This window comes from Canis lupus, chromosome 38, assembly GCF_011100685.1.
Source record: "Canis lupus familiaris isolate Mischka breed German Shepherd chromosome 38, alternate assembly UU_Cfam_GSD_1.0, whole genome shotgun sequence".
Taxonomy (NCBI): domain Eukaryota; kingdom Metazoa; phylum Chordata; class Mammalia; order Carnivora; family Canidae; genus Canis; species Canis lupus.
The window spans coordinates 22,525,490-22,665,846 of record NC_049259.1 but is presented as its reverse complement, the minus strand read 5'-3'; the positions used below and the strand labels follow the sequence as shown (position 1 = coordinate 22,665,846).

At 47.6% G+C, this 140,357-nt stretch overlaps 4 protein-coding genes and 4 long non-coding RNA genes across 20 annotated transcripts in view; 4 read left to right on the top strand and 4 right to left on the bottom strand.

The window, feature by feature from the left end:
• Nucleotides 1-19,883, top strand: part of VANGL2 (VANGL planar cell polarity protein 2) — a 23,584-nt gene extending 3,701 nt beyond the window's left edge. For 2 of the 3 annotated variants that reach the window (XM_038586344.1, XM_038586346.1), the window contains exons 2-8: nucleotides 8,773-9,033; nucleotides 9,151-9,271; nucleotides 11,855-12,462; nucleotides 13,164-13,300; nucleotides 13,777-13,912; nucleotides 15,857-16,088; nucleotides 16,695-19,883. In XM_038586344.1, the coding sequence (XP_038442272.1) occupies nucleotides 8,963-9,033; nucleotides 9,151-9,271; nucleotides 11,855-12,462; nucleotides 13,164-13,300; nucleotides 13,777-13,912; nucleotides 15,857-16,088; nucleotides 16,695-16,955 (1,566 nt within the window). In that variant the 5' untranslated portion in view covers nucleotides 8,773-8,962 and the 3' untranslated portion in view covers nucleotides 16,956-19,883. Of the gene's footprint in view, nucleotides 1-2,993; nucleotides 3,330-8,772; nucleotides 9,034-9,150; nucleotides 9,272-11,854; nucleotides 12,463-13,163; nucleotides 13,301-13,776; nucleotides 13,913-15,856; nucleotides 16,089-16,694 lie in introns of those variants that run through there. The other variant, XM_038586345.1, reaches the window with a different exon arrangement.
• Nucleotides 1,464-7,520, bottom strand: LOC119868092 (collagen alpha-1(I) chain-like). The gene is made up of 5 exons (XM_038586460.1): nucleotides 7,196-7,520; nucleotides 6,767-6,831; nucleotides 5,039-5,098; nucleotides 3,813-4,229; nucleotides 1,464-2,592 (listed from the first exon to the last, which is right to left on the bottom strand). Exons 1-5 carry the CDS (start codon nucleotides 7,518-7,520, stop codon nucleotides 2,041-2,043), a joined length of 1,419 nt encoding a protein of 472 aa, XP_038442388.1. The 3' UTR covers nucleotides 1,464-2,040.
• Nucleotides 19,884-32,020: 12,137 nt separating the features above from the next.
• LOC119868073 lies at nucleotides 32,021-35,131 on the top strand. The gene is made up of 2 exons (XR_005385822.1): nucleotides 32,021-32,377; nucleotides 33,409-35,131. It is a non-coding gene; the product is annotated as an uncharacterized LOC119868073 (long non-coding RNA).
• A 7,624-nt stretch (nucleotides 35,132-42,755) lies between these two features.
• Nucleotides 42,756-45,472, top strand: LOC119868072. Its single transcript, XR_005385821.1, has 3 exons — nucleotides 42,756-43,164; nucleotides 43,822-44,106; nucleotides 44,911-45,472. It is a non-coding gene; the product is annotated as an uncharacterized LOC119868072 (long non-coding RNA).
• Nucleotides 45,473-53,361: 7,889 nt separating this feature from the next.
• On the bottom strand, nucleotides 53,362-62,341 carry LOC106558353. The gene is made up of 2 exons (XR_005385548.1): nucleotides 62,019-62,341; nucleotides 53,362-53,578 (listed from the first exon to the last, which is right to left on the bottom strand). It is a non-coding gene; the product is annotated as an uncharacterized LOC106558353 (long non-coding RNA).
• Nucleotides 62,342-68,327: 5,986 nt separating this feature from the next.
• SLAMF6 (SLAM family member 6) lies at nucleotides 68,328-95,603 on the bottom strand. 8 transcript variants are annotated; one of them, XM_038586332.1, is made up of 8 exons: nucleotides 95,466-95,603; nucleotides 77,844-78,167; nucleotides 73,604-73,936; nucleotides 73,091-73,216; nucleotides 72,808-72,846; nucleotides 71,640-71,719; nucleotides 70,053-70,127; nucleotides 68,328-69,691 (listed from the first exon to the last, which is right to left on the bottom strand). In XM_038586332.1, exons 1-8 carry the CDS (start codon nucleotides 95,512-95,514, stop codon nucleotides 69,644-69,646), a joined length of 1,074 nt encoding a protein of 357 aa, XP_038442260.1. In that variant the 5' UTR covers nucleotides 95,515-95,603; the 3' UTR covers nucleotides 68,328-69,643. The 8 variants fall into 8 exon arrangements, with proteins under 8 accessions (XP_038442260.1, XP_038442262.1, XP_038442261.1 ...); XM_038586334.1 differs by having other exon boundaries at nucleotides 71,640-71,677; XM_038586333.1 differs by having other exon boundaries at nucleotides 73,109-73,216.
• Nucleotides 95,604-111,089: 15,486 nt separating this feature from the next.
• CD84 (CD84 molecule) lies at nucleotides 111,090-134,976 on the bottom strand. Of its 4 annotated transcripts, none has more exons than XM_038586341.1 (8): nucleotides 134,829-134,976; nucleotides 124,069-124,416; nucleotides 119,312-119,563; nucleotides 118,622-118,741; nucleotides 117,922-117,954; nucleotides 116,490-116,587; nucleotides 115,408-115,491; nucleotides 111,090-111,699 (listed from the first exon to the last, which is right to left on the bottom strand). In XM_038586341.1, exons 1-8 carry the CDS (start codon nucleotides 134,872-134,874, stop codon nucleotides 111,643-111,645), a joined length of 1,038 nt encoding a protein of 345 aa, XP_038442269.1. In that variant the 5' UTR covers nucleotides 134,875-134,976; the 3' UTR covers nucleotides 111,090-111,642. The 4 variants fall into 4 exon arrangements, with proteins under 4 accessions (XP_038442269.1, XP_038442271.1, XP_038442268.1 ...); XM_038586343.1 differs by having other exon boundaries at nucleotides 115,408-115,467; XM_038586340.1 differs by having other exon boundaries at nucleotides 111,556-113,713.
• Nucleotides 122,277-131,742, top strand: LOC119868071. Its single transcript, XR_005385820.1, has 4 exons — nucleotides 122,277-122,520; nucleotides 126,244-126,279; nucleotides 129,695-129,955; nucleotides 131,258-131,742. It is a non-coding gene; the product is annotated as an uncharacterized LOC119868071 (long non-coding RNA).
• Nucleotides 134,977-140,357: the final 5,381 nt, after the last annotated feature.

Here is a 140,357-nt window from a genome sequence, read left to right as displayed (position 1 = left end):
TGGTGTCACAGCCTCCCTCGTTTTCCTGGCTGAATCGTATTCCATGTGTGCATGGCCCCTAGTGGGATCTGAAGGAGGAGCTAGGCAGACGGGGTGGGGGGGTGGGGTGCTGAGGAGGGCCCTACGGGTACAGGCTGAGAGCACCGGGAGCATCGGGGGTGTTGGCGGGCTGCACGCAGCGCGGTACTGTTGGGTCTTGCAGGATCGGCGCGTGGGGGGGGGGCATTTGGCCTCAGTTTCCCTATGTGTGAAAGGAAGTCCCATCGTGGGGTTGGTGGGGATGGAGGTAAAAGAGAAGGAGGGGCTGTGACACTATTGCCTCTTCTCGGGGTCTTGGGGGAGGATGGGGCCTTATTGGACTTGCTCCTTCCACGGCTTTCCTGGGTGGGGCCCTCCTGGCTGCATCTACCCTCTGGGTACCGGTCTTAGGGTTTTACAGGGCATCGGGTTCCCTCTTGTTGGAAATTTCTTCGCTCGCCCTCTGCGGGTGGGTAACCTTGTTCAGCAGAGGCGAGGGAAAAGCCTGGGCGCGAGGCCTCCTCCAGCCCTACCCCGGCAGCCTTCCCTGCTGTATCCTGCCTCCTGGTGATGGGACCGGGGCAGCCCTCCGGGGACCTGGGGGAAATGAGGTGGGTCAGCGAGGCTCTTCCGGTCCCTCCCTCCGCGCAGAGCAGGAGGCTGAGGCCTTGCCTGGTGGGGCCCTTCGGAAATGAGGTGTTGCCGTGCTTGTCTGATGCCCCTGGCGGGGCTGGTAATTACAGACATGACAGCTGAGAACGGGTTTGGGAGAGCAGCCTCGGAATCGGCCTGGTGATCGGGGTGGGGCAGTGAGGGGCGAGCGGGGGAGAGCTGGGGGCTGGGCTGGACGGCGCACTTGGGGTCCCCTCTCCCTGCCACTGCGCGCGCGGCTGGGTTTAGCACCTGCAGGAGAGCGGGGGGCCTGGAGCCCGGGCCCTGCCTCCTTCAGCGTGGAACGAGGGGGGATGGGATCTGGGGCCGGCCCCCGCCCCCAGCCCCCCAAGGAGGCAGAAGATGGGAAGGGGGTTCTGGGGGTGGAAGTCAGGGCGGGCTCGTCGTCTGGGGGCCTGCGGCCAGCGATCCCGTCCTAGTCTCGGTGCGTCTTACCTGAGGTGATGGGACGGAGGTGGGAGGCTCGGAGCGCGCCGTCCAAAGGACAGACGGGTGGGAACCAACGCTTTGTGGCGCGTCTGCGACGTGCCCGATTCCATGATGCTCTGTGTACGCTATTTTGCCGACAACGCCTGACCTCCTGGAGTCGGCACTGTCACCCCACTGTCCAGGCAGGGAAACTGAGGTCAGAGGCGGTAAGCAGCTCCCCTGCGATGGCGCGGCTCCCGGGAGGCTGTGCCGGGCCCCCCCGACAGCACCGCGCTTCCATCGTGATGCTCCTCCTTCCGCGGGATCTGACTGCTCGTTTTTTGCCTCCACTCTTGGACCTGAACCATTCGGCCTGTCTCCTGAAGGCGGGCCCGGGCTTCACGTCCGCCTGCGAGGGCGCGGCCGGGTGGGGGCTCCCAGAGGATGGGGTCCCCCGACAGGAGCCGATCTGGAGCCTGGGGCAGGAGCCTCTCCAGGGGCCCCTCCTGTCTGTGGGCCACTTCACACGGGGTGGGGGGGCTCTGGTCACTCCAGCCCATGGGGTCTTGTTTGCGATGCCGAGGGGCCTGGCCCTCATGGTCTGGACTGTTTCCCGGCAACCCCCAAAACATCCCTGGGACCCCCACTTTCACCAGAGAGCTCCCGCTCCCCTGACCCCGCCAGAGGAGAGAGTGGGTGTCTGTGTCTGAGTCTGGGGAGGGGCCCCTGGCTTTTTAGGGTACGTGGGGGTTGGACGGGAACAGGTGCTGAGTCCAAGGTGTGAACGCAGTAACTTAAAAAACAACCAAGTGTGAACAGAGACACTTGTTTTGTCACCAGCTTTACCGCGGGAGTGGGGGTGGCAGGTAGAAGGGCTGGGGGGCGTGGGGGATGCCTCGGGTGGGGACGCAGGACGCTGGAGGCCGATCGTACGTGGGCCTTTCAGGTGACCTCGTTTTCCTGTACCAGAGCGAGGTCACTTGCCTGACGGGGGGGCGGGGGCCTGGGCTGACGCGTGAGGGGGAGGTTTTCAGCGTGGGGAGACCCCGACCTGCCACCTGCACCCACGGTCACCGTGTCACACCCTGGGGCCCCCCACCCCGCACCTCCCGGCCACCTTTCCCCCAGGAGCCAGTCTTCCCAGCCAGCAGCCCACCCGCCCGCTCCCCCGACACGTGTGAGCCCAAGGTTGGCCGAGTCCCTTCCCTGCGTGGGTGCCCGGGGCTCCTGTGCCGAGGCCCAGGCCAGGTGAGCAGGCTGGGTGGGTCGCCTGGGGTCAGGGGCCCGACCGGGGACGGTGGGTGCACACGGAGAGGCGCTCGTGTTCCTCGAGGGTGGGAGCGTGGCGCGCAGGATTGACCTGGGGGCGGATGCAGCCTGCTCCCCTCCCGTTGTCCACCTTGTGTCCCTGAGGACAACTCCAGGGCCTGCTTTCCTCTTGGCTCCTCCACGGCTCACCTGGTGGGCAGGTAGGGGCCAGCCCTTCGCCCCAGCCTAAGGAGGAAGAAGTTCCCAGCCTGGTGGGTGGGACTGCGGGGCATCGAGGCCTCCATGTTACCTTCTTAGCGGCCTAGTCGGCCTAGTCAGGTCTCCCCTCGGGCCCCCACCTGGGACACATGCCAGAGAGATTACTCAGCCTCGCTGCTCTATCCCCTCCCCTGCCCAGTGCTCCCTTCTGGACTGGCTGCGACGGGTCTGGGGGAGGCAAGGGCACGAGGCCTGCGGTGTGGGCACCTGTGCGCGCTGCTGGGGGGGGTGTCGGGGGACGGAGACCTCCTGGGAGCTGGCGTGGGGGCGGGGGTGCCAGAGAGAAACAGAGCAGGTCTCCACAGAACCTGCCTGGCCGGGGCGGGTGGAGCTGGGTGGGGCAGGCGGGAGCCATTCCAGGTTTCAGAGGGGGTAGGAGTGTGGGTGTACGTGTGTCTGGGCATCGGGGGGCACCCACATCACCCCTGCTTTAGACGGACGAGAGGTGAGGAAGCAGAGGAGGAGGAGGGCTTGGCTCTGGCTCCCCCAGCCCCTCCCCAGGGCCAGCGTGAGCTCAGGTATCCTGGCCTGGCCGGGAGCCCGGAGTGCGGGCTCGCTCTCCCCACACCGCTCCTTGCACTGGGGTCTGGGAGGGAGCAGCTGCTCTGGAAGCGTGGTCCCCGGGGTGACCCAGCACAGCCGTCCCCTGCTTCCCGGCCCAGCGAGGATAAGGAACCTGCCCCTGCCCCGGGGCTCGAAGGATGGTGAGCTCATGTCTGGGCGGTCCTGGGAGAGTGCCTGGGCAGCGGGGTGGGGGCTCCTGGGCTCCCCGTCGGGCTCCCAGCAATGCAGCTGCTAGCTCTGGTCTCCCCCAGGGGCACTGGGACCTTGGGCAGGGGATGGGAATGAGGGTGGGGAGCCAGTGTCCGTGGCATCGTCGGTCTAGGGTGCGGCCTGCCCTGTGCCGTCCTCTTGTGATGAGGGAACCGTGGCTGGTCCATGGCCTGAGGCTGGGTGGGGCCACGGGGGGAGGGATGAGGGAGGGGTGAGGGAGCGCCGTGCTTAGGAGGAGTGGGGCTGAAACCCCCCTCGCCCCCCCGCTGCCGAGAAGAGGGGCTGGGGTCCCCGTGGCCTCCCCGACCCGGCCTTGACGTGTCCTCGAGGCACCCGATCTGGCTCTTGAGAGGGCACACCTCACGGCCGAAGCGTCAGCGAGTCTCGCAGTGGCGGCCTACGGGGGGCCTCACCTGGGGCTGCGCGTCCTCCGCTGGGCCGCGGTCCAGCTTTAGTGCTGGGACCTGCCGAGCACTGGGTGGGTGAGCGTGCTGTCTCCCTGGGGCGCCGGAGAGAAGGGGCAGCTCGGGGCACCCGTGGGCGCCGCCCCGTCCCCATGTCTGCCTCTGCTCCCACCCTGGGCACCCCTGGCCGCCACCCGAGGCTGTCGGGGCCTGAGCTGAGCACCCAGGTGGAGCCGGCAGGTGGGGGAGAACCGCCGGCCTGCAGGATGGTTGTGACTTGGCGTCTGCCCGACGTCTGCCCAGGCTCTGCCTTTCTGGAAAGATGGACTTGGGGTTCTTTGGATCTGGGCCGGGAGGTGGGAGTCGTGCACCCGCGAGGGTGCTGGGTGACCCTTGGGCACCGCGGGGCAGGGGGCGCTCGCCTGCCTGTGGGTGGAAGCGGGGAAGGGGAAAGCAGGCTCAGTCTGACCCAGGCCCTTGCGAAGGAACCACAGGCCTGTGGGGCCCGTGTCCCACGTCGTCTGCAGGAGGGGCCCAAAGAGGAGACCGTGCCCTTCCTGTGTCCGGGCAGGACCGGCCTTCCCCGTCCGCGGCCGAGAAGAGAAAGGGTCGATCGTTTAAGGAGTGGGCGGCTCGGGAGCCCTGGCAGGCCAGACGGCCCCCCGTCCCGTCCCAGCCTCTTCTCCCGTGTGGAGGATCCCGCCCCGGTGCCTTGGCCAGCGCGGGCATGACAGGTGCCCCTTCTAGGTGCATGTTTGTGCCCTGTGCCCTCCGCTCCTTTGCTTTCCTGGCTGAGGCCCTCAGCTCCTGGGGTGCCTCCCTGCAGCCCCGCCTCCGTTCCCCACTCAGGGCTCGGGCGCTGGGCCTGGGTGGCGGGTGGCCCCGGTCCAGGGAGCGGGGAAGGGGGTGGTGATCAGAGGCACCTGCCGCCTGGCCGCCGGTTCTCAGCACCTGCCTCTCGGGGTCCCCGCGTCCATCCCCCTGAGCTGCTCCTCCGGGTAGGGCGGAGGGGAAGGCCCGGCCTCAGCCGGCACTTTGGCCAACGCCAGCCTCCCCCTCTGTAACCCCCCACCCCCAAGGCCTTGTTCCCTCTGCCTGTTGCCAGGTTCTGAGTGTATTTTTTCCAGAGGCCTCCGATTGTTTCCTGAAGAAACCTGATCCCAGGGCTCAGACAAAAGCTGGGGCTGCCAGAGGAGAAACCCCATTCTCTCCCCCTCTGTCCCTAACCCCCCCACCTTCACAACCTCCCTCGCTTTGGATGCTGGGTATGGGTTCCAGGACCCGGCTGCCATCACCTAGGCAACAGGGGGCTTTGGTTGCCATGGCGATCAATGTGGGAGAAGCTGGGCAGCCGGGACAAAAGCCCCCACGTCCCCCCACCCCTCCCCCAGCCCCCTTGGGATGGTACTGAGACACATTCCATTAATTTTATTTCTGAAAGGCCTTTGGGGGGAGAAGGGTCTTGTTTTTGTGACAGGCTCTCTTGGCTCCGTCTCTCCTCTCTGGCCTCCTTTTAACCCCAGATAATCCATGGTTGGTTTGAGCAGGGCCCCGAGCGAGTGTGTCTGTGTGTCTTGGGGTTGGGGGCAAGGTGAACGCTGCGGGGCGTGGTCCCTTCCCCAGCCGCTCCCCGCCCCTGCCGTGGTCCACCCCGGGTCGTGCCTCCCTCGAGGTCCACCTTGGACCTCCGACATTTCCACTTGTTGGTCTCCTCTCCCCGCCCCCAGCCTCTTCCCTGGGAACCCGCCCACCGGGGAGACCCGGTGCCTCCAGACCCCTGATTGCCGAGCCCATGCATGGAACGAGGGGAATGAGGGGAGCTCCTGCCCCGTCCTCACTCACCCCTGCCCCCCTCCCCCGCCCCCGCCTCTCCAGACTCGGGTCAGTTCCCTGGGTGCTTGAGGGGACCGCGGGCAAGGGGCTCGGGAATTGCTTCATCTGGGCCCCTCTGGTCGGGGAAGGAGGCCCTGGTGCTTCTGGGCTCCCTGAGGCGGGTGGAGGGGTGGGCGAGGCAGGGGAGCAGGGTGGGTGCTGAGTCCTCGTACGCGGCCGGGAGGAAGGCAGGGGCTCCGGGCTGAGCAGCTCGGAACAAAGGGTTAGGAGGGCTGGCACCCGGGTCTGGTTTGACATTTATCCGTAGGGGAGACGCAGCGGCACCGGCTTCCCTCCTGGGCGCATCTGCAGTGGGTCTGGTCGGGCCGCGTGTGTGCGAGCACGTGGGTGCGCGTGTGACTTCTGTATTTAGTAGTACAAACAGCAGCATTTATTCACCCCACCTCTTTCCTAAGTCTCAGAGGAAGTGTCTGGGGATCGGAGTGTGGGCGACCCTGCAGCCAGAGCATATTAATTCCTTAACTGATTACTAGCTGAGCAGTTTATAAAAGTACTTCTTTCACCTCCAGGACCCCCACGTCACCCCCGTCAAGTGCGTGTCATTATTTTCCTGTTGTACCGACGAGCCTACCAGGCTACAAAGCACAGAGAAGTCAAGTAACTTGCCTGTGGTCACCTAGCTGGTTGGGGGAGAGTCAGGTCTCGAACGCAGGGCCTGGGCCCCTTGGGCTGTTGGCTCAGGGGGGCGGGAGTGGGAAGGGGTGAGGCTGAGGGGATGGGGAGCTGTCCAGACGCCGGCGAGGGCAGGTCCGTTCCCCTCTCCTCGCCCCTGCCTCTGTGAGAATAACCCACTTACTCTCTTGACCCTCCCAGTGGGATTCAGGTTTGGGGATGAGGATAGGCTGTGGCAAGGCCAGGCCGGTGCCCACGAGGTGGTGCCCATGAGGCGTGGGAACCGTACTGACGTCTAGGCCAGCGGGAAGGTTTCTCAGGAGCCAGGGCGGAGGAGCCCGCGTGTCTCTGTGGACGGGGTGCTGAGTAAGGCCCTGTGCGTGGCAACGGTTCTTAGGGTTGGGGTGGCTTGAGGTTTCAGGTGTGTGTCCATAAATGTGCGTGTGTCACACACGTACCTCGACGGGATGTGGGGCCGAGAGACCTGGCCCGGCCCCGTGGGGCGGGGGCCTCCGGGTGGCTGCTGCGGGCAAGAGGAGACGGATCTCGTCCCCCTGCAGTGGGGGCGGCTTCCCCGAGAGTCAGAGGGGCGAGTGCAGTCGCCAGGTCGCCAGTCGGTCGTGGGGTCCTCGCCCCCGGGAGGGCGGTGGGGACACAAACACCCTCACGCTTCCTGCCCTCCACTTGCTGAGGACTTGCTTTAGTTGGGGAACAGCTAACAACCACATGGAAGCAAACCCATTTCAGTTCTTAACCTGATTGACATTTTGGCAGCATGTGACCGGCCGGTTTTGTTCAGGCCTCAAACGCTCTTGTGTTCGAGTCGTGCTGTAGTGGGCTGCCGCCGCCGAGCCCCCCTCGGGGCCTTCCTCCTGGCCTGGTCTCACCCTGCCGGCCCTTTGCCTGCTCTGACAGGCCGGGATGCCCCAGAACCCCGTACCCGTCCCTCTTGCTGGGCGATCGCACCCCTTCCCGTGACCTGCTGCCAGCGCTTCCAGCTCCCACTGCTCCAAGTGTGGATCCCCTGAACCCCCGCAGCCTCCCCGACCGCCTGTCCATGGCCGTGGCCTTGGCCCGCTGGACACGGAGCCCACTGCCCTCCTCCCGCCTGTGCCCCCTCCCTGCTCCCCCTGCCCCGGTGGTGGCACTGCCACTACTCTCATGCTGGGACTGCCGCCCTCCCGTCAGCCCGGCCTTGGGGGCCCCGTCCATCCTAGTGCCGCATCCCACACTGGGCTGTTGGTCTGTCCGCCGGGCCGGCTCGCCCGCCCCCCCACGTCTGCCCCAGCCCCTGCCCCAGCCCCTGCCCACGCAGCTGGATCCCTCATGGCGCCCCATCCCGGCTCCCTCTCCCCGTCCTGCTCCTCTGCTCCAGCCCCACTGGTCCTTCCTGCCTCGTCCACGTCCACGGAGCCCTGCTGCCCTTGGGCTTCCTGGCCCCCCCACCCCCCCCAGCCTGCCTGGCTCCTTGCTGCTCCCTCTGGAGGTCCGGGCATCATTTCTTGGAGGGACTTTGCAGAACCCCCAGAGCCGCCTCTCCCGCCCCCGCCCTAGGCCTGCCACCCCCCCTGCCCTGAGTTATTCATACCCCGGTTTGGGTGGGGTACGCATCCACCCTACCAGCCTGGCGATGCAGGGCCGGGCTCCCCAGCAACCTCCCCTGACAGGGAGCTCACGGCCGGTGGGTGAGGCTGGGAAATGGGCATGTGCGTGGCCAAGGTGTGCAGGGCAAGGTGGGGCGAGGGGACGGTGCCGCGGCGGTAGGGGCTGGGGGGCTGGGGGCACCCAGGGGTGAGGGCCAGGCAGGCGGGTACCGCGGGCCCATTTGTATCTACAGAGGATAAAGACGCTGCCCCTGAGCACAGCTCTAGCCAAGAAGACTCCCGGCCTCGCCATTCCGGGGCTTCAGGCTTGGGGAGGGTGGCTTCTGCTGCCTTGTCCTTCTCACCACCCCCCCAGCCACCGCTTCCATCCCTCACCCTGTCCCCTCGTCTGCCTGTGCACACACACACGCACACATGCATGCATGCACACATGCACACGGATATGCACACGCATGCACACGCACCCCTCTGGGCCTCAAGGCGAGCAGCCCTCCTGCCCTGGCTTGTCGCTGTCGTAGGAGCCCGTGTCCAGTGGGCTTTTTCCGAGCTGGGAGCGCGGATGGGGTCCAGGGGAAGGAGAGGCGGCCCGGAGGCCACCATGCTCTGTCCCCCGGGGTCCCGGTAGCCCTGGCCCATCAGCCTGGCCGGAGCCCGCCATCTGAGCCACAGTCCCCCCGGCTGAGAATCAGGGAAGCAGCCAGGTTCTCCCCGCTAGGGGCCCAGGGCTGGGTCATCCCTCGTGGCCGTTGCCGGCCCGGCCGCCCTCCCCGCACCCCCTGGCCCAGCCCGGGCGGCCCTGGCCTCTGCCCTGACCCCGCAGGGGCGCCAGCCCCTCCTAACCAGCTGCGTCCTCTTCTCAGGAGTGCCGCTTGATTTTCTCTGAGACGAGCCCACCCGTCCAGCAAGATAGAGTCCCTCAGGGTGACGGTTGATTTCCTGAAGGTGCCCCTTGGCCTGAAGAAGCCGGTGGTGAAGGAGGTGGCTGTGGGGCCCCCCAGAAGGCCCCAGCCCGTGGCCCTGGAGCGCTACAAGGCGCGGCGTTCGGACGCCATGGACACCGAGTCCCAGTACTCGGGCTACTCCTACAAGTCGGGCCACTCCCGCAGCTCCCGCAAGCACAGGTGGGCAGGCGTGGGGCTGAGCTGGGTGCTGGAGGGGTGGGCATGCGCACGGGCTGCTGAGAAGACCCGGGTCCCCTCTGACCGTCCGTGCCATCGTCCCCTGGCCGCCTGCTGCAGGGACCGCCGTGACCGGCACCGCTCCAAGAGCCGAGACGGGAGCCGCGGCGACAAGTCGGTGACGATCCAGGCTCCAGGGGAGCCCCTGCTGGACAATGAGTCCACGCGGGGGGATGAGCGGGTGAGCATCAGGGGGATGGGATCTTGGCCAGGTGTTCTCGGGCTGCTCCGTGAGGCTGGATCCGGGCCCACCAGGTGGGGGAGGGCCTGGAACCCTGGTCTCCGGATAGAGGCCCTACCAGGGAGGGCATCCCATGTCACACTTCCTCCTGCGTGGTGTCCCGAGGTAGGACCTCTTTGGGTAGACTTCAGGGAGTTCGGGTAGAGATCTCTTTCTCAGAGAGGTAAGGTGACCTGGGCTGAGGCCAGCGGGTCGGGTGGGCTGGAACCAGGAGCAGGAGGGTGCATGGGGGGGGTCTGGGGGTGAGGGCAGCCCGGGGTTTCCCTTGAGCCCCAAACCCTGAGGCATGGGCGCTGCCGTGGCCTCTGGTGTCACATCGCCTGGGTCTGGAGGGAAGCTGGTGTGGGCGGAGTCAGTGGAGGAGGGGGAGGGGAGAGGCGCCCAAGCCGGCTGCCCAGGCCCTAACCCCTGTGGCCCACCGCTGTGGCCCCGGTGCTCAACTGAGAGGGAGGCCCGTAGGCCGAACACAGACTAGGGCAGAGGCAGGATTGGAGGTGACTCGGGCCTCTCCTTCCGGTCTTGGGAGCATCGTGGGCTGGAGACTCCCAGCTCCTCTTCCCTCCCAGGAAATCTGTCACTGACGCTGGGACTCCCTGGGTGTTGAGAGCAGACGGGTACCTCGGGGGTGTACTCCTCCCTCTCTCCCAGTCCTGAAACCGGGCCTCCTGGGTTCTTCAAGGGCTCCTGGGACCGGTCAGCTCCCCAGCTGTGGCAGAGGAGGCCACAAACCTTGATCCTTGGAGAGGGTGGGCAGCGTGTCTGGGGGTCAGCCCAGGGTGACAAGTGGACCCAGGTCCTGGACCCTCTTCCTATCAGACTCTGCGCACCCTGATAGCGCACCCTCTTCCTATCATCATATCAGACTCTTCTCCTGTCCTCGGGAAGGAGATTCCTCAGGGCCCTCATCACTGACCCTGCCGGCACTCCCCATTCTGGTCTTAGTCCGGTGGCTCTGTGTCGCCGGGCTGTCTGGGAGCGGAGGGCATGGACACTGATGGCCGCTGGTGGTCGTGGGCCTCCTCTGCGGGATGGCGTCTGGCTCCTGCAGAGATTGCTGGAGTGGAGCAGACGCAGGAGGACACCCGGGGACCTCAGCCTGTCTACACCCTCACTGCCAGGAACAGGCAGCCCCACAGAGCTGGCAGGGAGGCACCGAGACCCAGAGTGATGCTCAGTGTGTCCATCTCCCGGGCCCTATACTGACCGTTGCCTTCCCCCTCCTGGCTGGGGTTCTCTTCCCTCTGCCACGCTGCTTTTTGTCAGGTCACTCCCTTAATCAGACACCATGAGTGGCTCTGGACTTCTGGAGAGTAGGTGCTTCTGGCCTAGTCTGGTTTGCAGGTGGCCTGCCGGGACTGTGCCTGCCTGTGCCTGGCTCTGCCCCCGGTGCCTCCGCTCACGTGGCTGGCGTCTTCATGTCTGAGTGATGCGTGGGGGTCTTGGCAAAGTGCAGAATCTGGTTCAGTCCGCGTGGGGTGGGGTCTGAGACTCTGCGTTTCTAACGAGCTCCCAGGAGGTGTCCACACTGCTGGTCCGTGGATCCCATTGTGAATAAACAGGCCTTAGGGATTGTTAAGTGGGTTCAGTGATTCTCAATTTTGGATGAGCATTAAAATCTTCTGGTTTTTATTATTTATTTATTTTTAAAGATTCTGTTTGAGAGACAGAAAGAGAGCGAGCGCGCACTCATGAGCCAGGGGAGTGGCAGAGGGAGAGGGGGAAGGCGACTCTCCCTGAGCAGGGGGCCCTGTGCGATGCCAGGACCCTGGGATCATGACCTGAGCTGAAGTCAGAGGCTTAACTGACTGTGAGCCACTCAGACGCCCCCAAATCATGTTTTTTTTTTTTTTTTTAAAAAGGTTGTTGTCCTCTTGGGTGAGATCTGGGCATTGGTGCTCTTTCCTGAGCTTGCTCATGTGCGTGGTGAGGGTCTAGGTCTCAGGGGCTCCAGCCCTGCAGGGGCCAAGCCTGGGCACCCAGTGGAGCTCCGCAAATATTTTGGTGGTTGCATATTGGCTGATGATCCTCTCTCCTCTCTCCTGCTCTGCTGTCTGCCCCGCCCCCGTGGCCCCGCCCTCCCCGGCGCCACCTCCCGTGGCCCCGCCCCTGTGGCCCTGCCCTCGCCCCGGCCCCGCCCCTCCCCTCCACCATGCCCCGCCCCGTGCCCCGCCCTCCACGCCCCGCCCCCTCTCTCATGTCCCGCCCTGCCCCTCCCCTCTCCCCTGCCCCTCCCCCTCCTCTTCCCCTCCCCCTCCCTCTCCCCCCTCCTCCCTCCTCCCTCTCCTCCCCCTCCTCCCCCTTCCTCTCCCCCCTCCTCCCTCTCCTCCCCCTCCCTCTCCTCCCCCTCCTCCCTCCTCCCTCTCCTCCCCCCCTCCTCCCCCTCCTCCCCCTCTCTCTCCTCCCCCTCCCTCTCCCCCCTCCTCCCTCTCCTCCCCCTCCCTCTCCTCCCCCTCCTCCCTCCTCCCTCTCCTCCCCCCCTCCTCCCCCTCCTCGCTGCTTCGGCCCGCCCCGCCCCTGCTGTAGGATGACAACTGGGGGGAGACCACCACAGTCGTCACGGGCACCTCAGAGCACAGCATCTCCCACGATGACCTCACGCGCATCGCCAAGGACATGGAGGACAGCGTCCCCCTGGACTGCTCCCGGCACCTGGGGGTGGCGGCGGGGGCCACGCTGGCGCTGCTGTCGTTCCTGACGCCGCTGGCCTTCCTGCTGCTGCCCCCGCTGCTGTGGCGGGACGAGCTGGAGCCGTGCGGCACAGCCTGCGAGGGCCTCTTCATCTCCGTGGCCTTCAAGCTGCTCATCCTGCTGCTGGGCAGCTGGGCGCTGTTCTTCCGGCGGCCCAAGGCCTCGCTGCCCCGCGTGTTCGTGCTGCGCGCCCTGCTCATGGTGCTCGTCTTCCTGCTCGTCGTCTCCTACTGGCTCTTCTACGGGGTCCGCATCCTGGACGCCCGCGAGCGCAGCTACCAGGGCGTCGTGCAGTTCGCCGTGTCGCTGGTGGACGCGCTGCTCTTCGTGCACTACCTGGCGGTCGTGCTGCTGGAGCTGCGGCAGCTGCAGCCTCAGTTCACGCTCAAGGTGGTGCGCTCCACCGACGGCGCCAGCCGCTTCTACAACGTGGGCCATCTCAGGTGCGCGGGGCAGGGAGGCCGCCCGGGGCCTGGGGCGCGGGGGAGAGAGAGCTGGAGAGAGCGGGAGAGAGCGAGCGGCGCTGGAGGGGCTGGTGGGGAGGAGTCCGAGGCCGAGGGGCACGTCGCCGTCCTCTGCACACCCTAGGTGGTCCCCAGCAGTGCCGCGCCCTGGGGCAGGTTGGGCGGCAAACAGGGACCCGCTGGGGGCCTCAGAGAGGGCTGGCCCACAGAGGAGGACGGTGTGGGGTACGGATGGGGGTTTGGGGAACCCCTTTCCTAGCCTTCCTGGAGGCACAGCCTTTGGGAGCCCTCGAGTCAGGGTCACCGAGATGAGCTGGCCAGAGGAGGGACAAGATAAGGGGAGTCCCACTGCCCCCACCAGGCCACACGGTCTCGGGAGCACCTCCTGGTCCCCGTAGGGAATGCTGAGGGACTCTTGCAGGGGAGGAGGCGACCCTTTGTGGGGACCCAGGCCCAATGGCCTTTCTCCCCTGGGCTTCAGCACGGCAGGGAAGGACTAGCAGGCCCAGCCCTGGGGAAGGCTTGGGAGCCCGGTGAGTAGACCTCGGGCCCTGAGCCAGGCGTCTCGGGAGCGGCTTGTCCCCGTCCCCGTGTCCTTTCCTGCCCTGCCTACCTGTCCTGATGTCTCCCTCCCCCGGCCCCCCTTGTCTGTCCCCCACCCCCTGCCGTCTCCCCCACAGCATCCAGCGCGTGGCCGTGTGGATCCTGGAGAAGTATTACCATGACTTCCCTGTCTACAACCCCGCCCTCCTCAACCTGCCCAAGTCCGTACTGGCCAAGAAAGTGTCTGGCTTCAAGGTGTATTCCCTCGGAGAGGGTGAGCGGCCCGGCTCCCCTGCCCTGCCCGGCTCTCCGGCTTCCGGCTGTCCGTCCATCCCCGTGAGCTGGGCTCTGTCCCTGCTCCCTGTTCTCTCCACCTCCTCTGGCCTTCCCCCCCTCCTTTTGTTCTGTCCTTCCCCTTGACTCCAGGTGACTGAGGTCAGCTACTGGTTCTGCTCCCTGTCCCTTGATGCTGTGCCACCTGCCCCCTCCCCCAATCTGGCTTCTCTGCGTCCGCTCACCAGCCCCCATCCTAAGCCCTCAGCTCTCTGAGCTCCAGGGCCTCCTGCCCTCTCGCCTTCCCTGTTGCTGGCCTGTGGGCCTGTGCTGACCAGGAGGGCTGGGAATGGGACGTATGGCAGGAGGCGGGCACAGCGTCCTCTGGGTGTGTCAGTTTGCTGTCCCTGGACTCCCCGGGATGGGAAGTGAGCCTGCGGTGCAGTGACCCTGTCCGTGTCTCCTGCTCCCGCACAGAGAACAGCACCAACAACTCCACGGGCCAGTCCCGGGCCGTGATCGCGGCCGCGGCTCGGAGGCGGGACAACAGCCATAACGAGTACTACTACGAGGAGGCCGAGCACGAGCGGAGGGTGCGCAAGCGGAGGGCCAGGTGGGTCCCTGGGCCGGGCGGGGGCGGGGGCACTGCTGCGGGGCCCCGTGACTGCGGGGGGCAGGTGAGCAAGCATGATGGGGTGCGATGCGTGCATCCGCGTCCTGTGGCCGCCCTAAGTCCCAGGAGCTGGGCGCTCTTGCACAGCAGGCTCTTCAGCTCAGGTCCCACGGGGCAGGCCCGGCTCAGCTGGGCCCTCCGCTCAGCGTCGCAGGCCGAAATGCAGACGACTCTCGGAGCCGGTGCCCTCCCAAGCTCCCCGGCCGTTGGCGCTGTCATTCCGGGTCGCTGGCCCCATGGGCAGTTCGCTTTTCCCAGCCAGAGCAGGGCTGTCTGGCTTCGTAACACCTGGAGAAAACTGCGTTTCAAGGTCTCCTGTGAGAAGGCCACGCAGGCCACGGTCATCTCCCCGGCGACAAGTCCGAGTCCGCTGGTTGGGCGCTTGAGTTGTATCTGCAAAATGTACCGAGTTAGCGGAGTAGCCGGGCGCTGGGAATGTGCTGGCGGTGAATGAAGGGAACGTTCTAGAATTCTGGGTGCCGCCGGGAGCCGGTGAACTGCAGGAGCCTCTCCTGCAGCACAGGGGCTGCGGCCAGACCCCCCACCCCACGCGGGACGCTGCTCCCGGCCTGTGGAAAATGAGGGTGCGGCGCTCCGTCCCGGTGCCTCTTAAACACCGTCACGTTGCTTCCGTTCACGTTATCCTGCGCACGTCAGTCGCCTGAAGAGTCTCCTGGTGATGCTGCTGCCCGGTCCCTCGTGGCCTGTGGCGATTTCCACGGGCCTCGGCAGGAGAGGGCCCCAGGCCTTGACCGTCGCCGCTGCTGCCCCTCTGCCCACGCCTCCAGGCTGCAAGGGAGGACGGTATCCCGTCCCTGTCCCCCCGTGAGGAGCTGTCACTTCTCTGCCTCCGGTTGCCTCAGAAGGGGGCCTGGTGGGAAGGAGCCCAGAGACGCGCACGCCCCCCTCACCCTGACCCCAGGCAGGGGTTTTGGGTCCCCTGCGTTGCCAGTGCTCTCTGGGGTCTGCTTCCTTCCCCTCTTACCCGGGTTGTAACCCGGAGAGAGCTTGTCCCGTGTGTCACCTGAGATGAAAGGGTTTTTTCCAAAGGACGTTGACTGAGACGCTCAGGGGAAGCTCAAGAATAACAGAGACACTGGCCGCACCCCGGCCCCCTTGCCCTGCGCCCAGAACCCTGCCCTCAGCTGCCCGAAGTCCCCCGGTTCCTGGGGTTCCCGACGCGGCCGTGTCCCCGTCTACTTTCTACGTGAACTGGCTACTTTTCCCTGCTCCCTGAACGCCGTTGGTGAGCTTGCCCCGTTGCCTGGGATGCGGCCGGTGGTGTCTTGTCGCCGCCTGGTGTTCCCGATGACCACTCGGCGCCCCCCGCGGGGCTTGGATTCCAGGGCCGCTCCCCGCCCTCGTGTCTCGGTGGCCACGGGACACTTGTCTTCTCCGGCTGCTGACCGGCCACCGCGCCGGCCTCGTGCGCCGCAGCGTCCCTCCCAGGCCTCGACGACCGGTGGCCCGGCCTGGCCGCCTGCTGCAGCGTTCTCGCCTTCTGCTTCCCAGTGTGTCGTCAGTTAGTAGCATAACCACCTCCCCCCGCCGGATGTTAACGTTGCCTCCGCTGCCGGGGTGTGCGCGGTTTGGGGTCTCCTGTGGGAAGGGGTCTGCAGGTGAGGCTGTGCTGCTCTGTCGCAGAGCATGGTCCCTGCCGCCTCGGTGTGACGCTGGGCCCCTGTACCCGGGCTCCCCGAGTCTACAGCTGTTTACTGCCCCTCCCCCATGCACATGCACCTGCGTCCCCGCACCAGCCCCCATAGCCCAGCCCTTGGCTCCAGGTGGGTTTGTGTTATTTCGGGAGTAGGGGGGCTGCTGGGGGGTGGGAGCCGAGGGAACGATGGGGGTGGGCGTCTGGTCCAGGCCCCTCCTGTCCCCCAGGCTTGTGGTGGCAGTGGAGGAGGCCTTCACTCACATCAAGCGGCTGCAGGAAGAGGAGCAGAAGAACCCCAGGGAGGTGATGGATCCCCGGGAGGCAGCCCAGGCCATCTTTGCCTCCATGGCCCGCGCCATGCAGAAGTACCTTCGCACCACCAAGCAGCAGCCTTACCACACCATGGAGAGCATCCTGCAGCATCTCGAGTTCTGCATCACTCACGACATGACGCCCAAGGTAGGCCTGCTGTGCTGCCAGCATCCCGCCTCGCCCCCGGTCCGCCGTGGTCTCACTGCCCCCGCCCTGCAGCCCTGCCTTCTCCCCCCCCCCACCCCTCTCTCTCCCTTCCCCCTGTGGTCTCTTCCTCATCCCTGCCCCCCTGATCTCTGCTCTGAGTCAGGTTCCTGGGTGATGAGCAGGGGCAGCTTCCAGGTTCTCCTGGGAATGGCTGAGACGTGGTCCCCATCTCTGCAAGGGTCTGCGGTTGCCGCCCCCAAAATTCCCCCTCTGCCCCTTCACCTGCTCTTGATTGTCAGCCTCCCAGAACTGCATCCCCAACCGCTTGGTGAGCAGGGTGACGGCCTCCATGAGAGCAGAATGGAATCGGGGGGCCTGGGGTCCTGGCCTGGTGCGGGGCACGTGCCGGCACGCATGTCCTGACCCCGTGGCACCCCCATTCTCCATGGGCTCTGTTTCCCCACGTTCAAAACAAGGGTCTGAAGCAGATGAGCTCAGCCCCTTCCTGCTCTGATGTTCTAGATGGTGTGGAAGCTGTGCCTCCGGGGGGCGGAGGGTGGCGGGTGGCCGGGAGAGATGCCCACGCAGTCCCTGACCTGTCCTCAGGCCTTCCTGGAGCGGTACCTGGCGGCCGGACCCACCATCCAGTACCACAAGGAACGCTGGCTGGCCAAGCAGTGGACACTGGTGAGCGAGGAGCCCGTGACCAACGGGCTCAAGGACGGCATCGTCTTCCTCTTAAAACGCCAGGACTTCAGCCTGGTGGTGAGCACCAAGAAGGTCCCGTTCTTCAAACTCTCGGAGGAGTTTGTGGATCCCAAGTCACACAAGTTTGTCATGAGGCTGCAGTCTGAGACCTCGGTGTGACTGAGCAGCAGCGGCGGGGGACGCGGGGTCCTGCGGGTGGGGGAGGGCTTGGCTCTCGCCTCCTGCCGCCTCTGTCCTCCTGCCCCCGTTTACTTTTACTTGAATTGACTCCCCCACCCATGTGCTCCCCTCCTCGTAACTGCCCCGCGTGAGCCTGAACAGGCCACTGCGCCAGCAGAGCCTGGGAAGCACCCCCCCGCCCAAGCCCTCACTTGGTGACATCATGCAGGAAGCCTGTGCCTCTCCCCCTCCCTCCGGGATGGCAGTCCTTTCCGAGCCCCCACTTCCTAACAAGGCAGGTTCTTGTCGCAGCTTCCTTCTGTGGCCCCGACAGAGCGTCTTTGGGGCACAGATGGGACCGCAGAGAGCCTTGGTGCCAGACTCCTCCAGATGGTGGGTCCCAGCCCCTCCTGCCTGCTCACCTGCAGGGTGCCCCGCGTCCCCCACTGCAGGGTCCGTGTCAGGGGTGCCCTGCCAGGTGGTCCCTGTGGCTGTCAGAGCCTGCCCCGCGCATCCACACTGCAGAGTGAGGGGAGATCCGACCCGTGTCCCTGAGCCTCCAGCTTGTTTCTGAGTCGTGGGGTCTCTGGTGACCAGAGACCCTCTGAGCGCCCCTCCTGGGCTGTGGGGGGTTCCTTCCTTCCCTGGGTCCCACCTAGGCGGCCTGGGAGGCCTGGGGGAGCAGCGCCGACCCCTGCCCGACCCTGCCCATGACCTTCCCGAACCTTCGTGCCCTCCCTGGGGCAGCTTGCCCTCGGGGAAGGATGGACGGCAGGGCGACTCCCGCAGATCGAGCGGCTTGGGACCACACCGACCAACTTCTTTCCTCCTCTCTGTCCCTCGACACCCCCCCCCCCACGCGCCCCGACCCCCGTGTGTCTTTTCTCAGCGCCAGGGCCCTGTTGCCTCATCTCGTTTGTGGAGGAAGCCACCCGCTCCTCCTCACCCCTGCCTTAAGCCCACTTTGCCTCAGGGGTCTCCTCTCCTTGGCTGGCCAGGGTCCCCTCCTTTCTCCCCGCCTGGTCCCCTGGGCGCTCGTGTCCTTCGGTGTCGGGGTGAGGGGCCCCCGGGCTCTCTGTCCATCCCGTGGAGCTCCTGTCGTCTACACCCAATCCTGGTTCCCGAGAGTTTGGGTCTCGCTCTGAGCACACTTCCCCCGCCTTCTTGGAATCTGAGCCTCTCCTTCGGACGCCCGTGGGTCCGGGTTTTAGCCGAGGGTGCGGGACCCCCCGGGCTGCAGGGTGGCGGCCAGACCCCTCCTCGGGCGCTCAGTGCTGCTTGGCCCCTGGGATAAGGTCCCCCCCCACCGCCCCTACCCGCGTGGAGGGTCCCCGTCCCCAAGCCGCCTCCGATGCCTCCGATGCCCCCGCCGTCCTGCGCTCCCTGCACTTGGCTGGAGAAGGGCTGGGGGTGTGGGGCTCGTCCCGGCTGGGGGGTGGGAGGTATCCCTCTGCCCTTCGAGGGCCTGGCTTCAGAGGAGTCCCTCCTGGGGCACGTTCCTAAATACCTCACTGTCCTGCAAAAGGCCCGGATGGGGGGCAGCAGCTGGGGGGCAGCAGCGGGGTGCGGTGCGCAAGGGAGGGGTGGGGGGGCAGGGGCGAGCATTGGGGAGCTTCCGAGCTGCCCTCGTTGGGGGCGGGGGAGTGTTTATTTTCAGCACCTGCCATGTTTTTAATCACTGTGATTTTTTCATTCCTTTTTTCCTAAAACAACAACAACAACAAAAACCTTTCCCCGCGACTCTAAGCACTAAGGGCTGTGACTGAGAACGGTAGTGTTTGGGTCCTTTGCGTCAGAACTGTGGTATCTTTGTCTTCTTTGACGATTATTATAATTATTTGTGTTTTTTAAGACGTCAGGATGAGTTGTCACGTGTTGGGCTGCGTGCGTCTTTTGCTTCTCCTGCTCGGGGAGTCGCCTTGGTGCTGTGAGCTGCTGGGGGCGTGGCGGGGACCCATCCCTGCGGGCGCTGGCCCCCCACTTGGTGGGTCCCACCACCTGCTGGGTTTGTTACTGCTCTCCTGGGCGGGGCGCCTGCCTGTGCTCCCCCCCCCCCACCCCGGATCTGTGGCCGGGTCTCCCCTACACCCCGGCACCCCAGCGCCGCCGCTCCGTCCCCACCGGGCCTGCCTTGTCATCACCTTGGGGCGCCGCAGGCCTCAGGCCTCACCTACCTCGCCACACTGCCGCGTCCCTTTTCTCTTAAAGGACCCCGACCCCCCCCTTCGTGCTCGGTTTCTTTGATCCTTCGTTGTTCCTTCCCATCCTGTCCCACCTGAGCCTTTTCAGTTCTCGGCCCACATCCCTGTTGCAAGCCCCCCACCTGCGGTACCTGTGAAGAGGCATTGGGACCCCCGGAACCTTCTCATCAGCAGCACCCCTTCCCAGAGTCCGTGCTTCTCTCCTCCACGGGGCCCGAGGAGCGCCCTCGCCCCTCCGTGCTGTCTGTCCGCTGTCCGTCCTCTGTCTGTCCTTCCCCTGTCCTTCCCCTGCCCTTCCCCCAGGGCAGCATCTGCTGATGGATTCGGTCCTGGTGTGTGATTGTTGTGATTTGTTCTCCTGTGCGCGAAAGGAAGGCGGCTAGTTTTGGGTCCCTTCCAAGTGAGATTGTAAATGTAGAATTTGCCACTGTTGAATCTAGATTTCTTTTTCCCCTTTTCTTTTCTTTCCTTTTTCATTTGTTTTTTTCTTTTCTCTCTTTTCTTTTTCTTTTTTCTGTTTTTTTTTTGGGGTTCAGAGACCTTGTGCATGCATGTAGAAAATTGTAAAATGTAAATTTTTTTTTAATATATAAAAAGCTTGTTTTTACAGTTTGCAGTGGATCTAAACATTATGGCAATTTTAGGGATTTTTTTTCTTAAACATAGGAACTAAAACTGTACAAATTTTTTTTATATAAAATAAAGACATTTGACTTTTGTGGGGGCATTCTGTGTTTTTCTTTTTTTTTTTTTTTTCTGGAGTGGGAGCAAAAGAAGGGGGAAGTATTTGCTCCTTGTTTGGGGGAGAGCGGCCAGCAGGGGGCAATGTGAGCCCGTCAGGCTCGAACCACCGCTGCTGAGCCCAGATTCCAAGATGCTGAACCCAGAATCCAAGAAGGGAAGACCTGGCTCTTCCCTGGGGTGGTTGTCAGGGTAAGGAGGGAGGAAAAATTGCTTTCCGGGTGGGCCCGTAGGATTTTCAGGTTGATCGCTCATCATATCTCATTGAAAAAAATTCCTGAAGTGTCTCTAAGTATCTTCTTACTCCTGCCATTAGCCAGTCTTTCAGACGCGGCACAGAAAGAATTTGGCAACAGTCCTTTGTTTAAAATGAAGACGTTGAGGGCAGCCTGGGGGGGGGGTTCAGTGGTTTAGCACCGCCTTCGGCCCAGGGCTTGATCCTGGGGACCGGGATCGAGTCCCAGGTCGGGCCCCCATTCTCCCTCTGCCTGTCTCTCTGCCTCCCTCTCTGTGTCTCTCATGACTAAATAAATAACATCTTAAAAAAAAAAATCGAGCAGGTAGTGCAGTCCCCTTGAGGGGAAAGGCTTCATCAGTTTTGTTCACCAAGTATTCTTGGCATCTGTACCGTTCCTCACGTACAGTTGATGCTCGGTAAAAGAATGATTGAATGAGTAAGGAATCGACCAAGCTAGCCATCCGATGAAGACGCGTACAAGGGGTCATATCCTCCTCCCTTCAATATTGCGTTCTAGTGTTTCTTGTGAAAATGAATAAACACACATGCCTTGAAGTGTCATTCCCCGTCCTCGTAACTGTCCTTCTGGTAACTAGACTTACAGTTTCACTTACTCTTTCCAGTTCACCTCGAAGACAACTTTTAACTTACGGTGACCAAATTTCTACCCTAGCAGGCTTCTAAGATTATTCTTGCTCTCAGCGGTCAAACCTAACAAATACCTCTTGGTCTAGTGAGTCTTTATTCAGGGCCTGCGAGGCCCCCAGCCTGGGGCTAAAGCGCGTTGGTTGGTAAAGTTCGTGGAGGTGTTCCTGCCTCCACTGACCCAAGCTCTGTGGGCCTTTGAGGACCCGGTCTTTAACCTCCTAGATCTCCTCCTCTACTAACTCCGGCCCCAGGAATTCAAAGATTTAAGGTCAGGTCTCCATAACTTGATCTGTGGGATCATATTTTCTCTTGGGGTTTGCTGAAAGCAGAAGTGATAGCCTGACCATTTCTCATGGCACGAAGGGCGTTTGTAACTGGAGGACGCACTTTTTCCGTGGAAGTCCTGCCCGAATTACGGAAGACAGGGACTCAGCTCCTGCGCTGTCAGGATAATGCCGGACTTCTCCTAAACATTCCTGCCCACGTGTGATTTTCCAGCCTTTGCCTCTGAAATGAGGCCAAAGGGAAAACCCAGGGCCGGGGCTCTGGGAAGGGAGACATAAACTCAGTTGTTAGCAAATCCTTATACATTTTTTGTTTGTTTGTTTGGGTCAGTTTATTTTTTTATTTAAAAAATTTTTTCTCTCTCTCTATGTCTATCATAAATAAATAAATCTTTAAAAAATTTTTTTAAAGATTTTATTTATTTATTTGAGGGAGAAATAGCAAAAGAGCATGAGCAGGTGCAGGGAGAGAGAAGGAGGCTCCCCTACTGAGCAGGGAGTCCATCACCAGGACCCTGAAATCACGACCCGAGGAAGGCAGATGCTTAACCAACTAAGCCATTCAGGTGCCCCTGTTTGGATCAGTTTATTTATATTTTTAATTAAAAAAAAAGATTTTATTTATTCATGAGAGACACAGAGAGAGGCAGAGACACAGGCAGAGGGAGAAGCAGGCTCTTTGCAGGGGGCCCGATGTGGGACTTGATCCTGGGATCTTGGGATCATGACCTGAACAGAAGGCAGGTGCTCAACCATTGAGCCCCCCCAGGTGCCCCTAGGGAGGGGTTGTTTGAACAAATGTCCATCAGAGGGAAGCAAAAGTTTAGGATAATGACAGCTTCTCAGTGGCTGAGTTGAGGGGTTGGTTGATTTCTTGTAGAAGATACAGGCATTTTTTTTATCGAGGCCTGTAACCAATGATTTTTTGCAGTGAGATACTTTTTTTTAATTTTTTAATATTTATTTATTTATTTTGGAGAGGGTGAAGGGGCAGAGGGAGAGGGAGAGAATCTCCAGCAGACTCCCCTCTGAGAGAAGAGCCCAACGTGGGGCTTGATCCCAGGACCCTGAGATCGTGACCTGAGCGGAAATCAAGAATCAGACGCTTAACTGACTGAGCCACCCACGTGCCCCTCCAGTGAGGTTCTTCCATTAGGGTCTGTGACTGACGGTTCTTCCTGGAATCCACATTGAGCGGCGGGCTCTCCCTTCCACACCCTCCTTCTAGCACCCAGAGTCCCCTTCACTGAGGTTTCTCTTTATTAATTTTCACACTGTGAACCTTAAACTGCTCTAAAAGATAAAGTCTGGTCAAAAGGTAAAACATCCTGTGGTAAGATGAATAAGTACTTGGGCTGTAACCATAGCGTGATGACTACAGTTAACGCTGCTGTAGGATATATTTTTTAGATATATAAAAGTTTCCATCATAAGGAAAAAAACATTTTTCCTGTTTCCCCTTTTCTTCTTGTATCTATACAAGATGATGATGGATGTTGACTAAACTCACTGTGATCATCATTTCACAACGTATCGTAGGTCAAGCAGTTATGCCGTACGGGTTAAACTCACAGTATCGTATGTCAGTTGTATCTCAGTAAAACTGAAAGAAAAAGAAATAAAATCTATTAAAAAACAAACCTGAAACATGCATAAGCTTACTTAGTTCTAGGTACAGATCTAGTAATAAAAATAATAGTATTGGCATTTGTGATTCAGGAAAAAAAAAAGTTGAGTCCCCTGCTGATCCCCCTGGATCCCTTAAAGAGTGCCGTGGAGCTGGGAACTCGGAGAAAGCCTGGGAAAGGGGGGTCTGGTGGTGCGTCCACGCCTTGACAGCTGGAAATTTGCATGAATGGGCCTGAATGTGTCAAGAGACAGATGGTTTCACTTAGTGGCATTTTTCGCTCCTTTTAAGGTCCTGTTAGTGTTGCTTCTATTTGACATAGAATGTGTGATTTTAGGGTGACGTTGATGGGGAAAATTGTTACTGCAATAACGAGCCGCTGCTAAAGGTACACGCTTTCTGTTATGAGATGAATAAGCCCTGGGGGTCAGCCGTACAGCGTGGGGACTACAGTTAATGACACTGTGTGGCCTACCTGAACTTTGCTAAGAGAGCAGACCTGACATTCTCATCGCACACACACACACACACACACGCACGCGCACACACACGAGGTAACTGTGGGGATGGGTGTATTAACCTGACTGTGGCAATCGTTTCACAAACCATACATGTGTCAGATCACGTTGTACGCTAAAACACATACATTTTGTTTGTCGATTATACTTTGATAAAGTGGAAAACAAACCTGCTGTCAAAGGACTATTTTCTATAATCTTTTCTTATTCTTTTTCTTAAATTTAAAATCAATTAAATTAACTATAGTGTATTATTATTTTCAGAAGTAGAATTTAGCGATTCATCAGTTGCATATAACACCCACTGCTCATTCCATCAAGTGCCTCCTTAGTGCTCATCACCCAATTACCCCTTCCCCCCTCCCCCCTCCACCCACCAGCGACCCTCAGTTTGTTCCCTAGAGTTAAGATCAAAGGACTATTGACTTGCATCTTAACATGGAACCTCAGACCTCAAAGATGAGACCCAGTTAAAAAGGAAGCTGTCCCTGAAGATCTCCTTTTCAAGGACTGGTCAGAGTTTGGCATTTCTGGTTGGGAGCATCTTGAAGTGTTTGACACCAGTGAACCTGTTTGCTGGGATTGAAATGTTCAGGTGATTTTTATTCTGTCTGGAAGTAGGTTTTTTTTTTTTTTTTGGAAGTAGGTTTTGATGCAGATTCTGATTCAACAGGTTTGGGATAAGGCCTGAGATTCAACATTTCTAACAAGCTCCCTGGTGTCTTAGACACTCAGGTTACCATAAAAAAAAAACCAAAAAAACAAAAAAAGACCATAGACTGGAAATATATTTCCGGTTTATTTTAACAGAAATATATTTTCTCAGAGTTCTTAAGATGAGATGAGGGTGCCAGCACAGTCACGAGCTGGTGAGGACTCTCTTCCTGGCTTGTAGATGGCTACCCTCTCACTATGTTCCTACTTGGCAGTGACAGAAAGCTCTGGTCTCCTCCTCTTCTTAGAAGGACACTAATCTCATGCTGGCTCTACCCTCATGACCTCAGCTCAACCTGATTACCTCCCAAAAGTCCCAACTCCCAAACCATCACAGATGCTTCAACATAGGACTTGGGCGGGGGTGGGGGGACAAAATTCAGTCCATAGTGCCAGATGCTGCTGCCACCGTTCTGCAGAACTACTCTGAGTGGCAAGGTCCTAAAAGAAACTTTGTATTCTTGTGACATTTTGAAGGGCCCAAACTTAACACTAAGATACTCCATCCAAGAAATCGAAATTTTTAAGCGATCTAAATTTCATGAATATAATAAGTAGTTTGGTAAAGTCATTGTTGCTCTTGTAGTAGGGTTGCACCACCTGTCTCAAATTGTCATTTGTGAGATTCTTAGATGTTGTGAGATGGCCTTACATATAGGATTTATGCAAACGCAGTTACATGGCCTCTTACTGATTCGATGAGATGTTCATAATGACATAATAAAGGGCCTTTCCAATGAGATTTTATCATTAAACGCCATTGATATTAAAGGAGCAGCTTCCAATATAAATTATCTTTGATCACAAATTTCTTGCCAACATGATCAATAGAACAGAGGCAGTTCAGTTTTACCAAGTGTGGAGAGTTTCAGATAAGATGCTTTAATGTGCTTCAGTATTTATATTAATTGCGGTGGGCATGGGATGAAAGTAAACTATCATCACAGATCAATAATTTTGAAATATCTTCTCAAGTTTCTCTGTCAAAGTTGTTGTGAATGCTATGCAAACGTCAAGATCATAATGATCATATAGTTGGAGTTGCTGGAAGCGGCTTCATCTGCGTCCAGTGTTTTCCACTCACTTTCCTTTGGCAAATACTTGTTGAGGGCTTCTGTGTGCTCGGAACTGTGCTAGGTATTAGTGGCATGGCAATGAAAAGTGCAGATGTGGTCTCTGTTCACAAACATATACGATAACTGAAACAAAAGTTATAAATGAATCCTTTGTTCTAAGACTAAAACTAAAAAAGGAGAGAGGAAGACTTGGAGCATCTAATGTGCCCTGTTGATGTACCAACTATTCGATACTAAAGAAAGAAGCCACTTTGTGGAAATCCCTCATGGTTGGATCATGGAGTCCATCCCTGGACTTGCCATTGCTCAGTGGCTCTGGTTCTTCCCAAGGACACAGTCTTGGCCTTGCCAAAGCTTATGCATAGTTGCTGAAACAGTATGAGTCATTTGAGGAAAATTCTGAGTTACACATTTTCAGTTCAGAATTTTATTTCCCCCTTGAATTTTTTTTTTTTTTTTTTTTTTTTTTAGCAAACCACATGGAAACCACACTTTCCAGAATTCCTGGCACGGCACATATCGTGGCTAAGGAGATGTCCAGGAAAGCCTGCTGGCTGCTTCTGGTCGGACCCCCACAGAGTATTAGCATCTTGGAAGGTCACTGCTGGTCCATCCATTATACATTTATCAATCAAAGGGAAACAATATTTTGGGGATAGAATCAAACCAGCCACAAGAGAGCAATTACAGATGAGAATGGTATTCCATTCATTTACAACAGCCGGTAGACCTGCATTAAGAACTGGGGTTGGTCACCTGTACAGGCACGTCTTTTTTTTTTTTTTTTTAATTCTTTATTTAAATTCAATTTAGTGGGCAGCCCGGGTGGCTCAGCGGTTTAGTGCCCAGGATCGAGTCCTACGTCGGGCTCCCTGCATGGACCCTGCTTCTCCCTCTGCCTGGGTCTCTCTCTCTCTCTGTGTATCTCTATGAATAAATAAAAAAAATCTTAAAAAAATAAATTCAATTTAGTTAACATGTACTTAACATATATTGTATTCTTAGTTATTAGGGGTAGAATTTAGTGATTCATCAGTTGCATATAACACCTAGTGCTCATTACATCAAGTGCCCTCCTTAATGCCTAACACACAATTACCCCTTTCCAGCTACCCACCTCCCCTCCAACAACCTTTAGTTTGTTTCTTGGAGTTCAGCGTCTCTAATGATTTTCCTCCCTCTCAATTTTCATCTTTTTTTTATTTTTCCTTCCCTTTCCCTATGTCATCTGTTTCTTAAATTCCATGTATGAGTGAAATCATATGGTTTTTGTCTTTCTTTGGCTGAGTTCGCTTAGCATAATACCCTCTAGTTTCATCCACATTGTTGTAAATGGCAAAATTTCATGTTTTAAAAGATTTTATTTATTTCTTGAGAGAGAGTGCAAGCAGGGGGAGGGGCAGAGGGAGGAGGAGAGAGAGAATCCCAAGCAGACTCCACACTCAGCTCAGAGCCCAATGCAGGCCTCGATCCCCTGACCTTGAGATCATGACCTCAGCCAAAATCAAGAGTTGGTCACTTAACTACTGAGCCAGCCAGTTGCCCCAAGATTACATTCTTTTGGATGGCTGAGTATATCTCACATATTTTTTATCCATTCATCTATTGATGGACATCTGGGCTCTTTCCATAGTTTGCTGCTATAAACATTGGGGGTGCAGGTGTCAGTTTGAATCACTATGTTTGTATCTTTGGATAAAATACCCAGGAGTGTAATTCCTGGGCCATAGGGAAGCTCTATTTTTAACTTTTTGAAGAACCTCCACACTGTTTTCCAGAGTGGCTGCACCAGCTTGCATCCCTACCAACAGTGTAAGAGGGCTCCCCTTTCTCCACATCCTTGAAACATCTGTCATTTCATCACTTGTTATTTTTAACCATTCTGACTGGTGTGAGGTGATAGCTCATTGTGGTTTTGATCTGTATTTCCCTGGTGCTGAATGATGTTGAGCATTTTTTGTGTGTCTGTTGGCCATTTGTATGTCTTCTTCAGAGAAATGTCTGTTCATGTCTTCTGCCCATTTCTTGATTGGATTATTTGGGGTTTTTTGGATGTTGAGTGTCATAAGTTCTTTATAGATTTTTGGATACTAGCTCCTTATCTGATAAGACATTTGCAAAGATCTTCTCCCATTCTGTAGGTTGCCTTTTAGTCTTGTTGACAGGCACATTCTTGATGAGACAGATCAAACAAATAAATTAGCACCTTGTCTGTTAAGTACAGAAGCAAACTGAGGGAACTGGGTGTTCTGAAGAGACATAACCGGATGCTGCTCTACTTCATGTACTTTTCCCCTTATCTACATACTGTCCCTGGGGAACCTCATCTGATCCCGTGGCTTTAAATGCCATCCTATACCAGGTAGTGTAGCCAGGTGGTAATGAGCTTGGGCTCTGGGGTCAGGCTGCCTGGGGTTTTCTTCTGGTTTTACTGCCACTGGTTGAAAACTATGGGGAAATTTTCTGTTTCCTTATCATTAAAATGAAGATAATCGTGCAGCGCCAACTTCATAGGGATTTTGAGAGTGTAACTAAGGAAATATTCATAAATTGCTTAGATAGTGTCTAGCACATTGTAAACACCCGATAAATGTTAATTGGATGCCAAGTCCTCCAAAATCTCTATTTCTTGTCCTGATTTCTTCCCAGAACCTGGATCCATAAATCTAAGTACCTATATGACTTCTTCACGAAGACATCTAAGAGCCATATCAAACTCAATATGGCCAAAGAGAACTGGTTCCTTGCTTACAATCTGCTTCTTCACTGGTGATCATGTTGCGTTAAGAACATCTCTGTCCACTTCCTAGCTCAGACTAAAACCAGAGGAATTGTCCTTGATTCCTGTCCTGTCTTCCTTCCCCGCGTCCAGTCCTCCCTGTTCCCAGAACATGCCATGCTCATTTTCAGTGAAGGCCCTTTGCATGCGGCATTCTCTGCCTGGAATGCTTACCGCTTGATCATCACTTACAGGCTCTCGTCATTCAGATGTCAGCTTAATGTCACCTCATAGAGAGGCTTCCTATAAACAACTGTCATAACCAAAAAAGATAAAGATAGTGTTTCTCTCTGGGGTAGAAGGCAATGAGTCAACCAGGCTTGTGTGTCAGGAAGCAAAGCTTTGCACTTATTTTTAGTTTTAAATGACTGCTGGTGGCCCAAGACCAAGCAGACAGACTCCTGGTTTGTCTGCCCAAAGCTCTATTTCTCTCCTCCTGCTAACATGACTTTCAGCTCTGCAGTGTCTTGACTAAGTGGCTGCTGCTGTGGGGGCTGGCTGGAGCACTGGCACCGTCACAGCCCTTCCGCCTCCCACTCAAAGGAAGACGAGCAGCAGCCAAACACCCCTGGGCAGCTTGCTTCAATCTTAGCCCCACTGACAGAAGGAAGAGCGGGGACCCATGCTCTTGCCCATCGCTTGGATGAGAGCACTTGCTCTCAGATCCCGGGGAGCCTCTCCTACGCCCTAACGCAGCCCACAACGGCCTCTTGTACTTTCTCTTCTGGAAAGCCGTGTTTCTGGCAGCATCTCGTCTTCATGGTCAAAACTGTTAACAACTGTCAAGGATCTGAGATTTTTTTCCCCATTTGCAAGCTAACAGCTCTGTCTGCCGTGTTTCATGGATGCGGACAGAAGACACAAGAGCCCTGGGTCAGAGACGAAGGACTTCATCTCTCATGGGCCAGCAGGTGGCAAGAATTCATGTTCGCGTTGGCCCCCTTGCCTCCAGGTCCCACCGGCTGGTGCTGAGGAGCCCCGTGAATGCTCCGCACGTAGTAGGTGCATGTCACAGCTGAGGGACCCCAGGGTTTTAAAATACATTTACACAAAACACAAATATCTTCATACTCTGCCATTTCATTTAGTTTCCTAGACTTTCTTTTACCAATCTTCAAATTTTGTTTTTAAGGCTCCAACCAGGCAGCCGACGTGTTAGATGTCGCTCCTAAGTAGTGCAGATGTGTTCCTCAGGCCATCTTCCAAAGTGGATGACTTGGTGTGCTGCTTGGGGTGCTTCACAGCAGAGAGATTTTCTGTCATCCAGACTTCAAAGCTGCCACTGAGTGGGTTGTAGCAGAGAGGCCATTCTTTTCCCTGTTAGAGCTCGAGTACAGATCCAATCCCATATATTTTCCTCCTCCATGAATGGCTCAGAGGGAGCTCACCAGGAGTCCATAGGTGTGGGGTGAAGGGAAGAGATGGAGAAGCATATGGAGCAGTTACTAAGCCACTTGCTTATGCAGCTTGCTTGATCCTCTGCACCTGCTCAGGCCCAGTCTGGCATCCTCCACTTGTTTCCTAATGGATTGATGTGAGGCACGCTCAGGTGTATACTTGGTGGTTCAGATAACACCGTGTTCATGATGGGCAGTTTGTGTTGTGTGACACTTTGGTGTCCCAGGGCAGACTTTCAGTCCCCACCAGCCCCCAGGAGCTAGCCTGGGACTGCTTTTCAAAAGGAGAAAGGATGTCAACACAAGTGGCCACTAGCGTACAGTAAATCTCTAGGAAATTCAGACTGCTAACGGGAGAAAAAATCGATCTAAACTTGATTACAAATAAATAAAGAGACTTCAGGCCCAACTTTTTATTTTGTAAAAAAGGTAAAAATGGCAAAAGCATTTGTCGTTTAAAAGGTTGGAAGAAATCCTTTTGTCCCAAACTCTATAAAGCTATTTTTTAAAAAAGATTTTATTTACTTATTTTGAGAGAGAAAGAGAGAGAGAGAGAGCATGAGCAAGGGGGAGGGGCAGAGGCAGAGGGGGAGAGAATCCCAAGCAGACTTCCTGCTGAGTGTGGAGCCTGATGCAGGGCTCGATCCCAGGACCCTGAGACCATGACCCAAGCTGAAACCAAGAGTCAGATGCTCAACTGACTGTGCCACCCAAGTGCCCCTAAATAAGTGGTATCTATATATATTGGTTCTTTTATATCAACCTTAGGCCATGTTGCACATTATGTGGACCTACAGAGTTAATGCAATTTTATGATCTATGTAAAGTTTTAAGAAGTTATTGTATTTCTGACAATTTCTTAATATTGTTATAGTATGGCCTCTGAATATGTTAATTATATTTTCTAAGATTCTTAGTTGACTTTGTGCTGTAATATTGAACTTATTAGTTAAATAAATCTTTGGCAACTTTTATTTATTATTATTATTTTTTTTTCTTTGGCAACTTTTAAATAAATTAAAATTGAGAGAGGTAACAAAATAGTGCCTACCCACTACCCAGGGCTCATGTGTGTTTTTACCCTCTACGTTCTTATCTACCGGAAGCATTTTCTTCTGCAAAACATTCACATCAAGATGATGATATCAGTCAATGTATTTTCTTATAAAATACTTGATAAGATTATGGTTTATAAGTGAGAGTTTGAAAGGTTTACATAAATAGTCATTAAAAATATTGTTTTGGGGGCGTCTGGGTGGCTCAGTCAATTAAGCATCTGCCTTTGGCTCAAGTCATGATCTCAGGGTCTTGGGACCGAGCCCAACATGGGGGCTCTCTGCTCAATGAGGGAGCCTGCTTCTCCTTCTGCCCCCCCAACCCTCAGGCTCTGTGTCTCACTCTCTCTCTTGCTCTGAAATAAATAAATAAATAAAATATTTTTAAAATATATTGTTTTGAGTACTAAGTAAGGTGAATGTCATACTAAGGGTGTGAAATAACAGAGAAAAATGTGTATATTTACACGGGTCTCTGCCCCTGGTTCCCGACCCAGAGCTCCTAAATCCCTTAGAATTTCCTGGGTGACAGGAGTGTCTTTTGTTCTAATGAGGTGACTCTGGGTGGGCCCCTGAATGGGTGCCGGTCACCAGAAAGACAGAGCCCTGATTAGATACCAGGAATTTTCAGCCCCACCCCCATTCTCTGGAGAGGGGAGAGGAGCTGGATATGGAGTTAATGGTTCCCTCACGACTATGTGGTGAAGCTTCTGTAAAAATCCCAAAGGGGGCACCTGGGTGGCTCAGTGGTTGAGCGTCTGCCTTCAGCTCAGGGTGTGATCCTGGTGTCCTGGGATTGAGTCCCGCATCGAGCTCCCTGCACGGAGTCTGCTTCTCACTCTGCCTGTGTCTCTGCCTCTCTCTGTGTCTGTCATGAATAAGTGAAATAAAATCCTTAAAAATAAATAAATAAATAAATAAATAAATAAATAAATATCCCAAAGGGACGGGGGTCACAGAGCTTCTGGGTTGGTGAACACATTCATGGGTCAGGAGGATGGTGCACCCAAGCTCCACGCACACAGCAACCCTCCCACACCTCGCGCCCATGTATCCCTCATCTGGCTGCTCATCTGTATCCTGTATGATCATCTGTAGGCCCTAATAAACTGGCAAACGTAAATAGTCTTTCCCTGAGTCCTGTGTGTCATTCTAGGAAGTTACTGAATCCAAAGAAGGAGTCATGGGAACCCTGACCTATGGTCGATTGTGCAGAAGCAGAGGTGAAATCCTGGGACCTGGGTTAGCACCTGAAGTGCGGGCAGTCCTGTGAACTCAGCTCCCAACTTGTGGGATCGATGCTGCGCATAGGTAGAGAGCATCAGACCTCAACTGGTGGGTTAGTTTGAGCAGCTGATGCCTGGGAGGATTGCTCCATGGGTGGAAAACCCACACGACTGGTGTCAGAAGTGAAGGACTGTGAATGTGATGATCATGTGAGTAGCCAGAGGAGGGGTTTTTCCTTTATAAAGTACATCGAAATTTTTTTTTTTTAATGTGTAAACTTGAGATAGGAGGACTTGCAGCTCAAGAAATGAAAATTCGCCTCTGCTGTGTGGTCCGTGCTCCCCTTCTCCCGTCGAGAAGGGTCTTTCTGTTTGTCTGTGTCCCTGGTGGTAACACACTGCCTCCCCAGAGCCGGCTTTCTTAAAATAGACTATGGTTTTGGCTACCTCATAAATCGTAAGAACGGGAGTTTCTCACTTCTGGACAAATGAACATTTCTCAGGCTTCTTTCTGACTTTCTGTTTTGCTTGCTATAAAATGGTTAGTTTGGTTAATCACACCTCTGGGGCTGTGGCCATTTCTCTGCACAGCTATTTTCATACTTACCTTAAGAGCTCACTCTGTTCCCCCAGCAATTCTATCAACTATTGCTCTTCTCCAAAAATCAGGTCCCGCATTCAGAATTCCTGGAGGTTACTATGGTGCTTTGTTTTGTTTATTTTCCACCTAGATCATCTTTGGGGGCAGCGTTTGGGGCACCTCTGGTGGCTGCTGGCTGACACCAAGCTTGTGGGGCTTATCGCATGGGACACATGAACGAAGAAGAGGTTCCGTGAGTTATTAGGAATGGCTGGTTTGCTCTGTGTGTCCAGAGTTGTTCAATGACAATGTACACATTATTCTGCCATCAGGAGAGGGTAAGAAAAAAAAAAAAGGAGGGGGTAAGAAGGCCCATCCTCCCTCATGGGGCCTTTGCTAAATACTTGGGTTGATTCACCTGCTTATGCTTTACTGATTGTGTATACCTTTGCATCTTTAGAGTAGGTTCATAAATAAGTGCTTGTGACCAATGACGGTCAGCAAATGATTTCTAAAAGACGTTATCTCTTAGTTTGTAATATCTTTCTCTACTCATAGTTATTAGGGCACATATTTTATGGGAGAGATTATAAAATTGGAAACCTCACTATGTATTCACTGCCCTGAGATTCAATGCTGTCCCTGCCCATTTCCTTTTTCTTTTTTTTAAAGGAACGCTTTTTTAAAAAAGAATTTTATTTATTTGAGAGAGAGAGTGCAAGAGCGAGAGCATGAGCAGAAGGAGGGGTAGAGGGAGAAGCTGATTCCCCACTGAGCAAGGAACCTGACTTGGGGCTCGATCCCAGGACCCTGGGATCATGACCTGAACCCAAGGCAGATGCTTAACCGACTGAGCCACCCAGGCACCCCCCCCTCCCGGTCCATTTCTTAAAGGAAGGCAATATAACATCAAGGCAGAATTTGAAAAAGCCGAACTGGCCAAGGATTGTGCCAGTTTGTTTATCCAAACTACAGAGGCCACATGTTCCGGCCACCATTTTAATGAACTTGAGTGTTATAGCAAATAGAAGGCTCAGACTCTTTCCACATGAAATAGGGTTGGGTAGGTCCATGATCCGTCCGGTCACTAATGGCCAGACACTGTGAAATGTCCATGGCTGGATAATGTGGGAATTTATTATAAACCATTAAGGGCAATTCATTCAAGGTTCAGGAAGCCCTAATTCAGTGCATTCAAATGAAGCTGCATTCCAGAAGAGTCCCTTGAGCTTTGCCGAGAGGGAGGGGGTCTAATCAAGTCCAAGGTTATGAAGGCCTCTGTTTTAGGTCCATGCCTGTCATCATGAGGCAACATCGTCCCTACCCATCTAAGCAACTGCTTGTTATTAATTTCTATTTTTCCTTAAAGGCAGAGGCTAACAACCAACCCACCTTTTCCCTGAGGTTCAGACCCGTGGGAGCCTTGCAGGAAGCTGGAATGGTCTCCTGAGACCCAAGGAAGCTGGGAGACCTGCTCTAATCTCAGCTCTAAAACCCAAACGCTTTTCCAGACTCCCTCCAACTAAGTACCAGGCCGCAACGGCCGGCGTGAGAAATCTCCAGCAGGACAGCACTCGGCCTGCCCGTTTGTTGGAAGAAAGTCTCGCTTCTGACTTCATTTTTGTGTTCCTAAGTCATAATTGTGAGTTCAAGAATCTCAGTTTTGCGCCAGGACCCTGGGGCCAGGAAGAGCATGGCTTAAATTCTTTGTGGAGGAACTCAGGTGTTCCGCTCACATCTGACATGTGTGCAAGGCGGTGCTGCTTCTCTCCTGATTCCTGGTGGCTACGTCGCCTCCCATGTTGTCGTGGCGACGGCACTGCCTTTGTGATGAATGATGACACACTAACGTGGACACAGAAGAGGATAAAGACAGCCCTAGGGCTTCGCATAGGATCGTGTGCACCTTCAGAACACACTCAGATCACCTTTCTTTTGCACCTTTCTGAAACCCCGTGAAGAAATGCGAGCGAAGAGAATGAGACCAGATAACGTGACTAACACGGATCACTTATTTGCAAGGTGCCGGGCATCGTTCCAAGCTACTTCTATAGTTAGGAGTGCTTCCCCTGGATTTACATCTGCACCTTACAGCAACTCTGATGCAGGTGCTACTACCGCAGCTGCCTACAGATGAGGAGACAGGTGTGTCAATCACAGATTACGCAATCAGGTCACTGCGGCGCAGGGCCCTGGCCAGGCTGGGATTTAAACCCCCAGCCCGCCTCTCTTCAGACCCTGACACCTAACAACCAGCCCACACTGCTGCTCGAGAGGATCAGGGGTAAAGAGCTCTGTGTGGTCCCAGAAGACAGTTTGGAACCTAATTAGTCATCTTAGAAGCTAGGTTTCCTCACTCCTGTCCAACATACCTTTATTCTTGTCATTTTTTAAAGATTTATTTGAGAGAGAGAGAGAGAGAGAGAGTGCAGACATAGCCGGAGGGGGAGAGGGAGAGGATCTCTAGCAGACTCCCTGCCGAGCGTGGAGCTCAACGTGGGGCTCGATCTCACGACCCTGAGATCACGACCAGAGCTGAAATCAAGAATCGGACGCTCAACTGGCTGAGCCACGCAGGCGCCCCCCTTCTTTTCATTTTTTATGGTGAAACATACACAGATCCTAATGTATAAACAAATATATATTTCATACTGAACCATTTGAAGTTATCAATATTTGCTCAGATTTGACACGTAGAAATGGCAATCTCACGACTTAATGTGCTATCTGCTATTTACTGAACTGGTAAAGTTAAGGCAAAGGCTAATATAAACACCACCCAGTTGAAAGAAAGAGCGTTGCCTGCACATGCATCTCCCCCTGAGATGCCCCCCCGTGTCTCTCTGGGTGACACCACTCCGAGTTTCTGTGGTAATCTTCATTTTCCTCATGTTGGCATCCCTAAAGAATGTAGCTTATTTTTGCTTGCTATGTCCTGATATAAATGGATCGTACTCCACGTGTTCTTTTGAGACTTGCTTTTCTCATTCATTACTCTGTTGGTGCAATTGAGCTGAATTGCTCATGCAATTATAGTTTTTTGGGGTCGTTGTATAATATTACATTATATGAATAAATCACTGTTTATCCGTCCTGCTGTTGCTGTTGAAGAGCACTTGGGCTGTCTTGGGTTTGAGCTCATAAGCGTAGAGTTTCTGTGAACATTCTTGCATATGGTGCACTTGGCAGGGATCAGCTCAAGTGTAGGATGTACACCGATGGGTGGAATTACCAAGTGCAAGAAGAGACTAAATGGTTTATACCAATCATTCTCCACTCAGCAGATATAACTTATACTGAGTTTCCACTGCTCTGGGTTCTCTCTTACATGTAGTATTATCAGACTTTAATATTTAAGTTTTATTATCGGAGGGTGTGTAATGGTACTTTCTGGTGGTTTTAATTTGCATTTTTCTGGTAATTAAAGAGGCCGAGCAATTTGGATTTCCCCTTTGCCCTTTGGGAAATACCTATTCATGTCTTTGCCATTATTTATTTTATTTTATTTTATTTTATTTATTTTATTTTATTTTATTTTATTTTTCTCTTTATGTGCATATGTGTTTACAGGAATTCATTAAATGTATCTGGATATCAATTTTTTGTCAGTTACACATATTACAAATATCTTCTCCCAGTTTGTTCCTTGGGTTTTTACTTTCTTTATAATGTCTTTTAGGTGAACAGATTTAAAACATTTTAACATGTGATTATTGCTAATGCTTTTTGTATCTGGTATAAGAAATCCTTTCCTAGGGACGCCTGGGTAGCTAAGTGGCTGAGCATCTGCCTTCGGCCTAGGGCGTGACCCCAGGGTCCTGGGATTAAGTCCCATGTCGGGCTCCCTGCATGGAGCCTGCTTCTCCCTCTGCCTGTGTCTCTGCCTCTCTCTCTGTGTCTCTCATGAATAAATAAATAAAATCTTAAAAAAGAAATGCTCTCCTACACCAAGATCATGAAGATATTTTACTATCTCCTTTAAGATCTTTATATTTTTGCCTCTCGTGTCCAAATCTTTAATAATCCTGGAATTGAGTTTTGTGTATGGTGGCAGCTAGCAGGGTGCAGGGTCCAGTGTGATTCGATTTAAAAACCCATCCTTAAAAAAATTTAAAAAAAAGTAAAATAAAATAAAAACCCATCCTTTTCCTGCTGATGCACACCACCACTTCTTCCCCCCCTTTTAAATTAAATTAAATTAAATTAAAATTTTTTTGGTAAAAATTTTTAAAAAGATTTATTTATGAGAGAGAGAGAGAGAAACAGAGACACAGGCAGAGGGAGAAGCAGGCTCCATGCAGGGAGCCCGATGCGGGACTTGATTCCAGGACCCTGGGGTCACGCCCCGAGCTGAAGGCAGGGGCTCAACCTCTGAGCCACCCAGGGATTCCCCCCCCCCCCTTTTAAAGGTTTTATTTATTTATTTGAGAGAGACAATGATCAGTGGAAAGGGGCAGAGAGAGAGAAAGAAGCAGACTCCCCACTGAGCATGCTAGATCCCAGCACACAGAGATCATGACCTGAACCGAGGGCAGACGCTTAACCGACTGAGCCACCCAGGCGTCCCCCACCACTTCTTTTATATATCTGTTGTCCATTGCTGTTCCTCCTAATGGTAATCAGTGTCCCCTGTTCAGATTTGAGAAGACTGGAACTAGCAACGTTGTATACCTGTTCTTTCCTCTTCCCATTGATTGTTTACAAGTGGTTATTTTACAGGTGTGGTACTATGAAAATACTAAAGTATCATCAGTATTGAGTATTCCTTGGGTCACTTCCAGGCAGACTTGTAAGTTCCCTGGGACTGGTCGAGCGTCTGCCTTTGGCTCAGGGCGTGACCCTGGGGTCCTGGGATTGAGTCCCACATTGGGTTCCCTGCCTGCTGGGAGCCTGCTTCTCCCTCTGCCCGTGTCTCTGCTTCTCTCTGTGTCTCATGAATAAATAAAATCTTAAAAAAAAAATACCTGTGCCCCTTCAAAACAGTTTCCTTCACTTGCAAGCGAGGATGCCAATATCTACCTCATTTACTTTATAAACATGTTGGGAAGATCAAATGAAATATCAAAATACAAATAATAAAGTATTTTTTACAAGTAATAAAGTATTTTTAAATTTTTGTTCATTTATTTTAGAGGGGGAGAGAGTGAGAGAGCATGAGAGTGAGCACAAATGGGAGGGGTGGAGGGAGGGAGAGAATCTCCAGCAGACTCTGTGGTGAGCACAGAGCCCCACTCCAGGCTCCATCTCGCCACCCTGAGATCGTGACCTGAGCCGAAATCATGAGTCAGTGTCTTAACTAACCGAGCCACCCAGCTGCCCCACAACTGTGTTAATTTACTGAAAATCATTGAACTGTACACTTAAAACAGATGAATTTATGGTATGTGTGTTACAGCTAAAAAAAAAAATCTGTTTCTTAAGTCTCATAAAACCATACACTGTCACATTTTTTTTACATCATCACATTTTTAAGACAACGGATTTATTTGACAGTATACATTACATGACTTAAAGTATATGCTAAGATTTGGGATATTTTTAAGAGCTTAAAGAGATTTTAGGATTCAAATAAGAAACTAAATCAGTGCCTGGAAAATTATCTAGGATATATTAAAATATATCTAGGATATATTAAAAATGACATAAACTTTAAACACCATGAGTCAACCCTCAAGCTATTAGCTTATTCATTTAGAAATTACTTAGTTTTAAATTTACATACAGTAAAATTCATTTTGGAGTGTACCATTCTATGGGTTCTCACAAATGAGTAGTCATACAAGCACCACCGGAATCAAGATATGAAACAGTTCTATCACTCCCAAATTTCCCCTGTGCTACCCAATTACAGTCAACCCTTCTCCCCACCTAGAAACCCTGGCCACCACTGATTTGTCCTCTGTCCAGAATTGCCTCTGCAAGGACGTTATGTGATATATAAATATATACATTTATATGACATACAAATTTAGACTTAACCATTGTCCATTTTACTTTTTATAATTGAGATATAATTGATAACTTTACATTCCTTTGAGGCATACAACATGATTCAATATTTGTATATACTGTGAAATGATCATTGCAAGAAGTCTAGTTGACATCCGTCACCACACACAGTTGTAAATGTTTTTCTTGTAATGAGAACTTTTAAGATCTATTCTCTTAGCAACTTTCAAATATGCAATTAACCATTGACACCATGCTGTACATTACATCCCAATGACTTATTTATTTGTGACAGAGTTTGTACCCTTGGACCCCCTTCACCCATTTTGCCCACCCTTGTCTCTGGCTACCACCAATCTGTTCTCTGTATCCATAAACTTGTTTTGTTTTGTTTTGTTTTGTTTTGTTTTGTTTTGGAGGGGGTTGTTTAGATTTCATATATAAGTGAAATTGGGCAATATTTTTCTCTCTCTGACTGACTTATTTTGCTTAGCATAATTAAGCTTGAGGTCCATTCATGTTGTGGGATTTTAGTTTTTGGATGATAAAAATAATCGTTATTTTAAGGTGGTAGGAATTTCCCTGCTGATACCCAGTCAGACTGAGAAGGGTGAGACAATATAGACAGGATGAGACTAATCTGAGTTCAGTCACACTCATAGGCTCACAGGCCGTTAGAACCAGAAGGGACCTCAGGGTCATTTAAAAAAATATTTATTATAAATATGAAGAAACTGAGTCTCAAGCTTGTGTCACTACTTGCACAATTGGCCTAGCACTCAGTGTATTAGGAGTCAGCTTCAGTATGCTTCCAGCTACTAGATTTCCAAGTTTGCTATTGTTGGCTTTGTCTGCCGGTCAGTTCCAGTACAAATTCTATTTTTTTCAAATATTTTATTTATTCATGAGAGACACAGAGAGAGAGAGAGAGGCAGAGACACAGGCAGAGGGAGAAGCAAGCTCCCTGTGAGGAGCCTGATGTGGGACTCGATCCCAGGATCCTGAGGTCATGACCTGAGCCAAAGGCAGATGCTCAACTACTGAGTCACCCAGGTGCCCCCGTCCAGTACAAATTCTGCCTCTTTGCCACATCCCTGATTGCTGGTGATCAAAATAGTAGTAGTATAATAGATCACTAAGAGCAGAAGAGAAGATGGTTTTGGATAACTATTTCATTAATTCCTGGCTCTGCATCATGAAACTGTAACATGCTCACTAATATTTATTTGACGACTATTCATTCTGCTGTTAGGCAAAGGGCCCAAGAGAAAACATATCATCTGGAATCAGGCTTTTTTAAAGAGTGAGAACTGGAAGGGCTCTTAGAAGTCATCTGAGGTCGTTCTGAGCATCCTTAGGCATCTCTGGAGCCTCTCAAGGGAGGGGTAAGGTGGGGAGCTCAGTGGTAGCTGTGCTACCTCCTCTATTAAACAACCTGCTATCATTACCATTCTTCTCAGAGGGCTTTGTAAACACTCCTTAAAAAATTTATTTATTTATTTGAGAGACAGTGAGCAAGAGAGAGTGCACATGAACAAGGGTTGAGGGAGAGGGAGAAGCAGGCTTCCTGCTGTGCAGGGAGCCTGATGTGGGGCTCAATCCCAGGCCCCCAGGATCATGACCTCAGCCAAAGGCAGACGCTCAACCAATGGAGCCACCCAGGCGCCCCTTAAACCTTCCTTATAGCACCCATCTGCTAGTAGTAATGATATCTTTCAGCTTTTGTATTTCTGAAAAAGTATTTCAGCTTTGTGTTCAAAAGCTATTCTCACTAGGTATAGAATTCTCGGCTGACAGTTTTGTCCTTTACTCTTAAGATGTTGTTGCCCTGCCTTCTGGCTAGCACTGTTTCCCCTGAGGTTACTTTATCTTTATCTCTTTGTATTGAATGTATCTTTTATCTCTGGCTGCTTTTAAGCTCTCCTCTTTATCACTGGTTTGAAGCAACTTGATTATGGTGGACCCTGGCATAGTTTTCTTAAGTTACTTGTGGCTGGGAGTTTTTGAGCTTCTTGGATCTAGCCTCAATAACTTCATCAAACTTGGGAAATTTGACCCCTATTTTTTCTTTTTTTTTTTTGACCCCTATTTTTTCAAACTTTTTGCCTCTCCCCCACCTTTTCCTGGACTCCAGTTCCATGCACATTGATTGGTCCATGTAAAGTAGACCTCAAAATCAGTGCTTCCAGGTTTTTTTATTTTCAGTTTTTTTTAAAAGATTTTATTTATTTATTCATGATAGACATAGGGAAAGAGAGAGAGAGAGAGAGAGAGAGAGGCAGAGAGAGAAGCAGGCTCCATGCCAGGAACCCGATGTGGGACTTGATCCCAGGACTCCAGGACCACGCCCTGGGCCAAAGGCAGGCGCCAAACCACTGAGCCACCCAGGGATCCCCTTTATTTTCAGTTTTTAAAAAAAGATTTGAATTATTTATTCATGAGAGACAGAGAGGCAGAGACACAGGCAGAGGGAGAAGCAGGCTCCCCATGGGGATCCTGATGTGGGACTCGATCTCGGACCTCCGGGATCACAACCTGAGCCACAGGCAGATGCTCAACCACTGAGCCACCCAGGGGCCCCTTCCGTTTTTCTTTATGTGTCATTTTGAATAGTTTCTATTGCTGTGTCTTCTAGTTCACATATTGTTTTATGCAGTATTTAATCAGTTCTTAATTCAACCTAATTTATTTTTTTGATACCAGACATTGTATTTCTTTTATCTCTAGAAGTTCAGTTTGGGTTGGCTTATATCTTCTATGCTTCTCCTTAATAGACTGATGTTTTCTTCTAGTTTCTTGGACATATAGAATGTGTATAATCAGGGTTTAAATGTCTTTTTCTAGGACTTCTGCCATTTGTATCACTTTCTGTTTCTGTTTCTGTTTATATTTAATTTCCTTTTTTCCTCATTATAGGTCATATTTTCCTTCCTTTTTTTTGCATTGCTTGGTAGTTGTTTTTTTTTTTTCTTGGATTCCAGTTATTGTGAATTTTAGGTTATTGGGATTCTTCTAATTCTTTTTTTTCTAAAGATTTTATTTATTTATTCATTCATGAGAGACACAGAGGGAGAGGCAGAGACACAGGCAGAGGGAGAAGCAGGCTCCATGCAGGGAGCCTGATGTGGGACTCGACTCTGGGACTCCAGGATCACGCCGGGCTGAAGGCAGATGCTCAACCACTAAGCCACCCAAGCATCCCTCTCTCTTTCTTTTTTTTAAGAGTTTTTTTCTCCCTCTACTACTGTTGGGATGGTTTCCATTATTATGCCATCAAGCTTGCTGATCATTTCTTTGCATCTGTTAATCCCAACTAGTGAATTGTTATATCAGGTATATTTTTCAACAATATAGCTTCCATCTGTTTCTTTTCTGTATATTGCATTTATTTCCTCACAAACACAATAAGGAGAAAAGTGGAAGGTATAGAAAAGAACCCAAATGCAATTTCTGTAAATTTTTTTTTTAACTTATTGAGGTAGCCATGGAAGTACACCACTCACATCTTTTGTTGCAGGAAGCCTAATTGATTGATGAGTCTGACATCACGCTCTGAATCCACCATTGTATCTCCATAAAAGCTCCCCTTTTCATGAGTTGCCCCTAATCATTGATTGAATGTGATATGAATACAAATGTAGGTCTTTTCTGCAAGGTACAGATTCCTCTGATGGGTGACTTTGGCTTGAGGACTCCTCAGCCCAGATGGAACTTTCTTAGAACTGCACAGTAGTCTGAGATTCGATTCATCCGATCTTTCTTCCTTTCCTCTCTTTCTCCTAAGGGTCAGATCTACGTCATGGTCTGAAGAGTCCAACTCTCCAGTTTATTCTCCTTTTTCCTTCATTGTTGTTTCCTCCAGTAAATCTTTGGCATCTTGTTTCTTGAAGCATCTGAATTAGTATATATATATTATTATCATTATATATTTTGTTTTTATTTGAAGTTAGTATAGGATTTCATTTAAAAAAAAGGTTCCAGATTTAAAAGTGTTAAAGAACTATGATCTGTTTTACATCATTTATAGTTGAGGGACTGAAACTCAGAGGTTCTTCTGAACATTGAGTTTGGAAACTTAACCAACTTATATAATGGCATTAAGCAAGGCCATAAAGGCTTGTTCTTTTGCCTTGGACAAAGAATGAGGAGCCCCAATAATACCAGTAACTCCTTTTTTGATACCAGACAAGCTACTTAACTTCTCTAAGCTTATTAAAGGGGTTAGGGTAGCTAATCTATATAGCCTCTTTAACTCTGAAATATAATTTTATGAATGAGAAAACTTACATAATTTACCTGACCAGTTATCCAAAAAATTAGGAAATATCTAGGTTAGATTTTTTTCCTAATAGACAACAAGTGGTCCAAGACTGTGTGTGTGTGTGTGTGTGTGTGTGTGTGTGTGTGTATTGACCTGCACAAGGAAAATACCTTGATAAATCACGGTGAAGGATATGATCTGAGAACATGGATTTTGGGGACCTGATATAATGAAAAAAGTAGCTGAACTGTTTGGCATACAGAAGGGAATTTACTTCTTATTCTAGGAGGCAACAGAAAAGAGAAGGCAGAAGGGGAAGAGCAAGGAAAGAGAGTGGAGACATCAAAAGAGTATAAAACTAGTGACAGGCATGGGTGCACATTTCTAGGGACAGCGGAGGGAAAGGGCTTTTAAGGCCAGAGATACCCAACATTTAATTGGAAGATATTGCTGGATTAATCAGTCTTATGTTTGAAAGTGGCACAAATCCAGTTCCAAGAAGCTTAAATAAAAAAGGGATCTTAGTGGGTCACAAAATTTGGAAAGATACTAGGTGAGTTTGTAGCAACTAAGAAAGATTTACAGAAACCAGTGTTGCAGGGGCTGAAAATAGAAACCTGGGTTAACAGTGCCAGATCTCTCGCTCTCTTCTTCCCTCATTCCCTTCTTTTTCAGCTTTGCTCATCTCTGTTTGACTTCATTCTTTTCTGCAGCAGGCAGGACTTGGCTATGTGGCAAGAAACATGGTTGCTGAGCAACCATAAAGAAAGAGCTTTTAGGGGGCCTGTAGGGGTTCCAGTGTGCGTGTAACAATTCCAGGGACATGTTCTAATTAGACTTGCTTGGATTCCATGTTCATCCCTTGCACCAATCATCAGCGCCAGTGAAATAGGGCGCTACAATCAACTGACACAGGTCATGTGACTACATTTTTGCCTGTGATGGGGGAAGGGTCTATTATCAGAAAAATAGAAATGCTTTCTGGGAAGATAAAAATAATAGCTGACTCTGTGTTGCTTTAGTGTAAACCAATCTTTCTTCCAAAAACCTTTCTTTTTTAAAGATTTCAGTTTTTTAAAGTAATCTCTACACCCACCGTGGGGCTCGAACCAAGAGTCACATGCTTGATGACTGCCAGCCAGGTGTCCCCAAAAAGCTTTCTTACAATCAGAATGTTGTATCCATGCAACACTTTTGTGTAAATGGGGCTTTGTAGGCAGAAATTTGGGGGATGATCTGAATCTTCCCTGGGTTTGAGGTAGTAAGGAATAGGGAAATACACACTGGCAGTCAAATGATACATAAACTCAGCTAATTTAGCAGGAACAGAAATTTGGAGTCAAAGGTGACTATGAGAATAAGGCAATAGAAGAGGGCATTGCACTGACAAAGGATGTAGGATGGGGGTTTGAGCCCATTTTCATATCCCTGTGACCTAGATTGGGGCAGATTAACATTATTGACTATTTTTAGGTTCTTCAAAGATTCCCCTACTGACAATCTTTAACTGTAATTCCCCCAATGTAGGTGATGCTTCTTATCTGATTGGCTGGTTTTAACTTCTACTTTCAGGACTGAGCTTCCTAAAGTTGGTCATGAGGGGACCTCTACGGAGTGAGGAGCTTTCAAATTGGCTCCAGATCGGCTCCACCGAAAGCCTACATCTGGTCTGGGGAAACACTCCTGCATTTGTCCCACCATCTCTGGATGGTCAGTCCTCTGCTCTGTGGCCGTAGGTCCATCTATCCACAGCCTCTCTTCATGGGCCTTACAAACCCCAAACTCCAGAGGACACATCATGTCACTCCTAATGATCTGCTGCTTACGGTTCTGTTGGAGCCTGTCCAACTGCCTGAAGTGAGGGGATGTGCCCTGCCCCATGCTGGGTAGAACACAATATTCCCATAACCCTCTGCAGAGAAATTCTCTCCTTCCTTTCGCTTCAACTTCAACTCCTGGTAGAGGTGAAGGGTTCAGGGCTGCAAAGCCAGCTTTTTCTCATCTTTGTAGATTCCTGAAAATGGGGGTCAGCTCTGTAATGTGGGGAGAGCTTAGCATCTATTGATTTGTTTATGGTTTTTGGAGAATTAGCCCCAATTTAAAAGGAGGGAATCTCACTTTAGGCTCCTTTTCCACATATGTTACCCCACAGAAACCCCACGGATATTGGGCTCAAACCTCCATCCTACATCCTTTGTCAGTGCAATGCCTTCTTCTATTACCTTGTTCTCATAGTCACCTTTGGCTCCAAATTTCTGCTTCTGCTAAATTAGCTGAGTTTATGGATCAACACTAGGTATATTGGTCCCATATTACAGATGAGGAGATGGGTTTAGTGAGGTTACGTGACTTTTCCAAAATCATACAGAGAGTAAGTGACAGGATAGAGTCCTCCACCCCAGGACCCTGAGACCATGACCAGATTTTTCTGACTCCAAACTTTATGCTCTTTTCTGCTTTAAAAACTGATTACCAGCGAGACCTCGAGTCTTGCCATTAATGTTCGGGTTTGGGCATGAGGAGCCTTGGTCAAGGGCTGGCGCCTCTGACTGGTCATTGTGTCCTTAGCCCACTCACTTCTGTGTCCGTGCTTTCCTTTGTGTAAGCTGTGGAACATGACAGTAGTATGGAAATACGTCTCTTTTTATTGTTTCCTTACAGAACTGTGCTGGTGCCAATGTTTGGGGCTGGGTGTAGGGAAAGAATGAACTAGAACGGATGGAACCTGCACTACTGCGTGCCCGTCACTCTGTGATAGGTTTTTACGGCCCGGGTTTAATCAGGATTGACCAACACCCAGGGGCAACGGGTAAGCACGGCCGGCTGCCCACCTGCAGGACGCAGGCGGCTGGGCCTTGAGGACGCGGGCTTAGCAGCCCACGCGGTCCCACAGCCACCGAGGGCCCGCCCGGGAGGCCCCACGGCACAGTCCGAGCTCTTTCCAGCTCGTGCAGCGACCGCTTCAGAAGGAAAGTTCTTCTCAGATGTAGGTACGCTGAGGTTGTTTGGAAAAAGGTAAACAAGGCTCATAAGTTTCGTTTTTACGGTTCCTCTTTCAAAGGAGCCCCGTTTCGCTCCTCTGTCTTTCTCATGCCTCTGGGGGACCCGCAGGAGTTCAGTTATGAGCCTCAAGATCATACGCTCAGGCTCCCATTTCCTCTCCCTGTGGTAGCACCCCGTAACCAGGACACAAGAGTACTGAGAGTAGCACCCAAGACCAAAGAAGGGGGGAAGGGGGACAGGCCAGAAGGAGGGGGGGGAGAAGGCAAGAAAGGGAGACAGAGAGAAGGCAGGAAGGAAGGGGGGGAGAGAGAGAGAGAGAAGAAAGAAGAAAGAAAGAAAAAGAAAGAAAGAAAAAAGAAAGAAAGAAAGAAAGAAAGAAAGAAAGAAAGAAAGAAAGAAAAGAAAGAAAGAAAAGAAAGAAAGAGAAAGAGAGAGAGATCCCTGGGTGGCTCAGTGGTTTAGTGCCTGCCTTCAGCCCAGGGCGTGATCCTGGGGTCTCAGGATCCAGTCCCATGTCGGGGTCCCTGTGGGGAGCCTGCTTCTCCCTCTGCCTGTGCTCTGCCTCTCTCTCTCTCTGTCTCTCATAGAAGAAAAGAAAGAAAAAAAGAAAGAAAGAAAGAAAGAAAGAAAGAAAGAAAGAAAGAAAGAAAGAAAGAAAGAAAGAAAGAAGGAAGGAAGGAAGAAAGGAAGGAAGAAAAAGGAAGAGAGAGGAGCGAGATGGGGCAGGGAGGGAGGAGGCCTTCAGCGGGCTCCCTCCAGCTCGCATCTGCAGAGTTGATCAGATCAGAAGGCTCGAAGCCCCGGAAAGTTTGCAAATTTAGGCATCATCTGTGGCCCTCAACAGCTCCAGACATCAAAGGGCCCCAAGTCCCCAGCCGTTGGCCCAACCCCAGGACTGCGGTGGAAGGTGAGCCTCACCGTTACCTGTGGAAAAACCAAGGACAAACAGGAAGGATTAAAGCAGGAAATGACTCACAAACCCCAGCAGGCGCTGCTGCCCTCCCTCCTCTGATCCCCCTCAGACGGATGGACGGGTTTCCATTGCTTTGCTTATAGGATTTTCCCCTCAATGATGACGCGCTGTCCCTACTCCCTCCCAGGAGGGCTCAGTGTTCCCAAAGCCGCCTCCCTGCCCTCCTGCTCCCATTTGCTCCGCCGCCCCCCTCGGGCCAACTCAAGGCTCCGTCCATGTCCACGAGCAGGACTAGGAAACAGCAGGTGCAGACTGTATGCACGGTGCGATTGAACGGAGAGGTGAGGGCACTCGGGCTCCTGGCTTCCAGGGCTTCCAGGGCCTCCAGGAGCTCCCCGGACGCCCTGTCTTTTGGGCTCAGCCCTTGGCCCCAGGCCCGCTCAGAACAGGGGACTTGGGTGCTGCGGAGTTTAAACTGGTCTGCGGACAGAACAGGTGGTTTCGGTTGTCCCAAGGGGGAGGGGGGGGGACGCCGGGAGGTTCCACAAGCTCCTCTGCAACAACAACAACAAACACCCCCAAACCCGGTTGGCAGCACTCGCCTGAGTTTGCAGAGCTGTGCACCATTATAAAGTATTTCCATTATATGGGAGCAACAAAGGAAATCATCTCAGGGGCGCAGGCTGCTGGCTGTACTAGGATTGGGAAGTGAGGTGTTTTGAGTACCTGTTACCTTTCTAAAAATTACCATATTTAAACCTACGCTCACGTAATTTACTTTTTAACAATGGCTGTGTTTAGCATCAGGTTTGCAAAATTCCTGAAATTCTAACGGTTGACTTGGTTGACTTCCGTGCTGGTGGGCCCTGGAGGCTGAGGGGGTGGGGGTGAGAGGACAAGTGAGCTCCCAGGAGGGAAGGGCACAGGCTGGCACCTGAGGAGCACGTCACCGGGAGCACGTCTCTGCCCGTGGCTGGCCCGGGGACCCCGAAGACAGTGATTCGAGGGACTGGCTTTTAATTTCTTATTCTGTGCCGTGCTGCGGACTCTGGCCCTTTCCCTCAAATCTTTAAGTCTTTTAAAAAGTGGTTAAAGAAGACCATGCAAGTGACACAAACAAACTTGAGCACTTCATTCTCCGCTGGGAGCACTGCAAAAGGGGCGGGAGGCGGGACGCTTCTAGAGGATGAAGAGGGAGGAACAAGAGAGCAGGTGCAGAGCCCGGGGTTGGCGGGGTGAGGCCTGGCCCGCCGGACAAGCCGAGCATTCCCGGGGACGTGACCCCTGTGTTTCAGCTGCTGCCGTGGCACCGTGGGCAGTGTGACCGCCTTGGGCCTAGGAAGTTATTTCAACAAGCGAAGGAGCAACAGACACACAGACTTGTGTTTGACGGTGCTTTGAGGGCCAGAGGTCACACCGGGGGTGATGAGGCGTGGAGAAGGACGTCGTGGGAGGGGGACGCAGCGGGTGGGAACTCCCAAGCAGAAGCAGTTTGGAGTGAGGGGTTCCCCGGTGAGTCGGGCCCCACTCCCTGCCCGTCCTGCAGTCCTCACAGACGGGGCTCTCCCTCGGAGGGTTGCTGGGCTGGTCTTCTGAGGACAGTAAAGAAAACAGTGACCCCAGAAGGCTATAAGACTTAGAAACACCTGGTTAAGATGTTAAAGAAAACCCTTTATTTAAAAAATAGTTCAAATGAGTAAGAAAGGCACTGATAAATAAGGCCTGATGGTTTTCTTTGGATGCCGGATGAATGAAGGGCTGCTCTAATTCGCACGGGCCACTCTTTCATCCTCACCCCGGAGCCACTGTTCCTCTTGACAGCAGCGGTGCACGGCAATGCGTACTAGTGAAGTTAGTTTGTGCAGCGGGACCCACAGAATGAAGCCCCCTGCCTGCCCAGTGGCCTGGCCCATGTCGCAAGTCTAAACCTAAGGCGGCCTGCACCTTCAGGGGACACCTGTCAGAGAAACTTCACACGCACCAATCGTAATCCTCCAGTTCGGCATCAGCGAGTTTACCTTACTCTAGATAAAAAAGGCCACTAGTCTTTTTTTTTTTTATTTTTTTAAGATTTTATTTATTTATTTGAGAGAGATGAAGATTGCAAGAGCAAGCACGAGTGAGGGTGGGAGGTGAGGAGAGGAAGAAGCAGGAGCCGACGCGGGGCTGGATCCCAGGACCCTTGGGACCATGACCTGAGCTGAAGAGGGATGGTTAACCCACTGAGCCACCCAGGGGCCCTGTGAGAAACCCCTGACCTCCGAGCCAAGTGTGCCCTGATTCCACATTGCCTCTTCTAATGCTCTAGAAAACTCGCTCTTGCCAAACCCCCTGGGGAAGGGTCTCCACTGCTTGGGAGACCCTGTGCTTCTCCAGCCGCAGGCTGCCTGCCCTTGAATAAACGACATCAGATCCATTTTTCATTTTCATTTTGTCATTTAATGGTACCAAAAGCAACTTCCAAAAGTTATGCCAGCAAAAAGTATGGTGGAAGTTTTGCTGCCCTCGCAGAAACTTCTGCCGTTCAGTGACCAGGCCAGAGAAGCTGGTGGTAGACAAGAACCAAGCTGCCAAAGTGGCGGCCACCCTGCCTTTGGCCCAAAGGCCCGAAGAGAGGCCCCCGCCGACCCCTAATTCATATAAACCCAGCAGTAACCGTGTTTCTCGGAGCACAGCAAGAGGGAAACAACAGAGGAGAAGGCGCTGGGTTACCAGAGGGAGGCTCTGTGACTAGAGGAGTAATTACCAGTCCCTGAGAGCTTAGGAGATTGCAGGAGAACCTGAGAGGCCACTGTACTAACACGGTGACAGACGTGGCAGATGTGATTAATCAAGGGCCATCATCTATTTAAGAAGCAGGGTGCTAATTAAATATTCTAGACATATTTCTGTAAAAAAAAATTATAATGAATAGACACCCCTTGAAGATGTAAACTTCAATTATCTGGAAAAAATGGATTGATGCAAATCACTTTGTTACTGATTTTTTATTTCTTTTTAAAGATTTTATTTATTTATTCACAAGAGACACACACACAGAGAGAGAGGCAGAGACACAGACAGGAGGGAGAAGCAGTCCCCATGCAGGGAGGCTGATGTGGGACCCGATCCTGGGGCCCTGGGGTCACACCCTGGGCCGAAGGCAGATGCTCTCAACTACTGAGCCACCCGGGCGTCCCTAATTTTTAATTTTTTAAAAAGCCATCCATAACCACTTTCCTAATTTGTCAGAGTCGTATGTTTGAATATTAACAAGAAGTCTAAATCATGCCTCTATGCTTTTTCACTGAATGTTCTATTTTCACCTAATTTTCAACTTATTTACAACCGAATTCATAAATTCTCCTGTGAAATTACAGAAAAAAAAAATACATATCTTGGTCTCTGCCCTCAGTTCCAGACACAGGATTCCTAAATCCCTTGTGATTTCGTAAGAGTTAAGAGCACGAGCGGCATCTTGTAATATTCGGTTTTCAATCCCAGTTCCTGACCCAGGGCTCCTAAGTCCTGGAATGTCCTGGGTGGCGGGAGTGTCTTTTGTCCTAATGACTCTGGGTGGCTTCTGGAAAGGGGCTGGTCATCAGAAAGACCACACCTTGACTAGAAGCTTGGTGTGTGCAGCCCCAGGCCCATCCTCCGGGAGCGGGACAGGGTCTAGAGAGTGAGTTAATGACCTATCGGTCCTATGTAATGAGGTCTCCATAAAGCCCCCCAGAGTGGGGGCTTTGGAGAACTTTCAGGTTGCTGCACCTACGGAAGTCCTGGGAAGATGCCGCACCCGGTGAGGCCCCTTGTGCCGTGCCTCCTTGCCCTCAGGCATCTCCTCCCCTTATAAGTTCATCTGTATTCTTTATGATAACTTTTTATTTATTTATTTATTTCAGAGAGAGAGAGGGAGAGCGGTGGGAGGGGCAGAGGGAAAAGGAGAGGAAGTAAGAGCAGGCTCCCCACTGAGCAGGGAACCGACGTGGGGCTCCACCCCAGGACCCTGAGAGCATGACCTGAGCTGGACAGATGCTAACTGACTGAGCCACCCAGGTGCCCCATCATAGCTTTTTATAATCACCCGGTAAGTGTAAGTACGCTTCTCTGAGTTCTATGAGCCGTTCTAGCAAATTATTGAACTCAGTGAAGGGGTCGGGGGCACCTCAATATATAGCCGATGGGTCAGATTATAGGTGACAACCTGGGCTTGCAACTGGCACTTAAAGTTGGGGTGGGGTAAATTTGTGGGACTGAGGCCTACCCGGTGCCATCTGAGTCTGACTCCAGGTGGTACCCGAACCGGACTGAACTGTGGGACTCGCCCCTGGTGTCCCAGAATTGCTTGGTGTGTGGAAAACACCCCCACACAATTGGTGTCACAATTGGTGCGTGCAGTAGTGGGGAGAGTAAAGGAAAAATACAGGAGTGTCTTCTAGTAAATCTCTCAAGCTGAATTCTGCAACCCAGCAAGTTGTTTTTGTGTCACAATCACCAAGCACGAGGCCTTGGATTGCTCTCTGAATAATCCTCCTTTATTTCCTACGCGTCATCAGTTTTAAAATTCTCAGTGTTTCCTTGGTTAAGACCGTCTCTCCGTGTTGATCCTCCTGGCTGACCTTTATCCTCTTACACCCACGCTCTTTCTTAGCTCTCTAACTACTAGTTCCCGGTGTCCCGACTCTCTCCAGACTATCCTGTAACTGACTGTCACCACCTAAGACTTTTGAAACCCTCTTTGTTCAATGTACTGACGGAAAGCATGACATTTGCTCTTGTCTTGGATTTTAGTGCTAGTATCTCTCTATTTCGTGGGAACTTGGGCAAGAAATTTAGCTTCTAAGCCTCAATTTCTTCACCTGTAAAGTGGAAATAATAATAGTGCCTAAACCATAGGGCTGTTGTGAGGATTAAATGAGATAATCTGTATAGTATGAGCCCGACGCCTGGCACCTAAGTGGTTTCTCTTCCACCTCTCTGACACTTCTACCTTCTCACACTTCTTTATTGTTAGGTCTTCCTCTTCCAGAGGCGATAGTCTGCTTTGCCTCTCCTCTGTTCAATCTATATCGACTCACCGTGGGACCACATTTGGTCTCAGGCCTTTAAGTATTACCTACATGTTGATGGTTTTCAGGTATAAGTTGTCTATCCCTCCTGGCATTTCTAGACAGCTGACTTCTTCAGCTCCAAACTTGGGGTATATGAAACAAAAACAAAAACTCACCACGGAGTTTTCCCTTGGACCCTGAGTTCCTTAGCCTGTCTGCCTTCTCTCCACCTTCATCATCTTTGTTTTATATATAATGTCTAGGGTTTTACATTGTACTCAGTGGGAAGAATAGAAAAGTATATCAACTTTATCTTGGTGGACATGTCTACTGAGTTTTTTTAAATTAAAACTTTTTAAATTGTGTAAAAACACATAATACAAAATGTACTCTCTTCACCATTCTTTTTTTTTTTTTAAGATTTTGTTTATTTATGCATGAGAGACATAGAGAGAGAGAGAGAGAGAGAGAGAGAGAGAGAGGTGAGACATAAGTAGAGGGAGAAGCAGGCTCCACGCAGGCAGCCTGACTTGGGACTCAATCCCGGGACCCCAAGATCATGCCCTGAGCTGCAGGAAGATGCTTAAGCACTAAGCCACCCGGGCGTCCCTCTCTTCACCATTCTTAAGTGTACACATTCACATTGTTGTGTAACAGATCTCTAGAACTTTTTCATCTTGCAAAATTGAAACTGTACCCATCGAACAACTTCCCATTTTTCCTTGATGGGATATTCAAAGCATGCAAGGGAACAACCCATTATGATTTAAAATGTCAGCATATTTAAAAAAGGAAAATTTATGCTTAAAATTATTAAAAACGTAAAGTAAAACCAAAAAACAAGATTTTATAAAATTTAATTTCCAGAAATGATACGTAAATTGCTGAAATTAAAAACTCAATAGATCTCCAGCCTTAAAATGGAAAGAAATTTTGTCACATGTGACAACGTGGATGAGCTTTGACGATATTATGCTGAGTAAAGGAAGCCAGTCACAAAATAATAAATATTGTAAGATACTTATAAGAAGTATCTGGAATCATTGAAATTAAGGAAACAGAAAGTAGAATGGTGGTTTCCAGGGGTGATTTGTTATATAGCAATAGATAATTAACACAGGTACCATAAATATTTTACTAGTTTAAGGCTTTTAAAATATAAATCTATCCTTGTTAATCTTGATCTAGTACCTTAACTTTCTCGACTCAGAGCATTATTTTGATCACCTTCTCTACGCACAAACTAGACCTTGTCAATTATCAACTAGAACTGTTCCGCCTGTCTGAAATACTGAGCTGCTGTATCCTGCTGTTTGACCACAGGTTCGTATCCTTCCATGTCTTGTACCATTTCGCAGTACAGATTATAAGCCTCATCAATAACCCTCTCATTTTCCCCCAGTTTGTCTCCTTCCTAGCCTCACTTTGTTCTCCCACAATTCCCTTCCCAGTAGTCGGCCTATTGCTTCTCTGTATGCTGAACATCTGTATCATTAGGGAACTCTTCTTGCATCCCATATGGTATTGGTGAGGCTGTTGGTCTTGTGGCCTAACCACCTCCACCATGAATGTGGGCCCCCGCCTGGCCATGCAAGCAATTCATGTTGGGGATTAATGCGGACACTGTAAGAGAAAGAAAGGGTCAGGGCCAGCCTATGGGGTCATGTGCTCTAAGGAATACCTAAAAATGGAGCTGCTGGAAGTTGTCTTTCATACTTGGAGAGATTTGAGAATGAATAAATCCAAGCAGAGGCAAGCAACGCTTAGAGATAAAGATAGTTTTTCTTAAGATATTGTTTGGATTATGGATCTTTCTAGACCTGATGCCAATTTTATCTCTTGGATGTTCCAGATATATGAGTCAATAAATCCTCTCCCCGCTTTTTTCCCTTATAGTATTTTATAATATCCCCACCCCCCAAGTTTGGCTTTATTTTTGTAGTACAGAAATTATTTGGAGCCATTTTGAGACAGACGTCATTGAAGTAAAGGCTCTGTCAAATCAAAACTGCATTTTGGGACATAAAAGAAGCTTCTACATTTACCTAATGTTTTTGTTTTTTACAACCAAAAGCATCATGACTAATATACCTGCAGAGCCCAGACCTCTGTTTCAGTTATGAACACATTTGGTTGAAAACCACCAGAAAACACAAAGACGTGTCCTATGTAAATACGGGTTTATTTGTTCCACATGGTAAGAAGCCTGAGGCAAGGCAGTCCAGAGCCAACAACTCAGCCCTGAACACAATCAGGATGTATGTTCTTTCTTCCCTTCTGTTCTGACTTTCTTACTATGTTGACTTTATCCTCCTACTTGTTGCCTCAAGGTCACCAAGTGGCTGCTGCTTCGCCAGGCCTCATGACTGTGCGGTAGACACTAGAAGGGAGGAACAGGAGACTTATGCTTATGTCTCGTTGATGCGTGGTTTCCACTAGCTGCAGGGGAGCTGGGGGATTAAGTGTTTAGCTTTTACCGTCTCTCTGTTAGAGGCAGGCAAAAGGAAGATGGGCTGGAAGTAGACAAACTCAAGTTGATAGTTTTCAGGATCCTCCCACTACACACGACCTCTTTCCCTGCGCTGTAAGCCACCAACCATCTCCAAGTTCTACAAGCCACTCTGTAGTTGAGTGCTGAAGGTTAGTGGATAAAAATCACAGAATTGCAGAGAATGGAGCCCCTACAAATGAATGGTATTTAGTATCATGTAGGTATTGAGAGCGGTTTGATAGTTCTTTTTCATTTTAGTTTTGTTAGCTTCCTCTCCTAATCCCTTTAATTATTTTGCAAATCTTTTAACCTTCCTTATGCCCTCTTCTCATATTCCCTTCACTGTCAACAGATTGCAGTCTCTTGCCTTCTGAGAAAGTAGAGGCCATAAAAATATAAAGTCCCTCAATTTCCTATAACCAATCCTTTCCTTCTTCCTTTGCTCCTTTCAGTTTTTTTTTTAAACTTTATTTATTATTTGAGAGAGAGAGAGAGAGAGAGAGCACAAGCACGGGGGAGAGGTAGAAGTAGAGAGCCTGATGCGGTGCTCAATCCTAGGACCCTGGGATCACGACCTGAGCCAAAGGCACATGCTCAACCTACTGAGCCATCCAGGCGCCCTTATTTGGGCTTTAAAAATCAGAATTTACAATTGTGGTTTTAACCTTGCCCATATCCATTATGCTACAAAATGTTTATTTCATTCATTATATCTCACTCATTATATCTCATTATATCTCAATGTGGTATCATTTGGTAGTGGGTCCACCATAAACCTTTGTTGGATGCTATTGAATCCTCTTTGCAAGACTGCTGTATCAATGATCCTCTACTGGATCTTTCACTTCTTCCTCTTTTACCTCCTTTTACTCTATAAACAAACTCAAGCTTTTCCCTGCCTATAACACAGAAATCCTAGAACAAAACCTTCCTTCTCATGTACCTGCATTTACCCCCTAGCCACTAACTAATTTCCCTCTTTCTCTACTGAACCAAGCTCCTCAAAACAGTAATCTCCAATCTCAGTCTCTACTTCCATATTTTCCACATATTCCTCAACTCCTTGCTCAGTAGCTTCAACCCACCCTATCAAGGAAACCGTCTTTGCCAAAGTCCCTGATGACTTCCTACTCACCACATTTCTATATTAGGTTTTCTGCAGAATTTATTTATGTGCTTCCTATTTTTTCCCTTTCCTTGAATTTTGTGATACTAGGATTTTCTATTTTTTCTAACTCTCTGTTAATTCCTTTTTTGTTCTTCTGTTGGGATTCTTCTCCACTGTGGTATTACTCAGGGGTCTGTAAGTGACCATCTTCTCTTTTCACTATAGACACATTCCTTGGGTGATCTTATCAATACCATGGCTTCAGCTGTCACCCAGATGCAAATGGTTCCCAAATCGTTTTCTCCAGAAAGTGATATTTGAGCAAAACCCAGAAGGAGATGTGCAAATGAGCCATGTAAATATCTGGAAGAACGTCATTCCAGAGAGTGAAAATAGCCAAGTGTCAAAGTTCAAGTAAGAATGTTTGGCATGTTTCAAGAATATCCAGAAAGCCAATGTGGCTTATGCTGAGAGGTGTGGGGAAAAATTAGTAGGAATTGAGGTCAGAGAAGTAAGGTGGAGAGGAAGATCAAGTCACATCAGGTGTTTTGGACCATTTTAATGGCCCTAAGTTCTACTGTGAGTGAAATGAAAAGCTATTGGAGGGGTTTGAGCAGAGGAGTGATACTTTCTGATTGAAGTTTTAAAAGGATCACTCTGTGTTGAGAGTAGATTGAAAAGAGCAGGATGGAAGCAGGACTGCCTGGTTCGGAGGCTATTGCAGTAATTTAGATGATAGATGATGGTGATCTGGATCACAGGAGTCACAGTGAAATGGCTATAATGGATCTATTTTATTTTATTTATTTTTTAAAAAGATTTTATTTATTTATTCATGAGAGACACACAGAGAGAGGCAGAAACACAGGCAGAGGGAGAAGCAGGCTCCATGCAGGGAGCCCGATGCGGGACTCGATCCCGGGACTCCGGGGTCACGCCCAGGGCTGAAGGCAGATGCTCAACTGCTGAGCCACCTGGGCATCCCTAGTGGATCTATTTTAAAGGGAGAACCAATAACCTATGATGACAGATGGGATGTGGGGTCTGAGAAATAAGGACTCAGACATTTTGTACTGAGAAACCGGAAGGATGGAGTTGTAGTTTACTGAGCTGAGGAACGCTGTGGGAAAAGCAGGTCGGGAGAAATATTAGGAGATTGGGTTTGTACCAACTAAACATGAGATGGTGATTAGAAGACATGCAAGGGTAGAAGTCTTGAGGCAGCTGGATAAAGGATGGAGTTTAGTTGTCAAGGGAACTGAGATATGCATTTGGCAGTCATTATCCTATAGGTAGAATTCATACTTATGAGGATAGATGAGATCATCATCAGAATGAGAAAAAATAGAAAAGAGAAGTATTCTAAGAACTGAGCCTTGGAGTAATCTAATGTTAACAGGCAGAGAAGATGAGCATGAGCCAGTGAGGGAGACAGAGGAGTGGCCAGGAGATGGGAAGAAAATCAGGAGAGGTGCTGTCCTGATAGATGACTGAAGAAATGTTTCAAGAAGAAGGAAGGGATTGACCAAATCAAATAACGCTGATAGCTCACGTAATTTGAGGACTGAGTATTTCAATGGATCAAGAGGGTGGGAGGAGAAAAGTAGGATTTTTTCTGTGAACAAGAGAAATAGAGCAGTAACTAGGAAGAGAAGTAGGATCAAAAGAGTTTTGTTTTGTTTATTAGATGGGAGAATAACATGTCTGTAATCTGATTGTAATCTGACGGGAAAGATCTAATAGAGGGGGAATTTGTTAAAGCAGATTTAAAAGGGGAGAATTGCTGGAGCAATGTCCTAGAGCGGGTGAGAGGAGATAGGTGCATGAGTAGAGGAACTGTCCCTCACTTGACACAGTTCATTAAATTCATCCATAGTAACAAGAAGATGAAGAAAGATACAGAGGAAGAGAAGACAGAGTAGGATACAAACGAAGCGTGTTATAACGGAAGCTGTCAAAATACTCTTCAGACAGCTTGCTTTTTTCAGTAAGGAAAGCTTTTTTTTTTTTTTTTTTTTTTTTATTTATGATAGTCATACAGAGAGAGAGAGAGAGGCAGAGACACAGGCAGAGGGAGAAGCAGGCTCCATGCACCGGGAGCCCGACGTGGGATTCGATCCCGGGTCTCCAGGATCGCGCCCTGGGCCAAAGGCAGGCGCCAAACCGCTGCGCCACCCAGGGATCCCGGAAAGCTTTTTTCAGTGAGTAAAGATAGTTGAAGAAATACTAGAATGTGGTGCCTCCTACGATTTCTCTGCCCTCACCTCCTAATTGTTTAGGAGAGTGAGAGAACGAACAAGAGAAATACAGAATAATCACTTGGTAACAATGAAGTTAGGGATCATAAATTTAAATGAGACTAATCATAGCAGGATTGTGTACCTTTTTTCAGCTAGTTTTGCCAATTCAGGCATGAATGAGCCCAAGTTGGAATTAGGCAGTATTAATTTTTTTTTTTTTTTTGGCCAGGAAATACAATTCAAAATGGAACAAGGGAGTGAAATGAAGGGTGTGTGGGAGGGAGTGATGACAATGACTTATTATTGACATTCAACTGGGTAAGGAGGAAAGTGATGCCCTGACGGGCAGGAGCAATAGTGAAAGGTAATTCGATCGATGGACTATTGGTTGGGGCATGGAGGTAAAGGGATTACTGGAGATGCAGCAAAAGAAGGAGTGAAATGGAAAGACAGAAGGTGGGATTTAGAGAGAGTAGGATGCTTGAAACTAAGATTACAGAAAGGCTGTAGCTCTTGATACTAGGGTATTGACTACAGGAGATGTCTAATCAGCAGAAATACAGAAACAAATCAGGTTAGGGGACAAGAATCACAAGAGGAGCCAAGCCAAGAAACAATAAGGAGGAACCAGAAAGATAGAGGAGAAGACCAGGATGGTCTGAAAAGCTGAAAAGCTAATCCAGTGAAAGGAGTGGAGGACAAGGTTATTGGAGGAGAGGAGGCCAGGGATCTGAAAGGTGAGGCTAATGGAAGGAACACGTGCATGGATAGAAGTGTGAAAGGAATAGTGTTGAAAAGTGTACAAGTCAACGAGGAGCTAAACTCAAGGAGTTGGGGAGGGGGTGGTGATCTGAGGATAGCATGTGACTCTAATAGGAAGGATGGTGGTTGCACAGTCTTATAACATGAGATTCAGAGCTAAAATTGTTCATTGCATGGTCATGCATGATCTCCTGCTTAGCAAAGTTTTTTTCTTAAGTTTTCTGCAGAATTTGTCATCACTTCCACTTTCTTGAAACTCACTTATCTTGAAGTGTTGTGACTGAGATCTGTTGGCTCTCCTACCTCTCTGTCAATTCCTTTTGTTGTCATCTGGTGGGTTTTCCTTCTCAGGGGTAACTTCTCAGTAACCCAGGCTCCCGCCATGCCCCTTTCTCTTCTCACTGTATGTGTACTCCCTGGATGATCCCACCAACCCCATGGCTTCAGCTGCCACCCAAATGCATGTGGCTTCCAGACCTGTAGCTCCAGCCTCAAGTGGGCTCTCTTGCTCTAGTTTTCTATTTCTGACTGTTCACTAATAGAATTTGGATGTCCTTCAGGCAGCTTAAGTTCATTCAAGACCGAATTAATTATTTTCTCCAAACTTCCTTCTCTTCGTTTTTGAATTTCAGTCAATCGCTGATATATTTGACTCATCGTAGTCATATGTCTCTTCCTCCTCTCCCATATATAGTCAAGTCACCGATTCCTGTGAATTCTATTTCTAAAGTCTGAGTTCTTTATCTGAATTGTCAGCACTGATTAAGTCTGACACTTTGCCTTCTTCAAACCTACATCTGTACAATAAAAAGTTGATAAGAAAAACAGAAAGGCACTGCCCAACTTCATGGAAGTCTAGGACATATAGTTCATTAGATGTTCTGTTTCTGTAGCACAGGAAGGTGCATGGAAGGAAGATAGGATGGATGTTGAATGGCAACCCCCCACCTTGACAAGTCATCTTGAGATCCAGGACAGGGCATGTTCTAGGTTGAGAATTGGTCCTGTGTGTGTGCGTGTGCGTGTGCGTGTGTTTCTCCACACCAGATAAGAAGTTTTGATTGCAGGTTACTATTTGTAAATTTTAAAAAATATTCCCCTCCAAAAGTTGCTACCTCAGAGAAGCCTTTCTTGATCACCCTATCTGGGTAGGCTTCTCCCTGTTATTCTCTAATTGTTCCTTCATCAGTTTGCCAAAAATTTGAAGTATGTATTTGGTTTCACACACTATTCTGAGTGCTAAGAATACAGTGAGGAAAAGGGACAGGGATGCCCCGGTGGCTCAGCAGTTGGACGTTTGCCTTCTGCTCGGGGCATGATCCCTGGGGTCCCGGGATCTAGTCCTGCATCGGGCTCCCTGCATGGAGCCTGCTTCTCCCTCCGCCTGTGTCTCTGCCTCTCTCTTTCTCTCTGTGTCTCTCATGAATAAATAAACAAAATCTTAAAAAAAAAAAAAGAAAAGGGACAAAATCTATACCACCACTGAACTTAGAGTGTAGTGGGGGAGCCAGGCAAGACCTGTATAGAAATAAATAATATATTATTCAACAGTGATCTATGCTTTGAGAAAACAAAGGGTAATAGGACAGAATGAGTGGGAGTGGGGAGGCTAGGAGCAATTTTAAATTATAGGATAATCAAAGAAAATGTCTTTTTTTAAAAAAGATTTTATTTATTTATTCATGAGCGACACAGAGAGAGGCAGCAACATAGACAGAGGAAGAAGCAGGGTCCCTATGGGGAGCCTGGTGCGGGACACGATCCCAGGGTCCTGGTAGGACCCTAAGCTGAAGGCAGATGCTCAACCACTGAGCCACCCAAGAGTCCCAGAAAATCTCTTTGATATGAATAGTGAGAAGAAGCTGGCTACACAAGGACCTGGGGTTAGAGATGTGCACCAAGAGAGTAGGAAGTATAGAAGCCCTGAGGTCGTAGAGCCTAGCAGGTTCAGTGACATTGCCAGTACCTCTGAAGGACTCATTTATAGAACTTACCACAGAGGTAATCGTGTATTTATTTGTTTTTACCCACCTAGATCTATTATATATTTGTTTAGGGTTTGTTATTTCCATGATCCCTGAGGACTGAGGCCCTGTCTATCTTGTTAAAAGTTAACACCTAGTCCCTGGCACCAGGGAGCAGTTAAATGTTTAATAAATTAATGAATAACTAAATAACAACTGCTTAATAAATGCAGTTACTTGTAGGATCAGCTGTTGGAGAGGTGCATTTTGCTTTCTAAATATAAATCTGTAGCACTGACTATGTCTTTTCAAACTTCACATTCTGTTACAAGCAGGCTCCTGTCTTGCATGCTTCCTCTCCTGAAAATCTCTATTGTAAGAAGTAAAAAAAAATTTTTTTTTTGTTAAGGTTTTATTTATTTATTCATGAGAGACACACAGAGAGAGAGGCAGAGACACAGGTAGAGGGAGAAGCAGGCTCCAGGCAGGAAGCCTGATGTGGGACTCGATCCCGGGTCTCCAGGATCAGGCCCTGGGCTGAAGGCGGTGCTAAACCACTGAGCCACCTGGGCTGCCCAAGAAGTTAAAAATTTAAGTTACTTTCCCCTTTGTCTTAAATTGCCATGAACTCAACCTATGCTTTGGATTGTTATCAGATCCCAAGAGGGGCTTTGGTAGGGATTTTCTCCTTTCTTTGAGTCACTAGGAATGTTAAGGATATATAGTCTATGGAAGTGAATAAAAGGAGAGAGAAAAGCAGAATTTAAGGTAATTATGGAACATCCAGGAAGTGTCCAGTGAGTAGAACCTAGGGAAATAAATCTATTTATGAGATAAGAATCCTAAGAGAAGCCAAGCCAAGGGGAGGTAAAAGGATCCAGAAAAGCAGGGGCGAGGGCTGGGATGGCATGTCATACTGAGAGCTAAAAAGAGGGGAACTTCAGGGGTGGAGAGGACTCTGTAATGTCAAGTGCTGCAGAGGGCACCAGCATGCAGAGGAAAGACCCTTGCACGTGTATGTTGGTGCTTCTAAGGGGGCAGCTTCAGAAGCCTGTTGGGATCAAGTATGAGGAAGTGAAAGCTTTGGACATAAGCCACTCATTCTAGAGGGAGTCAGAAGTCAATGACAATGTCCCTTTCCTTCTTTTCTACAGGAAGTGTCTTTAGATAACCTCTAGGAAGAGGAAAACCAGGGATTCAGATGTCCTGTCTCAGGTTGAGAAGTCACTTCTCAACCCATTCTCATCATTGTGAAATTTAGCATGAAATGACTGCCTTGAGACCCTGGAGCAGGGTTACCCCCTCTCTGTTCTGCAGCCATCAGCGGCGATATCCCTCCTATCAACATATACACTGGGCCCTGATGGAGGTTCAGTGTTTTTTTACTCAAAGTTTTAGAAAAATGTTCTAAAGCCACACGGGGTCCAACTATTGGTTTGGGGATAGCTGGGGGGCAGGGGGTAAGGGAAATCAGGCATTGTTACTTTGCCCCACTTGCTAATTTGCTTCTTTAACCAGTATGGAGTGGGGCAAAGCTTCATGGTTCAGGCTAGAGGTTGGAAGCTTCAATATTTATAGATATCAGGCAGATCAAATAAACAGGTGAGGTGGGCAGGCCAGGCCAGGGATGGAGTGTAGCGTGTGAACCCCACTGAGAATAGGATAAATGTCCCTCAGCACCCTGTAGAAATGTACTCCTGATGTGGGCAGAGCTCTGGAAAGCATTTTTAAAGAAAAGTGAGAAATGAAGATCTCTAGGTAAGTTGTCTCCGTTTTTCATGTTATGAGCTAAAAATTAAGGTGAAGGGGAGTGGGGGATACAGGCCTCCAGTTATGGAGTGAATAAGTCAGGGGTCGAAAGGCACAGCACAGGGAATGTAATCCATGGTGTTGTAATACCACTGTATGTGGTAGTTGGTAGCTACTTGTGGTGAGCATAGTGTAATAGTAACAACGAAGTTAAAGTACTGGGGGGCCAAATATCTGTAGGTAGGGTCCTGGTCTCCAGCTACTTGTTTGTGATTTCTGGTTTAGGACTTAAGAAAGTATGCCGAGGGAATACTTTCCTCATTCCTCGCATCGTTACTGACTCCTGACCCCTACAACAACCCAATCATGGTTCCCAAATCCCTCTTATCAGCCGTTCACTATGATTGTTTCCCCCTCCACTCTTATGTGCTGGGTCAAAGGGAGGCGGCAGGTGGGCTAGGAAAGGGGCCTATGGCTAGGAAAGGGGAAGAGCTGGGGAGACTCACCTGCAGTTCATTCTCTAGTCCACAAGTATGCCATCGCGTTCTCTTAAAGTATCTGAAGATCAACACATTACCTCACCAAGAAGATTCAATCTCCTCTCAAAGATGACCCCATGTAGTCTACATGTGCAAAAGAATGTTTCTGCCAGTAAGTAGACTGGGACTGGGGTCCCCCAGGGAATTTAGAAATACTGCTGCCTGAGTCCCAGCCTGGAGTAAGTAGATGAGTACCTCTGGACAATGGGCCCTACGCTGGTGGTTTTAAAAGCTCCTCCTGTGGTTCAAATGAGCAGTCGAGGGTTGAGAACCACTGGATAGGTGATTACAGAAACTATGTAAAGGGTGAGAGTGTTTGGATTAGCTGAGGGTGGGGGGTGGGTAAAAGCATCAGTGGTTGGAGCAAAGGTCCAAAGAGAAACTGTGTGGATCTGTGGTGCGCTGCATGGTTCATTGGCTTTCTCCTATGGATGTCGCAGGTTGCGCTGGGAAATCAGGAGGGGGCACAGGTAATCCTTTGGATTGGAGGCTGGCTCAGCAATAGGGAAAGCTAAGGAGGAGAGCACAAGAGTGTTAACAATGACTTTATCGATCTGGGACAGAGAATGGAAGCTATTCAGATAGAGACTAAGGGTTTGGGTGACTTAAAATGAATGAAGGAGGGAGGAAACGCCAGTGAGTATAGGGGGAATGTAAGGAAGAGGAAGAGAGATCATTTCAAATTTCAGATTTCAGAGGCCATTGTGATGAGATAGTTTGGGGTGTGCCATCCTGGTGTGACTCCACTGAAGAGCCATCCCTCTGTACACCAGGAGCCCCCTCTGGTGTTCCCAGCATTCCCTACATTGATCATCTGCTAACAATCCTAATGTCATTTGTTCTGTATCCTGGTCCTTCCTCTAGTCTATAAATTCCCTCCTCCACTTTCATCTACCAAATTACTTCCGATCTATTGTTTGCTCGCTTATTCAACAAGTATTTATTGAACGTCTCCTTTGATAGACGAGGTACCATGTGAGGTTCTGGGGACACAGCCTCTAATCTCTTGGAACCTAGAATGCAATGACATGGGTTAGATATATCAAACACAAAATTACGTAAATGCTTATTAAATTACAATTTGTATAAATGGTTGGAGAAACAGAGGGAGCTATGAGACTGTGTCGCAGGAATAGGGAAAGCGAGGGTGTCAGAGAAGTCTTCTCTGGAGAAATTATGTAGAAGCTGAGTCCCAAACGATGACTAAGAAGAGGCTAGCCTGCGTGTGTGCGTGTGTGCGTGTGTGTAGAATATATCGCAGAGGGAATTGAATATGCAGAGGCACAGAAGCAGTTTGCATTATTCTAGGAGCAAAATGAAAGCCAGGCTGAGATGCTATGGAAGGAACAGAGATATAACAAGGGGTCTTGTAGTTCATGCCAAAGATTTGGGACTGCCAGTGGGTGTCACTGGGGGTTGCTTAAAAGGGGAGAGGACTTCTCTTTCATGATCTTTCTAGGACAACTCTTCCCTCAACCAAAGCAGCTTAATGGTGATGCAGTTTCCTCCATTCTGCAATGAAAACGTTGAAGAACAAGCTTACTTTCTGGACAAAGAAAGGTTTTTGTTTTCGTTTTGTAGGAATTTTGTAGGCACTGCATGTTTTCTTCCCTGGCTGCAAAATGCATTTTCTGTCTCTTGGGAATGGGGCATCCAGGTCTTAATGTGTTTACCTTCATAACAATAGATTACTTACAGTTGGCTAATTCCTTTTGTTCCCCACCAGAAAGGAAAAAATGATTAATTATATGGTGAGCGTTGGGTGGTCTTCACGCCTGTAGAGGGGAGATGATAGAGAGTGTCCCATAACAATGGTACCATTTACTGATACAAGAAAGAGTAGTAGAAGAGCCTTGAAGAAGGAAATCCAAATTTTTTTCTTCTTTTTCTTTTTTGACATCCTAAATATGGGTTAGACATTTAAGTGGAGATGCCAAATAGGCAGTTAGTGCTGTAAGCCAGGAGGCCAAGGCTAAAGATATAGATTTGGGAATCATTAGCATATAAACAGTATTAAGACCACGGGGATGGTTGACGTCATGCAAGAACATGTGGTAAAGAAGTGAAAGGGGCCCAGATTTGAACATCAGCTCCATTCTTTACTGATCCTGCAGAGGAGAAAGATATTCGGAAGGAAACAGAAGCAGCTGGTAAAGAAGGAGGAAAATGTGGGGGGAATGTGGTATCACAGAAGCCAAGAGAAGAGAGTGTGACACTGATAATAAATATGGGGGATGTTTAAAAGTTTAAGAAAAGATAAAGATCAAGAAGTCTGTATTTTATTACCTGGTCTATAGTGACATGTCAGCTTAGTTTTTCTTACAAGCTTTTTCCCCACTTCTTAGATATTCATGAGCATGTCTAGTTCTCATTTTAGTACTGACCCTCCCCAGTGCTGTCCAGCTTCAGGGTGGATGCTTGTAGACTTCCTGCTCTAGATGGATTAGCATCCCTTCCATGACATGATCTCTAATTTTCTGGCTGGTTTTTGGCATCCTCGATATTGAAAACGTTTCTCTACCTGCCCCGATTTCACAGATTATTGTTCTTTCCCTCTGAAGGAAGTCTTCCTTTTTTTGGTTAGTTCCCTTGGTGTGGAAGGCACTCTTTTACCTACCCAAAGAGATTTCCTCTAAGCTTGCATGGCATGGCAATAACTCTCTTCTCTTTCCTCTAATGCCTCTACAGCTCTGTTCCTAGAAGTCCTTCCTTCTTCTTGATCAAATTTTCTCGGTCTTGTCCTATTCCACTGACTGATAATGTAGTTGATAGCCAGTGTGTAAGAGTAATTTAACTTGGATGACTCATCTATTGCTTGTAGCCACTATTTTGGCTATTTCCTATTCAAGCTCCCCCATCCCCTCCCCCTGAATCTTGAGGTCTTAAGAGCTGGTCTCCAACACATAGTTTCCAGCACATAGGCTCTCTCTCCTCAACAGTCCTGGCCTGCTTAAAATTTTTTGTTTAACTTTAAAAATGGATTTGAAATTTATTTTATTTTATTTTAAAGATTTATTTATTTATTCATTCAGAGAGAGCGAAGAGAGAGGCAGAGACACAGGCAGAGGGAGAAGCAGGCTCCATGCAGGAAGCACGATGTGGGACTCAATCCTGGGTCTCCAGGATCACACCCCAGGCTGCAGGCGGTGCTAAACCGCTGCGCCACTGGGGCTGCCCTGGATTTGAAATTTAAGAAGAATTTTGTTGGTTTAAAATAAAAAACAACACACTATTACTGCGGCTATTTAAATAATTCAGAAAGGAATGCCTGGGTGGCTTGGTGGTTGAGGGTCTGCCTTTGGCTCAGGTCATGATCCCGGGGTCCTGGGATCAAGTTCTGTGTCAGGCTCCCTACAGGAAGCCTGCTTCTCCCTCTGCCCATGTCTCTGTGTCTCTCATGAATAAATAAATCTTTTTTAAAAATTTTATTTATTTTTTGAATAAATAAATCTTTAAAAAATAATTCAGAAACATATAAAGGAAATCATGGGATATAAAAGTTGGGGTATCTCACAGAGGAGACAGGTAAAGGGATTGTCAAAGGCGATAGCAAAAGGAGCCCCAAGATAATGACTTTGCATCAGGCATAGAAAATAACCAGCTCAGGGGCACCTGGGTGGCTCAGTTGGTTAAGCGTCTGCCTTTGGTTCAGATCATGTTCCCAGGATCTTGGGAACAAGTCCCACATTGGGCTCCCTGCTCAGCGGGGAGCCTTCTTCTCCCCCTCCCTCTGCCTGCCACTCCCCCAGCTTGTGTGCTCTCAATCTCCCTCTCTGATAAACAAACAAACAAATAAATAAAATCTTTTAAAAAAAATAACCAGCTCAGGGTGGAATAGGAAGTCAGATGCCCCAGTAGGGATGCCTCTAGAAGACATAAAGCTGATAAATTATTTAACACAATTAACTAGGTGGAAAATTATATTGAGAATTGCTTTTACAGAGCTAATGGAGAGCATGGGAATATAGATGTTCAGAGAAAACAAAGCAAAAAGGAAAACGAGGCAATTAACTCCATGAAAAACTAAAAGTGCACAAGGGGGGAAATGTAATCATAGTCAGTTCTTGGCTCAGCAATCAACAGTATTTTCCATGGTCATAATGATGAAAGCATTTGCATAGGTATTCAGCCAAAAATGAGCTGTCTTCATGTTAGGAGGATAGAGCAAGGAAAGAATGAATCTAAACAGATAAGAAGTCAATAGATTGTGTGTGTGTAGAAGGGGAAGTATGGAAGAGATGAATATAAAATAAGAGACTGTAGTTAGTTGCATGCATTTTAAAACACTATTTGACTTTCAACTATTTGTAGATAAAACATAAAAATTAATCAAAAGCAAAAAAAATGTAGCACAACTGTATGTTCTGATACTAGAAACTTATTTAAGATTAAAAAGTTTTTTAAGTGACCTCCACACCCAACGTGGGGCTCTAACCCACAACCCTAGATCAAGAGTCATAGGCTCCACCAAACTGAGTCAGCTAAGCACACCTTAAGAGATATTCGTAAGAAAAAAAAATTCATTCTGGTAAAGAAGTTGTTCTTTTAATAGGGAAGCATTTGTGGCAGTTATCTTGGGGATTGTAGGGGATTTTTGTTTGTGGAATGTTTGAATTATTTATAATGAACATGGATTTTTGTGATCAGAAAAAGACACATTGAGAAAAGATGTATGTATTAGAGTCACATCGGCTAGATGATGGAATAAGAGGGCCCAGCACTTGTCCTCCCAAAGGAACACCAATTAGCAGCCAATTATGGACAGATATACTTTTATGAGCGCTCCAGGGTCTCGTGGAGAGGTCCTAGCACCCCAGTGGAGCACAGAATCTGAGAACAGCTCCATTGCAAAGGGTGCAAAGTTTCCTTTACTTATGTCACCCACTCCCCAAGCTGGCACAGCTCAGTGGCCAGAGAGACTCTTGGGCCTGGGGTTCCCCGCACAGGAGACACAGAAAGTGAGATGAGTGTCTTGCCTCCCCAGCCTTCCCGAGAGGGTCGCTTCTGTTGCCCAGAATGCTTACAGAACGTGCATTTCTGCCTCATTGAGGGGCAGCTGAGAACAAAGGAAAGAGGCTGGGGCTCAGGGCAGGTGACACGCGGATCTGCAAAACCAGCCCGCGGACCGGGTGGAGCCCTGCAGACGGCGTCCCAAGGGGCCCCCATGGACGGGACCCCATGTGTGGCCCTACAGCAGCACACAGCTCGCTCCCAGCGGCTTGGCCCTGCAGGATGGGGGAACGCACGTGAGGGCTGCCTCCTTGAGCAGGGAAGGAGGATGCGGGAGCTACACTGTTATCCCGGAGGCTGCATCCCGCTCTGGGGAGGATGGGCTGGACTCAGCACCCCGCCACCTCTGCTGAGTGAGGAGCAAGGTGTGCAGATTCAGCTATGCCCGAGGAGTAAGTCCCAGAGGCCACTAAGCATCCTAGCGCCTCTAACTAACCATGTCGACTTACATACCTAAAAGTTTGCTAAAAGGATGGGTCTTAAGGTAAGTGTTCTTCTCACACAGAAAACTAAAAAATTTTAAAAATAAAAGAGGTGAGAGGAACCTTCTGATGGTGCCAGCTATGTTTATGGTACCGATTGTGGTCATGGTTTCACGACTGTTTCCTTACCTTCAAGCCCATGACGTTGAGGCATTAAGTACATACAGCTTTTTGCATGTCGTTCATACCTCAATAAATGTTTGGGAAAAAAATTTTTGTTTTAAGATTTCAGACTTAGCAAAAAAAAAAAAAATCAGAAAATTCTTCCCTGGGGATCAAGAATGAAATTTCAAAATTTGAGCAGAGAAGAAAAGGTAGCAGATGATGTGGAAACAGGTCACATAGGATGTCAGACTCCCCGAGGACAACGTGGGGCTGGATCCCAGCACCCCCGGGATCATGACCTAGGCAGAAGGCGGACGCTTAACCGACTGGGCCACCGAGGCACCATTTTCCTTCCTCCTTTCTTGGGTGGCATGTGAGAAGATTCTGTTAGTTCGGGAGGAATGCAGTTGCACAACAGAAGCACCAAGGAGCTCCTGGGCGGTTCAGTTGCTGATCGAGTTGTTGATGGAGCCTCGTGTCGTGTCGGGCTCCCTCCTCGGTGGGGACCCTGCCTCTCCCTCTCCCTCTCCCTCTGCCGCTCCCTCTGCTTGTGCTCTCTCTCTCTCTCTCTGTCAAATAAATACATAAACAATCTTAAAAAGAAAAGAAACCTCAACAGCACAACAGTGATGCTCACGTTTATCGAGCTCTTTCATGCGCTAAGCACCACACAGAGGGCTGTAAGCACGTTGTCTTTAATTCCCACAAAACTGCAGCACATATTGCTTTATTTATTAAAAAAGTATTCGTTGAACATTTTCTATGTGCTGGATACTGTGCTAGGTGCTCAGGCTACAAGGATAAAATCGTCACGGTCCTTGCTCCCGGAGCACATACAGTAGAGTAGGAGAAACAGACATTAAATAAAAATAAATATTTAATGGCATAAGATAGACGACATGGAAGATGTAGCAGAGAAACGGGCATCCACTTCAGTGACAGTGGTCTGAGGTCTTTCTTGGAGGTTGACATATATGCACTGAGACCTGTAGAGTAAGAAGGAGCCAGGCAGGCAAAGAAGGGTCTTGAGGCAGATGTGAGTAAACTATCTCCTCTGCTGGAGGGGCTGAAAGAGAATCAGAGAAGCCAGATCAGAGAGGGGGATGTGGGGAGAGCTGATGGCTGAGGCTGCAGATGGGCCACCCAGAGCCATGGAGACTCAGTTTCTTTCTAAGTGCCTGGCAAGTCTTGCAGGGTCAGTTTTAAGTAGACAAGTGAAGGATCTGATTTATATTAAAAACATAACTCTGGCTGTCTCGTAGAGAGAGGATCAAAGGGAAGTAAGAGCAAAAACTGGGGAAATCTGTTTTGAGCTTACTGTAGTATTTGGGTTGGAGATGATGGTGGGTTGATATGGGGTGGAGGTTAAAGGTTTGGAGAGAAGTGGTTTGGTCTAAGATATATATTTGGAGGTAGAGTCCAAAGGGTGTGCTGATAGAACAGCTGATGTAAGGGCTAACTGCGGTTCCTGGTTTGAGTACCAGGCGGATTCCCATTTTCCAGGTTAGGAGACCAGAGCTCAGGAGGTTCCAGAACATGTCCCAGGAGGTATGTCTAGTAAATGACACGTGAAGATTTGGGAACAGGCCCATCCAATTCCAGAGACAACCTAGGTAACCAACACGCTGTGCTCTCTCCTAGTGAATCACAATCCTGCTGCTTCGTAAAAGGAGAGGAGTGGTTGTCCTCTAAATTATAACTCTCTGTCAAGCACATTTCCATCAGTTGCCAAGGAGAAAGTCAATGTCCAGACTTGTTTATGGAAGCATGTTTTGCCCTGGAGCAGATTAGGAGATGTAATTTGGATCACACTCTGGAAATGATGTTATTCCTTAGATGTTTGATGTACTTGAGCAGGTTCTGGTCAGAGGAATTGGAAGAGATAATCCTAAATATTCGAATTTTGTTGACAGCCAGAAACCAAGCTGTGTTCTCTCCCCTGGGATCAGGAGAAGCTGCGTCATTCCTGAGTTCCTTTCGAGACCTCTCAGCAATTTAGATGATGTTGTCAAGGGGAGCTTTCCCTGAATGAATAGTTTTACTCTAATGGAAAGAAGAGGAAAATGAAGCAGGTTAGTAGGGACCGGAGCCTCAGGGTACCTCTCATGGCTATAGAGCAGGTCTGGGGAGCACTAACTGGCTTGAGAGCTAAGGCAAAGTTAAATTAAAAATTGAATTAAAAAAAATCTAAGTTCAAGTATGTTGAAAACTCAGTTATGGGAGGTGATCCTAAAATACAAGGTAACTTCTTGGGTATATTTTGGTGATGTCCTGAGACTTCCTATATCCTGCTGGTATTTGTGTATCTACAGAATGGCCCCTTTACTTTGACTTTATTTGTAAAGTTACAAGTCTGGGGAGGGAGCTAAGATGTGAGGACAGGGGACTTAAGTAGTGGGCTTACCTCTTTGGACTGATGAACTGTGGAGTAAATGGTGGAGAGACCACCACTTTGTCCAGGTGTTGGGGTATTCGTTTGCTGTAAAAAATAATCATACGCATTTAGTTCACACCGACGAACAGGTATCCACACATAGATATGTTCCCAGGGAAGACAAGGCGGCACAGGGGGATGATGTGAAAGTTCTTCAGGAAGAAAAGGCTAGAGACTGTGCAGCAAGAGGAGCTGGAGACCAAACACCCCTAGCTCTCAAACCTGAGAAGGTTTAGTGACACTTCCTGAGGCCCACACAGAAGCACGACACCCCAGCAAACCAGTGGCTCAAGAGCCAGAAAGGGACAGAAGGGCGGCCTTGTTGGCAGCTGGTGTGAAGAAAAGGAAGCATGCTTTCCTGCATCCAGCTCTACCTTCCCCCGTCCTAAGAGCTGACTTCCATACCAGAAGTGGTACAGAAGCATTGCGTCTTTTGTCTTAGATCTTACTAGCTCTGACTGGAGTATTGCTTGCTCCAGTTTGTCCCTATGACTCAAACTGCCGGGTCATCATGTCACTGGGTTCTCCTCAAGCCCGGACAACTGATAAGTAGGAGGAACACCCGGACCTAAGAACGGCTCTGCTTGGAAAACAAAGCACAGCGATAACAGGAAAAGTCCCCTGTGCCCCTAAGTTTTGACATTTAAAACCAATTAAGGAATATTTAGGGTATTATCAGAACACCCGGAACTCTCCAAAGTACAATTTTTGCTAAAGAAGAAGTTAGCAAATTCACTGGAATTCATTGGTTTGCTGATTCATCTTGTCTTCAAGAGGGAGTTGGAAAGGCAATAGAAACATCTGAACCAGTGAGAATGCCCTTCTCGTCCCCCCCTTCAGGGAGCCTATCCTGTAAATAACTGAGGGGCTGTGTGGGGGGACATGTCCTTGGGGAATCTCAGATTTCTCGCTGGATCACTGCACCGATCAGTTGGCGAATGCTGAGTTATCTTGGCTTGCTTCTCAGAAGATGTATGGTGTTATTTAGAAATGTCCACCTGCAGGTGCTTTACTTTGGGAGTGGTGGAAACTTGCTGAGGTGTGGCAGAGGAGTTCCTGGTGGCTGACCAAGGCCATCTGTTGTGTTGCAGACGGGAGGAAAGGGTTGGAGGCTCTTCACGCCTTTACTGTCTTCTACTGTTGCAAATCCTTGCCCCACTTCCCCTCTTGAGAGACCTCTGAGTTCCCCTATTTCCACTACATCCAGGGCGAGAAAACCCCTGCTTCAGAATTGTCTGCTCTGGAAACTCTCAGACGTAATTGAATTCTGATCCATTCAGCAAGTATTTACCGAGCAGTGTGCTTCAGGAAAGAGAGAGGACCATATACTTTTCACTCCAGGCAGCTTGTAATTAAGCTGAAAAGGGACAAGACTCACTGATGCAACACGCAGTTAGAGGACCATGTAAAGCACCATATGCGCAAACGCACCATGGGACGAGAGGCCTGGAGGCTAGCTAGGTCCCACGTACATCGTCATTGTGGTGACAAGTGTGCAAGCAAGCAAAGACCATAAAAATCATACCAATGATGGAGTATACAGCTCAAAGGACTCACCCTGTTTGGATGAGTGACACAAGCATACATGGTGTTCCCTGGAGAGAAGGAGACATAATCTAAGTTCCTTATGGTCGCTGCTGTTAACATAGGAAGGCACAGTCAGTGTCCTGCTCTCCTGGGACCTTTGCCTACACGAGGGCACTTTTTGGCTGCAAAGAGGCAAAGTTATTCAAGACAATGCCCTTTCTTAGAGTTCATTCATTTTTGACAGTCTTTGAAGTTCTGGGTTGAACCAGAACCTTCTCAGCCATGTGCTCTATTTCTGATCTCATTGCTTGGGGGAATATGGCCTTGAGGTATCCTAAAGCTTCAGTCTCCCCCTGGATTCACATGTGGGCCAGGTCCCTCCCAGAGGGACCAAATAACACTGCTTACACAAGGACTAGGGAACCTCGTTGGCAAACTGAATGGAGCCAGCTCATGTCACGCATATAATGTTATTAAACCTCTCAGATTATATTATAAATGATTATACTACAGACAATTATACCATGGATGATTATACTCTAGATTATTCTAGTCTATTCTATTTATGTTACAGATGAAAACCTGGAGGTTCAGAAAGTTCAATTAATTTGGTGCAAAATCAAACACGAAGTGACGCAACAGGAGCTCAGATGCCTCCTTCTGACTCTGAACCTCATGTTCGTCCTCTCCATGTGATGTCATATATCTCTCACCCATGAAATGAGACTCATGGCCAATCTGAGTCCAGAGGCTGTGTTCCTGTTTCTTTCTTTTTGGACTGGGTCTACTCAACCTTCACAGCCTGGCTGAAAGAGTGACGGAGTCGGGCAGTTTGTCTTTGGAGCTTTGATGCTCTAACTCTATCCCTGCCCTGGACTTGTTGGTTGATAACGGACAGGCCAGGAACCTTCCACTGGCACCTGGTTTCTCATCAGCAGGGTGGGGAATGACCCTAATCCGACTCCAAGAAACTGGGTGAGTGACTGGTTTGCATGCTTGTAAGGGACTCTTTAGGTCCCAGAGGGGACAGACACGCATAGTTACAGGTCATCTCCTCTGGCACCATCTGGCCCATCTGAGTAATGACATTCTGACTCCCTCCACTGTCATTATCCAGCCCTCTGACCAGCCCCTTTCCTCCCAAATTAGGTTCTCCCCATCTGTTTTATGGTTGGGAAGTAAGAGTCTGCAAGCTCACCAGCACTCTGGGTTTGCTGAGTAGAGAAATGAAAGATGCCTGAAAAATAAAATCCGGGAAATTGACATTTGTGAGTGTAGTGAGACAGGCTCCCACACCCTATCCCACGCCCACAGGTGTCTCTCTAGGGGATGTGGTGGAGGGGGCGCCTGAAGGAGAAGGGCAGCCAGGCCTTGAGGCTTGGTTGCGCATTTTCCGGTAGGACCCACCTCCCTTGGGAAATTAGTAGATGTGTGGCCACATCCCAGGGGTTGTCTCCACAGACAATCCTCCCTCCCTTTACCTGTCCTACACAAACAACCTTTTTTCCTCCAAACAAATAATCCCACAAGGATGACTGTAAACATCAAAATAGCCACAACTATAATCCATATGGTATCAAGATGTTGATTTTTCTGATTCAAAAAACCTGAAAAAAGAAAAAAGAAGTTGCACTTGAGACACAGAGAGTATTTCCTTCAGAACCTCCACTGAGCCTCTTCTAGGCCCCCTATGGGGGTTGGCTGAGCTCTGGGTCTGGGCAGCCCTTCTGGGAGTGGGAGTCCATGTGGCAGGCAGGCTGGAGCCTGGTAGAGCCACGGTGTGGGTGGGGGGGGGGGGCGGGGCTTGGAGCGGGGCAGTTCTGACTTCCCAAGGACTTTGCTCCTGGGCTCTGAGTGGGTTGGAGGGAGGGGGAGGGGGAGGGAGGGAGGAGAGGCCTCTGGAGGTAGTGAGAGGTACAGAGCTGCAGGAGTCTCTGTCCTCTCCCTGCAGCGTTCGGGCCACTTCCCACTGGGCCACTGTTGTGGGGAATTACCTTGGGCAGGAAGGACACGCCACACCCCACAGCTGCTCAAGGCTCCCAGAGGGACCTGAGACAGACTGTTACCTTTGCAGAGACTCTGGATGGAGACAGAGGAGGATGTGCTGCTGACAATATTTTCAGCCACACAAGTGTACTTTTGTTCACTGGGATTCCTGGGGTCCCAGGAGATGGTGAGGTTGGCTTCATATATAGACGTGTTCCCTGCTCCGTGCCACTTTAATAGAGCGTCATGTGAGTTCTCCACAGAGCAGGCCAGGTGGACCTCGCAGGTCCCGGTCTTGGACAGCCCAGGGTGCACAGTAATATTTAAGACACTCAGTCGTCCTGTGTGCAGAGAAAAGACCCAAACTAAGTCCAGATGGCTTGGTTCAGGCCTCTGTGAAAAATACCCTTCCCGACACAGAATGTTTCCGTGTTCCACCCAGCGCTCCACCGTATGTTATGGTCTGTAAATCGACTCATCGATGGCACCAGGGTCTGGGGTGACCAAATGAGGAGGGGCATCAGCGTGAGACGAAGTAGCCAGAGGGAGAAGTGGGAAGGGACACACCAGGGTAGCCACCAACTAGTTAGATGATTCTGGGCTGCTCAGTTTCCTTTCTGGGCCCCAGTTTATTCCTGGGGTCCTTTCTAGCCCTGGACACTGGCCTTGTGTGAAGACATTTGGGGATTCAGTCGAGGGCCAACTCGACCCTAGCCAGGGCAGAAACCAGTAGACCAGACTGGAGAGCCCTGTTTTCTCCACCATCAGAACTCCCTAGCTGGGGTGGAAGATAAAAGCTCCATGTCCTTTAGGAACTGTATTTCTCACAAATCTGCGGGAATCCTGGTCCTCACTGTATCTGATGCTGGCTCCGATGATGAAAAGAGACTGATGTGGAATGTCGGCACGACAGAAAGGGCAACGTTGAGAACCTAAAAACTAGGGCAAGAAGTGAAAGTGAATGAGCAAGCAAGTAACTCTAGGGAGCAAAGAAGTACAATATATTCAGGCATGTGAGGAAGCATCTGCTGTAGGAATTTCTGAGAGCAGAGACCAGAAAGCATTGGCTATTAGGATGTTAGCGGCCGTGAATCGATGGGGTGGTGGCAGGCGGTACGGAAAGGTCACTGATCTGGACTTGGCCTGAGGGTAACGGTGGCCCAATAAAGAACTGAATGACTCCAACCATCTGGTGGGAAAATACTGAGGAATGTTCTAAGCTTAGTTAATGGAGTAGGAAGTGGGACATATTTTGACAGATTTCGTGTAATGGCAAGTGTTGAATTTGGAGTTAGGAAGATCTCGGTGAGAGTCATGGCTTTGTCACTTACGGGTTACATGACCACGGATAGGTTTTTAATCTCTCCAAGCTTGGGTTTCCTGATCTGGAAAACCGAGCAATAATCTCAATTTCTTAGGGAATTGTGAGGATTAAATGAGACAGTGCCTAGAACAGCAAATGGCAACCATTTGGCATGAAGACCACATTTCCTGCAACCTGTGTCCATGGGTGACCTCAAAAATCTATCTTGTTACCTTTTTCCACATAATAAATATAAAACTGCTTATGTGACTTTTCCACTTGGACATAACGTGTGTCTCAAACTCAACATGTTCAAAAGGATTCCTGTTTTTCTCTCCAAAGCCTACTCAGTCTGTAGCTTTCTGCATCCTAGTTGATAATCACCTTTCCAGTCACTCAGGCCAAGAGCCCCGGAGCCATCCCTTAGTCACCTCTTCATCTTGTACCACTTCAGGATATCTTGGTGGCTTTCCTTCTAAAATACATCCAGGTCCAACCCCTTCTCCTTACGTCTGCTGCTACCACCCTGGTGCAAAGCAGCAGCACGGCGTGCTTGGATTGCCACAGTGGCCTGGTTAGTACATTGGCTTCCACCGCTGTCCCCTGAACGGAGCAGCCAGAGTGATCCTTTAAGCAAGTAAGTCAAATCATACTCCCACTCTACAAAACCCTCTGATGATTCTCAGCCTCACAGAGTAGAAGCCAAAGTCCCTGGGACGGCTCTCAGAGTCTTACCTGATGTGCCTCTATTTCTTTACTGACCTTGTTTCCTGTTACTCTCTCCCTCACTCTGCTCCTTGGTGTTTGACTTCCTTGGTGTTCTTGGAGCCTATGCTGGATGGCTTGTCATTCAAATATGCATGGCTCACTCCCTCACCTCCAACAGGTCTTGGCTCAGATGCTATCTACTCAGTGACGACTCCATGTCTAACTCACCCCTGTATCCTGGCACTCCTGATGCTATAAGGCCTGAGAAGAGGTTGGCATTGAACCTGGGGAGTATGGTGATTGCAGAAGAAGTCGTGCTTGGTCTTCTGAATAGTGGCAGAGGAACATTATCTCAACAAGTATGATGGAGCCTGACATGGGGTCTATTCTCAGACTTTCTACTGGGTGTTTCTCTTCTCTCTGGGGTCCTAGCTCTGCCTTGATGATCCTGGTCACCCAGAGTGACTCTGCCTGTAGTGGGTTGAATCATGACACCCCCTACCCCTCTGCCAAAAGATATCTCCGTGTCCCAATTCCCAGAATCTTATTTGGAAAAAGGTCTTTGTAGATGTACTTAAGTGAGATGAGGAGATGATTCTGGATTATCTGGTGGGCCCTAAATCCAGTGGAAAGGGCCTTTGTAAGAGGAAAGCAGAGAAAAGAGGACAACACAGGGAAAGGAGGAGGCGAGACTGGTGTGATGCAGCCACAGGCCAGCAAACACCAAGGAATGACTACAGCACCCAGAAGCGGGAAGACACAACAGATTGCCTTATAGAGCCTTCCGAGGGACTGTGGCACCGCCCACACCTTGATTTTGGACTTTTGGCCTCTGGAATTGTGAGAGAATAAAATTTCTGTTTTGTTAAGCCACCAAATTTGTGGTGTTTTCTTTTGGCAACCTCAGGAAACTGATGCACTGCCCCAGCGTGATTTTTGCCCCTTTGGTTGGAACCCCCATGGCAGACCTTTCTAGACAATCTCTCTTTCCCGTTACATTTACCTGTTCTGTGTCTTATTCATTCAGGGACATAACTATGACCAATCTAACATGGTACATCTGCTAAATATCCAGGGGATTCTAAAGGTTCACATGTAACCTATTTGTGGTGATATTTTATTTTAACTAAAGTGCTTTTTTGGATTCCATGTCTTAACCCAAAGGACTCTGGGTGAATTTTAGGTGCCATGGGTTCTGGAGCAGATAAGAATTACAGAATCTTGGTGGCGTTTAAAGTTGGCAGTTGAGTGCTTGAATCTTCTGGACAACATTTCTACTAAGTATAGATTATTTTAAAGCCATTCATGGTATCTCTGAACATCACTGATTGCTAGAAGGATTTTTTTTCCTAATACTGAATCACAAGCTGTCTCATAGTTTCTACAATCTTATGTGGACGTCATGAGCCATATTGTCACAAATTAAATAACCTTGATAGAAAGGATCTTTCTTATTATCAGCTCGTCCTTATAGAGCACTTTCTAGGTAGACCACTGTTCTGTACACCGATCACTCCATGGGGTCAGACTGGCTTTTGTGTAAAGGGAGGTATCATGCCAGGTGCTCTCCCGCTTACTGTCTCCATGACTGTAGGCAGGTTGCTGGAACTGACTGGAAGCCTCAGGGATAAGGGTATTGCCTGCCTCATGGAGCTGCTGTGAAGATTATACTACAGATACACGTAATGCTCAAGGTAATAGAGTCATAGTTAGTCACGTCTGTTACTTCCATTACACGTCTAGTCGAGAGGGACTATTTTATTATCTGTTTTTATTTTTTAAATATTTTATTTATTTATTTGACACACAGAGAGAGAGAGAAAGAGAGAGAACACAAGTAGGGGGAGCAGCAGGCAGAGGGAGGGGGAGAAGCAGGCTCCCCACTGAGCAGGGACCCCCCCCACGTGGGGCTCCATCCTACGACCCCAGGATCACGACCCAGGCCTAAGGTAGACACTCAACTAAGCGAGCCACCCAGGTACCCCGAGAGGGACTATTTTGGTGTATGAGAGTGATGTGATTTGGGGCCAGGAGTCACAAGATGTAGGTCTTCATCTCCACTCTGTCACTACCTGGCTGAGCAACGCCATTGATGTGTCTTACTGCCAGACCTCAGTCTGAGTGCAAATCCCATCCTCTTCACCACTAGGCTACAGTGTATACTTGCTCTCACATAGGATCTGACATACATGATACCTTTCAGTCCATACACAATTAAACCCCACACTTTGACTCACTGAAGATCTTCAGAGTATAACAGGAAAGCTCTGAAGATGTTGGTATGGTTATCTGGGCACAGTAAAGTCCTGCGTCTTCCATTGTCAGGTTGCTGAGTCGTAAGGAGTAGTTCCCCAAGGATTGCAGTCGATGTTTCCATTTTGGATCAGTCACTAAGAACTGTTCAACTTTTGGCATTATGATGATGAGAGATCTTCCTCTGTGAATCCAGGTGATGGACTGAATATCTTCCCCTACAGGAAGCTTCGGGGAAAGAGTTACCGACTCTCCCAGAATCCCATTCATCGTCTGTGGGTTTGAGCTGTCTTGTGAAGCTGTGTTCCCTGTAAGCACAGAGGGGAAGCTGCTATCACCACCCCTTCTCCCCATTCCCTTCCACCCGCACCCTTTCCCCTAACTGCCTGCCTGTTAGAGCCTGCTGATACCAAAGCCCAGAGATATGAGGAAGAGAGACAGGGGTTAGGAGAAGTTTTGAAGCGGACAATCACCCCCCCAAAAATGTATGGCATTCTTGGATAATAGGCAGGTGGTTCAGATGGTTCTGGCTCAGTCCACCCTCTCACAGTGGCCAGTCACTCCTAGGTCATGGCCACAATATCTGATTCCAGCGTCTGAGTTCTCTGGGTATGACAGGGACAGGAAACTGCATCCGCTCCCTGGCACTGGCTCCAAAACCACAAGTCTTTGCTTATGAAGTTTAATGAAAGCTTAATACTTACTGATTACCTACTATGTCCAAAGAAGTAGGATTGTGGGGTTTAGAGGACTGGACTGATAATAAGAATTTACAGCTCTTCTTATTCATTATTTCTTTTGATGCTGATATAATTCTGGGAGGCAGTTAGGATGGATGCTACTATCTCCATTTATAGATAAAGGAACTGAGACATAGAGAATTTAATTCATTCTCCCAGCCTTGTACAAATAAAGAACAAGAGTCAGGATTCAAACCCAACTATTTTGACTTCAGCTCCCTTGTGCTCTTTTTGCGATACCAGAAGACATCTTTCCTATTCTCAAAATGACTTTAGCCCAACTGAGGGGATAAAACTGATCGATATAAAAACAGTAACTATAAGGGGCACTTGGGAGGTTCATTTGGATGAGTGTCTGACTGTTGATTTTGGCTCAGATCATTATCTCAGCTCTGTGCTCAGCAGGCAGTCTGCTTGAGGATTCTCTCCCTTTGCCCCTCCCCCTGCTCACACACGGTCTCTCTCTATATATCTAAAATAAATAAATCAACTTAAAAAAAGTAATAAACATAATTTCAAAGAAACAGATAATGGCCATAATCTCATGAGTCTATATCGGAGCTATTAATGTTTGAGCAAAAAGAGGTGAAATAGTCATAACGATTCTTAAAGACGATGCTTCCTTAGCATCTTTGGCAGAAACTTAGCATTTACCACACTATTTTATAGTCCTGTTTAGTCGTTTGTCTAACTGACCATGCCTTAATTTTCTTTGTATCTCAGTATTGTGCCTAACATGAAGTAGGACCTGGAAAGGTTTGAGTGAATCAGTGAAGAAATAAATGCAATCATGGCCCCAACCCTCTTCGTATCTCTTACTTCTTAGGAGAGGATCTGAGCTGGGAGGAAATATCTTTTGAGAGCCTGATGCTCAGCTCCTGGGTGAGCTCATGTTTCCTTTCTCCTTCCTGGATTGTCATGTGGATGCTAGGCACAGGGACACTGGCAGCAGTTATCCTCTGTACCCCGTCTTTCCCATCAGGAGTTTAATGTGACCTTATTTGTCGTTTTAACCCTTGTACCCTCCAGGAACCACATGGATGAATATCACAAGCAAAATCTTGAGCAAAGATTTAATTTGCTTTTAATTTTTATTACTGGTTCCATTTATTGAAAGTTTTAAAACAGGCAAAACAAATCTGCTGCTAGAAGTCAGGACAGTGGTTACCTTTGAGGAGGAGGGAGAGGGTAGGTAGGAAGAAGCATAAACAGGGAATTCTGGGGTGCTGCTAATGTTCTATTCCTTGACCTGTGCCTGGATACACAGATTTACTCATTTTATGATAATTGATTGAGTTCACACTTAGGATTTGTACAGTTTTCTTATTGTGTGTTATATTTCTTTTCTTTTTAAAAATTTAAATTCAATTAATTAACATATAGTGTATTACTAGTTTCAGAGGTAGAGTTTAGTGATTCATCAGTATAACACCCAGGGCTCATTACATCAAGTGTCCTCCTTAATGCTCATCACCCAGTTATCCCACCCCCCGACTCCCCTCCCCTCCAGCAACCCTCAGTTTGTTCCCTAGAGTTAAGAGTCTCATGGTTTGTCTCCCTCTCTGATTTTGTCCTATTTTATTTTTCCTTCCCCTCCCCTATGATCATCTGTTTTGTTTCTCAAATTTCCCACAAGAATGAAATCATATGATAATTGTCTTTCTCTGATTGACTTATTTCACTTAGCATAATACCGTCTAGTTTCATCCATGTTGTTGTAAATGGCAAGATTTCATTGTTTTTTGTTGGCTGGGTAATATTACACTGTATATACACCACATCTTCTTCATCCACTCATCTGTTGGTGGACATCTTGCAGAAGAATGAAACTGAACCATTTTCTTACACCATACACAAAAAGAAACTCAAAATGGATGAAAGACCTAAATGTAAGACAGGAATCCATCAAAATCCTAGAAGAGAACATAGATAGCAACCTCTTCAACCATGGCCACAGCAACTTCTTGGTAGACACATCTTCAAAGGCAAGGGAAATAAAAGCAAAAATGAACTATTGGGACTTCATCAAGATAAAAAGCTTTTGCACAGCAAAGGAAACAGTCAACAAAACTAAAAGGCAACCTACAGAATGGGAGAAGATATCTGCAAGTGTCTTATCAGATAAAGGGCTAGTAACCAAAATCTATAAAGAACTTATGAAACTCAACACCCAAAAACCAAATAACCCAGTCAAGAAATGGGCAGAAGACATGAACAGACATTTCTCAAAAGAAGACCTACACATGGCCAACAGACATGAAGAAATGCTCAAAATCACGTGGTGTCAGGGAAGTACAAGTCAAAACCACAAAGAGATACCACTTCACATCTGTCAGAGTGGCTAAAATTAACAAGTCAGGAAACAACAGATGTTGGCGAGGATGTGGAGAAAGGGGAATCCAATACCGCTGGTGGGAATGCAAGCTGGCGCAGCCACTCTGGAAAACAGTGGGAAGGCTCCTCAAAAAGTCAAAAATAGAGTGACCCTATGACCCAGCAATTACACTACTGGGTATTTATCCAAAGGATACAAACATAGTGATTCAAAGGGGCACCTGCACGCCAATGTTTATAGCAGCAGTGTCCACAGTAGCCAAACTATGGAGAAAGTTGCTGTGTGTTATATTTCAGATAAAAATGTTGGAACAAAAACAAAACTCAAATCAAACCAAAAGAGTTACAATGGCCTATAAGGATCAAAATGATTTGCTTATTTTGATCTCTTTGACCTAATTTCCTATCACTGTCCCCAGACTGGTTCATTTTGCTCAAACTATGCCGGCCTGGTTATTTTTTGAATAGCCTAGGGCTTGTACACTAGCAGTGCCCTCTGTCTGGAAGCACTTCTCCCAGGTGTGCGGTAGCTCACTTAAAAAACAAACTCCAAAAGGTATTTAATGCACACATTCCCTCTCAAAGAGGGCCCCAGCCCTCACTCTTATACATTCAACTGCCTTTTTAAAAAATTTAAATTCAATTTAGTTACCATATTATTGTTTCAGGGGTAGAACTTAGTGATTCATCAGTTCCATATAATGCCCAGTGCCCGCCCATTCAATCAAGTGTCCTCCTTAATGCCCATCACTCAATTACCCCATCCTCCACCCACCTGCCCTCCAGAGACCCTCAGTTTGTTACTGAGAGGTAAAAGTCTTTTATGATTTGTCTCCCTCTCTATTTTTATCTTATTTTATTTTTCCTTCCTTCCCCTATGTTCATGTTTTGTTTCTTAAATTCCACATGTGAATGAAATCTATGGTATTTGCCTTTTCCCGACTGACTTATTTCCCTTAGCAGAATACCCTCTTGTTCCATCCACATTGTTGCAAATGGCAAGATTTCATTCTTTTTGATGGCTGAGTAGTATTCCATTGTATATATGTACCACATCTTTGTTATCGATTCATCTGTTGGTGGATATCGGGGCTCTTTCCACAGTTTGGCTACTGTGGACACTGCTGCTATAAACATTGGCCTGCAGGTGCCCCTTTGAATCACTATGTTTGTATCTTTTGGATAAATACCTAGTAGTGCAATTGCCGGGTCATAGAGTAGCTCTATTTTTAACTTTTTGAGGAGCCTCCATACTGGTTTCCAGAGTGGCTGCCCCAGCCTGCATTCCCATCCTTGTACATTCAGCTGCCTTTGAGTTTATTTTTCTCTGTAATGCTAATCATCTAGCATACTTTATATTTGTATTTTCTTTTTTTTTTAATATTCTCTCTCCCTTCCACTAGAATGCAAGCTCCATGAGAGCAAAAATTTTTGTGTCTTTTCTATTGTATGATCACTCTTGAACAGTGTTTGTATAGGCGCATACTTTTTATCCAATGAGTATTTGATGAGGAAACTCCATCCTTTCTCTTGGAGGTTCTCTGTCCAGGATATTAAGGAATTTCTCTTTTGTAAGGGTTCTGCACATACCCTGGGGCCCAAGGACTCCCCAGGAACTATTGCCTCCCTGCCTAGCACATTCTTTGAAGTCTCCTTTGTTTTTTTATAGATTGCAATTATTCATTTAACAAGTCATCCTTTCTACCATTTGCTTAGTTCTAGGCTAGTTCAGTGAGTGAAGTCTTAGATACCACGGCATTCAGATCATATGTATTAAGTCCCTTTTATGAACCAACTTCAAGGCTAAGGATGGGGAATATGAATAGGAAATGGGTCCTCTGGGCTCACCATGTGGAAGAAGAGCCTGACAGGTAAGGTTGTAGTTTCGGTGCAGTGAGCTAGCCCTTGAGCTCAGATGGGGCTGACCTCTGCCTTGTCTTGTTCCTGGTGCACTTAACACCAACTCCTTCTTTCTTTTTGTTTTAATTATGAGATTGCTTCCTCTCAATTCCAGAATATTGACGATAGGGATTATGCTTATTATTTCTGTATCCCTAACACTTAGCACAATTTCTAGCTCGATAAATGTTGAATCAGTGTAGTTGTGTGCTCTATGAGACACAAAGGAGTGAGCATCAGGGGCCGGAATTGTTGGGGCTTGTCAGGGAACACTTCACAAAGGAGACAACATGGTAGCAAGGTTTTGAATAAAAACAAGAAGTACCCTTAGCACCTTTATTTGCGATTCTTCCAAGAATGCCCTGCTCTTTCACTGCTCTGTTGTTTCCTTTGCCAGAAATGCCCTTTCTTGCCTTTTCTACCTGGTGAGCTCCCATATATCCTTCCAGGATGGGCTCAAATATCTCTTTGCTTACATCTGTGGGGAGTCTGCTTTGGTACAGAGGGAGGAGAAGGGAGTCTGCGACAGAAGAAGAGACAAAGCGGGGGAAGGAGAAGGTGGAGGCTCCTGAAGGTTTAAAGAAAGAAAAAAGAAAAAGGCTTGAGGCACTTAGCTTAGGACAAAGAAGATCAGGAGAGCTGCTTCAGGGCCTAGGGGATGTGATTTGGTCACCAGTGAGAACCCCTCAACTCAAGAGATTCCTCAAAGCTACTGCTAGCTATCAGTTTTATCTTTTAGAAACTAACTAAAGAATCACTGGAACCAGAAAAGAAATATTTTGAGTAGGACCCTCCCACCATCCCCCCAGGACATGCCTGGGCAAATGACTCATAAAGTGCCTAACAGTTGCCTCAGATTCATCATAATGTTAAGATCCCTGCCCTGGGGGAGCATAAGGCTCATTAGCATAACATACAATGTACATATAGGCATGTTTTCTGAATGTGCATGTGCAACCATATGTCTGCCCGTTCCATGCGATGATGAGGACCTCCCTCTCTGAATATTCATCCCAGACCCCAGTAAAAGGAGCCTGCTTATCTACACATTTAATGCAGTCTCTATCAAAAGAGAGATGCTATCAACAGTGTTTTCAAAGATTAGAACAAGAAACCCTAGAATTTGTACGGAACCACAAAAAAACCCCAAATAGCCAAAGCAAGCTTGAAAAAGAGGAACAAAGCTGGAGGAATCACAATTTCAGACTTAAAGATATACCACAAAGCTGTAGTAATCGAAACAGCATGGCACTGGCACAAAATAGACACATAGATCAATGGAACAGACTAGAGAGCCCAGAAAGAAAACCACAGTTATATAGTCAATTAATTTTCCACAAAGGAGGCAAGAATATACGATGAGGGAAAAGACAGTCTCTTCAACAAATGATTTTGGGAAAACTAGACTATATGCCAAACAATGAAACTGGGCCACTTTCTTACACCACACACAAAAATAAACTCAAAATGGATTAAAGACCTAAATGTGAGACCTGAAACCATAAAATTCCTAGAAGAAAATAGAAGCGGTAATCTCTTTGACATCAGCCATAGAAATATTTTCCTAACCCTTTGACAAGGCAAACAAAAGTACATTTAAACTACTGGGGCTATACCAAAAGAAAAGGCATTTGTACAGTAAAGGGTCGTTATCTCTGTCTTTCTCTCTCAAATAAATAAACAAAATCTTAAAAAAAAAAAACTCCATCTGATGAGGAACTATTCTTTTAAGTCAGAGGACATAAAGCTAGCAAGCACTCACCTCAAATCACTTTTACATTTCCAAGTCAGCCATTAAGGCGTAATAAACCTCTGCCTTATTTCCCAGGTACCCAGATCCTTAGTGACACCCAGACCACAATTCCTCCAACCCCATCGGGGCTAACCCCCAGTTTCTCATTAACACCCCCCAAGCAGTCCCTGATGTCTTCTCCATTACCAGGATTAAGGTACTACTAGATTAGGGACCCACTTCAAGCCTGAGGCTGGAATACTCCCTTTAAGACAGGTACCTAATGGCGACAGACATCTCATCTACGTGCATGTCCTCTTTTCAACATCAGACCCCTGGAAGGCACCCCAGGGGACTATGGGCTGGTCTGGTTGAATTCATAAATTTCCTGCATGTTGTCTATCACAGTCCAGTCTGGGTGGACACCCAAGCTTTCCTAACCACCCTTCTGAAGGCAGAAGAAAAGTCTCTGGTGATGGCAAAAGTCAGAGAAGGGTCTGAAAGGGACTATCAGCCTGGGTCATGAGTGAAGACAGAGTGAAGAGGAAGTGCCAGGAACTGACCCTCAGTGGGATCCTAACTCTGTAGACCAAGGAGAGGGTTTATAAGACTTTTCTGGAGCCTACTTTCAAGAGCTATGCAAGAAGTAAGTAGATCTCCTATAAACTCGTCCAACTTGAGGGAGATTCACAGGGTCAAATGAAAAGCCACCAACCTTCTCGAGCTGCAGAATGGTCTGAGAAGGCATACAGATAGGGACCTCATGGCCCAAGGCAGCCAAAGTTGTCTCAGTTAATACTGAGTTCATATCTCAAAGTGCTCCAGAAATCCATAGAAAACGTCAAAAATTGGCCATAGGTCCTGACACTGACTCCACTCAGCTAGCAGAAGATCTTTGGGGTGTTCAATGGGGGGTGGGGGTGGGGGGAGTTGGCGGGACAAGAAAGCGGAAAGGAGACTGCCTTCTGGGAGTGGTTCTCCAGGCCACTCAAGGTAACCCAGGGTCAGGAAGGAAGATGTTGTGGGTGTGTCCCCGCCCTCCCCGCCCCCCCACCCGTGGGACCAAGAGGCCGCTGACAAGTTGGGTTACTGTCAGTGTGCATACTGTAAACAGGAAGGGCAATGGAAACAGGATTGCTCACACCGCCCCCAAAAGGAGGATGGGCAAAACCGAATCATCCCAGCTGCCCCTGAGCGAAGATGGGATGTGATCGGGTGATAGGGTTCCCCAGCCAGCTTCGGGTAATCAGATCCTCATTTCCCATGAGGAGCCCTGGGTGACCTTAGCAGTGGAGGGGAGTGGGTTGAATTTTTGCTCAATACTGGAGCCACTTTCTCCCTGTCGAACACCCAAAAGGGTAGCCTTTTTAACATAAAATGTAACATAAAAGGAGTGTCAGGAGGAGGAGAAACTAAAATATTTCTGGAGATGCTGACCATAGGATCGAAAGGACTAAAGTATCTATTTTTTTTTGCACCAGAATGTCTTGTTCATCTTTTAGGATGAGACATTTTATCCAGATTGGGAGGCTTTATCAGTTGGGAGCAGGACAGGATAGAGATCCACGTGTCCAGGTACTGGGGACCTAGACTCATGACTCGACTACACAGTCTGCCAGTATCTGAAGGAAGAGAGATTCCACAAAGTATTTTCAGCCAGGTTAACCCAGAGGTCTTGGCACAAGGATGAGTGGGATATGCCCATAATGCCACATGTGTGATGGAGGAATTAAAGCAGAGAGATTTGGGGTAAAGCAACAGCCCTTAAAACCAGAAAGTATAAAAGGGATCTTTTGGGTAACACATAGATTCTTAGAGCAAGGGTTGATCGGGCTGTGCAGATCCCCATGCAATACACCAGTTGTGTATCCCCTTAAAAAGCCAGGGGGCAAGGAAGAGATTTGTTCAAGGCCTCCAAGCTGTTAATGAGGCTACTCGACACATACATCCTGTAGCACCCGATCCATACATCCTATTAACCAATTTGCCAAGTAATAGTAAGTATTACACTGCGTTATATTTAAAGAAGGCCTTTTTCTGCTGCACACTAGGTTCTGAATCCCAAGAGTCATTTCCCTTTGCGTGGGAAGACCTTGCCTCCCCCCCTCCCCGCCCCGCCCAAGACAGCAATACTGCTGGACTGGTTTACCTCAAGTATTGAAAAAAAAAATCCCCACTATCTCTGGAGAAATCCTAGAACAAGCTTTAAAAGAATTAACTCAGGAAAAGAGTACTGTCGTGCCAGGTATGATGGTGTTCCAATAGCCAGCCTCACTCAGGATACTCTGACAAAAATACTAGATTCATGTTAAATTTTCCTAGTCAGCAAGGGATATATAAGGTATCAAAAGAAAAGACTCAAATTTCTCAGGGAATTGTAAAATGCTTGGGGTTCATTATTTCTAAGGGGGGCAACAAGGCCTTCCCCAAGAAAGAAAAAGCAGTCTGTCAGCCAGCCCCATAGCCCCACCAAGGATCTGTAAGCAATCGCGTGGGTTTTTGGGAATGGCTGGGGTTTGCTGCATCTATGTTCCTAACTTTGGGCTAATTGTGAAACCTCTTTATTTTTATTTTTTTTTAATGATTTTATTTATTCCTTCATGAGAGACAGAGAGAGAGCAGAGACACAGGCAGAGGGAGATGCAGGCTCCATGCAGGGAGCCTGACGCGGGACTTGATCCCAGATCCTGGGATCACGCCCTGAGCCAAAGGCAGACGCTCAACCACTGAGCCACCCAGGCGTCCCATGAAACCCCTTTATGATAAGCTTCGGGGACCTGAGACCTCCCTGTCTGGGTGGGATAAAGCACTCGAGCAAGCTTTCAGTAGACTTAAACTTAAACTTAACTGAGCTTTAAATCGGGTCAAGGTAAAGTGCTGCCTGCTCACACTGATCCTGAAGACACGTCCTCTGTAACCCATGCTCACGGAGCCCCCTGCAAAGAAAGACGCTGCTGAATGCTGGAACTAAGGAAATCAAATATAGGCAGAGAAGTCCCCAGGCTGCTGGGAGCAGGGTGCGAGCCCCGGGACGTGGCAGTGGTGCGTTCACCCGGGGGCCACCAGAAAGGAAATTCAGAGGTAATGCAGGGAAGTAGTTCGGCTCCCTCCGGCACGGAAAGGCCTTCTAGATCAGCGGAGATGTTGCAGCGGCCACTAATCCCCCCCTTGCCTTTCTATCAGTCCACCCCTACCTGCTCCCATGATCAAACAGAAGAGGCAGCAAAAATGGGCTCGCGGGGGTCCCTGCTAATTAGAGGCTGGATGACAAAGAGCAGTGGGAAAGTCGGGGCACCCGAGCCAACTGTTTGGGGGGTTCCTAGGAGCGCACATAATTCAACTCGTTATGGCAAAGAAGCTTTATGCCCATGGTTAACAGAGATCATAGACATTCCAGGGATGAAAGAGATTATTAGAAGAATAGCAAACCAGTGTGTCTACTATCAGACAAAGAAGGTACAAACCAGGCCCCTGGTACCGCCTTCAGCCGCGGCCACTCAGATTGGAGGGGACACCGCCTGCGGAAGATTGGCAAATGGATTTTACTGTCATGCCAGTGGCACCTGAGGATTTCAAATGCCTCTTGGTAATCATAGATACATTCACTGGATGGCTGGAGGCCTCTCCCTATAGGACAGAAAAGGCAAATGAAATCAAAGGCCTTATCAGAAGAGATGTCTCCTGGGTGCCTGGGTGGCTCGGTCGGTTGGCTGTCCGATTCTTGGTTTTGGCTCAGGTCATGATTCAGGGTCTGCACTGAGCGTGGAGCCTACTTGGGATTCTCTCTCTCCCCCATCTGTTTCCACGCCCCCCCCATCTCTCTCTCTCTCTCAAAGAAAAAAAATTTTTAAAAAATAAAGAGAGATTTCCCTGATTTGGATTACTGAGGTCACTACAAAGTGATAATGGGTCAGCTTTCATACCAAAAGGCATTTCTGGGGTAGCCAGAGATTTGGACATCAACTGGAGGCTACACTCTGTGCCTGGAGACCTCAGCCCTCTAGAAAGACAAGACAAGCTAAAAGAATCCTCCCGAAAAGACCCTGGTGACGTTGTGCCCAGAAACATAGCAAAACTGTCTAAAATTATTACCGATAGCTCCCATCAGGGTAAGAGCTGCCCCAAAGGCTAAACCAAAAGGCTCATTCCTAAAGGCTCTTGCTCCTCCTCACCCAGACCTGGAGGTTTCTCTGCCCGTTAAGCATACGCTTCATCTCCAACAAGTGGTGCAGGCATTCAGCAAGTACGCTTGGCTCTTTGGCATCCCCCTACCTACTGAAATCAGGCTTCACCCAATAAGCCTGGGCATTGGGTGTACCTCCAAGCTTGGAAAAGCGAGTCTCCCCAGGATCAACCACACCCAATATGGATAGGGCCCCACCTCCTACTGTTTGTCATGTGTTCTTCTTTAAAACTAGAAGGGGTAGTGTCTTGGATGCCTGACTCCGGAGTAGAAAAGTGATTTCTGTCCACTCAGGGCTAGCCCCGCTGTTCTGGTTTCCTGTCTTGCTGTTTGCTGCCTTGAAGAGGTTAAACCATTTTCTCTGTGACTGTCCAGTAATAAATGCCACAGCTCATTGCTAATGCATGATGAAATGTAGAGTTTTTGAGGCCTCTTTGCCGTGTTCACCAGGTTCCAGAGGCTAAGGAGTGTTTCAGCCCTTGAGACCTTAATCTGAGCACGTGCCCGATATCGTTATTGTCATAGTAGTTCTAGGAATATCTTGAGCTACACACACAGCAGAGCACCCTTGGGAGCTGAACTCCCTAGGGATTCTAAGTAAAATCATCGCAGAGGGAACTGAACTAAAAGGCCGTTAGGTGTGTCTCCAACGCTCACACACTGAAACTGGATGTCTCATACACCATCCAATCCAGAGTGACCCTGATGTAAGTTTTTTTATGGGCTCCCCGAATGCCTTTAAAAATTCTCTTTCCAGGGGCACCTGGGTGGCTCAGTCGGTTCAGTGATCGACTCTTGGTTTTGGCTCAGGTTGTGATCTCAGGATTGTGAGTTGGAGCCCTGAGTCAGGTTCCGTGCTCAGCGTGAGATTCTCTCTTCCTCTCCCACTGCCCTTCCCATTCACACTCTCTCTCTTTTTCTTCCTGTCTCTCTCTCTCAAATAAGTAAATTAATTAATAAAATGAAATAAAAATTCTCCTTCCATAGCTGTATGGCTGGGTCATTCCCATAGAGAAATTCTATATGTAAATCTTACCCCTCTTGTTTGTTGTTGTTGTTGTTGTTGTTGTTTTTTAAGATTTTATTTGTTTCTTTCAGAGAGAGAGAGAGTGAGAGCAAGGGAGAGCATGAGCAGGAGGAGAGGGAGATGGAGAGGGAGAAGCAGACTCCCCACTGAGCAGGTGCTGGATGTGGGGCTTAATCCCAGGACTCCAGGATCATGACCTGAGCCAAAGGTAGATGTTTAATCAACTGAGCCATCCAGATGCCCCCTTGCCCTCTTGTTGATTCCAGGAGGAGAGGGGGTGCAATATCTCAATTGCACATCAGCGCCAGAGCCCTGCTGTGGATGTTCCCCTGAAACAGGCACAGAGAGCTGAGACCCTCCTCTACAGCCCCTCTTACTGTTACTCTCACTGAGGATTGCTTTCCAAGTGAAGCTCACTGGTGCCCAGTGAAGGGATGTGACAACACTACAGGGACGTGGGAAAGTCAATGTAAGACACGGACAAGACTGACCAAATCTAAGGGGTGCTGGAGACGTACCTATTTATGTCATCAGGCCCCTGGAAACGCAACCACAGGTCCAATCAATTACACAGTCTTGTGGAGTGGACCTTTGTCTCCTGCAGTCAATGGCATCTCCAAACTGGGGCCCTGAATTGTTTAACTGGTTTAACTCAGTGCAGGCTCACTGGGCCTGTGTGTCCCCAGGATATGCTTCTATTTGTGGATCATCCCATCATAGGCTCCCAAGAGACTCATCTCCAGCTAGAATTTTTATCTCCCCACTTCTCGCTGTTGCTTATGCGTGTGTTGGTGATGCCCAGCTCCCTGGGTACTATACTGTAAGCTTCATGAGTCCCATGGGGATTACCTTACATAATCATTCTCTATCTTCCCATTGGGAAAAGGGTCCTGGGACTGATTCTGGCCAACACTGGGTTGGCCATCAGATTAACTGCCCCTTGGGGAGGTTTTGTACATCATGAAGCCACCCTAAGGAATCTGCCACAATAGAAACGTTGGCTGGAAATACAGGCAATGCCCTCAAGAATTTTTAAATTGTCCTTGGCTCCTTAGTTAATGTAGTATGAGATAATAGACCAGTTTGGACTACCTGTTAGCAGGAGGAAGGGGATCTGTGGAGTAACTAATACTTCCTGTTGTACCTGGAGTAATAATGCCTCAGTTGAAGTAGAAGTCGATATTAAAAAAAAAAAAAATCTTTGATCTGGTGGCTTGACTACATACCTTCAACCAAAGAGGAGGATCTCCTGATTAAGTCTGGGCGACTATCAAACAGCACTACCCAGTACTACAAATCTTCTTTCTTTCCTGGGGTCACTAATAATCCTGCTACTCATTACTTTTTGGAGCTGCGTACTTCACTGTTTGGTACAGTTTGTGACCAAGAGGCCATACAATTACAGGTAGTAGTCACACAGGGTATGAACAGCTCAGGGCTAAGCCCGGTGGCCCACATATTGAGGACTAGCTAGAAACAGGGTTTGCATCTTCGATGATTCCCACGATGATGCCCACATCCAGCAGGAAGTAGCTACAGATGATCCATTGCCCCGCGCCCCTTAAGAATGAGAAGCAGAACAAAACTAGAGAAGGGATTTTGTCACCATTGAGACCTCCTAGACCCAGGAAACTCCTAGAAGCTTCTGCCGAATTATGAATTCTATCTTTCAGAAGTGAAATAGTGAACTGCTGGCACAGGAAAAGAAACATTTTAAATACCAACTCCAGGATAATGATAACCATCATCATCATCGGAAAGGAAATACCGGTAAGAATTAATAAAATAAATAATTATTAATAAGGTAAGTGCTGGAAAAATTAGAACCCTCCTACCTTGCTGGTCAGAATGGAAGCTGGACCAGCCTCTGTAGAAAACTATTTAGTGACTCCCCAAAAGATTCATGATAGAATTATCATGTGGTCCAGAATGGATTGGAATTGAAAACAGGTACTCAAATACTTGCACACAAATCTTCATCGCAGCACCATTTACAAGACCAGAAGGTACAAATAACCCAAGTGTTCATCTATATAGATGAGTGGATAAATCAAACGTGGTACATATATACAATGGAATATTATGGAACAGTAAGAAGTGAAGTGCTGATACGTGACACAATATGAATGAACCTTGAAAACATTATACTAAGTGAAGGAAGTCAGACACAAAGGTCACATGTTGTACCATTTCACTGACATGAAATGTCCAGAATAGGTCAACCCACAGAACAAAATCCAGTTAGTACTTGCCAGGGGGCAGCGGGTTGTCAGGGGAAGGGCAAAATTGGAAATTCCTGCTTCACAGACATAGAGTCTCCTTTCGGGGTGATAAACTGTTTTGCGACGATAAAAGCGGTGGTTGCACAACATTGTGAATGTACTAAGTGCCGCTGAATTATATACTTAAAAGTTATTATTTTAAGTTTTGTGAATTTCACCTTGATGAAAGAAAGAAAGTCTGCCTGTAGATGGAGAGACCCAGCTGAGGGGTCTCCATTCCCACCTTGGGGGTGGGAGGCTGGAGGACACATGGGGACAGACCTCAGACTCTGAGAGGTGGAAAGGCACAGTTGTCCTTGAGGATAATGTCAAAATGCAAAACAACTCCCTGCCGCAGTGAACAATAAGGAGCAACTGTAAACCTTGGAAGGTGTGGATGGTTGGTAAGAGAGGCAGCCGACACTGCTCGGGGGAAGGGAGCCATTGGATACGATGTCTCAATGTCTCCGCAGAAACCAATTTTTAACTCAGGACCTCAGAATCACATGGCTAGCTCCCCCGTATGGGCTCTGCCTACACTTGCAACCACTTCTCTCCTCAACATCAGGATACCCCCATCTGCTTCTGGCCAACGTACTCAAAGAATTAGTTCTTATTTCTCCCTTCCTTCAACCCCAAAATGACTAAAATCCCATGAAATCTAGAACCTTGCTACTCAAGGTGTGGTTCACGGAGCAACACTGGCGTTACCAGGGAGCTTATTATAAACGCAGAATGCGGGGCACTTGGGTGGCTCAGTGGTTGAGCTCAGGGCATGATCCCCAGGTACCGGGATGGAGTCCCACGTAGGGTTCCCCGCAGGGAGCCTGCTTCCCCCCTCTGCCTGTGTCTCTGCCTCTCTCTCCATGTCCCTCATGAATAAATAAAATCTTGAAAAAATAAATGCAGAATGTTTGTCCGCATTTAGAATCAGTATCATAAGATTCCCTAGTAATTTGAATGCATATTAGTGTTTGATAAGTTCCCATCTAGAGAGGATACAATGGAGAAACAAATGCGATTCATTTTCTCCAGGGCATGATGATACCTGATTTCAGTTATACCTCTTGGGATTATTTCTCAACATGGTTCATCTTCTCAGTTAATTTTTAAAAAAAATAGCAAGTTATGGTGTCTGACCAACTGGGAAGATGGTAGGATGGCACGAATCATCTTCCTTCATACTGTTTTTCAAAATTGATTTGATTTGTGCCATATCCTTGCCACGGCAGATCTCTTTCCCTTCCTCAAACTCTTCCCAGCAGAGGACCTTTGCACTCACCTGACCCCACTCAAAGCAGATCCCCTTGCTTTTTTTTTTTGTTTCAGGGTACCCTGCCGATTTTCTTCCTCGCCACACATTTTGTAGTTATATATACACATTTTGTAGTTTTATATATATATATTTATAAATATATATAAAATATATATATACACACACAGACACACATATATACACACATTTATACATACATATATGTATGTGTGTGTGGTTATATATATCCATTTATGTAATAATAAGTAGCATAGCGGGTGATTATGAGCACAGACCCCCGGAGCCAGGCTCCCTGATTTCCAACCTCGGCACTCATTGCCCCCATCCTGCGCTCAGAACACTGCAAGTGCATTCACAAACGTCTCCTTTTCTGCACCGCGGCCTGCGGTGCCACCCCAACCCATAGTTGTGTGACACGAAGTAAGTTACTGAAGTGTCACATGGCTTCTTTCCTCTTTCCCCGAAGTGGGAATGACAGTGTCTATTTCACAGGATCTCTGTGACAGCTAGCAATGGAAATGGGGAGGAGCAGGGGATTTGTAACCTGAGGACATTCTGAATATTTCATTTCATGGTGGTAAAATGAATTTTGCCCGGAGGTAAAAGGGAAGCAAAGATGTGGGGCTTCGCCCCCAGGCCAGGGAGCGGCTCTTGAGTATAGAACAAATCCCCCCTCCTTCTGCGGTTACGCTATAGCCCCTGGCTCTGTCCTCCTTGCACTTTCTCCTAGGCTTTGTTCATTAGTTGGCGCCAGGACTTCCAAGCCTGCGGCCTGCAGTCCTCAATCTCCAGGAGCTCTCCGGAAATCTCCTGGGTAGCACACTGATGTCTTAAAATTAGTAGGTCCCAAACTGAGCTCACCATCTCCATGGCTGCTCCCTCCTCTGCTCCCCTTTGTCACCCAACTTTGTCACCTTGGGCCACTCTGTCCGAAAGTTCCCTGCCCTTTCCACCCCCTCTTTCCCTGCTCTGCTCATCTGTCACCTATCCTTGTGCAACAGACCATTTCACTTATTCATCTTGTTTCCCTGCCTCAATGTGAACTCCGCAAGGTCAGGACTTTTCACCTGCTCTGATCTAGTGTCCCCAGAAACTAGAAAATTAATGCTTTCCCCTCACTGCTGTTGCCAGTCAATCTAGTTCATTCTACATCTATGGTGACTCTCTCACTTCTGTGTTTTGTCTTCTGCTACTGCTGTGCTTGGTCAGCGGTCACTGTTTCTCAGAACTGTTGCAAGAGCTTGCCACCTGCTGGCTAATGCAATTTGGGCAAGTTATTGAAATCCTCTTGGCGCCTCATTTAAAATGGGGTCAATACAGTGCAAACGCAGAGGTCTGTGCTGAGGCTCATGTATGTAAAGAGTGCGCAGCACCTGGCCCAGGGCCCGGAACAGAACACACCCTCAAAGAAGACAGCTATTTTTATCCGCTACCCTGAGCTAGTTCTGGCCTAGCTTTCCTGTCTTGTCTCCTGGGCCATCTGTCCCTGAATCCTATACTCTGGCTCCAGTAGCCACCTGTGGTTCCCCAAGCACGACATCCTTCGTGCTTTCCATGTGACGGACTGCGGGGAACCAGGACCCCTCTCTCTGGGTCACAGAGAGTCCTGCTGGACTGGCTAGACCCTGATTTACATCAGAGGAAGGGAGAGATCTTTTTTCAAAGTAAACAAAAACTAATAGATCTATTTCTGGTGTTTGAACTGTGCCCAGAAGTTTCGGTTCCACCGAACCCTGGATGTTCAGTATTTTCGCTGAGGTTCGTGAGGTTCAAGAAGAATAAGCCACCTGCCTGAGGTTACAGAGCAAGACGGGAGCCAAGTGGCAGGAGGGGCCACTCTCCTGCATCACAGCACGCTGGCCCCAGACCCCAGGCCCAGGTAGTCTGCTCTCAGGAAAAGCTCCCCTCCCTGTGCCCGCAGAGCCGCCCGTGGACGCGGACACGAGTGGAGCCGTGATCCCTGAGGGAGCTTGGGAGCGTCTTGTGCTAACCGACAGGAGGTGGCACTTTCTCAGGCCCACCCGGTCCCTCCATCCCTCGGCAGAGACAGACAGACAGACAGACAGACAGACGGTATGCCCAAGTGACTTAGATGGAGCAAGCTGCGCAAAGCCCGGAGGCCCTCGGTGGCTGCGAGGCAGCGGCGGCGTTTACCTGGCCGGAGGAGGAGGAGCAGTGGGAGCAGCAGGAGCACCCAGAGCATGCTGTCAGCCGCCCAGGCTGCTGCGGGGGCTCGGCTGGCCCGGGCTGCCTGCACCGCCTGTCACAGACTGGAAGTGCTCTTACGAAAACTTCCTCATCCTATCAGAAGTGGCGCACGCCTCTTCCTGCACACTGCGGGCTTGATTTTGTAAAAAGATTTTTATTTATTCATTCGTGAGAGACACAGAGAGAGAGAGAGGCAGAGACACAGGCAGAGGGAGAAGCAGGCTCCATGCAGGGAGCCCGACATGGGACCCCATCCCAGGACCCCGGGATCACACCCTGGGCCAAAGACGGATGCTCAACCACCGAGCCACCCGGGTGGCCCTAAAAGTTACTGTTTTAACTGCTCGATTCAGTGGCATTACTTGCATTCACAGTGTGGGGCCGCCCCAACATTACAGGCGCACCTCGTTTTGCTGCACTCCTCTTTGTGCCGCGTTGCAGACATGGTGTTTTTTTTTTCCAAATTAAAGAGTTGAGGCAACCCTGGGTCACGCAAGTCTATCGGTGCTGTTTTTCCAGCATTTCCTTGCTGCGTGCCATTTTGGCAATTCTTGCAATATTCCAAACTTTTTCACTATCATATTTATATGGTGATCTTTGATCCGTGATCTTTGATGCTACTATTACAATTGTTTGGGGGCTCCATGAGCCGCACCCATATAAGGTGGTGAACTTAATCGGTAGGTACCGCGTGTGTGCTGATTGCTCCTCCGACGGCCGCTCTCTCCCTCAGTATTGACATTAGGCCAGTGAATAACCCGGCAATGGCCTGTAAGGGTTCAGGTGAAGGGAAGAATCACACATCCATTGCTTTAAATCAAAACCTAGCGGTGATGAAGCTCAGTGAGGACACACGTCCAACGTGGAGACGGGGGAAGGCCTAGGCCTCTGGCACCAAATAGTTAGCCAAGTTGTGAAGGCAAAGGAAACATTCCTAAAAGAAATTAGAAGTGCTTCTCCAGTGAACACAGGAGGAGAAGAAAGCTAAATGGCCTGATTACAGATGTGGAGCAAGTCTGAGAGGTCTGGTCAGAACACCGAAGCAGCCACAACATCCCCTTAAGCCGAAGTTTCTAGTCCAGAGCGAGGCCTGAGCTCTCTGGATTCAGTGAAGGCTGAGAGAGGGGAGCTGCGGGAGCACAGTCTGGAGCTAGCAGGGGTTGGTTTGCGAGGCGAGGAGAAAGAAGCCGTGTCCGTAACATGGAAGTGCAAGATGAAGCAGCACGTCCTCCGAAGATCTAGCTGAGGGAATCACCCAAGTTGGCCAAGCTAACCAACGGTTTGCAGTGTGAACACAGCAGTCTTATAGTGGAAGAGGAGGTATCTAGGGCTTTCCTGGCGAGAGAGGAGAGGTCAGTGCCTGGCTTCCAAGCTTCAGAGGACAGGCTGCCTCTCTTGCTAGGGCCTAACGCGGCTGGTGACTATGAGCTGAGGCCAGTGCTCGTTGACCATTCTGAAAATCCCAGAGCCTTTGAGAATGATGCCAAATCTACTAGAGCCTTGGCTCTAGAAATGACACAACAAAGCCTGGATGACAGCATGTCTGTCTGCAACATGGTTTACAGAAGGTCTTAAGTCTGCTGTCGAGATCTGCTCCTCAGAAAAAAGATTGTTTTCAAAATATTGATGCTCCTTGACCATGCGCCTGGCCACCCAAGGGCTCTGATGGAGACGGACAATGAGATCAGTGTTGCTGTCATGCCTGTTGACACAACACCCTCTCTGCGGTTCATGGAGCAAGGTATCACTTTGACTTTCTAGTCTTATTATTTGACAAATCCGTTTTTGTGAGGCCGTGGCTGCCATTGATTATGACTCGGCTGACGGATCTGGGCAAAGTCAATTGAAAATCTTCTGGAAAGGGTTCATCACACTTGATGCTGTTCAGAACATCCACGGTTCATGAAAAGAGGTCAAAATATCAACATTAGCAGGAATTGAAAGAAGCTGATGCCAGCCCTCATGGATGTCTCTGGGGGCTTCAAGAAGTGACTGCAGATTTGGTGGAAATAGCGAGAGAACCAGAATCAGAAGTGGAGCTTGAAAATGGGACCGAATTGCTACAATCTCTTGATGAAATGTTAATGAATGAGGGGTTGCTTCTTATGCATGAGCAGAGGCAATGCTTTTTTTTTTTCTTTTTTTGAGATGGATTCTACTCCTGGTGAGGATGCTGTGAAGATTGTCGAAATGACAATAAAGTGTTTAGAATATGGTGTAAACAAAAATGATAAAACAGCGGCAGGGATTAAGAGGATCGACTCCAACTTTGAAAGAAGTTCTACCGTGAGTAAAATGCTATTAAAGAGAAACCATTCCTGAAAGGAAGTATCACTCAACGTGGCGAAATTTATTGTGGTCTTATTTTAAGAACTTGCACCTCCACTCCCTTCAGTAACCACCATCCTGATCCGTCAACAACCCCCAACACGGAGGCAAGATCTTCCACCAGCAAAAAGATTACTGCTCGCTGAAACCTCAGATGACAGTTAGCATTTTTTTTAACAGCAAAACATTTTTAGAGTCGTTTATTATATCTGATATGAGTGTTAAGAGATATGATTTTGTATCTGCATTGCTAAGGTTTAAAGATGCTGGCTTAGGGGTGCTTGTAGGAGAAAAGAATTAGGTTGCCACTCACAGAGGAGCGGAGATCATGAGAATCACGGAGGAGAGAGAGAGAGAGAGAGAGAGAGAGAGAGAGATCCTTGAATGATATCATTTGTCTCTGGGTGTAAATACCTGAAAGATGCCCTCTTGAGCTCCCCGTGTATGTGAGCCATGCCTTCTTGTTCCCCACTTGCCTAGAATTTGGTAAGTGACACTGTTGGCCATTTGCCAGCTCTGGAATTTTTGAATGAAAAAAAAATCTCTTTTTTTCTGAAATGCTTCCCCTTGTCCTTTGAATATCAGCTGATATTTTTACTTTTTATCCAATACCTCATTTACCCACCTTTTATTTTTGGTTCAAAGCCATGATCTCCTTAAAACGAGGGCTTGTTTGGTTGCATCCGCAAGTCTCTCATAGTCTGTAGCTCAGTTTCATATACAAGATATCACCTCCTTGAAGAACTCTCCCAAACCTCCTGAAAACCAGGGGAGGTGATTTGCTCTTGTTATTATTCAAATCACAGCATTTCTCAAATGGTTCAGAATTTTTCCTTGGCCCATCTCCTTTATTTTCTTATGATTTAATTGAGGACATGAAATGGGTTGATTACCATTCTTACCCACAGCCTAATGCAGTACCTAGGAACGTAACAGACACTTAGTAAATATTTATTAAGTTAATGAGTAAATATAATGTAATGTATTCCTATGTAAGGACTACAAGATGTTCTCTTTTTCTTTTTTCTTTCTTTTATTTTTTTTTAAATTGAAGCATTGCTGACTACATTGACTATAGTCGATTACAAAACTACTATCATTAAGGGCGCCCGTGTGGCTCAGTCAGTTAAGTGCCTGACTCTTGATTTCGGCTCAGGTCATGATCTCAGGGTTGTGAGGTCAAAGTTGCATCCAGCTCCACATTCCGCGTGGAGTCTGCTTGAGATTCTTTCCCTCTGCCCCTCCCCCCCAGATAAATAAATAAATCTTCAAAAAAATAAAACTAGTATGATTAATTTCAGGTGTACAGCATAGTGATTCGACATTTATAGGCATTATGAAATGCTCACTATAAGTGCAGTTACTGCCTGTCATCATACAAGGTTATCACAATATATTAACTATGTTTCTTGTGTTTTTTTTAAATAAAGATTTATTTATTCTAGAGAGAGGGATTGTGTGCAAGTGGAGGAGGAGCAGAGGAAGAGGGAGAAGGAGAGAAGCAGACTTCCTGTTGGGTGCAGGGTCCAATGTAGGGCTTGATCCCACAACCCCAAGATCATGACCTGAGCCAAAATCAAGAGTCAGATGCTCAACTGACTGAGCCACCCAGGTGCCCCTGTTGACTCTATTCCTTATGCTGTACTTTTCATCCCCATCATTTATCTATTTTATAACTAGAAGTTGCATGTCTCCATCCCATTCACCTATTTCACTCACGCCCCTATCCCCTTGCTTCTGGCAACCACCAGTTTGTTTTCTGTATTTATAAGCCTGTTTTTATTTGTTTGTTTTGTTTTTTAGATTCCATGTGTAAGAGAAATCATATGGTATTTATCCCTCTCTGTCTGACTTATTTCACTGAGCCTAATACTCTCTTGGTCCATCCATGTTATTGCAAATGGCAAGATTTCATTTGTTTTTATGGCGAGTAACATCTCATTTACATAAATAGATATGACATATATATAATGGATAAATAAATTATATATCTATAATGGATAAATAGACATTCAATTCTGTATCTTGTATCTTAGCTATTGTAAATAATTCTGCAATAAATGTAGAAATGCATATATTTTTTCAAATTAATGTTTTCATTTTCTTTAGGTAAATATTCAGAAGCAGAATAGTTGGATCATATGGTATTTCTATTCTTAATTTTTAAAAAAGATTTTATTTATTTATTCATGAGAGACACAGAGAGAGAGGCAGAGACACAGGCAGAGGGAGAAGCAGGCTCCCTGCAGGGAGCCTGATGCGGGACTCGATCCTGGGACCCTGGGATTACACCCTGGGCTGAAGGCAGACGCTCAACTACTGAGCCACCCAGGTGTCCCTATTCTTATTTTTCTGAGGAACCTCCATACTATTATCCATAGTGGCTGCACCAGTCTACATTTCCACCAACAGTCATGAGGATTCCCTTTTCTCCACATCCTCACCAACGCTGTTATTTCTTGTTTTTTTGATACTAGTCACTCTGACTGGTGTGAGGTGACATCTCATTTCAGTTTTGATTTTGATTTGCTTTTCCCTGCTGATTAGTGATGTTGAACATCTTTCCATGTGTCCAATGACCATCCGTATGTCTTCTTTAGAAAAATGTCTATTCAGGTTCTCTGGTCATTCTAAAATTAGATTGATTGTTTTTTTAGTATCAAGTTGAGCTCTTTATTTTCCTATAAAGTGTTTTTAAATGAAGGTGTGTACTTTTTTTAGACATACTGCCGTTGCACACTTAACAGTCTACAATTTAGTATAAACATAATTTTTAAACAAAGATTTATTTATTTATTTGAGAGAGAAGGGGGAGAGAGAGGGAGAGGGAGTGAATGGGAAGAGGGGCAGAGAGAGAGGGAGAAACAATTTCCAGCAAACTCCTCGCTGAGCATGGAGTCCAATGTGGGGCTTGATACCACAGTTCTTAGATCTAGATCTGAGCTAAAATCAAGCACCTAATCGATTGAGCCACCTAGGTGCCCCAGTATAACTTTTATGTGCACTTGGAAACCAAAAAATTCACTTAACTTGCCACCCAGGTGCCCCTTTTTAATGCTATTGTAAATGGAATTATTTTCACTATTTCCTGTTTGTATGGTTCATTGTTAGTGTATGAAGACAACTGTGTTTTGTGTGTTCATTTGGTATACTGCTACTTTGCTTAACTCATTTATTAGCTCTAATAGGGTTTTTGTGTGTGTGGAATCTTTAAGATTTTCTATATATAAGATCATGTCATCTATGAACAGAGATAATTTTACTTCTTATCCAGTTTGGATGCCTTTTGTTTCTTTTTCCTGCCTAATTGCTCTGGCTAGAACTTCAAATGCTATGTTGAATAGAAATGGGAAAAACCAGCATCCTTGTCTTTCCTTATCTTAGGTGGAAAACTTTTAGTCTTTCACCAACGAGTATGATATTAGCTGTGAGTTTTTCATATATAGCCTATTATGGGGCTGAATTATAGGTGTGTGGATACAAACAGTCATTTAAGTGGAATCTAGGGATAGAGATGAGGTTACCAGGAACGATTTGGGGAGGACCCTCTTGTCTGATGGTATGGGCCTCTGTGAATTGCATCGGAGACCAATAAGGCTTTGGGGAATTTTATACCAGCAGAAATACTGTCAACTTGGACTGAAGGAGACAAAGACAGGACTAGAGGAAGGAAGGCAGTGGGATTTCTGGAATTCTATTGGACAGACCAATAAAGTTATCCAGCTGCAAACATGTGTTATCCTTCCAGAAAATAGAAAAACAGCAGGGCTGATATTGCCACTATGGTCCCTAACACAGCTCAGGGGGAAGGGCTGCTTTCAGTTACAGAGAGGTGGGGCCCCTGCAACGGTGGAGGAGATGAACCTTTGGTCCCAGAAGTTAGGACCACCCAGGTGGATTCAAAGGATAGAACATGAAGCCAAAGAGGATTACTCCCATGTCTTAAAATTGAATATAATCTGCCCTGTTAGGTTTTAGAGTTGCTTGGGACCTGTGACCCCTTTCCTTTTTTTTTTTCTTTATTGAAGTATAATTGACATATAATTATATTAGCTTCAAGTGTACAACATAATGATTCCATATTTGTAGACAATGAGAAATAATCACCATAATAAGTCTAGTTATCATTGGGCACCATACATAGTTACAGATTTTTTTCTTGTGTTGAGAATTTTTAAGATTTATTCTTAGCAACTTTCAAATATGCAATACAGTACTATTAACTATAATTTCCATAACATACATTACATCCCCATGATTTATTTATTTATTTTAAAGATTTTATTTATTTATGCATGAGAGACAGAGGGGGTGGTGCAGAGACACAGGCAGAGGGAGAAGCAGGCTCCATGCAAGGAGCCCGATGTGGGACTTGATCCCGGGTCTCCAGGATCATGCTCTGGGCTAAAGGCAGAGCTAAACCACTGAGCCACCAGGATTGCCCTGACTTATTTATTTTATAACTGCAAGTTTTTATCTTTTGAAACTTTTCACCCATTTCACTCTCTTCTCATGCCCACTCCCCTCTGGTAACCACTTACTTTTTTATCTGTATCCATGAACTTCGGTTTTGGGTGTTGTTATTGTCATAATTTGATTTTGTTGTTTGTTTTATATTCTACATATAAGGGAAATCACAGCAACAGCATGGTTGGTCCTTGAGGGCATTATGCTAAATTAAATAAGTAAGAGAAAGACAAATTCCATATGATTTCACTTATTTATGGAATCTAAAAAAAGAGAACAAACAAATGTGACTCTTTTTTTTATTTCTCATTTTGGAGTGAACATGTCTATCCTTTGTCTCACCATTATATTGAGGGAGTATATAACTTTTCTGGTTTTACAGATTCACAACTGGAGTTGAACCTTCCCTCAGAATAAATCATTCCTTGAGATTCCCTCATATCTGATTTAGACAGTATTTAGATGAGATTTTGGACTGAGAGTTGATATTGGAATAGGTTAAGACTTTAGGGCTGCAGAGATGGAGTGAACACATTTTACTTGTTAAGGGGCAGCCCCGGTGGCGCAGCGGTTTAGTGCCGCCTGCAGCTCGGGGTGTGATCCTGGAGACCTGGGATCGAGTCCCACATCAGGCTCCCTGCATGGTGCCTGCTTCTCCCTCTGCCTGTGTCTCTGCCTCTCTCTCTCTCTAGCTGTGTCTCTATGAATAAATAAATAAAATCTTTTTTTAAAAAAAAAAACATTTTACTTGTTAAAAGGACATGGATTTGGGGGTATGCAGAAGGCAGAATGGTATAGGTTGAAATGTGTTCTACCAAAATCCATATGTTGAAGTGCTAACCCCCCAGTACCTCAGAATGTGGCCATATTTGGAGATAAGGTGTTTACAGAGGTAATTAAGTTAAAATAAGGTCATATGAGTGAGCCCTAATTCAATAAGGTCGATGTCTTTATAAGAGGAAATTAGAACACAGGCATGCACAGAGAGAAGACCATGTGAAGACACAAGAAGAAAACCATCTACGAGCCAGAGAGAGAGGTCTCACAATAAACTGACCTTGCTGACATCTTAATTGCAGACTTCTAGCCTCCAGGATTGTGAGAAAATACATTCTGTTGTTTAAACCCCCCAGCCTGTAGTACTTTGTTATGGCAGCCTTGGCAAACTAATACATGGCTTTTATTATGTGGAAGTAATCTCCTTGTATTCCTAATTTGTTGACTGTTTTAATCATGAAAAGGGTGTTGAATTTTGTCAACTGTTTTTCCGCATCAATTGAGATGATCATGTGTTTCCCACTCCTTCATTTTATTAATCTGTTCTATTGCATTCATGGTTTGTTTTTTATGTTGAACCATCCTTGCCTTTCAGGAAAAAATCCAGCTTGGTCATTATATATAATCATTTTAACAGGCTGCTGAATTTGGTTTGCTGGTATTTTTTTTTAAAAAAAGATTTCATTTATTTATTCATGAGAGAAAGAGAAAAGCAGAGACATAGGCAGAGGGAGAAGCAGGCTCCCTACCGGAAGCCTAATGTGGGACTCAATCTCAGGACTCTGGGATCAAGACCTGAGCTGAAAGCAGATGCTCAACCACTGAGCCACCCAGGTGCCCCAGTTTGCTGGTATTTTGTTGAGGATCTTTGCATTAACATTCATAAGGGATATTATTCTGTACTTTTATCAGTGGGTGGTACTGGTGAAACACTGGAAGGTGGGAGGAAGGGAGAAATGTTTTTTTCATCTTGGTTTCTTTCTTTTTTTTTTTTAAGATTTTTATTTATTTATTTATTCACAAAAGACACAGAGGAGAGAGAGAGGCAGAGACACACGCAGGAGAGAAGCAGGCTCCATGCAGGGAGCCCGATGTGAGACTTGATCCTGGGACTCCAGGATCACGCCCTGGGCCAAAGGCAGGCACCAAACCACTAAGCCACCCAGGGATTCCCTTCATCTTGGTTTCTGATCATGTCACCAGCAGTGGCAGCAATAGTGGGCAATGAATGTAGCTCCAGGATTCCTGGTCTAGCAATGCAGTTCCAACAGCATTCTGGAAGTATTGGCAGTGTGGTATTTGTGGGCTCTGGCTGCAGTGTTGTCAGCCACATGGTGGGGCACCTTAGGTTCCCAGATTCTTATGGTTTTGGTTGGAGTATGGACTCCTGACACCTGCAATGGGCAGCACTGGTTCCAAAGGCAAATTCCCCCAAGAATGGTAACACCTTCCTGGACTTGGTCAGTAATCTCATTGTCCCCTTTTCACTCCTCAAGCCCTTCCATCACTTTTGTATTCAATTCTTTTTTTTTTTTTTTCTTGTATTCAATTCTTACGTTCAGTTTGCTGGGTTTGAATATTTAACATGGTTTCAGTTTTCTGACTGGGCATTGACTAAAACATCTATTTTTATTCTATTTGCTATTTGTTTTCCCTAATCAGTTGTTAAACTTTATAAAATATATATTTTTTTATCTGTCGAGATGATTATGGTTTCCCCCCTCCATAAACAATAAATTGTAACCTGAGCTTAAACTGTTTGCACAAACAATTTGGTTTGTGCTGAACAGCTGCTTTCCTTCTGGGGTTCTGAAAATTTGGTATATGCTAGGCACACTAGATAGTGCCTCTATTTCTGACAGTTGATAGAAACCCTGGAGTTCTGGGCTCAGCCAAGCTTCCAGGTAGACAACATTTCACACGTGTTGGCACAACATGTTGCTAGAAAAATTAAGAATGTCCTGTGTGACTCCACTGGGATGACTTTTGGAAGATCACACCTGGTTTCTTCTGGACACTACTCCAGGTACCGTTCATTCCCTTTGTTGATCTTGCTTTGTATCTATTCCCTGTAATAAATCATGGGCATGACTAGGACTAATCCTGTTAGTCCTCCTAGTGAATCATTGAACACGGAAGTGTAGTCTTGAAAAGCCCTAGCACACCTTCTAAAAGTTTTTGCAGTCTCTCTGACTTCTGTTCTTTCATACACCAATAACTGCCACAGTCTTGGCCCCCACCACGTCTTCCTGAACAACAGCCCTTTCCCTCCCACACCCACACTCATCCAAGTCCAATTCTTCTCTATGCCACAGCAGGAGTGGTCTTTCCAAACACAAATATGATACTGGTGGCAGGAGAAACCAACGGATTGCTGGTGTACAGCTTTATATCGATAGTGGTTTATAAATTCAAAGTTTGTAAGTAGAAGAACTTCTTTAATCAGAGAAAATTTGGAAATGATATTCAGTAATCTAATTCCGAAAAATGTGCCAAAGCTAGGTGGTCTTATGAACTAGTTCTATCACCTTCAGCGAGAGGATAAATCTTAGGCAATTTTATTCCAAAGCACGGAAACTTCAAAGTTCATTGAGCACTATTAATATAACACTGATTCCAAGCTAGATGAGGATTATTCTCCAAGAAAAATATAGAGCGGGGATCAGCAAACAACAGCTTATGGACAAATCGAGGCTTCAGAGTGTTTTTCTATGATTCATGGGCCAAGAATAGTCTTTACAATTTTCAAAGATTGAAGAAAACCTCAGAAGAATAATATTGGTAACATGTGAAAACTATATGGAGTTCAAAATTCAGTGTTCATAAATATTTATTGGAACACACATAACAATCATCTGTTCATGTATTGACTATCGCTGTTTTCATTCTACAACAGCCAAGTTGAATAGCAATGAGGACTGTACAATTGCCCAGTGTAAAATATTCACTATCTTGACTTGTACAGAAAAAAATTGTCAATCCTTGATAATCTCACTTATAAATATAAATGTTAAAATATTAATTTAAGGGATCCCCGGGTGGCTCAGCGGTTTAGCACCTGCCTTCGGCCCAGGGCGTGATCCTGGAGACCCGGGACTGAGTCCCACGTCGGGCTCCCTGCATGGAGCCTGCTTCTCCCTCTGCCTGAGTCTCTGCCTCTCTCTATCTCTCCCTCTCATGAATAAATAAATAAAATTTTAAAGAAATATTAATTTAAAAATTAAGAAGGAAAAAATCTTACTTTAAATTTTAGTGAGTGAACCAAGCAATGCATGAAAAGGAAAAAAAAAAATGCAATCAAGTAGGGGTTTATCCCCAGAATGCAAGCATGATTTATCTTTAAGAGACTTTTTATTACAATTTATTGTTTAAACACATTAAAGAGGAAGGGAAAAACCATAATCATCTTGACATATACAAAAAAGTATATTTTATAAAGTTCAACAACCCCAACTGGTTAGGGAAAATGAATAGCAAATAGAATAAAAATAGAAGGTGTTTCAGTCAATGACCAATAAGAAAACTGAAACCATGTTAAATATTCAAACCCAGCAAACTGAAATAAGAATTGAATACAAAAGTGATGGAAGGGTTTGAGGAGTGAAAAAGGGAAGATGAGTGAGTGAGCACTAACTAGGGAGCATTGACAGGAGCTGGTGAGGGGAAGGAGGTAGAGGGAGAGAAGGAGTCCTAGGGCTGATGGGTAGACTAAATTAAATGAAATGTGCCAGAACCTCAAGACACTGGAAAAACACCACCATTTATTTTTTTAATCTTCTCAAGTAGTTCCTGTATCTGCTTACAGAGTTTCTACAAAGGAACTCTGCAATTTGTCAGGGTAGAAGCTTAATTTCGGCCCAACAAGAAGAGGATGCAGAGATGTAGCCGGGGACTCTGGGAGCCCAAGCACATCTGCAAAGAGCTGCTCAGAGCAGAGGATCTGAGGCTTCTCTGATAAGCGGGGAGTTGTTTTCAAATCTAGAAACTTCCGTTTGATATCTCGCACGCCATCTCTCGGCAAGTCCATTCTCCTTCAGGGTTTTACAAAACACCCTGAGGTCCTGCACCAAGCAGCTGTGAGGCAATCACAGGCCATTCTTCTCACCGAAAAGCCAGTGTTTTCTCCAGGTGGCACCCTGACTACCCAGGCAACCACTGTCCTCCGTTCCCTAGACCCAGACTCTGAAAGGGCTTCTCCCAGTTCTGAGTTCCGATCGGAATTGAGTTGGACAAATATTCATATATTTACGAAGCTCTCCTAGGTACCGGCTGCTGTCAGGGGTGCAGGGAATGAAAGGATGAGTGAAGCAGACCTCTCATCCTAGAGGGAGGTGTGACCTAAGTGCCCAGATCCCCAGCTTTAGGACGATGGAGGCAGAGCCGCCTGCCCTTCCCGCAGCCACGTGTGCTGCACTCCGCTCTCTTGCCTCTGCTGTTGGCCCTCCCGGCCACTCGCCTTCTGTCCTCTCTCAGGGACCTGGTCACCTCGCTCTTGGCCCACCTCCTCATCCCCAAGTTCTGTTTTCCTGCTCTCAACCCCGTGGTCTCCCTGAGGCTCCAGACTGCACAGGCCCTTTGGCACGTCGGAGAGTCCCTGCTGTCTTTGCTACTTGCTTGGTTTCTTTTCTTGAAAAACAAAGTAGGACGCAACAAAGAAGAGGTGCATCATTGAATAATCTGTGTTTAACCTGCTGAAATGGAGCCTGTAGTCTCATTTCTTAGGCACTTACCAAGTAAAATTTATAGACCATGACTACTTTATTAGTGGAAATTTACCAGGGAGCTATATACTTAGCTTTGAGCGGGAGATTTCAGAAATCTGCCCAAAGAGGGATCCTTGGTCTGGTCCTTGAGTATAAAACAGCTAGAGATGGAAGGGAAACAAGGCATTCCAGGCAGAGGAGCCAGAGTGGGCAAAGGCATGGGGCGGGAGAGGATTTGATGGGTTCTTGGATCCAGGTACTCCTGCGTGACCTTCCTAGGGAGGAAGCAGGAGAAAGGCCTAGATGGTCTGATGGGTCAAATTGCTCAGGAGTCTGGTCTCACGGGAAACATTTTTCAGTAGAAAAATTAAGTGTTAATATCAGCATTTTAGAACGATTGCTCTTTATAGGACAACAGCCCAGGTAACGTGTGATAAAGGAATGACGGGGGAGAGTGGGCACCTGGAGGGAGGGTGGGCAGATTGAGAGGACGTGGTTGCGTTGGATTTGACAAGACCTAATGGCTGCTTAGATGTAGGGGGTCTGGAGTCCAGAAGAAACATTTTATGCTTTGGGAAGCGGCAGGCTGGGGAAGCAGTGAGAACAGTGGCTCAGCACGCAGTCCCTGGACTCGGGAGGCCAGCAGTCGGATCCTGGGTTCCGTATTAACTCAGACTAGTTGCTTAGCCTTTCTGTGACTCAGTTTCTTAATTTGTAAAGTGGAGGAGGACCACATCTACTTCAGGGAGCCTATGACTTTTAATGTTTCTTGGGGGCTTTAAATGAGTTGGTACATGTAAAGCCTTCGCGTGGGGAATGGCACGAAGTAAGCACTGATAAATGTTAGCTGTTATGAGTGTGGTGGGTCATTAAAACTTAAAGCCGTTTTTAAGCTATTAAAGTGTTGAAGACTCATAAATTCCTACCTCTTCTTCTGTTTCTGTTATTCTTCTGAATAGTGGAAATTTGCACTGTATTTCTCCCATCTTGTAACAACTCATCAGAAACTTTTGTGACCTGGGTCCCTTGTTTACCGAGAAACCAGCTCTGGCCCGAAATGCAGACAGTGAGTTCTACTCAAGGTTCTTTAATGGATGTTTCCGATAGGGGAGTTGAGCACTTATCCAGACAACCACGGAATTAATATACGAATACATTTACTTGGAGCTGCTCTTGGTGTCTTTAAAATATTATTACATGTACGTATTCCTTCAACCGATATTTGTGGTCCACCTAGGAAGTATCAAGTGAAGTGCCATGCCACGTGTTGGGAGTCCAGAGCTGGGGACAGGAAGGCAGCATGGTCAAGTGCAAGTGTGTGGCCCTTGGTGACAAGATTTTTTTTTTGGCTATTTTTTTTTTTATTGGAGTTCAATTTGCCAACATATAGCATGACATCCAGCGCTCATCCCATCAAGTGCCCCCCTCAGTGCCCTAGTGACAAGATATCTTGAGTTCAAGTCCTATCTTCCCCAGCTGCCTGATTTTGCTAAGGTATTTATTCCCTCAGCCTTAACATAAACTGCAAGAAGTAACTTCTACTTTCCAGGATTGTGAATTTTGACAATAATGTATAAAGCATGTAGGATAGCAGTTTGTAAGCCCTTAAGGAGCTCTTCTGGTCTCCCTGCCCTCAGGAGCTCTCTGTTTGCATTATTATTATTCAGAGCAGCCCCTGTTCTGGGTCGGGCTGGGGCGCCCGGTGCATAGTCGGTGCATAGTACATGGCCTGGTAAGTGAACCGGCAGGAGGAACGAGCATTGGCGTAGGACGACTGGGAGCTAAAACTTCAGCGCACACCCTAACTTAGCACAGGATCGGAGACAGGTGTGCTGCAAGAACCTGTACAGGGCTAGCATCTGGTGAAGGGGTCAAGCTTGCAAGAAGAGTCGCAGGCATATTCTTACGCTGCCCCATTTAGTCGCTACATCAGCCCTACATACTAGGCGCTATTATAGTCCCCCTGTTACAGGAGGGGAAACTGTGGCCCAGAGAGGCGAACCTGCCTTGCCTGGGGTCAGAGAACTAAGAAGGCAGGATTCAGACCCAGGCACCCCTGCATCGGAGCCTGCGTCTGGGACCACTCAGCACCCTCCCGCCTTCTGTCTCCTTCTTCAAACTTCGTTTTACAGCCAGTAGAGGCTGTCGCCGGTGATTCTGGAGAAAATTACTCAAGTCCAGGAAAATTCAGGGAAAAATCAAGCAGAAAAAAAGTCATGGATCTGGAAGGAAATCTGGCCCTGCCAGTTCTCTTCTCCAGGCCGAACTTAAGAAACAGCACCCACCAGGGCGCCTGGGGGCAGTTAAGCATCAGCCTTCAGCCCAGGTCCTGACTCCGGGGTCCTGGGATGGAGCCCTGTGTGGGGCTCCCCGGTCACCCTGCTCAGGGGGGACTCTGCTTCTGCCTCCCCTGCTACCCCCACCATGCTTGTGCTCTCTGTCTCTCTGTCTCTGTCTCTGTCTCTCAAATAATTAACATCTCTTAAAAAAAGAAAAAAAAGAAGAAAAGAGAAACACGAGGGCAGTCAGGCCCCTTTCTTTCTGCACCCCGTTTCCAAAGTGGCCCAGCCGAGCTCTTCTCCTGTGGGCTGTGTAGTTTACAGCACTCCAAAGCTTTTTTTAAAACAAAACAAAACAAAACAAAACAAAACAAAACAAAACCCATCACATTTTAAATCAGCTTCACCTTCTTCTTCTGAGAGGCCCGCACTGCCCTGTGTCCCGCTCCGGGCCTGGGCAGCTGAGCCCTGCCGCTAGAGGGCCCCGCCCCGGAGATGCTGTGTCAAGCATCTGTAAAAACTGGCCCGTGTAGGTGAGACAAGATTCTGACCCGCTGAAAGAACAGCCCTGTAGACCTCCTGGTCACAATCCAGTCCAGCTGGCAAGGTGTGAAGGGGGAAATGAGATCACACCCATTTTGCAGAAGGAGAATCTGAGACCAAGCCCTTAGGGGATGGGGTGAGTGGCTTACAACTTCATAAATCAGAAGAGTCCGAGGAAAGAAAGAGCGAGAGACAGGAGCTCAGTGGCCCTGGGGCCCAAAGGCCACGCGAAGAATTCCTGGGCACTGGGTCCCTCCCAGGTTTGTTCTCCTGGGAGACCCGAGGACGTCTTGCTCCGGCTCTATTCTTTCTCCCCCACTGACTGGGCAGAGCATCAGGGAGAAGCAGGGGCCGGTGACAGAAGGACCGTGTTCAGGAGAGGTCCCTCAATTCACATAAAGGTGAAGCATGCTTTTATTTATTGTTTTTTAAAATATTTTATTTACTTTTTCACAAGACACAGAGAGAGAGAGGCAGAGACATAGGCAGAGGGAGAAGCCTGCGGGAACCTGCTGCGGGACTCGATCCCAGGACCCCAGGATCACGCCCTGGGCCGAAGGCAGAGGCTCAACCACTGAGCCCCCCAGGGGCCCCGAGCATGCTTTTATTTTAGGGGAAACCCAGCCTGGTCAGCGTCACATTGGAACTTCTCCATCCCTGTGACAGGTCTTTATTTCTTCCTTCACGTCCCTCCCGAGGGTGACTGCCTTTCACTCACACCTAGTTCACCGCTTCAGGTGATGTCTTTGTTGGCCTAACTCTGGAAGGCTTTTCCGTCCACAGTGTCCTTACACTGACCTCTGCATTCCGACATTTAACCGCGCTGTAATTGGATTCCACTCTGCTCGTTGGCTTCTATCCATCCTTGCGACGTGTACCTTCTATTTGAGCGGGCTGCTCATTTCCAGTTCTATTCGATTGCATTCATTGCTCACAAGCAGGGTACAAGGCACGAGGTTGGCTGGTGGTGGATACACAGATGAATAAAACTCTCGTCTCTCATGATCACTCTTTATGGTCATGAAGTCATGGGTCTTGCCCTTCGGTGCGTACAGAGTGGAAGGAAACGAATAATGGTCTATGCTATGAAGCAGAGAGAAATGAGACGCAGTGATTAAGGAGCAAGGGGCCAAAAGGAGTGCAAGAAGTCCTGATTAGTTTGGCCAGTGACACCAGGGAAAGCTTCACAGAGGAGGTGACATTTGATCTGAGCATTGCAGTGTGTGGGAAGGGTCGGGGTGGGGGCGCACACAGAAGCAGAGGCGCTCTGCGGGCATAGGCAAGGGACTGTGAACGCACTCAGTGCATCCGGGGAGGTGCCCCAAAAACATCCCACAGATCCACGTCTCTGCTTCTTGTGCTTGCCTCAGTTGGATGTGATCTGTCTTCTTCACTCTTGGCCAAATCCTATCCTTCTCCGGAGCCCAGCTGCAGCCTCACCTCCCTCACGGAGCCGTCCCTGACTGCTAGCACCTGGCACTCCCCACAGCAAGTAGTTCGGCATTTAAGTATAGAGTCTGTGCTTGTCTTGCATAGGGCAGCTATTGTGCTCATCTGACACTTTGGGGGTCTTGCAGCCCCCAACACTACTAAGGGTGGTCAGGGCTAATAGGTCAGGTTCTATGGACCTATTCGCTGGGACTAACATCTTCCTTCTGGCTACATGCAGCTTATTTCTACTGCCCAGGATGGGATTGCTGATGGGGATTTAGGATTTAGCTGGCTATGGGTGCCCACACATGAGGGAAACAATTCTTCATAGGATCACCTGAATGTTCTGTTCAGGCCTGCGTGATTCCTCCTCAGCGCTGGCGGGAGGGGCAGGGGCATCTAACCAAAGTGCAAAGTCCAGGACTCTCTGGACTGAGTCTTAGGAACAAGGGTCAACCCAGTTTCATCATCTACACCATCATGTATCTGCCAAGTTCCCTCTGAAGAATGACCTGCTTCTTTCAAGGTCTCTTGTTTTGATGGTTGAGTTGTGCTCAGTTCCCCCCAAAGTGTCAGAAATCTAGATGGTCAATTCCTTTTGGTGAATGGGGTGCTGGGTATGGTCTCTTCTCCTTGCTCAGGCTGCTTGGAATAGGTGTTAGTCTGGTTCTGCAGAGAAATGGAAGCAACAGGGAACATCTCTAACAAGGATGTGGCCTGTGTGCTCACGAAGACCGAGAAGTCCCAAGGTCTGCAGCAGGAGAGCTGATGGCGTAAGTTCTAGTCCAAGTCCTAAGGCAGGAGACCTGATGTTCCAGCTCTAGGGTGGTCAGGCAGAGAGAATGGATCCTCCTGTACGCCGTCTTCTTCTTCTACTCAGGCTCTTGCCGGATTCGGTGAGGTGCGCCCACACTGGAGTGCTGAATCAGTCTGCCAATCCAAACGGTTATCTCATCCTCACAGATTCCCCCCAGAATAATGTTTAACCAAATATCTGGGCACCCCATGAGTGGCCCAGTCAAGTTGAAAAAAACGGCCATAAAAAAGTCTTATGAGGCTCTACTTCAGAGCAGTCTAGTCCCTACAGGAGGAGCATCTCCCCGCACTCCACTTGGAGGCCGCGTCCGCACAGCTGAGAGCCGCGCTTCCAGTGGCTTCCCGGGAGACGCCGTCCTGTAGGGTTGGGCTGGTCCGGCCAGCTGTCCCATGCACAAAGCTTCCTGGGCAGAGGGACATAGAGGCTGAAACGCAGCCCACACTCTACTCGCCAAGCACGTGCGTGGGCAGGGCTGCACCTGCTCGGGGGAAGGGCGCTTTCGTCTAACTGGTCCAAGGCGCTGCGTGGACTGTGGCGGCCGCGCACCAGGGCTCCTCGCAGAGCGGCCCGGGGGGTAAAGCCACGGCCCACTCCAGACGTGCAAGGCACCGATCCTTTCTACATCGGGGGCTGCTGGGCAGGGTCATCTTCTCCAGTCACAAAAAGCCGCATACTGGGGTGTGATGGCCTGAATCTCCAGGTGAGATATGCGCAGGGAAGTCGGGGTCCGGGGCACCCGCTAGTTTGGAGGTTGCTCCGGTTCCGTGGGGAGGAGCCAGGGGCCTAGATCACATTTTCGTAGGTTGAAATCCCAGGAGGTTTGGCGTCCCGAGCGCTGGCTTTCCCCACCTGTGCGGGAGAGGGCGTTGGAGCGGCGAGGTAGGCCGCGCCTGCTGGGGGAGGCCGCGCCGGGGGTTCGGGGTACCGGGGCGCCCGGAGAAGCCTCAGGCCTCCCTGGCGCTGGCGAAGGGCGGGCTGCAGGGCCCCACCGAGCCCTTGTCTCGGCACCAGTCCCCCACTTGAGAGCCCCGGGTAATCAGCTGTGTACCCAGCCAGATGCAGCAGGAAGGACTGGGGCTGTTTGCGGGGATTTGGATCACGGGCTTGGACAACATCCAGGCTCAGGCCTCCCGCGTTCTGAACCCCGTTAGCTGCACCTCCCAACTGGCCAGTCGCCTCCACCAGCGACTGGGGTGCCGCCGACAAGCCCGCCCCCCTCCAAGGCGTCTCGGTCCTGGGGCTAGACCTGGGGCCTGGGGCTGGCAGGGCCACCACCCGGGGCCCCAGGACTCACCAGTCCCCCCACACTGACGGTGAGAATGCGGCCAGGCTCTCAGTCCTGCCGCCTGAGCTCCCTTTCCGGGGGACGCGAGCGCGGGTGGGACCCCAGCCACAGCCCGGGAGCTCCGGCGGCCGCTGGCCCTGCTGAGGGCCCCGCAGACCTCCCTCCACCCCGCTCCCAAATAAAGTGGACCCAACAGGAAAAAATAAATTTTTTTTGAATCACATGGTGACCAGTTAATCATCGCCACCAACCTCGTCTGGAGGACGCACTTGGAGACGCCAGGACCCAGATGCCGGGACCTCCCGACCCAGGCCTTGCCGCAGTCACCCCTGGTGTGCAACCCCTGTCCTTCAGCTCCTGCGCACGCCTGCGGCCCTCTGCCCCCCGCGCCCCCTTCTCCTTCCCTCTCCCTGCCCCCCTGCGTCTCCCAGGCACCGAGGCAGTGAGGGTCCCTCGGCCTCAGCGCCAGGATCCCGGCTTGTCCTCACGCGCAACGGCCCTGGGCATGGAGCTCTCGGACCCTCCTGCTCCTGCAGCTCACAGACGCCGCAGAATCAGCTCCTCTCATTCCCCATCCGTTGGCAGCCAACTGCCTGGTATTTCCTCCCGCCGTCATTTGTTCTCGCTGCTTCCCCCCTAGACTCCCCGGCTCCTATTTACCTTTCATGAAGATTTTGCTCAGTTTGAGGAGGACCCTCATAGACCAGGACACCCCTCACCAGATCTTACTCGGTCTAACCTTCCTTCTTTGCCTACCCCGGAGCGGGACACTGAGGCACAGGGCATTGTGAGTGTCACTGCTCCGCTGCAAATGGTTGTGTGGGTTGCACACTGCACAAGTCAGCTGGTGGAAGAAACAGTAACTGAAATTCAGCCTGTGTCCTACTATCCGGTCTGGGCACCTGTGGTGTGGCCTGCATCTGTCCAGAGGGGGGCACCTGTTGTCTATCTTTGTCCTGTGAGCCAGCGGGGCCCTGGGTGCTCTAGAGCCGGAGGTTTCCACGCGGCAGCTCAGAGGCCCAGGGGCTCCCGCATTAGAGGCAGGCTGGGCACCCCAAGCAGGCCAAGTTGGGGACAGCCACGGCCACGGCCCCGGGAGCTGCAGGTGCAAAACACCTGCGGGCTGAGGCCCTCAGCGGTGAGTCCTGAGATGTCCAGAGAAGGGGACCACGGACACCAGCCGGCCGGGCACACGCAGAACCGCGGACTGGCTGCAACGCGCAGGGCAACAGGGACACACAAATCAAAAAGAATTTACCTTGTCAGTCTGCAGTGTGGAGTAAATCCTACTCACTGGCTCCTCCCCGGCAGGGAGCTCCTGTAAAACACCCATCCCCCCCGTCAGTGAGGGGCTCGGCCCCGTCCCTGCTTCTGCCCTGCCCGCTGCCCCCTGCCCACTCCCACCACGTAGCCTCCCCCCTCCCCAACCCCCCACCGGCCTCAGCTCTGGTTCTCTTTGGCTTTGGAGAGGGTCACGGTTGGGTGACGGGCGGGAGGACAGGGTAGCCCTTGGGTGAAACCCTCAGGAGCCAAGAGTTGGGGTTTGCATGGTTCAGACCGAGCTGTGATCCCTGAAGACTTTGGTTGTCGCCAGGCTGCGTGGGCCCTGCCCCCATCATGCCAGCACAGTGCTCGATGGACCAGGCAGTGGGCTCCCCGCCAGCCCTGGAGACTTCAGGGCACAGCCCGGTGGAGGCACAGGGAAGGTGGTGCCTCTAGAAGCCTGGTCCGGGGGTGAGGGAGGGGCAGGCAGGGGCGGGGCAGGTGGGAGGAGGGCGCGTGCCGCAGCCAGACCAGAACACTGAGCTCAAGGGGACCCCTCGTGGGGCGCCTGGGGGGGCTCAGGTGGTTAAGCCTCCACCTTCAGCTCAGGTCATGATCCCGGGATCCCGAGATTGAGTCCCGCATCGGGCTCCCTGCTCAGGGAGGCCTCTCGCTCTGCCCCTCCACCTTGCATGTGCTCGCTCTCTCTCTCTCTCAAATAAATAAATGAGATCTCTATTAAAAGGGGCACCTCTCTCAGTTCTGTGTCCTTGGAGGCCGCTGAGCCACCTGTCCCATGTTGGTGGCCACCTAGCAGCCCTCCCCACACACCAGGGGCTCCACTCCTTGTCAGGCCTGTTGCCTCACTCAGAGCGAGGGCCCGTGTGGAAGCCGACACCTCTGCCCCTGGAGGCTCCCATGGGGTGACAATGGCCATGGTCCTGTCCTCACGGCATCATTTCCCTGACATGATGATGCTTGGTTGGACCCTCCAGATCCTTGGCCTGCTGCTCTCTGCTCCTGACTCCCTTTTCGGGGTTGGGGGGAGGTGAGGCCCCACGAGTGGTATCAGCTCACCTTGGAGTGGGGGATCTCGTCATAGATTCTGCCGTCTGCTGGCGGGGCATCTCTTGTAACCATGACGTACGTGTAGATGGTCTTCCTTGAGATGGCATCTGCGTCATGAATAAACATAGAAGCAGAGAGTGTGAGAGGCGGATGGACTTTAGAGATGGCCTGGCCTACTCTAACGTTGTCTCTTTAGGATAAAGACACGAAGCCCTCCAAGTCTATCATTGTCGTGAGAGGATGCTGGGGGTCCTTGGACTGCCCCTCCCTCTTCTAGGGACTGCACGTGGATGGGGGGTGCGGCTCACCCAGGGCTCCGTGGGGACCCTGTCTACCCTGGAAGCAATGTTAGGCTGATGAGGCTCTCCCAAGGCCACCCACGCGGCGGGGGGCAGCCAGGGGCTGCTGCTCCTCCCAGGGTCTCGCGCGGCATCTCGGCCTGCGGTGCCCCCTGCCTCGCGTGGCTAGTTGTCTTCTCGTGTGACGGTCTTGCTTTCTCAGCTCGGCTGCTTCTCTCCAGTTAAAGGTTGGCTCGGACTCTAGTGCATGCCCCACTGTCACCACCTCCAGGTGCGGCGGCGCGACTCTACAAACACTGTCTGCCCGACTGGCCCACGCGGTCAGTTCACTGAGCTCCCTCTGCGGGCCCGGCTCTGCGTGAGGCCGCGGATCCGCAAGGGCCCCGGGGCCCAGCCCCTACTCTTGGGCTCGTAAAGGCACTCATCCCGGCGTGTTCTTCTCCTTGCTCCTGAAGTGGAGCATTTTGGGGCAAAGTTGAAAAGAGACTTCACATGGCCAGCACCTAGGGTCTCCACAGTCCAGGGCACCAACATATCCACGCAGGATGGGCTGAGTCGAGCAGCGCCACTGGGGTCTGACGTTTCAGATTCAGGTCTGTCCCAGGCCCTGCGTCGGCACGCGAGCCAGACCAGGTGCTCCTGTCACCTCATTGGTAGATGGAAAAGGTGGCACTTCTTCCTTCCAAAGAGACCGGGAGGGATTGAAGGCAGATGTCTGTCTGAGGAGCCCTGAACATCACCTACGGCCTGTGTCGGGTCGCGCGACTTCTCCCCATCGCGCAGCCGCGTGATGGCCCGTGACACAAACTCTCCTCCTCGGGGTGCCTCCTTCCGTGCCACGCCCGGGCCGTCAGTTGTAAGTTCAGTGCTGACATCTAGTGAGCGCTTACTATGTACCAGGCTACAGGCCCAGCACTTTATGTGGGTAATTGCATTTAGCCCACTTAGTAAGGATGGTCACCGCACCTGTTAGTAGGCCTGTTTTACCACTGACAAACCTGGCACTTACGGGGACATCGAACCCACAGCTGGTAAACCTCCAGCCCAGACTGCCTGCAACGCACTAGCTGAGTCTTAACCAACCTGCCGTGAACCCATGTCTCCCCCTTGTTATCTGGGGAAACTGGGGGCCAAGAACTTACCGGAGTTCTTACTGAAGTTCTTCAAGTAGGAACCTGAGGAATCAGACCCAAAGGAGAGTCAGGAGCATGGAAGCAGAGGTAGATCCTCTCTACACCCAGGCTTGAATTATGATTGGTGGGAAAGGAAGATTTGGGGAGATCTTGGGGGTTAGGAGGAACAGGAGGGCACAATGATCCCCTGGAGGCCTCAGATTAGATTTCCTGAATTGTCAACGCCACAATTACAGAAGGATCCAGAGGGATCCGAGGGATCTAGTGATGACCAAGGAATGCAAAGTGAGCACATGTCCCTCAGTGACTCTCCAACGGTCATAGTCAAAATACGATGGAATTGCAAGTGACCCTGGAGACCCTCTAGTTCAAAGCTCATTTCCCATGTGAGAGCACCGAGCCAGCCAGGTAAAGACACACGCCAGGGAGGCACAGCTTCTCAATGGCAGTACTAAACCCAAACCCAAGCTCCGGGCCCACCAGATACCGATGACACCAGGAACAGATTCCCAAGTGCGCTCAGCGTCCCGTCCGCAGTGCTAGGGCTCATCCCCCTGGAGACGGGGAGGTGATGGAGCAGGGACTGCGCAGGTGGATTCCCTGCAACCAAGGACCTCCGTACACCCCCTGGGATAAATGACTGCCACCCCAGGAAGAAGGAAGGTGCAGAAGGTGCACGTCCACATTTTACCTTCCGGAAAAATCCTACCTTGTCCTCTTCTGCACATCAGGAACAAAAGGAATGAAGGCACAACAAAGATAAACAGAGAGAGCATGACCAGCCCGCTCAGCAGCCCGGTGTGGCGAGATCGGGGGCCTGTCGCGGCGTCTGGAAAGGGAAGATACAGGAGACTCGGCTCTCAGGAAACAGGCCGTGGGCTGGGCCACACTCAGGGGCTGTCACCGTGGGCTGTCCGCCCGGGCAGTGCCAAAGCTCCCAGGGAAACTGTACTTTCTGGGATCCCTGGGTGGCTCAGCGGTTTGGCGCCTGCCTTTGGCCCAGGGCATGACCCCGGGGTTCCGGGATCGAGTCCCACGTCGGGCTATCTGCAGGGAGCCTGCTTCTCCCTCCGCCTGTGTCTCTGCTTCTCTCTCTCTCATTCTATGTCTATCATGAATAAATAAATAAAATCTTAAAAAAAAAAAAAGAAACTGTACTTTTTGCTGTTAAAAGTCGGCGTTAGAAATAGAATCAGAGGGCCACGCGGGGGCTGCCTCCGAACACCCCAAATGCACAGCCTATCTCAGAAGGCTCTGGCCCGTCTTCCAGGCCCTGCTGGGAGGAAGTGCCGCCGGGGACCAGGCCTGGCACGAGGGGGGACACTCCCCTGGGAACCAAGGCCGGGCCGCTCCTGTGAGCGGGTCTCAGAGCGCAGGGCAGCCGGACAGAGCTGGTTACCTGCGCAGAGCTGCAGGCCAGAGATGGAGTCAGAGCTGTTGCTCACGGGGTTCCAGGCTGTACACGTGTACGTCAGCCTCTGGCTGTCGGGCGTCTGGAAGATCCGTATTGCGTTACCCTCCTCCCCCAGGGGACTCCAGCTGTATGTTACGTTCTCTTCTTCTTTCTCCACGGAGCACGTCAGTGTGACATTACAGGTGCTGTTGATAGACGTCATTGAACTCTGCGTAATTTTTGGCTTCCCAAGCCGACCTAGGGGGGGACGACACGGGTGCCAGGGGTAAGTGGAGCTGGCTTGTGCCAGGAGAGCCAGCTGTTAGACTTCCCGGAAATTTTTTTTCAAGAGCGTTGTTAAACACAGCCATCATGAGAAATGAAATTGTAAAAACTTAGAATAAAATAAATCATACCTTAAAAAAGCTAATACATACTCAAAACCTCTCTCTCTCTCTCTCTCTCTCTTTGACCAATTTGCTATTATCTACGCTCTACAAGTTATTTTCATCTATCGCATCTGTCTTTTGTAATGATATACTAAGTCCTCCCAATTCTTAAGGGAAGTTTTAAGACTCAGTGGGAGTATGTACACCACGGAAACGGGCAAGTGACGGGGCGCCTGGGTTGCTGAGTCGGTTAAGCATCAGCCTCTTGATTTGGGCTCAGGTCATGATCTCAGGGTCATGAGATCGAGTCCTGAGCGGGCCTCCGCCCTGGGCGTGGAGCCTGTGAGGATCCTCTCCCTCTCCCTCTCCCTCTCCCTCTCCCTCTCCCTCTCCCTCTCCCTCTCCCTCTCCCTCTCCTTCTCCTTCTCCCTCTCCCTCTCCCTCTGTTGTCCCCCCACCCCCCGCCCCCCCCAAGAAATCGGCAAATGCTCAGACTTGGGTTGGGTCGACTGCTCTGTGGATTGTCATTCTAGACTGGAGAGAACAACGGAAGGAAGATTACTAAAGTAGATTAAAGTTAAAAGGGCCTCCTGTCTGTAGCCATAACATTGCGAATAGCACCAAAAAAGACCCCTCCTGTATTTGAAAACCATTATCCAATTCAGCAAAGAGCCTCTCACATGGATGTGCAAGTGAAGCCCTGAAATATCAGTTTGTTGAGTTACATTGTCCCTATTCACTCTCTTAATGAACCCGTCAACCATCACGTTGGCTTCTTCGTCGGTGGTAGTTGCCGTTGGGAGGTGTACACACGTTCAGCAGAGCTCAATGGAAGCATTCTGTGAGTCCAACTCGCTCTGTGGGATGCACGATAACACTGTGGTATATTTTATCACCACTGATAAAATTGTGTGCCGCACACCTTTTGTGTCACACACACCAGCAAGAACCAGTTGAACGTTTATCAGCACACTGCTGCACCAAACAGTCTTTAAAAAAAATTTTTTTTATGTTTTTATGTTTTCTCATGTGTTTTCATTAAGTTGTTTTGTTTCATTTTGTTCTGAAGTGCCCATGGTGAAAAGTTAGAATCTCTTTAAAAGTTCATTTTAAGGGCTCCTGGGTGGCTCAGTCCGTGAAAGCATCTGCCTTCAGCTCAGGTCATGATCCCGGGGTCCTGGGATCCAGCCCCACGTCGGGCCCCCTGCTCATCGGGGAGTCTGCTTCTCCCTCTGCCTCTGCCTCTCCCCCTGCTCATGCTCTCTCTCTCAAATAAATAAAATTAAAAAAAAAAGTTCATCAAAAAAATATTTTTACTAAAGTAATCAAAAGGTAAACTGTCCAAGTTGTAGGCTAGAAAGGGTTATGGAAGAACAATTATATTTAGGATGGAGGGAGAGCTATCTGAGGCAGGCAGAAGGAAGGGGAAGATCTTCTCTCTACCAGCAGATAAGAAAAAAGGGCCCATTCAGACTTGGTAAATTTAGTTCAGCCTTGACCAGGCTGCTGTGCTGGGCTTTGTTCCTCCTACCAAAGCCATGTGGGAAGGGTGCAGAAGGAACCAGCATGTGGCTTTCTAGTTCATGGGGTATTTTTAAAGTTGTCCGTGCCTCTGAGGAAGTGGCATACGGTAAGGAAGAAGCTGTACATGTTTTCCATTCCAGCCTCACCAGAAACCCTGGTCCTACAAGTCTCGTAGAGGGATCTATTCCAGACCAGAATTAATGAGGACTTGTGAGAAAAAAAATTTTTTTCAAAGAAGTTTGGTGTCACCTTGAGGAGCTCCACAGCAAAATATGAGCCAACGTGTGTGTGCGTGCGTGCATGCGTGCAGGTGTGTGCAGGTGTGTGCACGCACACATTTCTTTAGAAACTTGATTTACTAGAATGTTCAAGTCTCAGCTTGATATTTACTGATTTTTTAGAGAAATTCTTTTTTTGCTGGGCATTGAAGTGGGGGATAGTTCCTATTAATTCCTATTAAGAATAGGATCCCATCTCATTTTCTCAGCAGGAACAGGGATGTTACCTGCATCAGGCTGCTGAGCAGAGAAGGGCGGGGCAGGGCTGAGCGGGGAAGCCACTGGACACCTGGGTCCAACCAGCCTCCGCTGCTCCCAGAACGGGGATGCAAACAGCTTCGCTGAGGTTTGGCTCCAACAGTTATGACACAAGGATAATTGTCTCCTGCTGGGGTTGTTCGTTGTGAAGACTAACTGAGGTATTGGGTTTACAGAACACTCTAACACCCATCCATCCATCCATCCGTCTATCACCTATCTATCCATCTATCATCGATCATCTATCTGGCCACATTAATTATCTACGGGAAAGACAAAAGAAGCCAGCAACAAGGACTGTCCCTGAGAAGGGGGAGTTGCGATGTCTTTTACTCGGTGCATGTATTGCCTAAGCATGTGTGATCTTTCTATTTTCTTAAATTAGGTGCTAGGATGACAGAAACATGGAGTTCAACAAATGTCAGTTCCCTTCTCTCTCTCTCTCTCTGTCTTTTTTTTTTTTTTTAAGATTTTATTTATTTATTCATGAGAGACACAGAGAGAGGCAGAGACACAGGCAGAGGGAGAAGCAGGCTCCATGCAGGGAGCCCGACGTGGGACTTGATTCCAAGTCCCCAGGACCATGCCCTGGGCGGAAGGCAGACGCCCAACCACTGAGCCATCCAGGGATCCCCTCCCTTCTCACTATCTTCTCCACTAACTACCCAAAAGGTACAGATTTTGTCATGTGGGAAATCCGGCCTTCTCTGAGACTTCCCCGTGGTCCGCTCTAACTGCAGACGGTATAACACCTCCCAGAAATTGAGTGAGTACAACTGAACATATAAAGAGATGAGAGCAAGGGCGCCTGGGGGGCTGAGTCAGTTAAGCATCTGACTCTTGATTTCCACTCAGGTCATGATCTCGAGGTCCTGGGACTGAGCCCGGCTTGGGGCTCTGGGCTCAGTGGGGACTCTGCTTCTCCCTCTCTCCCTCCCCTTCTGCCCCTCCACCCACTCACATACACTCTGTGTCTCTCTCAAATTAGTAATACATCTTTTAAAAAGTGGTTAAATTGTTAAATGCTGTGTTATGTAAAAATAAATAAATGTTGTGTTACGTATATTCTATCACAATAATATATATTTTTTAAGATTTTATTTATTTACTTGAAAGAGAGAATGAGCAAGCAAGAGAGAGCATGAGCGGAGGAAAGGGCACAAGGAGAGGGAGAAGCAGACTTCCTGCTGAGCAGGGAGCCCAACGCAGGGCTCCATCCCAGGACCCCAGGATCATGCAAGACCTGAGCTGAAGGCAGATGCTTAACCAACTAAGCCACCCAGGCGCCCCTCAATAAAAACATTTTTTAAAGAACAAAAAGGAAAATAGATTTACCATGTTTTCATTCTTGGGTATTTATCTTGGAGGAACAAAAACTTATTTTATGCTGAAACTTGTACGTGAATGTGCATAGCAGCTTTATTTATACTAGCCCTGAACTGGAAACAACTAAAATATCCCTTGATCGGTGAGTGGTTAAACAGACCAGTACATCTGTACCGTGGAATACTATCCAGCAATAAAAAGATACGAACTACTGATACTTGCAATAATTGGGATGACTCTCAAATAAATTATGCTGCGTGAAAAAAGCCGATCTCAAAAGCACGCATATTGCTTGAGTGCATGTACGCGGCCTTTGTGAAATAACGTACTGCTGGGTATGAAGGAGGGATTAACGTCTTCTAGGGGTTGAGGAGGACATGGGTGGCGAGGAATGGCTGAGGGCATCTTGCTGCAATGGTTCAGATCAGGATTTTGATTGCAGTAGTGGTTACAGTAGGGCACACATGTTAATAAACTGTACACACTACACTTCTACGCACATAAATGAGCACCCAGACAGCTGATGACCCCTGAATAAGCTCCAGGTACCCCAATGTCAACTTCCAGGTTTTGGTATCGAACTACAGTTACGTAAGATGTTACCGCCGGCGGAGGCTGGGTGAAGTGGACGCAGCACCTCCCGGCATGGCTCTTCACACCTCTCTGTGCATCCACACTTATTTTAAAATAAGGGTTTTTCTAGAGAAACTCTCCATATGCTATCTCACTTGATCCCCACTATGGGAAGTGAATAATATGATTATTCACATTTTATTGAAAAGAAAAACCAGGCCCACGGGAGAACCTGCTGATTGAAGATTACATGGCTAAAAACAAGCAAAATCACCTCCTCCTTGTGGGTATTGATGTATTTATAGAAGTATTTATAAGTACGGAAAGGTTTAGGGAAGCCAATAAAGAAATCAAGGTGTTCTATAGAGAGCAAATTTGCAAAACAAGCCAAGCCCTTTATCCTCCCACAACTTACGGAAGACTTGAAGGTTGTAGCGCCTGGTGGTGGTGACCATCCCTTCAAGGATCTTTGTATTTATGTCGGCTTTGTAGATGCCTGAGTCTTCCATCCTCAGATTGCTGATCTCCAGGTTGTAGTTCTGACGTGAGACATTTATTCGGTCGTTGTAATTTTGGTGGGTCACAGTCACTTTGGGTGCTGTTTCTGAGTCTCCCGGTGTTACAAAAGCAACGGACGTTTCAGAGTTCCAAACAATGTTGATGACTTGCTGTGATTCTTGGATATTTAAGGGAAAAGTAACCGACTCCCCCAGAGTCCCAATGACCGTGAGGATGTCTGTGTCACCTCTGGCTGCTTCCAGACCTGGGGACATAAATGAAAACCATAGCCTTTCATGGTTGCACCTTTTAGAGTTTCCTGTCTCCCCAAGCTTGAGCTTCCCTGAAGAGCTGCCCCAGATGCAGCTCATCCAGGTTCTGGAGGGGTTTTTTTGGTTTTGTTTTTGGATTTTTTTGGTATTCTACTCTACACATAATATGTTATGATGGCTAAATTTCTAAAGGATTATCATTCAAAAATGAAGTTTCCAGTGAATTTCAAGGGAACTGTTTCATTAAAACCATTTTATCTAGACTTATAGACTGAAAGGTAAGGGATTAGAGGGAAGAAGACCATAAACCTCCAGGAGGTTGGAGAATTAAATGTGGTTTTTTTCCCAAGATCATATTGTCAAGGGATGGAAGAGCTGGGACAAGAGCCTGGCTGCTGTGGTCTTTGCAAAAAGAAAGCTACATTTATACCTTTATTCTTGGGAGATACAGGCAGAGTGTGTTAGAGGCTCTGGAAAAAAAAAATATTTCTCAAGTTGGTAATTTGGAGGTCTTTTTTGTTCACTACTCTATCTCCAGCCTCTAGATGAATACATGACACGTAGTGGGTGCTTAGTAAATATTTGGGGAATGGATTAATAAATGGAATTCACTTATGTGTTGCCTGGAAACTCTTAGAACAACTTCTGAAGTAAGCAAAATTCATTTATTCATTCATACATTTTATAAATGAATGCATGGGTTTATTCAAGGTCAGCTCTGTCTCAAATACTATGGCAGGTAATTAGTAATTAAATTTATTTATTTTTTTTAAGATTTTATTTATTTATGACAGACACACAGAGAGAGAGAGAGGCAAAGACACAGGCAGAGGGGGAGGCAGGCTCCATGCAGGGAGCCCGATGGGGGACTCGAGATCCTGGGTCTCCAGGATCACACCCTGGGTGGAAAGCAGGCACTAAACCGCTGAGCCACTGGGGCTGCCCTAGTAATTAAGTTTATAATAGATATGTTTGCTGAGCGTCTACTCTTTTAAGTGCGATGTAAGGAGCTGGGGGATACAGTATATTGAGATTGTATGTTGTATTGATATAAAGTTGATATATTGATATTTATCAGCTGATATATATCAAAATTAATATTTAAAGTCCCTGCTCTCTGGAACTTAACAGTTAAAGGAAGAGATCAATGTTAATTGGATAAGCACAGATGCTCACATACAAAATATATAGTTGACTCTTGAACAACACAGATTTGAACTGCGTGGGTCCACTTATATATGAATTTTTTTCCTATAAATACAGTACAATGCTGTCAATGTATTTTCTCTTCTTTATGATTTTCTTAGTAACATTTTCTTTTCTCTGGTGTACTGTATTGTAAGAATAAGGTACGTAACACAAAAAATATATATAAAATTTGTGTTAATCGACTGCTATCAGTAAGGCTTCTGGTCAACAGCAGGCTATTAGTAAAGTTTTGGGGGAGCCAAAAGCTATATACATGGATTTTCAACTGCATGAGTGGCCAGCATCCTCAACCCCTGCATTGTTCAAGGTCAACTGTTTAGGTATTATGGTGTTTTGAGAGAGAATAGCAAGGAGACTTGATCTCTTCTGGGGAATCCAGAAACACTTTCTAGTAAAAGCTGAAGGATGAACGCTTTTAAAACCCAATGTGGGGGTAGATGACAGGCTTGTTTTTTTTCTCTCCTCTTCTTTCACTTTATGAAGGTAAACTGATTTAAACCTAGTTTGTAAAATGGAAGGCAATATGATCATAAAATGGTCACCCTTGCCTTCCAGCCCAGTAATCCCAGAATGAGCCCACGGACTACTAATACAAATCTCTTTCCTTTCAGGCCAACCAAGATTTTGCTTTAGGAGGACCATCCCAGGTGAGGTGTGATGACTTAGTTGAGGTGGGTGAAGTACAGAAGGAGATGTAATAGGGTCACGGGGGAGGAGGAGACTAAGGGCCCTCATCTACAAACATTTATTAAGTGCTAACTATGTGCCAGATGCTGTGTTTGGGACTCAGGGAAGAATAGGATGTGGTTGCTGTACAGAGGAGTTCACAGTCCAGGGAATAAGACAGATGTGTATGCAAGTCAAAAATATCACAGTCTGAAGAGTGCCAAATGGTAAGAGCAAAAGAAACAAACCATTGTGTGAACAGGAGAGACTAAGGCTTCCTTCAGTGGCAAGAGTCATAGTTTACCAAAATCTAGCTTCTTGAACATTAATTCTCTCCAAGTAACTGTTCCATTGGGCTGATAGGTAGGGTCTGACAGAGGGGTACTTGGTGTGTGCCAGCCTGAATCCCTCTCAGACATGGGCAAGCAACCAGTACAGGTGCATAGAGCCTTGAGCCCAAAAGGACCCCGAATTTGTTTTTAATGCTGCTGTGTCACCTTGAAATTCTTAATATTATTTGAATAAGGACTCCCTATATTTTCATTTTGTACTGGCTCCTGCAAATTAGACAGATGCTTCTGGTGCCATATAGTCTTGCGGGGCTTTTTAAAGGTCAGACCCTCACATCTAACTGTCATTCGGCTCTGTTTATTCAAGTCAAATGTGAGAAGAGGATGTAGGTTTTCTCCTCAAGCCCCAGGAAGTGTGTGGGTGGCTTGTGAAAACAGAACTCTCTGGGGTTTATGGCAGTTGTCTTGCCACAAAGAACATAATATTGTTTTTGACTTAGCCCCCATAGCAAGTCATTGAGAAACTGATGGTATATTGAAGGGTAATGAGACAGTAGTAATGGCAGGTAGGTCAAACTGTAGAAAGTCTTGCTGCTACTCTTGCTGCTTGTGTTGTCAGTGTCAATCCTGGGCTTGCTGAGAAAAAGCTTAGCGCTCACACATGCACAAGATGCAGTCACCTTTAGACACTCTGACTGTGGTCTGAGACAGGTGGCAGTGCTACCACTACATATGGTTGAAAGACCAGAAGGCTGAAGGTGTAAGTACTAACACTTCTGCTTATAAGCTGGACAAGCTTCACAAAGTCACAAAAGCTTTCTGAGTCTCAATTGCTTCATCCATAGAATGGAAACCATAAAATTTGTTCTGTCTCATTGCAAATCATATAAGTGGAATGTCTTGTAACCATTAAGGCAAAATAAATGTTAGTTGTTTCTGAGGTTGATAATGAGGATAATTCTCATCCTCTTCATTATCATCCTCATAATCACTACATACCATTTAGGGCTTCCTAGGCCACCCCTATGATGGCCCTGGGGGAACCAGGACCATACTGAAGAATGTATAAAGGGCCATTATTAAGGGCTAATTCAAGTAAAGCCCAGAGAGATTGTTTTAAGTACCACTCACTTAATGGACTTAAGACTTTAAGTTTTAAAAAAGAATCTCCATATCAAGCTACCACAATATTTATTTTTCTAGGTGCTGTAAGGACTCAGACATTATATTAGCATTGGAGAGGATCTAAGGGAAACCCAACTTCAGAGAGAACTTGTGGCACAAAAATGTCCTGAATGGGAGAAGATAGTTACAAATCATATACCTGATAAGGAGTTAATATCCAGTATATATAAAGAACTCATGCAACTCAACAGTGAAAAAAATAAATGACCTGACTAAAAAATGGTCAGAGAATCTGAATAGACACTTTTCCAGAGAAGATAAATAGATGGCCACAAGCACATGAAAAGATGTTCAACATCATTAATCATCAGGGAAAAGGAAATCAAAACCACAACAAGATATCATCTTGTACCTGTTAGAAAGGCTATTATCAAAAAGACAAGAAATATCATGTTGGAGAGGAAGTGGAGAAAAGGGAACCCTCATACACTGATGGTGGGAGTGCAAATTGGTGCAGTGACTATGGAAAACAGTATGGAAAATCCTGAAAAAATTAGGAACAGAGCTAACATATGATCCAGCTATTCCACCTGTGGGTACTTAGCTGAAGAATATGAAAACACTAATTCAAAAAGATATATGCACCCTTATGTTCATTGCAGTATTATTTACAATAACTAAGATAGGGAAATAATCTAATTATCCATCATTGGATGAATGGATAAGGAGGATCTGATGTACAAACACAGACACACACACACACAATGGAATATAAATAGGAATATATATAATATATCATACACAATGGAATACTACTCAGCTATAAAGAAGAATGAAATCTTGCCATTTGCAACAGATGAACCTCGAGGGTATTATGCTAAATGAAATAAGTCAGAGAAAGGCAAATACCATATAATTTCACTCTTATGCAGAATAAAAAAAACCAAAACAAACAAATGCTACAAAAATAAACTCATAGATACAGAGAACATATTGATGGTTATCAGATGGGGTTGGAGATTGGGCAAAATGGATGAAGGTCAACCATAGGCGATAGACAGTAACTAGACTCTTGGCGGTGATCACTTTGTAGTATATACAGATGTCAAATTATAGTGTTGTGCACCTGAAACTTATATAATGTCATATACCAATTTTACCTGAAAGAGAGAGAGAGAGAGTGAGAGAGAAGAGATTCACGGGGGTAGGTGGTAGGGAAGAAGACACATGGAAATTCCCCTGACCAGCCCTGCTAGGTTAGGTCCTCTCACTCATGGGCTCTCCAGAGCTCTGTGTTTTTCCTTCATAGTGCTTGCTATGTTATATAGTAGTCATGAACCCAAATGTCTGTTTCTGGACACTGTGAATTACTTGAGTCCAGGGGCCTATACCTTCAAATCCCCAGACCCAGGATGGTGCAGAGACACAGACCACTAATGCTTGTCATGGAACAAAAGATAAGGGCAGTCAGTGGAAGGCATAGGTTTGGAATCAGAAGAGGGTCATGCCTTGTCTGAGGTGGAAGGGGGAAAGGAGATGATGAGTGAAAGGACAGGGTATCTTGAGGTGCTGTTGGGGATGAAGAGAGAAGAAAGGCTGCTTGGTGAGCCAAGGGAACACTGGTTTGAGCCACGTGGCCTGTGTTCAAGTTCAATCCTTGACATTTACTGAAGCCCTTATCTTACTTTACTACAAGATGGGATGTAATAATACCCACCCCATAGAATTGTTTGAGGGCACCTAGAGGTGCTTAATACATAGTGGACATTTTGGAGTAGAGAGGATAAAATAGAAGATAGTCATGCTTGATGGCCTGCAACTCTCCAGTAGTATAGGAGGTGAGGCTATCTGCTAAGAGTGAAGAGGGGAGGTTGGGACTAGGTAGGAAGTGTAAAGATTAGGAGCACAGGTGTTGAATCCAGGTATATTTGAACCTAGCTGTGCTATTTTGAGAAAACTATTGAAATTCTTTGATCCTCAGGTTGTTCACCTCTAAAATGTGAATATTTACTAAATGCAGTTATGAAGATGTGCATTTAGCACAACTCCTGGCACATATAAATGGTAGTTGCCATTATTATTTTGATGAATGTACAAATTTGAGGAAATGATACTCTAAGGAACATCCTAGAGAGTCAACAAGACATTGATTCGTGGGATGAAGTGTTGAGGAGCAGCCTTGGGAGGCCAGTGAAGAAGAGGTGAAGAAGAGGTGACCCACATGCACAACATCTATCTCCCAGTGAGTGTGATTTCCTTACTTCCATATACCAGACCACAGAAGGGAGGGGTGAGAAGGACATACTAGAGGAGAAGAAAGGCAAGAAAAGGCTGGACTCCTGGGGTGTGAGCTTGGACGTTCACTTAGTGAAGAAGAGCCAGACTGCATGAGCTTGAGGTCTTAGGAAAGTTAAATTCTCTGGGCTGTTTTATCAGTTTAAAAATGAAGCTCATAGTGAGTGGCACTTACCTCATGGAAGTGTCATGAGAGTTAGATGAGTTAATATTTGTAAATTCCTTAGAATGATGCTTGGCATCTACTAGGCACCCCTACATGTGTACTATATAAAACAAAGCCCCGTGGTTACAGAGATGAAAATAATACCCCAGTCAACTCTGAAGGGAAAAAAGAGAGTCAAAACACTAGGTCTGGAGCAGAGAGCTCCTACTGAGAGCAGAGATGAAGAAGAGTGTTGTTGCCAACAGCCACCTGAACACCTTTGCCCCTGGGCTTCTTTAGGATCCTTCAAGCAATCATTTCTTGTACGTTTGGGGCATTAGTTAACCATCCCCTCCTCTCCTCCCACCCACTGTCTCCTAGATCAATAATAGGGGGAGAACCTCCCAGAAGGGAAGAACCCAGAAGGGAGAACCTTCCCAGAAGGGAAGCTGGGGGTGGCTGCACCCTGCCCCCTCAGGAGAGAGTGGGTTGTAGCACGTTACATTGAGTTAAGGGCAGTAGAGGGCAAAAAGGAAGCAAAGGTTTGAGCAGCCAGCTTTGTGTCAATCTCCATGAGGGTGGTAAGTCCTTTGGTTATGGGGTTTTAAGAAAAGGAACCTACCACCCCCACACAACAGTATACTATTGCCTATTGGATTTTTTTTTTTTACTTTCTTTTTTTTTCCCCAAAGATTTATTTATTTACTTTGATTGGGGAGGGGCAGGGGGAGAGAGAATCTGAACAGACTCCCCATTGAGTGCAGAGTGCAATGCAGGGCTCCATCCTAGGACCCCAAGATTGGGATCTGAGCCAAAATCAAGAGTTGGCCATTTAACTGACTCAGCCACCCAGGTGCCCCAGCTTTCTATCATCTCTTTTGAGATCTGAGTTGACTTGAACCCATTTCTTCAAAACAAACAAACAAAAACAAACACACACACACAAATTCTCAAAACCAAGATGGGATCCTGGCCAATCATTGTTCTATCACTACTTCCCTCTATTGGTATATAATAAAAAGTTGAGTGTAATGAAGAAAACATGGGTACATAGCACCACCAACACCAGCCCCAACCAGTTGCTCATACCTCTTTCTTTTCCAGCTTCCACACAGGTGAACCTAGTAAACCCAAACTCAGGTTCATTCCTCTCTAAGGTTCAAGACAAGAAAGATTTGACTCAGGAAACACTTGAATAGCCTACAAATTGGATCTCACCAGGACTCTTCCAGCCCTGAAATCCTGTGTCTAATTTCCAGGGTGAAGGTCAGGACCTACTTATCCATAGACAGATAACCAGGTGGGTTCACTCACCTCTTGGACTTCTAAATATTGACTTCTGGAATGCTTCTACTGTGCTATACATTCAACAGGATTTCAAAACCTTATTGATATTGGAACTTTGTTTATTTTGAAGAAGATAATTCAAGTCACCTCACATCATATTGAAATGACTGGTACTTGAACCATGTTTGGATACAGTCTGCTTTGGTGGCCTGCTTAAATTTCTATTATTGGTGAAGACCTGTCCACCAGCCCCATTCTCTGCCTGAATATTCCTGTCTTTATGGGAATAAATCACCACTTTCCACTGAAAAATCCCAAAATGAGATCATGATCAATAGCAAAGTCAGTATTTTATTCCATGTCAGCATCAAAGGCATCAGAGGCAAAGGCAGCCTTGTTCAGTGGTTAAGCCTAAGGACATTGGAGTTCAAATCCTATTTCCTCCACTTTTTGGCTAAATGGCCTCTAGTTTTCTGTGTTTCCTTCTCTAAAACTGGGGTATTGATAGTGCTCATCTCAAACAATATTGTAAGGATTAAGGTAAATAATAAATGTGACTACTTAGAGTAATGCCTGACATGCAGTGATTGTTCCATAAATGGTTAATTATTCCTATTATTGGTGGGGGATGGGTAAGAGGAACCAGGTGAAGATTGAAGAAACTGTAGCAAAAAAGTGTAGAGAAAAGGAAGAATTAAAGAGTATAAGAAAGAATATAGAGCAGACAATGGGCATGGAACAAAAGTGGTGGACTCTTCCGTCTTCCACCCTAGAGGGTGAGTGGCTAGCTCCTTGCAGAAGCAGTCAGAATCATGGTCACAAGTTATGATGAGAAAGTGGAATTTGGAGCATGTGACTGTGAGCCTTGGCTCTTTGAGAAAATTTTTCCAATGTTGAAGAGTCATGAGTTTGCATATTCAGACTTCTCTCATTTCAGTGATTTCAGAGGAATTCTATTGGATATGTCATTTGCAAGTATCTTCTCCCATTTAGTAGGTAGTCTTTTAGTTTTATGGACTGTTTCCTTCACTGTGCTGAAGCCTTTTGTTGTGATGTAGTCCCAATAGTTTATTGTTGTTGCCTAGGGAGACATATCTAAAAAATGTTGCTAGGGCCAATGTTATAGACAAATTATTGCCTGTGCTCTCTTCTAGGATTTTTGTTGTTTTTTAAAAAATATTTTATTTATTTATTCATGAGAGACACAGAAGAGGCAGAGACATAGGCAGAGGGAGAAGCAGGCTCCCTGCGTGGAGCCTGATGTGGGACTCAATCCCAGGACCCCGGGATCATGACCTGAGCCAAAGGTAGACATTCAACCACTGAGCCACTCAGGGGCCCAGATTTTTATGGTTTCATGTATCACATTTAGGTCTTTAATCTATTTTGAGTTTATTTTTGTGTATGGTGTAAGAAAGTGGTCCAGTTTCATTCTTTTGCACGTAGCTGTCCAGTTTTCCCAACACCATTTGTTGAGGAAATTGTCCCTTTTCCATTGCATATTCTTGCCTCCTTTGTTGAAGATTAATTAACCATATAATCATGTGTTTATTTGTGGGCTCTGTATCCTGTGCCACTGATCTATGTGTCTATTTTTGTGCCAGTATCATACTGTTTTGATTACTACAGCTTTGTAATATATCTTGAAATCTGGGATTGTGATACTTCCAGTTTTCTTTTTCTTTTTCAAGATTGCTTTGTCTATTTGGGGTCTTTTGTGGTTCCATGCAAATCTTAGGATTGTTTGTACTAGTTCTGTGAAAAATGCTGTTGGTATTTTAACAGGGATCACATTAAATCTGCGTGTGCTAGCACTTTAAAGAGCATCAAGAAATTGAAAACTTAATGAGAGGAAGCCAGGAAGAGTGGAGCAGAAAGATCTCTAGCCTTGGGATTAGGGGAACCAATGTCCCTTTCCAGCCTTACAAATATCAGCTTGTGAAACTTCAGGGGAATCATTTAACTTGAATCTTAGCTTATACTTTTTCTGTGTGTAATGGGATTAATAATATCTATTTTTGCTTACCTCAATGGTTTTAGAGTGAATCATGTAAGAATATAAGCACAAACATTGCAGAATGCTTTGCAAATTTGCAGAATGCTCTTCTCTGGAAGACTGGGGACATCCTTAGATTTCCACTTAGCTTCTATCCAACTCTCTTCCCTATCTACTTGCATTTTCTGTCTGCCGTGTCAGGGTGGTTAGTACAGGATCCCAAAAGTTGCCCTGCCTAGTCATGCAATCTCCATGAAGTTCAAATTAAAGGAGCCACAGTTTAAATGACCAAGGGAGCCAGAGAGACCAAGGTGTAGTGATTCTACCTTTTCAGGAAATCCCAACCCACTAGATTCTCTGTGTTCTAACACATACCAGGAATTTGCTAGTGTGTTTTTTTCAGAGGGGGTAGGAGAGGCTATAAGTAGATTCAGAAACATCAAGCATAAGGGCTCAGTTGTTAAGCGTCTGCCTTTGGCTCAGTCATGATCCTGCGGTCCTGGGACTGAGCCCCACGTTGGGGCTCCTTGCTCAGTGGGGAGCCTGCTTCTCCACTCCCCGCGCCTCTCTCTCTCTAGCTCTCTCTCTCTCACACACAAATGAATAAAATCTCAAAAAAATAAATGCCAATCATAGTTTTTATACGCAGAAGCTAACTGGATTTAATGAGAGACTGCAAAGACAAAACACTCCCAGAGCTGTGTTTATGTAATAGTTTTCTTTATAATAACAACCACCAATATTCAAGTGTCCTTATAATTTATCTCTAAGCTGTAAGTAAGAAACAAAGTTTCAAGTTCTCCATTTCTTTTTTGAGGCCTAACTTTTTCGTCAAATGGAAATAACAATCTCTTCCTCATTTATTTTGGAGAGTTTTTGGAGGATAGAAGCAGAGTTAATAACTCTGAATGTGCTTTGAAAATAAAGGGGGCTTATAGAGATGAAGTTCTTACAATGGTAATTATAAATATATAATTACTCTAACCTGATAGAGTAATGAAATATAATTTGGAAGGACATATCTCTGTCAAAAATTATACACCAGAATCTAAAGCCAAAAAGAAACGCTTTTAAGTTATTCAGGGTTTTAGATAATATATTCTTTTGTTGGGCTTTCTGAGTACGCCTACCAAGTGCTGCCTCTCCTGAGCAGAAGGGTTTGTTTTCAAACCTTTGAAGACTGGGCACAGATAAAATTCAGAAACACAGATTCTAAAGCCAAAAGACAGGTTTGGATCCTAAGTCTCTCCCCAGTCAATTAGATACTTTTTCAGACCCAGGGGGTACCTGTTAAAGTAGATGGATGGAGGGGGCATTTCAATGTCTTCCTTAAGGGCAATTTCTAAAACTTAATAGAAAACCAGGAGGGCATCAACAAGGGTCAGAACTCACAGGTTTGCAGGCAAAGGAGCAAGATCCACAGGCCGCGCTGAGCCATGTTCCTCTAGGCTGTAATCTTTGTGACAAGAAGGCGTTCCTCCAACAAAAAGCCAGTCGCGAGTAAGTTTCCTTGCACAGTATATAAGAAAGGAAGTATGAGCTAGCCAACTGGGGGAACACTGGCTTCTGCTTATGGTGATAATTTTTTCCTATTATATAATACAAGATGCCTGGCATTAATTAATTATTTATTCAGCAAATATTTATGGAATGCTTACTGGATGTCAGGCACTCTTCTGGAAACTGGCAACATAAAGAGCAAAAAAGCGACTGATCCCTCTCCTTTCATGGAGCTCATGTTCTTGTTGGGGAGATCAACAACCACATAGGCAGTTCCCATATAGTATGATAAGTCTTATGATAGAGAAAATACAGGGAACTGGGAGAGCAGCTGAGGTCTCTAACTTGGGCAAGGAGAGTGTGGGGAAGGCTTTTCAAAGGAACTGGCAGTCCTCCTGAGGTGGACTTGAAGAGCAAGTTAGCATTACTAGGTGAAAGGTGGTAGGGGGAGAGGGAATTGGAAGAATGTGTTGACACAACAGGAGCCTAATAAATGGTAGCAACTCATATTATGTAATTATAGTTATAGAATTATATTGCATGTAATTCTACTATACGTAATTGTATTATATAATTATATTGATTATATAAATTATATTTTATGTATATGTGTTTACTGTATAATATAATGAATATAATATATTATGATTAAACTACATGTAATACAGGACTGTTCTCTAGTAGAGGCCTCCCAGTCCCTGTTAGAAGAATATCAGGGGCCTTGTATGCGTGTGGAGTATCAGGGAGAGGTGATGGGAATAAATATTTGGGTCCATGAGCTAGGCAGTTTAAATTTGAACCCAGCTGTTTTGGGGAGTACTTGGGGGAAGCTGAGGACATGGCCCCTGAGACCTAAATTGGCTGTAAGACCATGTAAAGACTTTCTCACTGAAAGGTGTCTTTGGCCAACTCCTGGGCCTCCAGAGTCATTCATTAAACTGCTCATATTCATTCCTACTCATCATTCTCCTTATATAAATTGAGTAGTTGAATACCTTTATCTACAAAAAGGTAGGATATGGTAAAATAAGCAGCTGTTTGGGACCAAAGGAACATTGAAAATAAAAATGCAATTTCTCAATTTATTCATTGCACAAGATTGAACCATATTCCTTTCATATTTTTGCAGGATGTCTTCCTGAAATATGTAATTGCTATGGGTGCAAATCTATCATCTATTCATTGTACAGAGAAGGAAGAAAGAAGAAAGAGTTGAAGTTGCCTTTGGATGAACTTTGTATTGTCTTTCTCCCTTTCTCCTTCTCTGTAGAAATGTTCAGTCCTCCCTTGCCATTTACAAATCTTGCTTGGTCACATGTCTATGTCTTTAGAAATTCTACATTAGTATCTTATTCAAGAATGTCTCCTGTTGAGCCTGGACCAGTGTCGTATCTCTTATCTTTCAGCCTTAGATTACCAAACAATACTAGTATATTTTTATCAAGAAGATCCTAACTTTGGGGACTTCTTCTCTTGATATGATGCAGAAAGATACAAAAGTCCTCCCATTCCATAATGACAACAACAAAGACAAAATAAAAATCATACTTTTCTATGGGACACACGATCAATGGTGTGTGCAAACAACCTCTGATGGACTGAATTCCAGTGGAAAATGTGCTCTTTGTAGTTGAGCACAGAGCCCAAATAGCTCAAGACTTGGGGCAGGAGGCTGGCCTGGGGTCCAGACAAGAAGAGAGAGCCTGAAATAACAGAGACTTTGAGAAGAAGGACAAATTTAGATGAAACTTAGGTGACAGTGTGCGCTGGCAAGACAGGATAGAATTTGGAAGCCTCCAATGCAAAACCAAATTATTTTGCCCAACAATTCCCATCCTCTCCAGAATTTTGCTGAGAAAGTGGTACTGAGGAGGGCCTGGAAATCAGAGATACATTGTAAGATGCCACATATTTTGTAATAGCTAGATTCTAGAGTTTTAATATAAAAGTAGATAAAAAATACTGAAACTACAGCCCAACCCTGTCCCACCTCAAATATTAGCAAGATCTAAAAGGCACTCGTGGTGAAGGGTTAAGTTAATTGCAGATGCATTCAATCTAAAGCTATGGCCCCTTTCCAGCTCAATTTGATTCTAAGGGAAATATTAATGATCAGCTTCTCACATGGCCATGAGGAGGGAAGGGGTTACAGTCTCAAGAAAATAAACAAAGCGAAGCAGAATGAAAAATATTATATTTGAACATATACTATCCTCTGTTTCAAATTCTATTTTGTCTGATATAACTATAGCTACTTCAGCTTTCTTTTGGTTTCCACTTGTATGGAATATCTTTTTCTGTCCCTTCACCTTCAATCTGTGTGTCCTTATACACACAATCTGTGTGTGTATATAACAGCTAAAGTTATATACATCCAATCACATAATGATAAAGGGGTCAATCTGACAAGAGGATGTAACATTTGTAAATATTTATGCACCCAACATAGGAGCATATAAAGCAAATATGAATAGACCTAAAGGGAGAAACTGACAGCAAGGCAATAATAGTAGGAGACTCTAATATCCCATTTACATCAATGCATAGATCATCTAGACAAAAATGATAAGGGGACATCAGCCTTAAATGACCCATTAGGGCAGCCCGGGTGGCTCAGTAGTTTAGTGCTGCCTTCAGCCCAGGGCCTGATCCTGGAGACCCGGGATCGAGTCCCATGTCAGGCTCCCTGCATGGAGCCTGCTTCTCCCTCTGCCTGTGTCTCTGCCTCTCTCTCTCTCTCTCTGTGTCTCTCATGAATAAATAAAATGTTTTAAAAAAAAATGACCCATTAGACCAAATGGACTTAACAAATATATACATAGAACTTTCCAACCCAAAACAATAGAATATACATTCTTCCCAAGTACACATGGAACATTTTCCAGAATAGATCATATGTTAGACAATGCAAGTCTTAATAAAGAGAATTGAATTCATATCAAGAATCTTTTCTGACCACAATGATACGAAACTAGAAATTATGCAAAGAAAACTGGAAAATTCTCAAATATGTGGAAATTAAACAACATGTGCTAAATAATTAATGGGTCAAAGAAGAAATAAAAAATTTTTAAATACCTTGAAATAAAATGAAAACATAACATCAAAGTTTGTGGGAATCAGCAAAAGCAGTTCTAAGAGGGAAGTTCATAGCAATAAATGCCTATCTTAAAAAAGCAAATAAATAACTTTCCACCTAAGGGAACTAGAAAAAGAGAACAAGTGATGCCCAAAGTTAGTGGAAGGAAGGAAATAATAAAGGTTAGAGCAGAAATAAATGATAGAGGGATGGAAAAGAAAATAGAGAAGAAGATCAATAAAATTAAGAGTTGGTTCTTTGAAAAGATGAATGGAATTGAAAAGACTCTCACCAATAGAAAAAGAAAAGAGAGAGAGAGAGGTCAAATAAACAAAATCAGAAATAAACCTACACTTATTTGGTCACATAATTTATACAAAGGAGCCAAGAATCAATAATGGGAAAAGGACAGCCTCCTCAATAATGGTGCCGAGGAAACTGGATATTTACATGCAAAAAGTGAAACAGATCATGATCTTACATCACAGACAAACATTACCTCAAAATAGATTAAAGACTTGAATATAAGACCTGAAACCACAAGACCCCAGAAGAAAACATGGGCAGGAAGCTTCCTGACAAAGTCTTGGTGATGATTTTTTTAATCTGGCACCAAAATCAAAAACAATCAAAGCAAAAACAAATGGGACTACATTAAACTAAAAAACTTCTGTGCAGCAAAGGAAACCAAAATGCAAAAGCAACCCCCCGAGTAGGAGAAAATATTTGCAAATTGTACATCTGATAAGATGCTTCTATCCAAAATATGCAAAGAACTCCTACAACTCCATAGCAAAATAAAGAAATAAATCCAATTTAAAAATTGGCGGGAGATCTGAATAGATATTTTTCTAAAGAAGACCTACAGATGGTAGGTCAACATCAGTAGTCACTAGGGAAATCAAATTAGAACCACAGTGAGGTATTTCTACACATCCTTTAAAATGGGTAAAATTAAGAAGACTCACTGGGCTGATGAATTTTATGCATCAACTTGACCGGGCCATAGGATACTCAGGCGGCTGGTAAAATATTACTTCTGAGTGTGTTGTGAGAGTGTTTCTAGAAGAGGTTAGCATTTGAACTGGTGCACTGAGTAGAGCAGAGGAAGGTTAAATTGGCTCTCTGTGCCTCACTGCCCCGGCTGAGACATGGGTCTACAGCCCCTCACCTGGGGATCACACCATCAGTGCTCTGGGTTCTCAGGCCTTCGGACTCAGACTGGAAGTCACATCACCAGCCTTCTGGGTTCTCCAGCTTGCAGACAGCAGTCTGTAGGACTTTTCAGCCTTCCGAAGTCCCATGAGCCAGTTCTATATAATAAAGTTCATTCTAGCTATCCATGTATATATACAGTTGGTTCTGTTTCTCTGGAGAAACCTGACTCATGGTCCCCAGTGTTGGCAAGGATGTGAAAGAACTGGAACTCTTACACACTGCTGGTATATAGGTACCTAAAATGGTTGCTGTAAACTGAACATTTATGTCCTCCTAAAATTTGTATGTTGAAACCTAACCCTCAGTGGTATGGTATCAGGTTGTGGGGGCTTTGGAAAGTGATTTGATCTTGAGAATGGAGCCTTCGTGAGTGGGATTAGTGCCCTTATTAAAAAAAAAAAAAAAAAAAGAAGGCTGCAGAGAGTATCCTCCTCCTTCCACCATGTGAGGACAGCGCAAAGACAGCCATCTACAAACCAGGAACAGGGTCCTCCTGACACCGAATCTGTGGGCACCATGACCTTGCACTATCTAACCTCCAGAACAATGAGAAATAAATTTCTGTTGTTTGTAAGCCACTTGGTTTACAGTATTTTGACACAGCAGCCTGAATGGACTAAGATTACAAGCACTTTAGAAAACAATGGCAATTTCTTAACAAGTTTAACTTCACCTACCACATAATTCAGTTCTTCTATTTCCAGGCATTTACTAAAAAGAAATGACAGGTTATGTCCATACAAAGACTTGCACATGAATGTTCGTTGCAACTTTATCTGTAATATCCAAAAACTGGAAACAACCCAATGGACAAACTGTGTTATATTAATACAAGAGAATATTACTCAGTAGTAAAAAAGAGTGGCCTATTAATATGGGTGAACATATGCCAACATGCCAACATGGGTGAATCACAGTGTAATCATGCCAAGTGAAAGAAGCCAGATTCAAAGTATACTCTAAGTTCTAGTTACAAAAAAAATTTGGAAAATGCAAACTTATCTATAGGGACAGAAAGCCCATCATTAGTGACTTGTTTGGGGGATGGGTGGGACAGGTGGGTAGGACCACGAAAGGCACAAAATAACTTAACAATGATGGATGTGCTCACTGAGTACAGTAAT

What these genes read in the sequence shown, in the direction of transcription:
- CD84 (XM_038586340.1), bottom strand. Translation starts at nt 134,874, where the DNA reads ATGGCTCAGCGCGGCCTGTGGATCTTGCTCCTTTGCCTGCAAACCT. An exon ending in CTACAACCTTCAAGTCTTCC is followed by an intron (nt 119,564 to 124,068) that starts GTAAGTTGTGGG and finishes GTCCCCCCCTAG; the next exon opens with GTCGGCTTGGGAAGCCAAAA. An exon ending in GATGTGCAGAAGAGGACAAG is followed by an intron (nt 117,955 to 118,621) that starts GTAGGATTTTTC and finishes CTGATTCCTCAG; the next exon opens with GTTCCTACTTGAAGAACTTC.
- SLAMF6 (XM_038586332.1), bottom strand. Translation starts at nt 95,514, where the DNA reads ATGCTCTGGGTGCTCCTGCTGCTCCCACTGCTCCTCCTCCTCCGGCCA. An exon ending in GCGTGTCCTTCCTGCCCAAG is followed by an intron (nt 73,217 to 73,603) that starts GTAATTCCCCAC and finishes TTCTTTTTTCAG; the next exon opens with GTTTTTTGAATCAGAAAAAT. An exon ending in AGGTTGTTTGTGTAGGACAG is followed by an intron (nt 72,847 to 73,090) that starts GTAAAGGGAGGG and finishes TTTATTTTTCAG; the next exon opens with GCATCTTTCATTTCTCTACT.
- LOC119868092 (XM_038586460.1), bottom strand. Translation starts at nt 7,520, where the DNA reads ATGGACGGGGCCCCCAAGGCCGGGCTGACGGGAGGGCGGCAGTCCCAG. An exon ending in AAGCGAGGGAGGTTGTGAAG is followed by an intron (nt 4,230 to 5,038) that starts GTGGGGGGGTTA and finishes TTCCACCCACAG; the next exon opens with GCAGGCGAGCGCCCCCTGCC. An exon ending in CGGAGGACGCGCAGCCCCAG is followed by an intron (nt 2,593 to 3,812) that starts GTGAGGCCCCCC and finishes CTTCCTCCTTAG; the next exon opens with GCTGGGGCGAAGGGCTGGCC.